The sequence below is a fragment of the Akebia trifoliata genome, chromosome 10 (assembly GCF_017979445.1).
Source record: "Akebia trifoliata isolate Shusen 1 chromosome 10, ASM1797944v1, whole genome shotgun sequence".
NCBI classification, from domain to species: domain Eukaryota; kingdom Viridiplantae; phylum Streptophyta; class Magnoliopsida; order Ranunculales; family Lardizabalaceae; genus Akebia; species Akebia trifoliata.
The window spans coordinates 26,448,424-26,592,602 of record NC_141384.1 but is presented as its reverse complement, the minus strand read 5'-3'; the positions used below and the strand labels follow the sequence as shown (position 1 = coordinate 26,592,602).

At 33.6% G+C, this 144,179-nt stretch overlaps 8 protein-coding genes and 2 pseudogenes across 9 annotated transcripts; 5 read left to right on the top strand and 5 right to left on the bottom strand.

Moving 5' to 3' along the window:
* The first annotated feature begins 22,576 nt into the window (after positions 1-22,576).
* Positions 22,577-26,643, top strand: LOC147393491 (Leucine-rich repeat protein kinase family protein). The gene is made up of 4 exons (XM_086456431.1): positions 22,577-23,128; positions 24,119-24,379; positions 24,470-25,363; positions 25,868-26,643. The coding sequence occupies exons 1-4, from the start codon at positions 22,699-22,701 to the stop codon at positions 26,347-26,349; spliced, it is 2,067 nt and encodes a 688-aa protein (XP_086312557.1). The 5' UTR covers positions 22,577-22,698; the 3' UTR covers positions 26,350-26,643.
* Positions 26,644-29,798: 3,155 nt separating this feature from the next.
* CRR4 (Pentatricopeptide repeat (PPR) superfamily protein) lies at positions 29,799-31,838 on the bottom strand. The gene has a single exon (XM_086457166.1). The coding sequence runs from the start codon at positions 31,718-31,720 to the stop codon at positions 29,855-29,857; it is 1,866 nt and encodes a 621-aa protein (XP_086313292.1). The 5' UTR covers positions 31,721-31,838; the 3' UTR covers positions 29,799-29,854.
* Positions 31,839-33,459: 1,621 nt separating this feature from the next.
* LOC147393489 (Class I peptide chain release factor) lies at positions 33,460-39,822 on the bottom strand. The gene is made up of 8 exons (XM_086456590.1): positions 39,388-39,822; positions 36,690-36,749; positions 36,473-36,555; positions 35,449-35,513; positions 35,326-35,359; positions 34,594-34,664; positions 33,885-33,979; positions 33,460-33,764 (listed from the first exon to the last, which is right to left on the bottom strand). The coding sequence occupies exons 1-7, from the start codon at positions 39,674-39,676 to the stop codon at positions 33,889-33,891; spliced, it is 693 nt and encodes a 230-aa protein (XP_086312716.1). The 5' UTR covers positions 39,677-39,822; the 3' UTR covers positions 33,460-33,764; positions 33,885-33,888.
* Positions 39,823-43,455: 3,633 nt separating this feature from the next.
* On the bottom strand, positions 43,456-44,401 carry LOC147393488 (DUF1442 family protein (DUF1442)). Its single transcript, XM_086455259.1, has 2 exons — positions 44,345-44,401; positions 43,456-44,222 (listed from the first exon to the last, which is right to left on the bottom strand). Exons 1-2 carry the CDS (start codon positions 44,399-44,401, stop codon positions 43,608-43,610), a joined length of 672 nt encoding a protein of 223 aa, XP_086311385.1. The 3' UTR covers positions 43,456-43,607.
* Positions 44,402-63,909: 19,508 nt separating this feature from the next.
* LOC147393487 (21 kDa protein pseudogene) lies at positions 63,910-64,766 on the top strand (annotated as a pseudogene).
* An 8,868-nt stretch (positions 64,767-73,634) lies between these two features.
* Positions 73,635-85,734, bottom strand: LOC147393486 (jagunal-like protein). The gene is made up of 6 exons (XM_086455382.1): positions 85,433-85,734; positions 85,193-85,248; positions 83,305-83,428; positions 83,092-83,198; positions 73,965-74,034; positions 73,635-73,867 (listed from the first exon to the last, which is right to left on the bottom strand). Exons 1-6 carry the CDS (start codon positions 85,512-85,514, stop codon positions 73,788-73,790), a joined length of 519 nt encoding a protein of 172 aa, XP_086311508.1. The 5' UTR covers positions 85,515-85,734; the 3' UTR covers positions 73,635-73,787.
* Positions 85,735-89,086: 3,352 nt separating this feature from the next.
* Positions 89,087-101,757, bottom strand: LOC147393485 (hsp70-Hsp90 organizing protein 3-like). The gene is made up of 7 exons (XM_086455379.1): positions 100,765-101,757; positions 91,131-91,419; positions 90,146-90,231; positions 89,832-90,055; positions 89,631-89,697; positions 89,477-89,536; positions 89,087-89,366 (listed from the first exon to the last, which is right to left on the bottom strand). The coding sequence occupies exons 1-7, from the start codon at positions 101,653-101,655 to the stop codon at positions 89,253-89,255; spliced, it is 1,731 nt and encodes a 576-aa protein (XP_086311505.1). The 5' UTR covers positions 101,656-101,757; the 3' UTR covers positions 89,087-89,252.
* Positions 101,682-107,114, top strand: LOC147393484 (pentatricopeptide repeat-containing protein At5g61370, mitochondrial pseudogene; annotated as a pseudogene).
* A 5,059-nt stretch (positions 107,115-112,173) lies between these two features.
* On the top strand, positions 112,174-117,398 carry LOC147393483 (Plant invertase/pectin methylesterase inhibitor superfamily). 2 transcript variants are annotated; one of them, XM_086455380.1, is made up of 3 exons: positions 112,174-112,653; positions 115,200-115,532; positions 116,628-117,398. In XM_086455380.1, the coding sequence occupies exons 1-3, from the start codon at positions 112,188-112,190 to the stop codon at positions 117,320-117,322; spliced, it is 1,494 nt and encodes a 497-aa protein (XP_086311506.1). In that variant the 5' UTR covers positions 112,174-112,187; the 3' UTR covers positions 117,323-117,398. The 2 variants fall into 2 exon arrangements, with proteins under 2 accessions (XP_086311506.1, XP_086311507.1); XM_086455381.1 differs by having other exon boundaries at positions 112,174-112,657; positions 115,204-115,532.
* Positions 117,399-136,027: 18,629 nt separating this feature from the next.
* On the top strand, positions 136,028-138,039 carry LOC147393482 (pectinesterase 2-like). Its single transcript, XM_086456825.1, has 2 exons — positions 136,028-137,028; positions 137,235-138,039. Exons 1-2 carry the CDS (start codon positions 136,170-136,172, stop codon positions 137,930-137,932), a joined length of 1,557 nt encoding a protein of 518 aa, XP_086312951.1. The 5' UTR covers positions 136,028-136,169; the 3' UTR covers positions 137,933-138,039.
* Positions 138,040-144,179: the final 6,140 nt, after the last annotated feature.

Genomic DNA, 144,179 nt, shown 5'->3' with positions numbered 1-144,179 from the left:
TCGGGGATTACTTTTGATGACTTTATTTTTAGATGGAACTCTTTATGTAATCATTGATGTTTTAATTTTCCTTTGTTTTGTTGCTTTTTAAGAGGTTCCCTCGACCTCCTTGTACTTTGTTCTCCCTCTTTCTTCAATATATTATATTTATAAAAAAAATGAAACCAAATCAATTGTGGTTTCTTTTAGATTTGATTCTAATCGGATATAGAAAAATAAAACAAAAATAAGTTTTTAGGCATTGTTGTTTTAAGATTTGAGATACTATATAATCAATCGAAAGGAAATGATTGAATCTAATAAAAAAATAAAGATTTTCTTTTAGGTTTAGGAAAGGGATAAGGAAATCGAGATTCAAGATGCAGATCCAATCCTTTTGAAAATGAGGTTTTCATAAGTTTTAGTTAAATGGGTACCCATTGATACCCCTAGATAATAGGACTTCGTATTGTTAGAGTATTAGGATATATTACATTGTAGTAAAGTGTATTGTAATACACCATATTATCATCTCACGAGGATTGGGATTAGGATGAAATAAGATATGAATTAAATTAGATTTGATTAGAGTCTATTTTTATTTAGGGTTCTCTTTGTTTTTGTATAATCTTCTTCGATTTTGTGTAATTGATCATCGAAGAATAATCCAATTTTACTAATTTACAGGCATAATGTCAACACATGTTAGCATCCCCAAAATAATATTAATTTGACAATTAATAATATGTTCAGATAAGGTAACTTTATAAATAAAAAGTCATTTGAAGGTTAAAAAAACATGCAATTTTCTATATCAAGATTCTCATTAATTTGATCGCAGAAGTGCAATTATAGGTACCCATCGACAAAGTAAGGAGACTAGCATCAAATGTTGGATCTCGAACATATTTATCCAGTGGATGAGTCCCAACCATGGGAATTTTTGTTTATATGGGTAGGATCGTGTGTTTTTGTCATGTGTCAATTTTCATGAGTCACTTGACCCTAATAAATAATTCTAAGTTGAATAAAATGATTTGCGTTATACAAGACACAATGATTAGGTTAAGGCAACTAAATTTCTATTAGAATTTTCGAAGACGAAAGAAATATCATTTTTCAAAATATGACAAGAAAACAAAATTTTATGAGTGAACTTCTACTAATAATAAGAAAAAATTATAATTATCTAAATATAAATATATATTATTAAATGAGGAATGCTAACGTCTAAGACCTCATGGAGACATAAGCATTCTCTATCACATTTTTTTCAATAATGGATAATATTCGTCTTTTACATAATAAATGGTTATATTTTAAATAATGAAAGCTAATGACATTTAATCTTTGAATTTAAATGTTTTGTTTGTAGTAAATACTTTGATAATCAATGCAAACAAATATTTATTATATAAAAAATCAATATATTCCTATTTTTTTCATTAAAAGACAAAATGGATATGAGTATTTTTTTTTAAAAGAAGAAAAATGTTATAGTAACATTAATATTGACATTGTTTCACACATTGCAGATGTGGATGTGTGTATAGAGGCATAGATGTGTTTTTTCGAGATACGAGTGAGAAGCTTCTATGGTTCTATGCACACCAATATGTGAAACGATGTCAATTTCAATGTTACTCCAACATGACTTAAAAAAAAAAAAAAAAAAGTGATCGAGAATGCTAAAGTCCTCACGAGGTCTTGATGTTAGCATTCCCCTTAATAAACATTGTAAATCGATTTAAATGATTTGACTTCTTCAATACTAGATGACTTAGACGAGTCAACTCACTATTGTTGGGAGAGAAGACTGGATACCATGTATTAGAAGCATTAGGAGGGGTCTTCCTAGGGGTGTCAATGGATAGCCGAAATCCGAATTTGAATTCGAAAAATCAGATATTATCTAAAATTTTTGGATATCGGATTCGGATTCGGATTCGGATGTCATTTTAACATTCGAATGAGTTTCGGATACGAATTCGGATATTGAGATATCCGATTCGATAATATCCGCTCTGATAATAATACATATATTATGTATTTTTGTTTTACAACAAAACTTTATATATGTAAATATATAGTGTTATGTATTCGTGTCATACAGCAAAACTTATTTTCAAAACTTTATCTTCTCAAACCCACCTTCAACACTGAAACACCAGACGACGTAAATGGTGGGTTTTCGTTTCGATCGAACTCCGTAACCACCGTTTTCTTCGGCCGGCGAGCATCAGGTTCGTATCCTTTCTCTCTCTCTCTCCAATCTGAATCAATCGGAGTGATTTTTTGAAGGAAATATGTGGGTTTCAACTGTGCGAACTCCGACACGTCTACTCCGGTCGACGAGCATCCAGGTACATATTCTCTCTCTCTCTACGATCTGAACCCGCCGGAGTGATTTTTCAGATGAAATCTGTGGGTTTCGACTGTGTGAACTTCGATCGGATCGGATATCCGATATATTTTTCGGATTTGAATTCAAATGTTTGTTAGGGATATCCGATCTCGGATTCGAATTCGAATTCAGATAGTATTTTTTTTTTATTCGAATTCGGATATAGTAGTATCTGATCAGATACCTATCCGTTGACAGCCCTAGGTCTTCCTATCTCGTCCTTTGTTTTAATTTTGAAATTTGAAATAAATTGAGGGTATTTTGAGCCCAACAGCCACTACTATGACATTCTTTGAAATTTGAATTTTTGGGCCACGAGAAGATTATTATAGTGGGCCTATGGGTGTTGTGAGCCCAATAGCTACTATCACATGGATGGCTTATGGTTTAATTTTAAATTTGAATTCTATGGGCCAGGACAGGATTGCTAATGTGGGCCTTTTAATATTTTCAGCTAAACTGCGACAATAACATGGGTTTGGCTAGATTTATCATCATTTAGTAACAATGGTCTCAACAGAAGCTTGAGCCAATCCAACCTTAGGCTTTGTGAACAAGCCCGAACCCTTAAACGATGTTTGAGATTGCGCATCAAACTTAAAGTTTAAATGGGAAAAAAAAGGTTTATAGCCCGAGCTCAATTCGAGTTAGGTTTGGGCTCAATTTTTTCAAACCTCAACTGGATCCCAACCTTAGAAATGGCACGCCCAAGCTTGGATTGAGCCTATTAGGCTTGGTGTTGCCCATCGGTCATTCTAGGCTTAGTGAAGGGTTGACGGGTGTATATGTATGTATGTATGAATGTTCTATAGGTAAAAATATGTGAATGGCCCCCAACAGAACATGAGTCATCTCGAGATTCATGTCAAGCGGGAGTAGGAGTAGGGCTAGCAATGAGTCGGATAATATCCATTTACTCGACTTATCTTATCCAAGATATTTGGGTATGGATACATTTTTTTATCCAATTAAGAATTCGGGTAAATTTATCCGCAATTATTTTTATCAAAATATTTTTAGGGTTGGATATGGATATACGTTTTATCTAACCGAATATCCATTTAACCGAGTTAGGTCGATAAATTCACAATAAAATATATTTATAACCTAAAATTATGGTTTTACCATTCTCTTCTCAATGAGATATATATCCAACTTGAATATCCGCTTGAACATTGGGTATCCGTTAAAAAAGTGGATAATTAATCGGATATGGATATCGTTAGAGTTGGATAAGGATATGGAAATAGTTTCATCCAACCTATTGCCAGCCCTAAGTAGGAGTATGATCCAATTACTATTAGACAAATCAAGGATGTAAAAAAGTGGTACCTCGGGATGATATGCAGCCTTAACCAGGGATCGATAATTACATCAAATGGAATTATCCAACATAAAGTAAAGGAAGTATCCATCACAAATGAGTATGCCAAAAGAAAATTTACTGGACTTAAAAGAGGCGGGACATAACTAATGATGGAAGTTCTGGATAGTTGTGGATTTTTGAGATCTCAAGTAACATAAGAAGATTGGTAAACTAGGTTTATGGAAATTAACTGTATAAGGTTAAAAAATAAAAAACACATGAGTATTGCCTCGCCGTCTCTCTATTATAACATCGAAGATATTGGACTTAACTTTCTCAACCATTAACAATTAGGTATTTTTGATGTTTTGATTGGGTTTGTATTATTTGGTATAAAACTTACATTGTGTTTGGATTGAGAGAAAAGAAGAGAAGAGTAGAGAAGAGAAAATAAATGAATTTCTCTCCATTTCTCTTGTTTGAATTGTTAAGTGGGGAGAGAAGAGGAGAGAAAAATAGGTGAGTTTTCTTTCTCTCCAAAAGTGGAGAAAAAGCCTTTTAAAATATTTTATAATTCCAACTTTTCCCCTAGATCACTTTTAAGATATTTTAAAATTTCAAAATTATCCCCAATGCTCTCCTGTCATAGCTTAAGAGTCATGTCTCGGATACAAACCTCGAAAGTTGCCATCATAAATCCATGGGAAAATAGGTTATCTGAAACCTTGAAGGAGGGGTATCAGAACGAAAACTATCACAAAGTGTGATTATGTGTTAGGACCCCAAAAAGATATGAGCTTAACTTTCCACATCACTAACACGTAAATATTTTTGGTGTACAGATTGGATGTTATGACCCCAAAGAAATATGTGTTTAACTTTCCACACCACTGACACCTATACATTTTTGGTGTACTGATCGGGTTTATATCATGGGAATCCCCATTGGTAATTAGAAATGAAGATTTTCTTTGGATCTTCGAATATTTGAAAGGAGATCACTGAGCAAAGGTAGGGGAGCTCTTGAATTCCAGATTGATGCAGCCCAAACCAAAAGGCATATGATATTGGAACGGCTACAAGCCCAAGTTAATTTAGTGGCCGGAAAAAATTCATTTAATTATTGTTTAGCTTAATTAATTAGGATTCCCTTTTATTTTAGGGAAAAAAAATTTATTCATGAAAGAATGGAATTATGAGTTTTTTATTTAACATTTATTTGAATCAGAAAATCTAGATTAATAGATTGGAATGTAACTTGTTATTTGTCAGTTTGTTGTAGATTCCTTTAGGGTTGTTAAATACCATGAAAGAACAGTGGATTCTACTCATGGTGGATTCCAATTCCTCCATGTCAGTATACAAAGACACCCTCTTTGGGATTTTATTTATGTTGGTTGGCATCTTATAAGAACTTTTTTGAGGTTGATTATAATAACTTTCGGTGCCAAATATTCGTTGAAATTAGTTTAATAACAGTAAAATAAAGAAGGGTTTTTGACCAAAACGTAAGGAAAGATTGATAAATTACTCTCTCACCGACTTTCAAAATATTTATAAAAATGATTGTGTAACCCTTTTGATAACTTATTTTTCAAAATAATAAGTCTAAAGTTTTTTCTAGTTAATTTTCTTATATAAGAAAACATGTCTAACCCCGAGGGGTTGGCTCAATTGCAATTTTGGATCGGTTGATGCTCGTAGGTTGCGAGTTTGATACTCAATATGAGCCTTAATTCCTCAGGGGCAACCTGTGAGGACGCACCCTCACTTACTTGGTGCGTGTGATGTGCATGAGTTGCACGTGCCACAGGTCTAGTAGGTCATGAGTTAGATACCTAATATAAGTAATTCCTCAAGGGTCACCTGTTAACCAACCAAGTACTCCAAAAGATCGATCTGTTGAGAAGGGGAAAACTATGAATATAAGAGAGTCAAGGATCTTAATTGGGGTATGACACACTCGAATATGGAGGAAAATATATACTCAAGACTCCCCCTCACCCATAATGGTGGAAAGAATCGAACCCACCTATATGAACCTAACGCTCTAATACCATGTTATTCAACCAATTACTCCAAAAAACCGATCTGTTGAGAAGGAGAGAACTATGAATATAAGAGGGTCCAAGGGATTTAACTGGGTTATGACACACCCAAGAGTGGAGGAGAATATATACTCAACACCACCCACGAAGACGCACCCTCACTTACCTAGTGAGTGTGATGTACATGTATCATGTGCCCTGGGATTAGTCCTTGGATAATACCATGAAGAGAAATTCAATCATAGGGAATCATGGAGAGTGAAGGTGGATAAAGAAAAAATTCAACTATATTTTTGAAAGAATAAAGATTCATCAAAAAACAAAGAAATGAAAAACATGATTACTAGTTGGATGAGTAATCAAAACTCCTCAAATTATTGTGAAAGATTACTTTTATATATGTTATAAGCTTTTTGGTAATTATGAACAAAACCTTAATCCATTTTTGTTCATCTTATAAATGAGATATAAAAAATATTATATAATTATTAATTACTGTGGAGGAAAACATCGGGATTGGATGCTGTCATTCTCTCATATACCTCCAACAATCATAGATATTCATATTGATATTTTTCCAATCAATCACATGAGACAAATTCAATTAGAAAAAGAGCGAGAATCGTAAGAGATAATTTTTTATGAGATATGTAGTAAATCCAATTCTTGGCCTCGAGAGAGCTATTCTACTAATTTTTAGAAAGAAAAAAAAATATAATTATATGCTTTCTTATTGTTTTTCCCATTTCAGGGTATCCCCTTTGAATAGATCAAAATTAAACCCAAAGGAATCCTAATATTATAATTGCCCAATTAATGTTCCTTCAAATTTGATAATAATTCTATTAGTTAAGAGTTTTTTCATTTTAAGATTTTTTTTTTTTTTTTTTAAATTAGATTTGATCAAGCCATGTGCCATAATAGATGGATCTAGTGTAGATCTCGGTATATGTACTAATCTATTCTTCGAGATTCACACTGCATTAAACCTAGCATTAGGATTCCACCTAATTGGTACGATGCGTCTCGACCAAATAAAATTTCACTGTACAAAATATATCATTAATTTATAATGGTGTTTGGTAAATTTTTACCTATCTTTATTTGCTGATTCGGCAAAAATTTTCAGTGTAAGGCAAATATAATAGAATCGTGATAATCTTACGCTCCTTCTTTGTACACTCCTTTCACATAACCATAGATTCATTGCTTCAGGATACACAAGGACACAGAGATGGAGTTAAGATTTTGCTCATGTGGGGGCAACCAAGAGTAGAAAAAAAATTGTGAGAACAATTAAGAGTGAAAAAAATATTTATGGGGGCAATTAAGAGTGGAAAAAAAATAATTTGTGGGGACAATAATGGTAGATTTTTTTATCTACTGCTAAAATCTGTTACAATAGCACCTTAATCAATAGAATTTGAAAACTCTTGTGGGGGCAAGCGTCCCCACATCCCTCACTCTAAATCCACCCTTACAAAGACATATATTTATGATTAGAATCGTGCTGGGGTGACCTCAAGTTGGAATCTCATATCGCATTTCTTGACGTGAAAGTGAATAAGAACACTCTTATCTCGATGAAAAGCATCTATGGTTCCCCATAAACTTTCATGCCAAAAAGTGAGATATGAAGTTCTAGCCCAAGGTCACTTCAACATTATTATGACGATTACGTACGGTTTTGTGAAGAGAACGTACCAAAAACAAGCGTCAGATTATCATGATGCAATATAATAAGATCGAATAATAATAATATTCGCTTAATTCCATAAATAAAAAAACTGGTAATTAGGGTTTTGAGATTTTCATTTGATACATGATTTAAGTAATGTGGTAACCCAACCCATAAGTGTAGAAGTGGCATTTTTGTAACTTCAAACTCTGCAATATAATCTCATCTTCTCTATGAAATACGAATTTAAAATTATGTTTTTTTTTTTCCTTTGTACTGGCCGAAATTCTATAAAAAAAAATTTGTTGGCATTTGCCATTCAAATTCAAAAATGAAATACTTTGGTCAGCTATCATTGTCTCACCCAAAAAGCCCATATAAGACAAAGACCCTTAAATTAATTTTTTTTGATGAATACGGTGTTAGAGAGAGACATCAACCAAAATTAGTTACCGTTATGTTGACATTATCAATATTTTATTGAACTATAAGTGTTACCTAATTCAGTCTCAACGTGACTCATCTTCTAGACAAAAAATGATGAAAAAATGTGATAAGGAACTATTCCATTTCAAACAAGTCAATATTTAGTATAGTTCATGAACTGGATGAGATGCCAAAGTCAAGATTCTTCTTTTTTTTTTCGACTGAGATTTTAAATCATGCAAGAAAGTCATAAAAATTGCACGCAATGTGTTAAATAATGAGTCGTGATTTTATGATGCCCGCCTGACGTGATATGTGCTAGAATCATAAATTTTTCTCTCGAGATACACAATTGTATATCATCGTAAATATGTGTAATTGTGTACCCCAAGAAAAAGAAATTATGTTTTTAGCACATGCCATACCAGGAGGCATATAAGGGCGTGCCGAGGCCGTCAAAAAATCATTATTCTTAAATAATAGAACTGGATTTTTTCTCTTAATTATAATAACAGAAACCTTAATAAGATTTAGAATAAAAAATTCTTAACAAAGATATATTCTATGCATGAAAAACCTAATGATATCAAATGTATTTGATAGAGTGCACCACCATACATCTTATTAGAATGCTTTAGACCCTAATAGTCAATATAATAATATCATCATTTTTAGATGAGACCGACTAGCCTTACTAAGATAGTGAGGAAAATGGGCCTTACTAAGTCTCATCCACCGGGGAAAAAAAAAGGATTTCGAGATTTGTTTTTGAGTTTTGTAACAAATCTCGAGATCTTATTTTACACATCTTAAGGTCTTTTGATGGTGGATGAGGTTTAGTAAGACATTTTTCCTCACTATCACTGTCTTAGTAAGGAAAGGATTTCTCTTTATATATCTCATAATTTCTTCAACATCCAAAAAAATGATCCAATATTATAAGTGTATGAGGATTTTTGGAAAAATTGAACACCTCGAGATATGTAACATGAGCTGCTTGTCATCTTAGGGACTAGTTGAGTTTGCTATATGTCAATCAACTTAGTTGTGATTCTAAGCCCAAAGTTTGCCTTTATTTGCCCTTATTATAAAATGGGAAGCCTTAAGAGGTCCTAAAGAAAGTCTAACATTTTTTAATTTATAGGCTAGAAGTTTCGAAATGCACATATTAATAGCTTGATGGTTTAAATCGGAGGTGCACATATTAAGTATTACATGGCTAATCCATATCAACTAAATTAAAAGAAAATTATATATATATATAATGACAGTAAGACCAATTATTCTGTATAAATGTGAATTAGTTGGGTGGTAAAAAAATAATAATAATAATAATGTTTGTAGAAATGAGGATGTTAAAATTTAAAATGATACATTTAAGAAAATGGGGGTACTTGCCCCACAAGAATTTTCAAAGTCTATGGATTAGTGAGTTATTGCAACAAATTTTAATGGTGGATAAAAAAAATCTGCAATTATTATCCTTACAATTTTTTTTCCATTTTGAGTTGCCCCCACAACTGTTATTTTCACTCTTAGTTGTCCCCACACGAGCAAAATCCTAGCTTCGCATTGGGATCAGAGTAGCTCCAATGGGTGATAAATCGAAACTCTGGCAAAAAAACCCTTAACTTGTTTTGGTTGTCATTAACGCCTCAGTTGTTCGCTTTTTCAAGATGGTATATGCATTCTATGTCAAATTGAATTTTCTGTTCAATGAAATATGCAACGATTTGTCGATCCTTCCGAGCCATCAAAATTGCATTTTGAAGTCATTTGGATAGTTTTGCATTTTCTCAAATTTGAAAGAAAAAGTTACAGATTGTTCATTTTCCATTCAGTTTTTTTTTTTTTTTTTTCATTTTTCAAGTTTTGATATTGGATAAATCTCCTCAAAACACTCAACATGCATTAATCATAGCTGCAAATAAAAAAATTACAGCTTAATCATCAAAAAAATTTGATTCTCAATTTCGTTATCCAATTTTTTTACGTTTATTTTTGTATTATAGATCATTGAAATAAAAAAATAAATAATAACTTTAGATGTTCAAAATTAAGAGAATATCGTTTTACATTCGTCATTCATGATCGAAGATCATCATAAATAATCATAATCACCGTTGGAAAGCCTAACTATGTGAAAAAGATGAGAAAATGGTAGTTTGAATATTTCAAAGACCTTATACAAGTGAGATGAGGTTTGGATTAAGAAAAGAAAAATTTACAAAATGAACTATTAAGAGACCACCCATTACTCAGGGACTATTTAGAAAAAATCTCTCCCCTATTTGTTTAAGTAATTTTCCCTCTTTTTTTTATTTTTATTTTTATTATCTTAACCTTTGTCTTCTCTTATAGATTAATTAAAAATGATATAAAACCCTTGATTTTTCTTTAAAAAAATGTCATTTTCAACCTAATGATAATGGGGATGATGATGATGATGGTTATTGTGACTATCATCGTCGCCATCACAATCATCCTCCTCATCATCATTCAAGAGAATAAGGATGACTAGTTTTGAAAGAAAAAAATGTAGGATTCTTTATTACTTTTCAGTAATTTACAATAATACCAATGCAAATTAAGGGGCCTATCATCAATTATAAAACATGGAGGTATCTCAATTATTCATCAAAACGTATAGGGGCACGTGTGATATGTTTCCTTCACCAGATATTTTAACCCTTCTTTAAGATAGATGGTTTTGGTATTTCAATAAAAAAATGCGAGACTTTATTGTCACACCAACTTTTGTCAATAATTACACACACCTTGGGGTGGCATTAGCAAAAGTTGGTGCGGCAAAAAAAGCTCTCTAAAAAAATCTCTTACTTGGACAATGTTTAAGAAAGTGGGCATTAAATGGTCTGTATTTTTTGTCGACAAACCCCTAGTTTAAATAATTTAAATGCTCTTTGATTTTCTCATTTTAAATCAAAATAGATATACGAAGAATAATGATGAATGCACGCGATAAATCATACGTGATCTATACACAATTGATGTGACAAGGGCATAGAACCGTATATCTTTTCCTTGTGACTCTCAAAGAAAGAGATCTATGGTTCTGTGTCTTGCCACGTCAACCACGTATATTCATCACGACTCGTACATAAAACTAGGAAAGATGACTTGTGGGACCAGTGAATCGAACACAAGTTTAAGAAATATATTATTGTCTCCCCTATTAACTTTATTTTGTTTAATATACAGGTCGTATTTATGTACATTAAATCCTACTTTCGAGTCAAAAAGATTGGATGAGATCGTCCTCGAAAAATTATGGAAGAGAATCATTCATGTGGTGTGTTGAGTTATTTTCAAAAGGAAGGGGGACTTGGACCCAATACAACTTTCTGTTTGAAGTTTCCATACCAAAGCCATTAAAGTCATTAAGTGATTGACAATTTTGATATGCTTTTGGTTGATTTAAGCATACATTCAAAACTCAACTCGAATGTTCATATTCGAGTTGAGTCTAGTTAAAAACTTGTGAGTCTACTTGATGAGTCAAAAAAAAAAATTTATAAATATTTTAAAATAAATAACAATATTATATATAGACAAATAACTCGATTGAGTTTCTGATCTAATTCGATGCATTTTCGATGTGACTTGATTCATTGAATATTGGTTCCGTCGAGTTTGGGGGACTAAGTACCTTGAAATTCAATCAAGTCAAGCCGGCCAAGTTTTGAGTCAACTCGACGAATATTACAGCTATGGATTCATAGGCAAGTCATGTGATAAGTTGAAGGTATGAGATTCACTCACTCCTTGGTGGGGGCATAAAGCACAACTTTATGCACCATAGCTACCTTTTCATGAAACTTTCTTTGGTAAAGGGAATAAGATACCTCTAACTTAGATTGCATGCATGTCCATAGTAGATTTATATCAGATTTATATATTTAAAAAACAAAATTTAAGAGAGATTGATTGGTTACAAATTTTTATTTATTTATGTCTTGAATCAAGACAAATAATCACAGATCAACTGTTGTCCCCATGATCAAGTGGCCCTACAAAGTTAATTCCCCTTTGAGTCCTCTCTTTTAGACTTAAAAGACTGTTTTTTGTTGAGGGATTAAAGGTTAATTATTTAGTACCAAAAGTAATGATGGGCATTTAGAAATTTTTTTCCATAGTTGCACGACCGCACTTTTTTGCTTTGTCCATTATAGATATTTACAACATCCGTATGGTATATGCAACAAAAAAAATTATGGTCGATTGAACGAATCTTTGTCCTCTAATCAATTTTCTAGTGGAAAAGAACAAAAATCCAGAAAATTTCTCCAAATAAGGAATTAATTGATTAAATCGGTCGGTGATTAATCACTCTTCCTTGTTCAATCTCAAGATTCTATCTTTCTTAACCTTTAAATTTCAAGAACAAGATATTTTTTTAGGGTGGTTGACAAGGGCGGAATTAGGATTTTCTTGTAGTGGGGGCAAACTATGGTTAGTTGTATAGTTGAAGCGTTTGAAGATGAATAATTTTTAGGAGAAATTCCGAGGTTTTTGATTAGAAGTTGAAAAAAAGGATATTTAGGTTATTTCCAATTAATATATGAGAAAGTCTAGTCAAGAGACAATATCATCAACAAAAAATTGAAGGGGGAGGGGGGACAAAATTTGGAGGGAGCTGAGGGTGTGGGGGCAAATGGGGAGAGAAGTGAGGGAGTGGGAACAAATGGGGCATGTGATTAGTTGAAAATATAAGGGTGTCTCAAAGTTTTGTGGGGCAATTGCCCCCACCAACTCCTTACTAGTTCCACCCTAAGGTTGATGAGCTTTCAGGAAAAAAAATTTCCAAAAATATCATTTGTATAAACCCTGAAATTTTCAAAAAAAATTTCAAAACATTCCCAAATTTCTTGGAATTAAATTGAACCAACTTCTCGTAGAATAATTGCTTAATCCAAACTTGGTTACTATTACCAATAATTCATCTCTATCTATTATACATATCGAATGAGTAAATATAGTTTAAAATCTTGTTTCTAGTACAAGGAAAATCAAAATGATCTCGATCGAAACATTCAATATTTTTTAATCAATTTTCCTTCTCGGAAATTGGAATGTCCAATTGAAATATTTTGAAATAACACAAAACTTTAAACCATGTTTGTAGATAATATTATTGTTTAATATTTCCACTCCTTATCATATTTATAACCAGCTTTCAATGAAATTAATGCACAAAGTGTCCACTACGCACTTTTTATTATACATATCTGCACATATTATTCCACAAAGGAATTTGTAAAAGTTAGTTTAAAGTGGTGTGAGATGCTTTGCCCCTTTAGAAGGGATTGCAAAAGATATTTTTTTTTTAAAAGAAAGAAAGAAATGCTCCAACCAAACCTTATGGGTATTCTGCTTCTTTATTTACTTTGTCAAAGTAAGGGATAGTGCTTGGGAACCTAATTCCACTTTTTAAATGAGATAAATTGTGGGACCTACATTTCAATTTCATAGAGAGAAAAGTACTAAAATACTCATTTGATAGACTAGAGAATATAGAGAATTGTATCCAAACATGCCAAAAAAGTGAACAGTAGGAAGAAAACAAAAAAGTTATGATGATTGTGCTTTTAATATAAAAAAAAAAACTTATTAAGAGGTTTAGCTTTAGTGGTTCATGAAAAGTGAAGATGGAGATGGCTCTTCTTAACCATATTTGCTTAATGGTACACAGCCCAAAAGATTCTTAGTTAAAACTGTCTCACTCAAATGGCTTCCTTATGGAGAGGAATCAAATTCCCATGTGTGTGTAAGTGTGAGTGTGAGTGAGAGACACAAACCATAGGGGTGGTACAACGGAATTGAAATATAAAAAAGAAAAATTATTTAACGAACCATCATGGAAGGGTTTCTTTTTAAATAATCTATAAATTTTCGACGATAGTTTGACAGAACATTTAGTAAACTTTTTCTTTTTAAATGCTCCTTGAACTTCATCTCTCACATTTGTCACGATTGAATGCCCTAAACATTTCAATCCATTGTTTTCATTCAAAAATTAGATTTTTGATATCTCAATCAAGTTTCGAAGACTTCATTCCATCAAAAAGAATTTTTAAAAAAATGAAGAAGTCATTTTCAATGATTTTTATTTTTTTCTTTGTTTTTGGATGAAAATCAATCAATAATGACTATTTTAGGTTGAAATCATTTAAATAATTCATTATCTCAAATTTTGATCGATTTTCCATGTATTTTAATTGGAAAAACTCAAAAATTGAAAATTTTATGGGTTTTACCAATGTCAAGTTCACCACTTTTTATTTATTTTTTAAATAGTGAACTCAACAATAATTAAAAAAGTGCCAAGTTCGATAATAAAAATTGTAAACTCAACACTAAATAAAAAAGTGTCGAGTTCGACAATAAAAATTATGAACTCAACAATACGAGAGACCATTAAAAAAGAAAAAGTTTATTAAACATCTTGCTAAGCTAATGTGTAAAACTTAGAGACTATTTTCGAAAAAAACCCTTCTATGACGACGGTCCTTCAAGTAATTTTTCCAAACAAAATAGGTGGGACATGGGCAGAATTTGTTTTCAAAGGGTATGGTAGAGAGAGATCTCTACCACCTACCACCTACCACCTCAACAAAGACAAGAGTCACAAGATATGCCCAACATCCTCTTATGTAACAAATTGAAAAATAAAATAAAATAAATACAACTGTGATTTCTTATTTATTAATGATTTCTATCCATGTAATTCATACATTCAATCATGACTATTTGAAATCATGTTTTCTAGGGTAGGTGAGGACCCCATAATTCATAAAAATAAAAAAATAAATAAAATTATATTTTATTAGTTGAATATATTATCTTTATATGGTAGAGTCTATAAATCATTTTCATATTTGAATTTTCTAATTGATGAGGGATCCTTCTAAGTTCCAACTCTTTCATTTAGTCTTAGCCATGTGGGCCAATCTCTCCTCCTATTTTCTTTACTCACTCAATCATACCTAGAAAGGTGGTTGTATGAAAATAATCATCATATTTCAATTAATGGCATAATTTTTTATATTAGAAGGGTTTTGCCCAAACCTTTATTTTACCCAACTAATTATGGTGTACATGATTGTATAGATTACACAGAAATTATTTTCTTGAAAAGAATTATTTTCTTGAAAATGATCTTAAGAAAATGAGTTCCTTCAGAAAATATATGCTAGAAGAGTTTGGCAATAAAAGTTGTGAAATTGAAAATAAATAAACAGTGAGAAGTTCGACAATATATAAAAAGTGATGAATTAAACGATAAATAAAAAGCGGTGAGTTAGTCAATAATGAAGGACCATTAAGAAATAAAAAAACTTACTAAATAGACTTTCGAGCTACCGGCCAAAACTTAGGGATTATTTAGAAAGAAATCCGCCCTGCCAGGATTTTTTAAATAATTTTCCCTTAAAATTTTCACCTAATCAGACCATCACAGTGTTGAACATCATTTATGATCGCCATGTGATTTTATGATCATGATGAGGTCCACCATCACAGTTTTGATTTGAACATCGTGCGGTAAATAACAGGTAGCTGTTAAATCAATGAGACATTGCTAAATTCGTATATTTTCAAACGTGTCATCATTTTATTGGTTTTGTTAGACCTACAGACATCTGCTGTATTGTAAAGAAGACAGTAAGTGGCACCATCGCTATGTCAGTTATGGCGGCTTTACACCTTGCAGATGTGGGAACCACTTTATTTTTTGTACCACGTTGTCTGTAGGGAATGATTTTGAATTTGAAATTTGAAATAATATAAAATTAAATTATAGAGCTGCTATTGGCAATCCAACCTTTACCTATTACACCTCAATTAAAAAAATAAAAACAATAAATAAATGGTTGAGAATAAGTAAAAGTTGGGGTGTCAATCTCTCTTTCTCTCTCTCTTTCTTTTTTTTTTTTTTGTCTGAGAAATTTACTGGGGTAGACCTATCGTTGCAATTTTATTACAAAAACTCACTTAATCAAGTTTGTTATCGACACAAACCTTACTTTATGAACCATGCTACCACAACTAATTTAGTAAAATTTCAAATCTTACAAAGGGTCATTAGGCCTACACAGATAATCAAATTAGCAATCCAACAACACAGACTTCTAGATTACATGTAAGAACTCAGATTCGATAAAAAGAAAAATAAAAATCTTTTTGATCTTGATAATACATGTTGAAAATGGATGGATATCGAACTCCCAATTTTAAAATTAAAATCTTTTTTTTATCTTAATCAGATTGATATTGGATTCGGTTTGAGAGATTCTATAGAAACCTGATCCAATCATTATCGCATTGATACCAACTCGACCCTCGTCTAATCTAAACATGATCCATTGACAACCTTAGTTTGAACTATATACATGACGTATATCTATCTTTCATATTTTACGTAAATATCTAATACATATTATATGTTGGACCACAATTGAGATCCAATGTTTTATCAAACGTGTTTTGTCTTACATGGGTTAAAAGTTTCGGAATGGACTGATTTTTTGTGATTAAGATTTGAAACTTCTAACCTCAATTTACAGAACACGTTGGATCAAGATCCTACCCTTTATATTTTATATAATTTAACTAAGTTGAATTGAATTGGGTTAGGATTATTCAAAATTTCAAACTTGATTGAATGAATTATGAAGTCATACATATAATATAGGATTTAAATTTAATGTGACATATTGCAATTCTCTCTAAAAAGAATTTTCTTTTTCATTTGCTCTTAGGTGGGCCTACAACAATACCACTCCGACGTCCAAATCAGAATTTTCAGAGAGGAAATTGCGTACTTTTTTGGTGTGTTGTGTCTTTGTATTTATAGGGATTTTTTCCCTTAGATTTTTCCAGATTTCCTCCATGATTCCCGTTTGATATGTTACATCCGTTGTAGGGATTCGTCTTTATTTTTGCAAAAGCAATTATACCCCACATTCCATACTTTATAGGATTTGTACCGATCTTCACACCATTGAAGTTGGGTAAGTCGGCTTCTCTAGTAATTCAGATGATATGTTAGGTTATCATGTAATTCAATTCTTCGACTAAAATTCATCGAAATTACGATGTGTCACTTGTTTGAGAAATATCCTCCACATGATTCATACCTAATAAACTCCTATTGAATTGATACTTCTATCTAAACTTGATTCACCCACATTTATAAACATTTTACCAAATTTTATGAACCATTTTTTCTTTCTAGATGAGGATAAATAGGATGGGATTTTCTAATCCTAACTCCTAACCCATGACTTCCAAGTCCAAACAGAGCCCACGTGATGAAGCCATGTTTTGCGTGTCAAAGTTATCTTCTTTCTGATCTTTGACTTCGACTTTTGGTATATAATATGTACGAAGGATGTCAAAAAAACGCTAATCTCTAAACAAAATAAACAAATTTTGAACATTCCACGTGGCATTTATGATAACTCATGAAATTTCTCCTGCGATTTTTTAACTTATCGTATCATGAGAAATAAATTCGAGAACTGTTCTAAAAATTTGAACTTTGGATTCTACTACCTAGTAATAAGTTTAATATATTTTAAAATAAAGATATAGATTCTACTACTTTACAGTAACTTTAATATATTTTAACAATAAAAAATACATATTATATCTCTCGCGAGAAAATGGATGGTTCTCGGGGCTGTGATTTTCAACTAAAATGTCGGTTTCAGTGTTTGGCATGTTTGGCATTTAATGCCCGTGTTGTTTGGGAAAACGATGTATGCTTATCAAACACAGACAGTGGAGTGAAGTAATATCTACATTCAGTACTCGGGAGTATATTTTAAGAGAGTTGATATTGCCACACCAACTATTGCTACTGTCACACCAATGGCGTTAGCAAAAATTGGTGTGGCAATAGCATCTCTTTTTCATTTTTTTCTCTATTCCGTGGAGGATAACATTGTAATATTCGAAGACGAGAGGAAAGAGGAAAGGGTTGAAATGGTCTTCTTATGTTGGAAAGGAAACTCGAAAAAACTTAAAAACAATTGTTCACCAAAAGTAAGTAAAAGCAATTCGAATTCAGACATCTGTCTTGGAAGGAATCTTTCCCACACCTATGTTCCACTTCCACCAAAGCAAAGTATTTATTGCCTTAAAAACATATTTATTGGCATCTTATCTTAATAAAATGTGATTTATATTCCATCATAGATCAAAAAATAAAATAAAATAGAGAATCAGTTTAATTTAAGTCTTTTTATCTTAATAAAATGTGATTATATTTTGCCTATTAGAATTATTCCAATATTTTTTTAAATGTATTTCATTTCTAATTTTATATTTTTTAGTCTTTGTTTTTTTTTTTTTTTTTTTATATTACTTATCGTGGTATCCTCACACTTCGAGTGAGAATAATCCCAAAATCACACACACTATCTCTTCGAAAAGTCTTATGTGCAACTGATTGAATCGATAGTCAATCAAACCTTCGAAAATAATTTCAAGGAATTCATTGCTTTGTGGGGTTTTGAACATTTGATCTTCTCTCTTTGACGAGCTTATCAGTACTCAACACTTGCCACTAGGCCAATCCTTTGGATTCTTTTTTACTCATTTATCTCAACATATTTATGTGTCATGTTTAATTCATTATTATTATTATACTTTTCGATCATCCAACATTCAACTTCATGAAGCATAATTGGTTTTACTATTTGTTATAATTTTTTTTCCTTTTCATTTCATGATATGTATCTGTTTAATGACACTAGAAAAGTGCACCTACGCTTTAACCAAGAAACTCTAGTATTATGGAAAAAATCTTTTTCAATCTCGCTTCCTATCTTCATGTGTAGTAGACATTAGATTTAGAAAAACACAATTATTTCATCTTTATAAAAGGAATAAAACATTCATTAAAAAGGTATCCAAATGATAAAATAATTATATTACTTTTGTAATGCATATCTCACAACGTTACTCATTGATCCCACGTATGATGAGCGGTCAACAAATATTAATCGATTTGAATATAGGTATATCTTAATCAGATTTTATAAAAAAGAAGTTGATATTTGAATTTGAATCTGATAGATATTCTAAAACAATATTTGAATTCATATATGATAAGATCAAATTTAATTGATAAAAAAATAAAATCCGAATTCAATACGAGATTCATATTGAATGCATGGGTCTTGAACTCAAGTCTTATGTGATAGACTAATAAAATGACTCGAATGCCCTTGTATTCAAACCCTTGATTTTTCATGAACAAAACCAGTCTTCTTTAATCTTGATATTCTATCAATTTCAAAATACAAATATCAAGAAAATATAAGGTTTTTAGAAAAGTAGAAAATCGTGAAATTTTTTATAGACAAATTAGGAATTTTTTGAAAATGGTTGGGAAAAGATTGAATTCTATCAATTTCAACTAATAAACCATGAGGTGAAATCAGATTGTTGAGAAGTAAAAAACGATAAATTTGTTCTGGATTTTTAACAAATGAGTTAAGACTAGTGTCATGTCCTCAATTTAGGATCTAAAATTTTTCAAATTTCGAGGGTGGAGCAAAAAAAAAAAAAATTTCAAATACAATTTGAAATTCTTTCAAATAATTTCCTCTAAATATTGGACTTAAGCAAAAATTTCACCTGTATAATCAAATTCATATATTCAACTACATTTTAACTACCATATCATATTGAATATATATATCATTCATAAAAATACACAACTTTAATTACAACAAAAAAATGTTACATATATCAATTACATGTCTCACATCAATCGACAATTATCAACGTTATAAAAACTAACTCCTACTCTCTAAACATATACATACAAGAAGACATAACACAAATGAAGCTAATATATATAATAAAAAAACAGTCAAAAAGTACACAAAAATAATTTCACTAAACTTTAATCTCAATTCACATATAATAAAAATAATACTTATCATTGTGATTTTGCGATTCCTCTATATAATGTTCCCAATCAAGAATATGCATCTTGGTAGGTGAGACATTTATAATGTTTTGTTGGTAGGGTGAATAGCGGGAAAGTTACTCAATAGCAAACTAATAGTTGTAATATGAATGAATAAACAAATTAATGTATTATAAATAATAGAGTGATTTTTTAAAATAAGTAAACAAAATTAAAAATATTTTAATTATTAATAAAATAGTAATAAAATATCTACATCACATAATATAACAAAAGAAACATAAACATATCATATATTTAATAAGAATGTCGAGGTACACAACCAATACAAAAATATCAATCTATATATCAATATTTTCAATACTTAACTAATATGGAACTCACCGTTAATTATTGATTTTATGGTATGTCTAATAATTTATTATAATTAGGTGATTATGTTTTTCGGCTCAGATTAGTTGTTGATCCCTAACGGAGATCAATCGTTTGACTACTATAGACTGTAAATAATCATTTGACAAATGACTTTCATTGCACTTGTGTGGTATGCATGTGTTTTTAATCAATCTAGTCATCTACAAATCATATTTTCAAATAATAGGTATAAGGATTTTCTCAAGTGGTATTTCACACTACCTTCCTTTTGTGATGTGATACATATATTTTTGATATTACTACATATATTATTCTCCATTACTGCCTTCCTTGTGTGATGCGATACATTGATAATGCTATAACTTTACTCATACATCATAATTTGATGCATTATATTCTTTTATACATCCTGTCGCAATTCACGGTATTTCAAAAAAAAAAGTATGCAATTGCTTTCATTGAATAATGTCTTTTGATCTCAATAAGTGGCATGCTATTAGATTGTTCAAAATCCAGTTGTTTTTCGTGGTGGTCATCGCATATATGTGAATTCCACATGGTCGGATCCTGTTTTTTTTTTTTTTTTGTTGAAGTTAGTATCTTACGAGACTTAGATTTGTCATAATATACCTCAAAGAGCATATAAATTAGGATTGTGCGATTTAAATGAAAGAGCTTTCGTTGGAAAGATTTTATATAAGAAAAAAAAAATTAGATCGTAAGAGATGAATGTATACACATGAGAGATTTGTAGAGATATAAAAGAGTATGTGATTTTATTGAAAAAACTAAATAATAATAATAATAATAATAATAATGTGAATAAAGGATGTAGGGTTGTTGATGACACCATCATTGAAAACAACACACCAAGATCGATGTGCTTAGAGGAGCTTGACCTCTGATACCATGAAGAGAAATATAAATTTGATGAGAATTCTTTGATGATTCATACATAAACCCTAATAGGGTATTTATAGAAATAACATCAACCAAGATATGAAAATATCCTGATACTAATTTATTAATACTTCTTAATGTAGAATACCCTATTTGATATTGTTTCATATATTAGTCTCCATCATGAGATACTAATCTATCTCACGCCTTATACTATGATGCATCATATTCTTTTACATCATTTCACAATTGCATAGTCTTTGAAAAAAAGTGTATGCAATTGACTTCACTGAATAATTTTTCTCGATCTTAATAATTAACACGTTATTAGATCGTCTAAAATTCCATCATGATTTCTGGTGGTCACCACCCATCGTCAATAAAATTAAATACATCGGGTAGGTGACCGCCTTTCTGGTTATTTGATCAGAAATATACCTTTTTTTTTTTTTTTTTTTTTTCAGATCGACTTCCAAGAAACCCTAACAAGACAAAATAAATGTTCACTCAAAACAAAAATGACTTCCATAAGCCAAATATTTACCGTTTCAATCTGCTCTACAAATGAAAATAACAAAAAATTTCTTCCTCAGCTCTCTCTTGGCTTAATCCAACCCCACAAAGAAAAAGTTAAAAACATGTAAGAAATACCGACTACGGTCCCACAGAGGTAGACTTTCCGGACGATTTACACGTACACTTTGTGGGCCCACAAAGCCACATTAGAGCGGTAGTTATTATCTAATCAAGCAGTCTTGAGTGGGTGATGGACACTCGTGTCTATAATTCAACAAAAAGACTTATCTTTAATATTTTAATATTTTATGTAACCTCCTCCATATTTTAGTAAATATTTGAAAAGCCTCCCATATTTTCAAACTGATGATATAAGTCCTTCACCTCGGTCTTGTACAAATGTATAATAGAAAATGACCTAAACACCCTCATCTTCTACATCTAACTCAAAAGCCTTTTATTATTATACGTCATCTTTGTAAACTACCATTTTTTATTAAGGTTTTGTTTGCTTTTTTAGTAATTGTTGAACCTCCTTTTTAATCCATCTAGGTCGACCCCATCTTTGAATTTGATTAAGACTCATCTGATATTTTCAAAACATCAACCAAATCAATAAATTTGGCCTACCTAACTGGGATTTTAGAAATTTTTTAGAAAAATAATATTCTTTTAATAATTTAAATATTAATTATTAAAATATGATCCTATATGACTAAGCATCTTTTAATATAGCTAATTTCTTTTATAAAAAAATATAAATCGAGTTAAGTGGTTTATCTCGTTCAAAGGCAAGATGAAATACCAAAATTTAAAATCATGTTAGAAGTATAATTTTATAAGTCTTTTAAAAAAAACCAAGGTCAAGGGGTATGTCATTTGACAACTCCTTAGCATTTCAAATATCCACCAACATATAGGGGGGTATATCTAAATTACCCTAATTTTTTCTTGGAAAAATAGCTACTTTTTCTCTGCTCCGTTCAAGACAAGACAAGAGAGAGAGAGAGAGACTAGTGAAGCAGATTTTCAGAATAAACTGAGAAGGAAAGAAGAGAAAGAAAAAGAGAACAACGTCTCAGTGTTTTTGGCTGAAAAACAAAGATGGGTTCCTTCAACACTCTCTTCTCTTTCATTGTTCTCTTCACATTTGCTTCTCTCCAACATGTTTGTGCAAATGTTGAGCTGAGAGCACTCATGGAGATGAAAGCCACTCTTGATCCAGAAAACAGATTCCTTTCTTCTTGGACCAAAGATGGAGACCCATGTAGTGGATCTTTCGAAGGCGTAGCCTGCAACGAGCATGGAAAAGTAGCCAATATTTCGTTACAAGGGAAGGGTCTAACAGGCAAGGTTCCTTCAGCGGTTTCTGGGCTTAAGTGCTTGTCGGGTCTCTACCTACATTACAACTCCTTATCTGGAGAGATACCCGTAGAGATCTCGAGTCTGGCTGAGTTATCTGATTTGTACCTTAATATGAATAATCTCTCTGGGATTATCCCTCCTGAAATTGGAAATATGTCTAGTCTCCAAGGTTAGTAGTAGAGATCTGATAAAAAAAGTTTCAATCTTGGTTACATATTTATGGCTTTTTTCTGTTTTTTTAACTTTATTTGTTTATATCGGTTTTCTTTATTTTGGGCAAATATGATAAAGTGGGTTTGCTTGAATAGTCATTTTTCGGCCAAGAGGGTTTTTTTGGACAATTAATCTTTGAAAGTTACCATCTTTAGTGCAAAATAGAGATTTAAACTGGTTATTAAGCTTAATATAACTGTTATCTCATGTGGGTTTTGCTTCTTATGTGAATCTGTGCAACATTTTTTTGTATCCAATTTTTGGTGTGGTAGCTGGGTGAAAAAGCTTTGATCTTGCTTTCAGGTTTTTAGTCTATTATTTATGTTTTTTAAGTTTCTTTGCTTATCTGGATTTTCTTTATTTTGGACAAATATGGTAAAGTTGGGTGTAAAACAAACAAAACCGAATAAAAAGAGCTAAGGGTCTGTTTGAATAGTCATTTTTGGCCCAAAGAAGGTATCTTTGGACAATAAAATTTTAAACTTTCTATCTTTAGTGCAAAATAGCGATCTAGACAGGTTATTAAGCTTATTGATGTTACTGTTATCTCATGTGTGTTATGCTGCTTCTGTGAATCTTGCAACATTTTAGTATCCAATTTCTGGTGTGGTGGTTGAGTGACAAAGCTTTGATCTTGCTTACAGGTTTTTAGTCAAGTGTTTGGGCATGATGGGTAGATTCAATCTTGCTTTTTTACAGTTATTTATTTTGTGCAAAATGGGTAGACACATACAGACCTTCCTGTAGCACAACTGCACAAGTGTGAGATGTATCACCCCTTTGTGCTTTTTTGGGTTAAAATCTCCCCTTTGTGATTTTGTTTTTTTGGGTTTAAAATAGGTACCCATTTGTGATTTAATGAGGAAAAGCTTCGATCTTGCCTATAATTTTTGGGGCTTTTATTTTTTCAATCTTTTATCTGATCTGGTTTATCTTTATTTTGTAGTTTTGCAGCTTTGCTACAACCGATTGACAGGAAGCATACCTACTCAACTAGGGTCTTTGAAGAAGCTTACAGTCCTTGCTCTTCAATTTAATCGGTTAACGGGTGCTATTCCTGCGAGTTTAGGTGATTTAGGAAGTCTAACGAGGTTGGATTTGAGTTTTAATCAGTTATTCGGTTCAATTCCTGTAAAAATAGCTGATGTTCCTCTTCTTAGAGTTCTAGATGTTCGGAACAACACTCTTTCGGGCAATGTACCTCCTGGTAATTCGTCTTCTTCGCGATTCTAGTTTTATTCCTTTTTCTTATATATTTCCCAAAACAATTTGAAAAACAAAACTGTTTGATTTACAGCTCTGAAGGGATTGGGAGAAGGATTTCAGTTTGGAAACAATTCTAACTTATGTGGAGTTGGATTCTCTTCTTTGAGAACTTGCACTGCTTCGGATCATTCGAACCCCAACCGACCCGAACCCTTTGGACCTGGCGCAAATGGTCTCAGTACAAACGGTCTCGCAACAAAAGATATCCCAGAGTCTGCAAATATACGACCGCATTGCAACCAAACCCAAACACACTGTTCAAATTCGTCTAAAACCCCACAAGTTGCCATAGTTTTTGGAGTTGTTGCAGTCACCGTTGCTTTGACGGTTACTGGGCTTCTGACCTTCTCCTGGTATCGACGTCGTAAACAGAAGATCGGGAGTGCGTTCGATACTTCGGACAGTCGGCTTAGCACTGATCAGATCAAGGAGGTTTATCGAAAGAGCGCTTCTCCGCTCATCAGTCTTGAGTATTCCAATGGATGGGATCCTTTGGCTGATGGACGTAGTGGTGTTGGGTTCTCCCAAGAGATTCTTCAGAATTTTAGGTTCAATTTGGAAGAAGTTGAGTCCGCGACACAATACTTCTCAGAGGTGAATTTGTTGGGGAAGAGCAACTTCTCGGCAATTCATAAAGGGATTTTGAGAGATGGGTCTGTTGTCGCTATTAAGAGCATTAATAAGACTAGCTGTAAATCTGAGGAAGCTGAGTTCTTGAAAGGGTTGAACATATTAACCTCATTGAGGCATGAAAACCTTGTAGGGTTGAGGGGCTTTTGCTGTTCAAGAGGCAGGGGTGAGTGTTTTCTCATCTATGATTTTGTGCCTAATGGAAACTTATCACAGTACCTTGATGTGAAGGATGGAAATGGTCAGGTTCTTGAATGGTCCACTAGAGTTTCTATCATCAATGGCATTGCCAAGGGTCAGTGCTTTGTTTTTCTTCCCCCAAATTTCAAGTTCTCATTTAAATATTCTCTTATGGTGTTTGTAGGATCGACTCCAATGGGGATACCCATCTCCATCTCCATAAATGGGTAACCATGGCCTTGTGGATAGACACTTTGGATATTCATGGGATATGCTGTCCTACAGTGCTACCCAAAAATGGCTATCCATAAACATTTTTTTAGTTCAACCCAAATTTCAAACTGTCTTGGAGAAGCCGTGTGGGGCTGCCCGGTTTGGGTCGTGAAAATCCTACGACTGACAATGGAAAGTGGGATGGGTCGTGTGTTTGGGACCTCTATTTTGGATTTCACGACCCAAATGGCATTTGAGAGGGGATGGGTCGTGCGTTGGAGTTGCTCTAAGTTTGCTTTCTTTTCATTGCTTGAAATTTGAGTAGTGCAACCTATTGTTTTGAGAAGAAAACAATTGGGTTTCTAGTGTTTATTTATATTGAGATTTGATGTTCTTTCTTGTCAAGGTATTGAATATTTACACGGTAATAAAGTGAACAAGCCGGCTCTCGTTCACCAAAACATTTCAGCCGAGAAGGTTCTCATCGACCAACGATTCAACCCTTTGCTTTCAGATTCTGGCTTGCACAAGCTCTTGGCCGATGACATTGTCTTCTCGACACTTAAGGCCAGTGCTGCCATGGGATACCTCGCCCCTGAGTACACAAACACCGGCCGGTTCACTGAAAAGAGTGACGTTTATGCATTTGGGATGATTATCTTCCAAGTCCTCTCTGGGAAACGGAGAATCACCCAGTCTATGAGAATCGGAACCGAATCATGCAAGTTCGAAGATTTTATCGACTCCAATCTTGAGGGAAAGTTCTCTGAATCAGAGGCAACAAATCTTGCGGAGATTGCATTAAGTTGCACTCATGAATCTCCAAACCAAAGGCCTAACATGGAGATGGTGATTCAAGAACTAACCAAATGCTCTAGTGATTCTTGATCATACTGGTATCTTGACTTGACTCCCTTGCTGAAGAGACCATCACTAACTTCTTACTGATTCCGAACTCCTGACCTTCGATTTTCATGTATTAATGTGTAGTTTGTATGTGAAAGTTTATGTACTTTTTAAGTCATTTGTAGTTCTAAGGTGGTGGAGGTAGTTTTTTTGAGGGGATTGTATAACAAGGTGGGTTCCTCCATTTGCCAAAACCAATTTCATCTAAGAACGCTTGGATATTGTGGACTTCTGAGTTCAATCATGATGTATGATTTGTACTTTTTTGAGTTGAAAGCCAGGCCATTTTCTCCTGATAACATAAATATTATCTTATTTAGTATGCTTCTTTTATTGTTTATTTGAACTCCATTCAAGTATTGTGGTAATGCATTTTAAATGCATTTACAAGGTAACCATAGATCTATATAGCTTATATTGCCACACCAACTTTTGTTTATTACATTAATTAATCAAGTTGTATATAATACCTCAAATTCTACCAAGACATACAACGCAGGGAGTACGAAAAAAGGAGAAAGGAGTAGCTGCAATGGTAATCCAACATTTTCCTGACTGGTGTTTGTTGCTGAGATTGCTGTCCTTAGAAAATAGAATTTTTATTCTTATTTCAAATATCACATTTAATAATTGTTGTGTGTTATAAATAAAAGTTTGATGTGGAACTAAAGTTATCGACCTTTATTGAAGAGGTTGGTGGGGTTTTTGAGGTGTTTGTTGCTGAGATTACTGTCTTGGATATTGACCCCTAACATCCGGAATAATAATGACTATTCAACAGTTAGGCTTGCATGATTATAAAGCTACGTTTTCCATATTTAGAAAAGTAATATTTGCTTTCACACTCCACACCCAAACAACACTAGAGACAAAATTCACTATTATACACACCAACCAACCATCTTTCCGTGCACGACATAGTTCTGCCACCTATGTTGGAATTTAGATGCACAAACATAATTCAAACCTAACGGTTGAGATGGAAGGAAAAAAAAAAAAAAATTCAAATTTCCTTGAGATTCATAAAAGTTTTTAAGGATACATTTTGCTAAAGAATCTCTAGAAATATCTTCCTATCTCAATCATTCATGCTTTACCTAGACTTTTTGGGATGGGGTTAATCCTTGCAGTTGCACATTTGATTTCAAGAAAATTTATTAATGTGCAACAGAGTAAATTAGGAGGCCACCCAGTTTTAAACATCCAAAATCAAATCGAGTAAGTTTTAAAGAAGTTTCTCGATGTATAATCGAGTAAGTTAAGAGGTCACCAATTCGAACATCCAAAAATCAAATTTATTCTCGAGACGAAAAGAATATTGAAAAAATCTACAAATTTTATAGATTTTTATGATTAAATAGATCACTTTGAACTTTGATTTAAGTGGGATCCACATTTTATTTGAGACGGGAATAATCAGATTCTAAAAGCTTAAATATAAGTTAGAACTATAGAATACAGCACATGATGTGAAAAATGCTTTTGAGGTTGGAGAAGTGATTGAGTGGTAAATGACAAAAGTACTGCTGCAGTCACTTTGACAGCTTGTGTTTGGAATCGAATTCTGTTTTTTTTTTTTTTAAATTAAGCAACTCACAGACTCAACAGTAAAGACGAAACTTAAGGTATTGATCACAAATATGCATGGCAGGTATATAATCCCATCAATGTTTGGTCCACCCCTTTGTAAATCTCGGACCAAAATGGTAATTTAATTTTATTGAAATTTGCAAAATCATTTTAGGTAAAAATGATATTTTATTTTACTACACAAATTGCCTTCACAAGTGACTTAGTTTACATTTTTTTTCTACGTAGTTGCTTTCACTAGTGTCACTAGTATTTCCTTGGGCCCACCTGCGAGGGTGCACCCTCACTTACCTAGCGCGTTTGATGTGCGCGTATTGCACATGCCCGGGGGAGAGACCCATATGCCTTGGCTCCGGGGTCCCCTAGTCGTCATAAAAAATTAAAAAAATAAGTCAGCACATTTTAATATTACAATAACAACAACAAAGCCTTATCCTATATGTTATTTAAATTCAAATTAAGTTTTAGTCAAGTAAAATATGTCAGTATGGATTGAAATTTTGTGAGGATAATCTTTGAGGCATGGATAATTCGTAGTGTAGTTGGATTGTTTAAATTTTTATCGACACAGACTCCACAAACAAGGATTAAGAGCATGGTATATCTCTATCCTAATCATACACTAAAAGACTAAACCCTTGAATTTTAAATCCAAATTTTTTTTAAGTATCATGTATTTACCTACTAGGGGTGTGCCTCATTGGTAAAACCAACAACTAGAGTTTGCTCCTCTAGGTTGTGAGTTCGAAACTGAGGACCATCTCTTGATTAAAATGCCACATGTGTTACGGGTTGGTGCATTGGTCATGGATTAGTCTTGTCGGGTATGACTGGGAAACCTGGGTTGGGCCTGTCCTATGGACTGTCTGATGGACTGGGTCCTTGTCTTCTACCAACAGAGATATCATGTTTCAAAAAAAACAAAAAACCGTGTCATGTCTTTTAAATTTAGTTCCACAAGAGATGTGTACTAATGTTTATATATATAGTTCTTCATTATCTTTCTTTACTAATTTAAGAAAAAAGGTTAACAACTATGCGCATGTGTGCATTGTGTTTGGGCACTTATGAGGCGCACTTTGCACTTCATTCTTTTGCGTTGCCTTAAGAATAATGATTTTCGGACACCCCCACCACAGAACCGTAGATCATTTTCCTTGGGATATGCAGAACAATAATTTTTTCTTAAGGCAAATGATCCACGGTTCTGTGATGGGGGCATATGTCAGGGGTGGGGGTGTCAGATTATCACGACTCTTGTCTTAAAGATCCTTTTTATTTACTACTTATTGGGTATGACACACATAATTGAGTGTCATTTCATTGAGACTTGTCCATGAAATGATTAAATGGTCCTTTTGTATAGAGTGCTTAAGGCAAGAGCATAGGAGAGTGGCAACAATCCATGGCGAGTGGGTGTAGTCACAAGGAAAGGGATCATCCCTTCAAGTTGACTGTTTCATCGAACTTGCCGGTAGTAACAAAGAAAGGGAGAAACCTTTCATGATGACTGTTAACTATTGGTGTTCACTTTAAAAAGATACAAACATTTCGTTACAATCATTGGATCTTAATAATCGTCGATCAAATCATCAGAATCCTTGGTTGTATGTTCTAAAGGTTATACACTAAAGTCTATAAATAAAGGATTTTGGGATAGGTGAAGACATTTCGAATTTCGAATTTCTAGGCATCTGAAGTATGTCCTTGTGAATGAAAAGAAGATTTGTGTCCAATTCGAGAAATTCTGTCCATCCATTTTGTTAATCTTTTACATCAATGCAAGTTCAATTGATTGTTCCACCGGACTTCATTATTGCACAATAAAGAAGAATAGTATATACACGTCCCAAAAGCTTACTATCTTGAAAACAGCTTATGAATTCAATGTTCAAAACTAATCCAACACAAAATAGACCTCTTGAACTTGAGAATGAGATTTGTCTCCAACAACAAACTCATGAACAATGCCCTTGATTTCAATCCAACTGCAACCGGGAACTTTCCTTAACTCTCTTTCTTTCATCATTGATCTAACCCTATTAACTTCACTCCACATCCCGAAACAAGCATATAAATTTGATACAAGTACATAAGAACTCGAATTACAAGAATCCAACTCAATTACCTGTTTAGCTACCCATAACCCCATTTCAAAGTTGTCATGATTCCTACAAGCACTAAGCAAAGCTCTCCATACCACATCATTTGGCTCAATGGGCATATCCTCTATCAATTTCCTTGCTTCTTCTAAATAACCAGCTCGGCCGAGGATGTCAACCATACATCCATAGTGTTGCAACTTGGGCTTCACACCGTGAACTCTTCTCATGAGCTCGAAACACATCAAACCTTCCTTCACCAAGCCAGCATGGCCACATGCATTCAAAACTCCAATGAAAGTGATATCATCTGGCTTAATAGAAAGCCTTTCCATCTCCATGAAAAGTTCAAGAGCCAATTCACCGAATCCATGAATCCCAAGCCCACCTATCATGGCATTCCAATGATCGACACTCTTTCGTTCCAAAATTTTAAATACCCATATAGCATTCTTTATGCTCCCACATTTTGAGTACATATCTATGAGGGCAACCCCAAGTTTTCCATCCAAAGCCAACCCATTTCTCTCTATATACTCATGTATTGCTGTCCCTTCATCGATGCATCCCAATTCAGCAACCGCAGAGAGAGCAATGGCGAAGGTGGTCTGATCAGGAACTAAATTACTCTCGGTCCACATATTGTGAAAGAGGTTTAAGGCTTCAGCATAACATCCATTTATAACATACCCAGATATCATCGCGTTCCAAGTTATGACATCTAATTCATTTACTGCCATTTTATTGAACAAACATCGAGCTGTGTCAACTCTACCGAATTTCACATACCCATCTATCATACTAGCCCAACTGACCGCATCTCTTGTGGGCATCCGGTCGAACAAATCATGGGCAAATTCAAGATTCCCACACTTGACACACCCATCTATCATTGAGTTCCAAGAAACCAAATCTCTTTGAGGCATTTTATTGAACAATCTCCAAGCCAATTCAAACCCATCTTTAGACCGTGCATATCCACTAATCATTGAATTCCAAGAAATGGAATTCTTCTTCTCCTTCGGCATCCTATAAAAAATCTCACTCGCGATGTCGATCATTCCTTGCTTAACATACCCATCAATCATCGAGTTCCAAGAAACAGAGTCTCTAATCAGCATTCTATCGAACACCAAACGAGCTAATTCAAGATACCCACATCGCAAATAAAGATTAATCAAAGAATTCTGCAAGAAAACATCCGATCCAAATTCGCATTTCTTCATCAAACATTGAACCTGCAAGCCTTCTTTAATTAAAGAGAGACGTGAACACGCTTTGAGGACTAACGAAAATGAAAACTTATCAGCGTAGACTCCATTACAAAGCATTAAAGAAAAAAGAAGGATTGCTTGTTTTGGCTCGGAACCATGAGAGAATGATTTGATGATTGCGTTCCAGAGGAAGGGATCTTCATGATTTTGTTGGGAGTGTTGGGTGAAGAAGACGTAGCGAGCGAATTCGAGGAGTGGTGGATGAGAAGTAGAGCAGAAATTGAGGATGATTTTGGTGGTTAAAGAAGAGTTTTTTATGAAACCAGTAGTTATGATTCTCGCGTGAATTTGGTTTACGTCTCTTGAAGTTCTGCATTTTCCAAGAAGAACAAGAGTGGGAAGTGTTGAGTTCCATGGTTGATTTGAATTCAAATATAGAGCAACCATACCGTTAGGTTCAACGGTTGATGCTTTTTCCTGTTTTGTGACCCATATATATATATATATATATATTTCTGTTTATAACTGATTTACCGGTTTGGTTCATACTTGTATGGTCGTTGGTGAATTGAGCTTTGTGCACCCTACCATCACCATCCAATTGGATAGAGTAGAGAGCTGCTTTTGACACCCCAACTTTTACTTATTACACCCCACTTAAAAATGAAGAAATTAAGTGAAGGTTGAATCCATTTCGTGTGTTGAATATGACAAAATTCCCAATTTGGAATACTGTTCATTTTAATTCTCAAAACATACATTCATTATTTTTATAACCTACAAACTTGTGAGTTCATCACTTGATTATAATGAACAGTGTACCGAAATCGAAATCTGGACATGAGTTGGGGACCTTTTTTTGGAAAAATCCCATAAGTGAATGATTGAGAATAAGTAAAACTTGGGATGCCAATGGAAACTCTCTCTTTGCTAAATATCTATATTTTGGAGTTTAAGCTTTTATGTGTGCCTAATCATAACTAAAATTGTTCCAACGAGTGTCATTATGTTTTGTAATAGTTAGATTAATATTTGAATCAAACCTTTCTAATGTTTGAAGAGTGTGTTTTAATCTTTAATTGGGGTGTGATAAATAATCTAAAAAATTAGAGTAATAAGTAAAAGTTGGAGTGCCAATAGCATTTCTTATAAAGCGACCAGTTCTTTCCACTCACATGTGTCCAACAAAAATTGCAAAAATATTTTAAAACAAAGAAATGAATTTCTGGAGATACATAAATATTTTAAAACGCGAACGACCAAAAACTCTATTCGTTTTCAAACTTTCCGCTGAATCAGGATAATCTAACGCTCTTTTTATACTCTCCCTTCACAGAATCAGACATATATTTATGATTTTGTACAATTATGTAAAGGGAGCCTAGTAAAAACGAGTGTCAGATTATCACAACTCTGAAAAGATTTGGATCGTGCATTAAAGCTTCTAACTTGAGTCAGCTAAATAGCCTAATATATAATTAATAATATCAGATAGGACCACAGTGACAGTAACCATTAGAATGATTTATCGAATGGTTGGATACATGGCAATACATGACGATGATAAATCAATCTTTGCCAGGCCTCACAGGTGCCAACTAGCTTGGTTGGTAAAATCTTTGGGTAATGTTCAAATCCCGCCAACACTGAATTCAAAAATGAGCTTACCAATCAGGGAAAAAAAAAAAATCTTTGCCTGGCCTCAACCTTCAAACAAATCTCAATTGAGCACTACTTGAAAACGGCGCATCTACTCAGAAACAAAATATTCCAAATGGACCTGAAAATTCTTGTTCCCAATGGAGTGTCCTTGTATGAGTTTGATTTCTTTTGAAGCGTGTTTACAAGGAAAAGGAACTGTCTCATTATAGCAAAGCCATCACAAGCGTGGCTCATTGTGTTGCTCCAGATGACTGGCCAGACCAAAATTTATTGATTCTACACATAGGATAGGGGCATGTAACCCAAGGTTATGGTAATTTGAGTCCAACTATGGCTATCAGCCAGACGTGAGCAGACACATCTATCAGCAATTCGACGGGGCACAAATATTTGAAGACGAATTTAGGCCTCAGATTTTGTTTTCTTTATATATAAAGAAGAAACTTATCTCAAATTGTCATTTCTTTTTCTACTTTCCTCTGTACTCCAAAGAAAAATGAAGCAACCATTCAAAATGTACAAAGTACAAAACCATCCCAAAGCAATGGGGTTAAATTTAGAATGTCAGGTAGTCACATAAGAATGGCATATTTAAAAAAAAAAATTAATATAAGGACAAAAGCTGCTATTTATACAGAAAATGATGTGAATGATCTAATATTTGATCCCATACCAGGTCAGACGGCTCTTCATTTTCATTCAAATAGAGTTGTGGTTTCCTGCTGTCTTCCCATGCTGCTTTAATGGTTGAATCTCATAATCTGGAAAGCTATTTTATGGCCTCCATATAATAGTTCAAGACCTAAAGATCAATTTCTCGGACCTTCACCTAGTCAAAAAAGAGCACAAAAGAGGATAACTTCATCAAGGAAACAAAAATACAAAGTCATTATCGGAAGAAAAATGAATTGCATTTTGGATATATATATATATATATAATTATGATTACTCGGTCAATCCCAACTATCTCGGGTTCTCCTGATAGCCTTTTTCTGTGAAAGGGCCTTCTTGCTTTGCAGTCTCTTTTGCTCTCCAATAGCAGCACTGCAATCACGGAAAACAATGGTGACAATAAGAACTTCACATATTCTATAACTGATTAATCTGAAGGAATTACATTCATGGTTTCAAAACTCATTCGAGACCGAGACGTATCGCCCAAGTCGTCTCGGTATCGGGTATGGAAGGAGACGGACAAGTCAATTTATTGGACGAGATATTAAACCCCATGTTCATTTTTATTTTTTTGAACGAGATGTCTCAAACATATCGGAAAACTCGTCCAAGAAGACTCGGTATCTGGCATGGACGAGATTACATTCCTATTGCATAATCCCAACTGGCAAATGAAAGAAAAACACTGACAACACATGAAGTCATGTCCAAGGTTTAAAATATTGCATCGATTGAATGTTTCGGTTAATGAAAAAACCGATATGGTATTGGCCGATATATTCCCATTGAAACATTCCTGAACATTCAATGTTTCGTATTGGTCTTGGCCGATACCGATACGAATTGACTGATACATTCCAATATTTTAATCCATTATCATGTCATGTCTGTCCAACTATGGAAAAACATGGTTGAATTAATAGGTTGTCTTCAAGTGGCGACATTGAAGAGATGGAAATGCAATAGGCAGGCAGAGTGCTTACATCTTTGCAATCTTTTTCTTTTGCTCTTCTGAAGGCGGAGGTGGTACGTATGAAGCAGCATCAATGATTGCCTGTTCCATTTATTAAAGAAGGAAAAAAAAAAAGGTATCAAATGAAAGTCTCTTTATATATACGTGTCCAATGCATGTTTCAGTTAATGAAAAAAAAATCGATATGGTATTGGCCGATACATACCCGAAACATTCAATGTTTAGTGTCGGGCTTGACTGATACTGATACGTATCACCCAATACATTCCAATATTTTAAACCATGGTCAAAACCACTAGTGTCTGTTTAACTTGTGACAGAACTCACCCACCTAAAATAAATAGTCTCAGTAATAATGCTAAAATTGCTGTTAAATCGTTAACACGAGATAGAAGGTTAACCTATATAATAAAACACAATGGTGGGTCCTGCTACAGCTACAGTTTTGTGTGATATAAACATCCCACTTCAGCTACACTGGAGTGGACCCCACTTTATTACCTTTCCTCTTTACCCCCTTCAACTTTGTTGTTTTTCTCTCCACTCCCCTTTTCAATAATATCTCTCCAATTTTACTATCTTTCCACTTTTTACCCTTTTTCATTAATACCCCTCTTAACTTTACTATCTTTCTTCTTTTACCCCTTTAACCCAAAAGAGGATGCCCATGCCTACGCTAGTAGTCTAATATTACTGCAAGAGAGAAAATAGGGGGCAGCTCACAACCATCATGGTATGGTACCTGCAGTTTCGCCAGAGCATCTTCGATGTTACCCCTGAGGAAGAACGGAAGAATGAAACCAAATTCCTGGGCAACATGTAAGCAAAATGGATAACAAAAATGAGCAGGGGGACAAAAGTTCACTTCTGTGTTCTAGTCTTTGTAGAAGAAATCACGATCTCCCCATCTTTATTGATCCGATTCTTTTCCTGTTAACAAACAGGGATTAAATTAAAAGCTATACAAGACTATAGCCATGACCAGTTCTAGAAAACACATGATCAGAAATAGAAGCGCCTTTGTCTTGGAAAATAGGGGTCTTCCAACAAATTTCAAGGTGAAAATGTATTAACATCCAATACTTCTGGTTAAACTAGAAATAATAAATATATTTTTTTAAAAGAGAAAATTGGGTGAAGGTTGGGGGGTGGGGGAGAAAACTACTCTCAAAAATTAATTTTGAGGTCCCGCTTTTCTCGGGGTGTTCTACAATGATTTCCAAACATGGTTTTGCTGTTGAGCTAATATCCCCACATCTTACTCGAGCATAAAACCCTAGGGTTCTCATACAAGCCAAAAAAAGAGGAGTTCAAATGCTAGTTTAACTACTAGCATGGTTTTGTAAGAATGTTCCTTAATGTTTAGTATCCTTCACGTTAGCCAAAAACATGGGCAGCGATGGAAAGAAAGGCTAATCAATTTACAATGAGCCAGGCACAATTTAAGAAGATAGAAATACTATCTGTACTCCTTAAAATCATGTCCAGCATAAATACAATTTGACATTGTTCCCAATTCATCACAAATCCCCTAAATAGAACTGACAGGCTAACAGTAGCGTACACATGCTTCCACATCAGAATCAACATTATCGGACTATGGTGCAAATATTTAAGTCCTTTTTTGCAAACCCTTTCCATATTGTTTCCTACCAATGAAAATAAAGTGATAAATTGGATAGTTAAGATATTGAGTTGATTTTTCGCCTCGGAGTTTATTCAGCTAAGAACCATCATATACTACGCACTCCCCTCCTAGACATGTACCACATGAACAAGACAGTTAGGGAGGAAGGCTACTTCTGTCCTTGATCCTAATGCTTGGATTTTTCTCACATCAATAAATTATTTCATAAGTGAGTTTTGTAATAAAACTGCCAGAAACAGACCATTTGTGTAATCCTTTCCCTGATCCTGTCACTCAGCCAATATGCATTCTTAACATTGAAGCGCATGTCCACCTTGGTGTTCACTGTGACATGATTTTGAAAGACCAGCCTTTATAAGTTGCAGAAGTGAGAAGATGAAATAGAAGAGCCACAATTAAAAGAAGTAGGTGAACTACTAGAAAAAGATTTAATGTGAAAGATATAGGAGTTAACAGACCTTTGTTAACATTCTGACCTCCAGGCCCACCACTTCTTGCAAAACCAACAGTAACATGGTCTGATAAAAAGAGTAAATAAAACAAGATTCAGATTCACACCACAGAACCAGTAACCAAAGAAGAGCTTAAAGAATGTGGCACAACCCAAGTTAACAGTCAGTTTCCATTTGTCCACAATCGATAAGTGCAATTTTTTTGAAGATTCCCCTTAATGTAGCAGGATGAATAGAGTGACCAAGAAAATTTACAACCACATACATGTAAAAAAGAAACCCATTTTCTTATTGCTACAAGCTTAAAGCTAGAGATAAAAATGATCCAAATGAGAAACCAATATTAGCATCAAATATCCAACAAATAAATAGAATAGTATTTGAAAGAAAAAGAAATGTCCATAAGAGAAATGCAGCCACTGATGCAAACTAAGTGGGAGAATAATGGGTGTGGTCTTGCATTAAGCATAATTTGGGGCTTTAGCCTAAACCCAAATTGAAGAATCCCAAATGACGAACCAAGATATGGGTTAGGAAAGCTATTCTGGTAACAATCATGTACGCAATGACAAATTTTTATTTTTATCAAAGTTTAGACTCAATTCTCTAAAGTGTGATGTGTAGTTTTTTAGATAATTAATAATTTATTTGGAGAGGGACAAACTATTATCCTTGCTTGATGAATTTAAAAAACTCAAATCAGCCCCGTCTTATGGTGGAAGAGGGGAAAAAGCACACTTTTATTGCTTTCTTGGGGATGTAAGCATAGTCACAAAGTTGGAGTACAGGTTCGGAAGAAATTAAGAATGAAACGGGAAAAAGCAATAAATATATATATAAGTCTCCAATATATTTTGAGCAAGAAAACACACTGTTGAATATTTATGTATGATAACATGTTTTCACCCATAATTATACATGTTACGATACTTAAAAAAGTTTAATCAACATATCTTTTGTTCAAAATAAAACATTATTGAAAAATAAAATCATTACATCAAGATATTATCATCAAATCCCATATTTCTATATTAATAAATGGCGGAATCCAATAAATCTTACATTAAACAACTTTCATGAGCCAAATCACAAACAATGATAAGGCCATAAAAAAAGTGTTTTGTTTAAAAAAATGTGATTGAAACAAAAAAGAAAGTGATTTTTTCAAAAAGCGCAACTTCTTAAAAAAAATGCATTTTTTTTAATCATCAGAGATACAAAATGTGTTTTAAACAAGCTTTTTTATTTCCTTCAAAAAAGCACCGTTTTTTGTGACTATGGCAGTAAGTGACACCATAAAAGTGAAGTTGCTACATATATCTTTGAGTGGTTATCAAGTATAATATTTGTAGGTTTGGTTGTTATGTTGAGAGGTTATCAGGTATATTTTTGTAGGTTTGGTTATTATGGCGATGTTTTATGGTGAGATTTAGTCACAGATCTTACAACTTCAATGGTTCTAGTTTTAGCTTGTATTAATGATACTAGATAGTTGAAAATCCTAGTAAATGAATCCCAAACAAATTCTTCATTTAGGACTATTGTGGTTACAAAAAAAACTCACAAAAATTAGTTTTATCATCAAACAATTAATATTAACGAACATTTGAAACGATCAATAAAAACAAACCTTTTTAATAGATAACATCTGAGTAGCATGATTTAAAAACATACTAGTTTTTTTTTTTTTTTGATAAGTTAAATTTATTGAAATAGTCTTTTGTGTTACTTAAAATATAAAGCTGAGTGTTGAATCCATTGTAAAAAAATTCTCCGTTTTGAAATAGCCACTATTAATTCACAACTCTTTTCAATCGGTGATTTAATCCCGACATATTCGCAAAGCTTTTGAAAAAAAAACATTTTATATTATCTTTGCAAATAAAATTTTGCAATTTTGTTTGATGTTATGTTTAATACAAGAAATGTATATTTTTATATTTATTATTATCCATAAATAATAGTGCACACACATTTTTAATTATTATTTATTTTCCCAAACTTTGGCCCCAGTTTTTTCCACAATTTTCTCTTATCGAATAATTCTCTAATCCCAACTTTGTCAGTACGGTTGAATCCTCAAATCCTATTTAAAAAAGAATTGGCAGCTATGACACTTGAACCCAAAGGTGGATTACACTGAGGGCAATGGGGGCACTCGACCCCACAATTTTTTTTTTTAAACTTACATTCTCCTCTTGAAATTTTGATATATTTTGAGTTTGCCACATCACAGACTTTTGGCAGTTGCCCCCATCCCCCACTAATGACATTGCCCCTTGACTCAGGTCATTTCTCATAGACTAATAAGAAATGACCTAAAAGCCCTACTCTACAACCTCTAACAAAAAACCCATTAATTTTTGCCTCAAAACCACTCATCTTCATGTTCTTCCACCTCATCGGGCAACTATAGTTTGCCCCACTACAAGAAAATCCTGGCTCCGCTGTTGCTTGAATCCATACTTGTACAACATAGCTACTAATCCAGTGGATATTTTACTAATTCAACCATACAATAACTTTAATTTACTAATATACCACACATCACTCTAACTAAAACTAAACAACTCATCTCTCTACAACTACAACTACCCAAAACCTTCACAGGAAAAGATTTATCCAAAATCAACATCAATTGGGTTATCTCAATTTGCAAATACAATTATCTCCAAGAATGAATAATTAGGTATATTTGAAGTACCTAAAGTAATTTTGGGGGTAGGCTCGTTTCCAGCAGAGAGAGCTCTCTCTTCAGCTTCTTGAAGAAGCTGATGCACCTGAGACAATCGAGCTGACACCTTCTTATCTCCAGAATCTGAAGCCATGCATCGAATTCCGCCGAAACTAATCCGATTCTCTCTCACAAAGCCCAAGTTGCAGCCGAAATTCGTTGATTTCATTGGAAACATTGGCCCCGATCTCAAGAATGGGGAGGAGAAATGGAGGATTTCACGCATGATCATGCTGGTTGTAGTTCTGATTAAGGCCATTTTCGATTCAGAAATGAAACCCTAGGAGAGAGAAAATTCTCAGAATCGATACCTAGAAGAAGAAAGGGATGACGTTTGGGACGGAGGGAAAATGTAGAACCACTCAAAGAGAGTCTAATTCTTTTTCTCAGCTACAATAGGCCTATCGAGTTTTAGAAACACTATTTATCCGGTTGTGCCACGTGTATAATGAAAACATTCTTTTTAATTTACCCACTAGGTAAGGTTTAAAATGCGTCGAGTTCAGACCGGATATGAGTATATTCAAATCATTTTGTTTTCACTAAATCTGTATCCAGATTTGCTTCTGAATCCAACTCTAATCCTACTACCTAAAATCATATTCAAATCATTTTAGTTTCACTAAGGCGGTATTTGTTTGTACTATTTTTCAGTGTTTATTGCTGAAAAAAATTAAATTCAGTACTTTTGTCAAAATTGCACGTTTGTTTATTCTATATTTTCAACGTTTATTGCTGAAAATAAGTGAAAAAAATTCAACATTATTTTTATGCTGAAAAAAAGTGCTGAAACGATAAGCACTTCACTTTTTTCAACACGGACAAGTATGCCCTTTGTTTTTTTGAGCATGGACAAGTATGCCCTTATTTTTAAAAGGATATTACCTCTTATATCCCATGGATAAGTATATAAACACCCGACAAATTAATAAACCCACACCATAACTAAATTATTTTGTCTTATATGGGTTAAAAGTTTTGGAATGACTTGATTTTTTGTGAGGATAATCTCTACAATGAGGAGATCATCCTCACAAAAAATCAGCACATCTTGAAACTTCTAACCCTATCAAAATAAGTTCAAGAACCGTAAATTGTCATTTTTTTTTTTGAAAACTATTTTTGAAGAGTTAGAAGTTTCAAAATAGAATGATTTTTTGTGAGGATGATCTCTAGACCATATAGACCATCCTCACTAAAAATTTGCTCATTCCAAAAATTTTAACCCATATAAAATAAAACAAAAAATGGCTATAGTGTGGGTTGCCCTTATTAATTCATAAGGTGCTTTTATAATTACACATCCTTCATTTCCATCGAAAATTATTCATCCAAAATTAAGTTCTTTTAAAGTTGATTTCAAATTTTGGTGACTTGTATGACATTATTATTTTTAATTTGAAATTTGTGGGATTTTATAAATAGAAATTATTATTTATAAATTGAAGATTTGAGTATTATTTATTATTTAAAAATAAATTGTATTTTAATTTTATAAGAAATAATATATTTTATTGTGTTTGATAATAAATAAGCATTTGAAACATACAAACAATGTATAATATGATTGTAAGGGTAACAAAGACAATTTACCAGTTTCAGCAATGTGTAACAAACATGATTCAGCATCTAAATAAACAACTTTTTCAGCACTTAAATTCAGCGCTTATAAGTTTCAACGTTTAATGCTATTCAGCACTTATTTTTTTCAGTTTAACAAACAGCACCTAAATCTGTATTCAAATCCAATCTGACCGAATTAATTGATTTGGGTTGGTCAGGTCAAATAATTTTGAACTGCTCAAGAAAAATCTTTAAAAGGTGACTTAAACTCAAAGTATTTTCTTTTTTGGAGGGAGGCTTTGGCACTGTGCCCAACACTTGTTGATTAAAGAATGATATCTTAAAAAATATAAAATATAACTTATAAAGTAATATATCATTTATATCTAGGCAGATACCCGACTTAGGTCAAGGGAAATCAATCCATATCCGACCAATTTTTTTAATTTGAATATACTTGAAGGAATTAAATCCACTAAATTCAGATTCGGATCACTCGGATTTCAGATAAAAATCTAACCCATTTTAAGCCCTAGGACTAGGGGTGTCAATGGATCGGGTCTAGATTGGGTCAATGTTGTACCAATCCAATAAGGATTAGATTGGATTGTAACTAATCCAATAAACATTGATCTAATCATAATCGGATTGGGTTTTTATCATATCTCAATAATAATATATCCAAACTCGAACTGATTACAATTGGATCAAGTCCGAATTGGGCCCAATTCCAATTTGATATATAAAATCTAAATAAACTTCATATATTATGTATTTCTCATATTTTATTAGATTGGATCACTCGAGGGAGAAGTCAGAATTTTCTTGTAGAGAGGGCAAATAATATTTGACAAATAAGGTTGAAGAGCGTGAAGATAAATGATTTTGAAGAGAAAATTCAAGGGTTTTTTTTCTTAGAGATTGAAAAATAGGGCATTTTGTCATTTCTCATTAGTCTATGAGAAAAGACCTAAGTCAAGAGGGCAATGCCACAAGTTTTAAAAATATATATAGGCATCTCAAATATTGACTAAAATGCCTACATGCCCCTCTGACCTGGGTTTTCTTTTCTAATAGATTAATGCAAATGGCCTCAATACACTCGTCCCCAACTTAAAATAAAAAATCCCTTTGATTTTCTATTCTCAATTAGTGATCGTCATCATCTTGGGCAAAAGTTTTTACCCTAATCTTGAACCATACGACTCCTTCAAACCTAAAGAACGAGATATGATTTTTGAAAAAAAACATAAGATATTTTGAAAGAATTAAGGTGAGGTTCAAAAATATGAATTGAAAATGAGGTTAAATAAATTGACATTAATTTTCGGTAGAAATTAAAGAGTTTGAAGATGACTAATTTTAGGTTAAAAATGAAGGATTTTCAATGATAGAATGATGGTATTTACGTTATTTCTGGTTAGTGTAGTAAGGTCAGTAATGGGGGCATGTCTTCAATTTGAAAACATAGGGACATCTCAAATATTCACCCAAATGTGGAGGGTTGCCAAAATAAAATATAAAAAATATTGGAGTGGGGCTGGGGGGGGGGGGGGGGGGGGGGGGGGGATCAGGGGCATGCCATGAGTTTGAAAAAAATAAGGGTATCTCAAATATCCACAAAACATCGAGGGGGCATGTTATGGAATGGAATGCAAAGGGGTGTCTCAAATATTTATGGAAAATTTGAGGGGGACTAACAAGGTCAAAATGGGTAAGTCGTATCTCAAATATTAAGCAAATAGAGGGAGTTTTAATAAATCCAAAATATTGAATTGGGTAAGGGCAACAACCAAAAATTCCAAAAATTTGTGGGGGTAAACTCACAATATATATATAAAATTTAATGGTATCATTTTATAAAATTCCCTTGGGGGCAAGTGCCCCCATTGCCTCCCATTGTAAATCCTCCTTGCGGGTCACTCTTGAAATGCGGGCCAATGGCCAAAGGTAAGTTCCACATATGACATCTAAAAAGTAGCTAACTAGCTTTTCAATGGATATAATCTAGACTTTTTTTTATTGATTTGGTTGGTTGAGATGATTTGAGCATGTTCAACACAGGTCTATTACTACACCAATTAAAAGAAATAGTCAAGTTGAAGATCTTAAAGGATAAGACAATTACACAAAAGAATGTGGATGGAGACATTGAAAGTTGATATGAACCTACTCTCAACAACAAAAAACTTGCTTTAAACATAGTGGAATGGAGGAATAAGATACGTTTAACTGACCCTAAATTTTTTGAATAAGACTTTATCGTTGTTGTTGTTGATATTCATCAGAGATTGGATTCAAATTTAGTAATAAACTCTAGGAGGAGAAAGGTCAACAAAATATATTGACTAACTAATGAAAAAAATAAAAAAAGACCATTTAGGGGCATGCTTGGATCAAGGGTGGTTGTGCCCTTAGCATTTGGCTTTCCTTCAAAAATTTCAAACTAATGATACAAAACACTAGACCCCTAAAAATACAAAGACCTAGATGAGTAATACATGTCATTAGTTATTTACAATTGAGATCTGACATTATTTTAAGGCAAATTGTAGCCCTAATCACCTCAACAAGAAGGAAAATTGAAGACAAAAGAAACCCACAAAGGGGGAAAATTCAAAAAAAGTTCAAGCCTCAATCCCTTTTCTTTGAGGTGATCTAATCCTAAAAACATGTTCTTCACCTGTGCACTTATCAATTTTAACAACCCAATGACTCCTCTTAACTGCACCACCACCACCACCACCACCACCACTACCAACCTTGTTTGTTGCAGCTATTCTATTTACTAGCAACCCCTCTCCAATGGGTAATAACTGGGTCTTGGACCCACTACTCCACCAGGACCCCTTACAAAATGCATTATAGCCCACAATGACGGCACTGCTATGCTTTGGACCCATGTGTGCTGCTCGAAAAACACCTTCATGATCATCTAGATTGCAATCGATAAGCACAAAATCCGCTCCTCTAAAGTAATTCGACAGAAGGGTTCGAGCATCCCCGATAACAAATTCCACATTATTGACATTAGGTCCTAGAGCATCTTCTGAGGCTTTAAGTTCATTGAGCCCACGAAGGATACAGATGACACGACCACATGTTTGATGTGCCGCAGCAACTAGAGCTAGTGTGGTAGAACCTGCGGTCCCAGCGCATATCTCCACCATGAATTGCGCGCTATTGCCCGCGGCGAGTGCGGATACAAACTCAGCTACATCTGGCTCTTTGTCTCTCTTTCCCTAAAGCACCAAAATTAAAACAACTTACATTAGAAAAAAATTGACACATACTAAATTCAAGTATTAAGTACTTAGCTTTTGCTAATAAGGGAAATATGTGATGCATGAGTTCTCTTGCTTACCATTTTCAAGGTACTTAGGTAAGCTTTGATAGCATTCTCAGCAGACCAACAAGTCATCTTTCTTTCTCTCTTTTTCTTCTTTGTTTCTCTTCTTGTTATCTCCTTAACTTGTTTTTTGAAGAAGAAGAGACTCTTTCAACCCTATATTTAAAAGATGGAGGTGTTGGGATCTTTTGATTCTTGGAATTATATGGAATTAAATTGGGGGGGTTGTTATTATTGATGGGATTGTGTCATTCCAACTGGCAATTAAGGTTAAATAAAACTTAAAAATTTATTAACATGGGTAGACTCCCTAAAATAATTGAGTCTTAGGTTTGAATTCTTAGAAGAAGATTACATTAATATAATTGTGTCTGAGAGGCTGTCCTACCTGATGTGTCATGTGACACACATGGATGGGTTGGCATTACTATCCACAGACATTTACTTACACATCAGAACTTTTGCAAAATAAAATGGATTTATTTTCACATTTATTATTGCTTTTGCATTTAATTTATATAACAATGCAATTTGCAACAAATCATACATGAGCAACTGGGCTTTGTTATATCCTGCAGCCTAATTTATTGGGAATACACAGTGGACCTATGTCTTAGAGAGAGTTATTTTCATTGTGATCAACAAGTTCTGATTATTATCTTTCCTTTTCGTTTCTGATTATGTCAAACCAATCAACAATTGACAAAAAAAACATCAATTTATGTCACATTGTATTATGTTTAGTAAAACATAGGAGAATTATTTCAAATCAAAGTCCATTAAATGTGTGAAGAAATCAAATAACAAAGATAACACAATTGCATAAAGCATAAGGATTTATGTGATTCGACAGTATAGCTATGTCCACGGAACATAACAAGAACAATCACTACTTTCTCATACGTTTTACAACTCTAGAGATCTCTATTTCTATAACCGAAAGTTACCAAAACAAGTAAAACTCCCTAAAAATGGAAAATTCTTAAGAAAATATTACATGATTGTTCTTTTCTTACCCCTCAACAAATTCGGGTTGAGAATGCTACCCCATGCACCTTTGCAAGTTTGCATAACGCAACAAAATACAGGACATTTACACAACAAAATGGTTATGATCAACCAATTGGATCAATTGAATTTTCATAACTATTTTAGGAAAACGTAAAAGCACCCCCTATAAGTGATAACTTAAGGGAAAGTCAAGTGAGATAATTTGGCCATATATGCAATAAAGGCTAATTATAGTCCCAGGCATAATGAATATGCAAGTTGAAGGTTACAAAAGAATCAAAGAAACCAAAAAAAGTGTAATTTAGATACATTGCTCACATTTTGGTGAATATTTGAGATACCAGTATTTTCAAACCGATGGCAAGCCATCCTTAAGCTCACTCTTCTCTTATTGACTAGTGAAAATGACCTAAATGCCCTTATCTTCAAGTTTTAATTAACCAACAACCCTTGAATTTTCTTCCCTAAACAAGTCATCCTCAAGATCTTCAACCTATATGATAAGTTATTCTTAATTTATTGAACATTATTTTCAATTTAGAGTTTCAACCTTGCCTTAATTCCTTGTAGAAAAATTACCCAATTTTAATTCCATCATTTTCTAATTCAAAAATACTATATTGCTCTTGAGGTTTGGAGGTTGAAATAGATAGAATCCTAACATTAAAGAGTAGGGTAAAAATATTTACCCAAAAGATTGAAGATGATTGGTTTTGAAAGAAAATGAAGGAATTTTTTTTTTTTATAAATATTTTTTATTACAGGATGAAGACAAAGACATTTTGATTGATTTCGATGCTAGAGAAGATTGAGAACAACGGGAGCATGGGAAGCGAATCTTCTGTAACACACGATTACTGTAGCAACCTTGTAGCACACTTTCAACAATTGAAAGAGTGCCACATCAACGATAAAATTATATCTCACAACTTAAAATATGGTGAGTTCAGTAGCCGTTCATTTTTACAGAGATGGATCTATCTCAAAAGTTTGTTTTTTTTTTTTTTTTTTCAATTTTTTTTAATCAGATCTAAGTTATGATGATAAGAGGTTGAGATGTTAATTTTACAAGAAAAATACTTCTCTCTCATTCTTAGAAAGTATGCTACATAGTTGCTATAGGAACCGTGTGCTATAGAGGATCCACTTCTGGGAGCCGGCCATCAATCTGAAAAAACAAGTAAATTTGTCTACATTACCTAAAAAATATTGAAATAGTGAGAGTAGATAAGTACATTATAATTAATCGAAGACACGACTTCAGAGAATTGAATGGAGGAATAAGATTTGTCATAGAATAGTAATATTTATAAATATGTAACTTAAAATGACAAAAAACAAATAGAAAATGCCAAGCGAACACTTACCAACATGTCGTAAAATCGCTGTCGAAGTGGCACCAAGTTGTGCCTTGTGACCTTCTTGGATACCACCTTAATACTTAATTAATAAATTTTAAATTGTAGATGCTTAGCTAAACTTTATCTAACATAATGTCTTCGGTCACTACGCCATTCCCCAAATATTCGTAATGCATTAGCTGTACTGTCCCCTACACTATACGGACCATTATAAACTAAAGAAATGAAGAACACGTAGAGAAACATCAGATTTGGTAGGCTTTCTGCAAGACAAACTAAGCAAGGCCCACGTTCATTTTTTAACATTTAGCCAACAAGATTCTTATATTATATCTTCTTTATTTTTTTTAGAATTGGAGTGGACCGGTCCAACCCGGTTCAACTATTGGAATCGGGAGCTTTGGTGTTTCTGCCCACTGAGTCAGAATATAATTGTACTAGATCATGACTATTAGTGGACGGAAATTTGAAAAAAAATCAAGCATTAATGTCTTATTCTTATATATTAAAAGTGATACATTAAAATTTGAATAATTTACTAATAAATTTGAGGGTCTAACTTGAACGCAATTGATAATGAGTCGAGAGGCCCAGGAACTTATAAGAGAGAGACAAGGACTGCCCTCCCTCTGCGTGTGTGAGCCGGATTGGGCCAAAGTAAGTGGTTATATGAACTGGATGTAGTCGAGGAGAAAAAGTTTCTCTCTGATACTATGATATATTTGGGGTCCAACTCAAAATCAATTGAAAATGAGTAAAGCGGTCCATGAGCTTATAAGGAGAGAGACAAGACAATGAGTGTTTGATGTGGGACTAACCTCAACATATACACTATACTTGATGGTACTACACTCTATATCAGAAAAGAAGCAATCTAACTTGATACACGTCACCAAAACCATGAGTATAAGATGTAATTAGAGGTGGTGGGTGCTATTATACCACTTCAAGTAAAGGAATGGAACCTTATGAAATCCACAATTGGGGAAGGAGCTTATGCTTGTTGGGACTATGTTTGCTATCGGTGTGTTACAACTTTTCAACCTCTACATCTGTTTGCTCACTTGTAAATTTCGTGATGCAACGCAATTGAATGCTACTTTGCATATTTTGGATTGGGATCTATTGCGTTTTGTATTCCACGATGATCATTTCTTGCAGTTTGATCCATGTCTTGTTCTGATACATCTGATAAAGTACTTATATGAGTGGAATGGATGGTCAATCATTTTTATTTTTTCTTGGCAAGACCTAGACTCATTAAATGATGGTTAATGGGTTGAAGAAATGGTGGGAACCTTGTGTTTGGGATTTTCAAAATCCACACACCTTAACATTTCTGTATGTACTATTTGTATCTCAATTTTTTTTATTTTCAATTTTTTTTTGCTTATAAAATATCAAATACACTCCAACACTCAAGTTGAGTAATAATAAAACATTTCCCCCCTTTAATTTGCAATTTTATAATAAAAAACTCCCTTGGAGTTTTGATGACTCCAAAGGACTCTTACTTTATCAAGTCTATTACCCAACGAATCTTGGAGAGGGATTAACATTTTTTTAAAAGATTTTATACCTATAATACCTTAATTCTTTCAATCAAATACTTATTATATCCTGTTTCCTTTCAACATCAATTATCTCTTTCCAAAATCATCATTTGACCCGCATGGCTACATGAGCAATCCAATGCCAAATTCATCTAGAATTCACCATAAAACTCAAATTAAAAAAATAAAAATAGAATAATTTTTAGACTTAATTAATGGTTTTGGGACATAATATATGTTGAGAGAGAGCAAGAGAGAGATTGAGAGAGGATATAATAGGTATTTGATTTAAAAAATTAAATGTATTATGAGTATTTATTTTTTAAAATAACATGCATCATACTCCAAGGTTTATTGGGTGATAGACTTGATAAAGTAAGGTTCTCATAGATTTGTCAAAACTCTAAGGGAAAATGCAATAGTGAGATCTGCTCGTTAAATTTATCTATTTTTAATTTTTTATCTATTAGGAAATTTATCTCTAATTTTGAGATGACACATGTATAATGAAAGATAAAATCACATTTGTTCCCTATATAGTATGATATCAAATATGAGATGTACGACTTTTATTAGAAATTTATAAAGTTCAATCTTTAAAAACAAAATTCACATAAAATATGCATATCATTTGAGATCTTGCTAATAATGAGCCAGACCGGATCCTTTTACCTTGACAAAGCAACCCATCGATTATAATCTATTATACGTTAACATATATAATAAATCAACAAAATTTGTAATTAAAAATTTAAAATAGCCGACTAAACTACAGGGATATAGCTTTGCCCCAACAACCCACACAAGGATCTAAGCCCGATCACGTTGCTTCATGCACAGATACATTAATAATCAAAGCAACCCTCATTTATTTATGTCTTCTTGTCTCTCTTGCATCTTCAGATCTAACAAAAGTTGATTCCTTCTGTCTTATTCTGTGGGAGAGAAGAGGTAGTATGGTATTGCTACCATGATATATTAAGTTTTTTTCTTATATATTAAGCTTAAGAGATATATATATATTTTTCTTGGGATCGAGAGAAGAGAAGGTGATGAGAAGTACACCCTATCAGGAGACATGTCTACATGGGTCAATGCACACGAGTGGTCGAGAAAAATCGTAACTACCATGTAATAATATCTTATCCTATACGGTTAAAATTATGGATTATATATATATATATATATCTGTGTGTGTGTGATTTGATCATGTTAATTTGATAATAAGTTTTAGGTTGTGTGGAGGGTAGAAATTGCAAGGATTCCAATACTGCCACATGTCACAACATAAGGATTTGTTTACAATCTCAATCAGGACGAGTCCGTCTTTGAAGCGACCAGCCCACTTCAAAATGTTGAAGGAACCCTTCTTGTTACAAGACACATGACATTTTGTATTTATTTTATGTCCCTACATTTTCATTAATATTTAGAATACCTCCTTAGAAATGTCACGTGTAATCTAAAGGAGAGGGTTCCTTCGATATTTTGACGCAGGATGTCCGTTTCAAAGTTTTTTCTAATCAGGACAAGTTGATCTAATGAAACACAGTTGAAGAGTCGGATCTTCAGGCATCATTTAGTGATGCCTCGCTTGGATGGTCGGGAGACCATAGTAGGAGGTCCATATTTTCAGATGTGGTAAATTACAGAAAATTAGGGTTACTGTGAAACGTGTGCAATCTAGGTACTAGTTCTAGAAAGAATCTAAAGAACAAATCAACAAGTGTTGCGCATAGTGGCTAGGGCCTACCTACTCCGTCTTGAGTTCTCGTAGCCCACTCTCAAGGATTTATCTTGACTTACTTGGTATTTGTGGTTTGTTGGGTATTGCCACTAACAGGGGTTTCGGGCATGAGATATGATGTTTTAAGAGGTTAGTTGCCTCGCTATTGCTAGTCCAGTCTACATATCCGGGCAACCTGTCATATAAAAAATGAAAAAAAAAAAAAAAAATTCTAAGGAGCTGATCGAGAAAGGTTTATCTTATAAAAATCACAATGATTAAAGGTACATGTTAATAACCCTAAAACTTTGAAGAATTCTTCAGTGTTTAACTTGGACGTGAGAGGGTTTGGTGAAGATACAACTAGAAATCGAGGATTTCATCAATCAAGCTTTGATCTTGAGGTGGATCTTGAAAATTGCATTCACGGTTTGTCCATGGGAAGTATGAACTAGTTTGAACCCTTGAAAGACACTTCGTACTAAAATCAATGGACCTTGGCGTTGAATTTAGTCATTTTGTTTCACGTATTGCTAGAAGTTTAATGGAGCATTTTGTTTAGAAAATTATTTACAATGACTAAAATGGTCAAGCAATTTGAACTGTCTAAACCATGGACACTATCATCATCATCAAAGTTCAAAAAATTTACGATCTGTTGAGTTCTATTTGAAGTTATGTCGTTTTTTTTTTTTTTAATTTTAAATTTTTGTATGTTTTTTCAGATTTACTAAAAATCATGGAAAGGTAAACTAAATTGATGACTGCCACAAAAATAAAAATGGTGACATATGAACCGTTTGTTTTACCAAATATTCTCTTGATTATATTCTAAACAAGCATTGTAGTGAGCCAACACTAAGTGAAAACTGAAAAATATGATAGGAAAATTCGACCGGCCGAGGCCCACGAATTTTAGAAATCGAATTTGGCCATTGAATTTCTTCCATTCTCCATTAATTTGATGATTTCAGTCCATCGAAAGAAAAAGTTCAACAATGAAAAGTTTGACACTTTGGTCTGTCAAATTTTATGAAATTTGACGGCTTTGGACAGTAAAAAATGGACATTTTTCACGTTGTGCAAGATCCATAGAAATTTTCTCAAGGATGCGATGCAGATGTAGAACAGATCATTGATGCGTTTTTAAGATGCCTAGATCAGATGAAACTAGGCTGAAAAAATTAATATTGCCACCACATGCCCCAACTTCCAATGGAAGTGATTTTGACAATAATTATGAGAATTACTATTCTAATATACCGTTGGAAAACGTACGGGTCAATTGATGGAAGTCTATTGATCATTTGGAGAATCACGAAAAAAAAAAGTTCATTAGGTGGGTGGGTCAATTTTTTAGTTTAGAGTTGAACATTAGAGCAATTCCAAGGGGAAACTCTATTTTGATATTCCATAATTAATATGAGTATTATGAATCACCGTTTTGGATGTTCAAGGTGTTTGCACTTCAACAATGTCTTCCAAAATGGTGATCCATAAATATTTTAATATATTTTTTTATTCAATCCTGGATGAAAATCCTACGAAAACCCTACCCAATTGTCAAAAAATTTGAAGAAAAAAAAAAAAACATGGAATAGGACCACATGTCTTCCATTTTGAGCGTTAAAAATCTAAAATTTTAAAATGAAAGAGGTTTTGGAAGTCTGCATTGGAGATCCTTAGTGACTCCAAAATGACAATTGAGGAAAATGGAAGAGGTTTTGGAAGATGCGTTAGAGTGCTCTTATTAAATTTTTTGCATTTTTTTATCTTGTTATTTTTAGACTTTATTTATTTATTTATTATTATTTGGGATTTTAGGAGATGAAATTGAATTCAATTAGGAGTCTATTGTTTTATTTTTTTTATTTTTGTTTTTGCATATGTTTTGAAAATATTTTTCCTATTTCTTAGTAAAGTTTTCTATTTTGGAAATTCTCATTGTAGCAATAAATTGAGTCAAATTAAAATTTTTATTTTTTGACCAGGAAATATTTGCTTTATTATTCACATTAAAAATTAAAATTCAACCCTTCGATATTTCTTGGAGATAAGCCCCCAATTTTATTTTATTTTTTCAATGTTAACTTGGGGTTAGGCAGACACCCTACTAACAACAGAAGTGAAATCTTACATCAAGTACAAAGTTTTACTTTTTCAAATATTTACCTCTAAATAGGGTGTCCATTGAGCCCACTAGCCAAATTCCGCCAAAAAGAGCATTAGTGTTAGGACCTTGATATTTAGCTTGTAAGTGTTGGATTGGGCTCTAAAACCTCAACTCAACAAATTGGGTTGGACTAGTGATTAATAATTATAATTGTACTCTCATCCATAACCATTATTAATTGAATAAGACCTTACTTTCGTATTTGATTATCTAATATAAAAATTATAATTTTTATGAAATTATTTTTATTTAGCCCAAACCCGTTGGGATGGTGATTAGTGTCTTAAATCACTGATTTTAATACAATTTATCATGACTTTTACTATATTCCTAACTACTTCTGTACTATAATTAGCAAAAAATCTTGCATATGCCCTATGTCATCACTCTATATGTTTTGTCATATTAAATAGGCATAATTGCATAAATATTTGAATAATCACAAAAAATTTGATAATCATGTGTTTCGATTGTGCAGGCTTAAAATCAGAAGATCAAATATGAACACATTAAAGAAATTCAAGCACATCAGAAAAATTAAGAGATGAAATGAGAGTAGTGGACCAAAGAAAACCATTTCTATCACACTTTCATCGCACCACAGTGGACCCCAATCGAGCCATGATGGACCCTAATCGCGCCACAGTGGAAGGGTGATTAATCAAGGTGAAATTGAACGGTCATGTTTCACACGTAAGGGTGATTTGATTGCTAATGATCACACACATTATATCCTTCTAGAAATTGAAAATTGCCTATAAATATAATCCAAAACGTATTATAAATTATTCCTTCCACCTTAGTTTTCTTTAAATCGTCTTCTCTAATTAGATTATGTTTAATTTCTTTGTAATTTCCAGACTTTGTAAGAGAGAGAGAGAGAGAGAAGAGTGAGTGTGTGTGTAACAATTGATTCATCAATGAAAAGAACCATCTTCTCCTTTATTCTTTTTATTTGTCTTGCAATAATCTTAAATTAGTTTTCCCTCCATTGGAGAGGTGGAGAAGTCTAGAACAAGTTTTAATTATGTTTGTTTAATTACTTTCTTTTGGTTATTATACTTATTGCTTAATGTGTTATCTTCAAGATTTATCCAACTCCTACGGATTAAATCCTTAGATGAACCCTTACACCCTTTATATTTAAATTAGATAGATCATAGTTAAATAGGATTCAAGATAGTATATGCTTAACTTAGATATTGGGTAGTAGGGATTTACACCTTATGAAGAAATAATATTAGCTTTAATATCCATTTCTATGTTTTAAAGTTAAATCTTACAGTTAAAGAGACAAGAGCATGCTCTTAGGTTGAGTTTTCAAAAGAGGTTTGCAATTAAATAGATTATAATTGTTTCTGCTCTAGGTGGATCCATGTCTTCAATAAGTTTTTCTATCTTGTTTTAATCTTAATTGCAAGTATTTTTTATTTTTATTTTTGATCTTTTAACAACAAACAAACTGTTTTTAATCTTAGTTAGATTCATTTTAATTTGAATTTTAGCTTCATCCTTATCCTTGTGGTTCGACCCCTTACTTGTCCTTTGACTAAGGTAAGATTTGTTCGAAAGTAATCTTACATTTCAACGTGCATCATTCATCATCATAACACATCAGAGATAAAAATACAAAGCGAACAACTGGGGATTGGGTTTAGTTGACTTAGGCTTGATAGAGTCAAAGCTTGGTCCGAACCCACCCATTAACAACCCTACTAATAACAAGGGGTGTTCAAAAAATTCGGAATCAATAAACCGGACCAACCCAGACAAGTTTTTTAACTCAAAAACTATATCGAAACCCATTTCTTATCTGAACCGTGACCTATTTGATAAGTATTGGTTCGATTTTGAGTTAGGTGTCTAACATCGGACTGAACCCGAAATCAAACCCTTTTATCCGCAAACCTAGACCAAAACCCACGAACCCAATTTTTACTTGATTTTAGAACTCAAATGGTCTTGAAGACTGATCTAACTTCTTTCAATTTTTTAACTTTCAAAACCGTGGGCAATGTGCCTGATGTTAAGTACGTTTCAAATGTTATAAATATAAAATAATTTTCCAATGTTAACTTATATATATATAGTCCCATTTGATTTTTACCATTAATTTGTAAATCACTTTTGATGGGGTTAGAAGTTTCATATTGAACTATTTGTTTGTTGGGACTTGAAAATTGTGATCGATTTTATAGATTTTAGATCAAAACCTGAACCCCAATTTCACAAAATCGAGTGGGGTTCAGATTCACCTTCAGGCCACAAGGTCCAAGTTCATCCCAGATCGATTAGTTCAGTCAGGGGCGGAGTTAGGATTTTCTTGTAGTGGGGGCAAACTATGGTTAGTTGTATAGTTGAGGAACTTGAAAGTGGGAAAATTATTTGTACTGGAAAATAGTATTGGAGAGAGGTGAGGGTGTGGGGGCAAATGAGGAGAGAGGTGGGGGAGTGGGGATAAATGGGGCATGTAATTACTTGAAAATATAGGGGTGTCTCAAAGTTCTGTAGGGGCAATTGCCCCCACCAGCTCCTTACTAGCTCCGCCCTAAGTTCGGTCTAGGGTTTAGTTTACCCTGAAATCGAACCAAAACCCGATAAACTGATTTCAGTCTGAGTTACCCAGTTGAACACCCTCTTAATAACTGACAAAAGCCATGGCATCACTATTGTAGCAATCAAGACATAACATGGTCTCGATAATCAACAACTAAGCTCTAAACATTGGAAAGTTACAAATACACAATCCATGTAAGATGTTGATCTAACATAGAGAATTTAGAAGGAAGAAGCTTACTAAGGAGATGAGATGAAAGAGGGATGAGAAATCAGTTTAATCTTTTCATTGAGAGTCACAAGCATTCACCATATTCGATTTGCTTCGCACCATAGATTGCTTACCAACACATTTAGCAAACCAAAACCACTCTCACATTTTACAAAAGTTAGGAACAAAATGCAAGAATTTGGGCGGGGTAGCAAACCATAAATCTCAGAACATATCAATGTTTTTTTTTTATGGCTTGGTGAACATATCAATGTTTGCATATATATAATCTATTTCTTCATGATTAAAGTCTCTCAAAATTACCACCACAACATTCCTACAATTACTCATATCCACGTATTCATGAGTTTTTTACTGAGTAAACTACAACATCCTCCCAGCATTATGAGAATTAGAACCTGTTTGGATACTCATATAAAAGATTTGCTTCGAAAGTTAAAAAGTTTCAACAATATCTCCCACAACAGTACTTTTTCAGTAAATTGTATCTTAGTGATGGTAATGCACGCAGGTGATCCAAAACTGTTGCATATCTAATCAAATAGAACTAATTATGACAAATTATTTCATTTCCATTTTCCAGTTTCCACTTATATATCATCATTAGGGGTGCAACTTGGTCCGGTTCAAATCGAGAACTGAACCTAACCGATAGTTTTGGAGTGGTTCGGTTTGATTTGGAATAAGTCGCGGTTCGATTCTCAAATTAAGCTTATATAGAACCGAACCCTTATGCAATATATATATATATATAATTATTATGAATTATTTTAAGAGTTAGGAAATAGATTACTGATCTTTTATGGATGAACTAATAACTTTTTATGGATAGATTAGTGATTTATTATATGGAATTTGGTTTCGTTCTGCTTCTTATTTAGTGGAACCAGACTATGTCAGTTCGTTTCCAATTTGACCTCAAACCGAACCAAGTTGCACTCGTAATCATTATCATACACTAGAAAGTGGCATGTGCAAATGCACATGTATCAAAAGGGTTTATTTGTAATTAAAAAAATGATTGAAGGGTATTTTAGATTAGATAATAAAAATGATATTTTTGTAGTTTTGAAAACTAACCAATGTGATTCTAGTTGAGTTGCAATTTTCTCAATTTTTTTTACTAAAATGATCCTAATCATATTAAGTTTTATATAATATAAAAGTGAGGTCATTTAGGACCACTCAAATTTTGGTGTGGAACCACTTCTACTCCGCCTTCTCTCATTACAATGGAAACTCAACAATCTATTTAGTAAAGTTCTCTCTTATGCCTCCTCACTTTAACAACAAATCTATACTTATCAATTATAAAAGACTAATGATAATCTGACTCGAAAATTCACACTTGGTTTACGTGTCAAGTGCATAAAATCATAGATCTTTTTCCTTGTGTGTCTCAAAGAAAAAGATCTATGGCTTTGTGCACTTTCCACGTCGACCAAGTGAAAATTTTCTAGCAGAATATTGCGAATCATTATAATAACAATTTAAAACCCCGAATTAGAACCAAAGCCGCGTATTAGAGAAAATTACGTTAACCAAGTTCGAGCAAAAACCCCCTCAAAATTCAAAGAATACTCAAGGTTTAAGTAGCAGAACCTATCTCGACCATGGAAAGAAATCACTACAAGGAACTATAGAAAAAAGTGCTAGAGAGGATCCGTTCCATTCCAGGAAGGGGAACAAATCATCTTAAATAAGTCATGTATTAGGGAAAATTGGGCTAATTAAATTTGAGAAAAAATCCCCTCAAAATTAAAAAAAAGACTCAGGATTTAGGTGATAGAGGAAAAAAGAATGAAGATACACATAACATGAGAGGATGGGCTGGCTTTAATGGGCTTTGGCCCATTAAATATACCAGTTTAGGGTGGAGTTTTTTTGTGTGCCAACCAAGTCAATCTTGTTGGTAATGATACACACGAATTATGACAAAAGGACTAGTGGGCCTTAGCCTATAAGTATAAGTTAAAAATAGGGGCCTAAAATGAGTGGTACAGCCCAAACCATATCTTTTCTAGCTTTGAAGTGTGTGAGGGTTTGGGATCCTCTTTAGAGTATCAGTACATGATTAGGTGCATTAATTATGTAATTATCTTTGATACAATATATAAAAAGCTAGACTTGAACTTTGGAGTTCAATTTAATAAGTACACCTTGTAATAAGAACAGAATAATAAATAAAAAAAGACATTTTATTTTATCTATAAGTGGTAAGAGGATTTTAACCTGCATACACATAATTATAATGTACACACGGCAGGGGGGGATTTAATGTAGGGGAAATTAACTCTGAAAGAGCTACTTAAAATTTAAATGTTTTTAGGATCTTTAAAGACTTTGCCCTCCACAAAAATTTTTAAACTTTGAAGGAGTCATTCATAAATTAAAATTTCTTAATATCTTTGAAGGACTTTACCTCCCATAGAATTTCATAAACTTTGAAGTAGCTACTTATAAATTAAAAAATTTAAGATCATCAAAGAATTTTCTCCCTCACAAAATATTTTTAAAATTTGAAGGAGTTAATAGTAATTTAGAATTTTTTATATCAATAATGTTGCACGTTAGAATCTCCCTCCCCCAGACAAATCCAAGCTCCACTCTTGGCCACGAATGTCTTTCCTAAAAAAATTGTTGAGATTTACTCTTGTAATTCGGGATGGTTCAAACTGTATAGTTGTAGGATACTGATTTAGAGCTAATTTGTAGGGAATTAGTTTCCTTACCCTTGTATAATTAGTTATCTAATTAAGTTAGGATTATATTCTATAAATTGAAACAATCCCGATTTGTAAACGAAGATTTTATAATACAATTTGAATTTACTTTTCTATTTCTCTGAATTAAAACAAAAACTTCGACGTGTAGTTTACATTAAAAAAATAATAATGATTTTTTGACTCCCCCCTCTGACATACTTCCCCTCTACTCTCCTAACGTGGCATGTGACAAAAATGTAGATTTTCTTTCTTGAGATACACAATTGCACATTTATGGGAATGTGAAGTTGACAAGTTGTGCATCCCAAGGAAAGAAAATCTATGGTTCTGTCACATGCCTCACCAGAAGAGTAGAGAGGAAGTATGTTAGAGGGGGGAGTCAGAAAATCACAACTCTTAAAAAAGAAAAACACTAAACTGACTTCCTACAACATTTCACTGATGTGGTGGTTTAAACCGAACCATATATGTTATTCCTTGATATACGAGTATTGTACATTGGAGAAAAATCAATGATTCTAGAAAAATAATGAAATTTCCTCTGTGGCAAGACACGTGTCCTACATCGTGACAAACGTCGGTAGCTAACCCAGTTAGCAACTTGTCTTGTTGGTTATCTTTTGCCTTGCTGCGCTCTCGTGGTGTTCACACGCTATAAAATCTCATATAATTATTTATCAATCGGTCCAAATTGATCATGCCTATTGTTTGATATTTTGTTTTTTCCAATCGAAGGTTTTAAGACTGTCAATGGATTGGATCAGACCCATAATTTGATCCCTTCTGATATGATTACTTTGGATTTGGATAAGGATCGGATTTGATAAAATGTGATAATATATAATTATATATAATATATATATATATATATATATATATATATATATATATATATATATATATATATATATATTGTTTTATATATTAATTTTTATATTTTGTATTTCAAATTAGGTTTGATCCTGTCCCATTGCGATGTGGATCTTAATAATTATTTAAGAGAGATTCTATAGCCACAAAAACTTTTGCTACCAACACCCAAATTCATATGTAAATTATCAAAGAAATACAATCATCTTGGGTGGGTGTTAGTAAAAGTTGGTGTGGCAGTAGAAGCTCTCTTATTTAGGTCACACATTGAATATTCGTTCATCATCTCATTAAGGATCTTGTCAGAAGTCAACAAAATCCACTCCATATCCTTACCATGCAATATCACTGATCCTGGCTATCATCAGTTAATTAGATAGAGTATTGATTTTGTGGATTTGATATATGTACATATAAGAGTAATTTTTTTTTTTTTTTACATTGGAAAGTTAAAAGGTTAAAAAGTTAAAAAGTTTCAACGATAGCCCCACAACAATACTTTTTCTGTAAATTGTATCATAGTGATGGTAATGCACGCAGGTGATCCAAAACTGTTGCATATCTAATCAAATATAACTAATTATGACAAATTACTTCATTTCCATTTCCCACTTTCCACCTGTATATCATTATTAGGTGTGGAACTTGATCCGGTTCAAATCAAGAACCGAACCTAACTGATAGTTTTGGGGTGGTTTGGTTTCATTTGGAATAAGTCTTGGTTCGGTTCTCAAATCAAACTTTTGTAGAACCGAACCCTTATGCAATATAATAATAATAATTATTATTATTATGAATTATTTTAGAAGTTAGAAACTAGATTAATGATCTTTTATGGATAAACTAATGATTTATTGTATGGAATTTTATGTTTATTATATATTTATTTTTTCATTAAAAAATGTTACTATAATTTATAGAATATTGGCAACCCATAGAATCGAACCAAACCAAACCAACTTTATAGGATTGGTTTGGTTCCAATGGAATTTCGTTTGGTTCTGTCTCTTATTTAGTGGAACCGGTCTATGTCAGTTTGGTTCCAATTTGATATCAAACTGAGCCAAGTTGCACCCCTAATCATTATCATACACTAGAAAGTGGCATGTGCAAACACATATATATCAAAAGGATTTATTTGTAATTTAAAAATTGATTGAAGAGTTTTTTAGATTAGATAATAAAAATGATATTTTTTTAATTTTAAAAATTAAACAAAGTGATTCTAGCTAAGTTTTAATTTTTCTCAATTTTTTTTATTAAAATGATCCTGATTATATTAAGTTTTAATATAAAAGTGGGGTCATTTAAGACCACTCAAATTTGGGTGTAGAACCACTTCTACTCTGCCTTCTCTCATTATAATGGTAACTTAACAATCTATTTAGTAAAGTTTTCTCTTATGCCCCCTAACTTTAACAACAAATCAATACTAACCAATTATAATAAACTAATGATAATCTGACCACTCAAGGTTTAAGTGGTAGAACCTATCTCGACCATGGAAAGAAATCGCTACAAGGAACTATAGAAAAAAGTGTTACAGAGGATCCGTTCCGTTCCAGGGAAGGGGAGCAAATCATCTTAAAAAGGAGTTATGTATTAGGGAAAATTGGGCTAGTTAAATTTGAGAAAAAATCCCCTCAAAATTAAGAAAAGACTTAGGATTTAGGTCATAGAGCAAAAAATAATTGAGATACACATAACATGAGAGGATGGGCTAGCTTTAATGGGCTTGTGGCCCATTAAATAAACTAGTTTAGGGTGGGGTTTTTTTTTGTGCCAACCTCGCCAAACTTGTTGGTAAATGATAGACACGTATTGACAAAAGTACTAGTGGGCCTTGGCCCATAAGTGTAAGTTAAAAATAGTGGCCTAAAATGAGTGGTACAGCCCAAACCATATCTTTTCTAGTTTTCAAGTGTGTGAGGGTTTGGGATCCTCTTTAAAGTATCAGTACATTATTAGGTGCATTAATTATGTAATCATCTTTGATACAATATATAAAAAGCTGGACTTGAACTTTGGAGTTCAATTTAAAAAGTACACCTTGTAATAAGAAGAGAATAATAAGACATTTTATTTTATCTATAAGTGGTAAGAGGATTTTAACCTGCATTCACATAATTATAATGTGACACAAAATAATGTGCAACCTATTATAATGTGATGGACATGTTGCATGTCTCCACGGGCAAGGGGGGATTTAAAGTGGGGGAAATTACCCCAACAAGAATTTTTGAAACTTTGAAGGAGCTACTTAAAATTTAAATGCTTTTAGGATCTTTAAAGACTTTGCCATCCATGAAAAATTTTAAACTTTGAAGTACTTCATAAATTAAAATTTCTTAAGATCTTTGAAGGATTTTGCCACCCATAAAATTTCTTAAACTTTGAAGGAGCTACTTATAAATTTAAAAGTTTAAGATCATCAAAGAATTTTCCCCCTCACAAAATATTTTTAAAATTTGAAAAGTTAATAGTAATTTAGAATTTTTTATATCAATAATGTCGCACATTAGAATCTCCCTCCCCCGACAAATCCTAGCTCCACTCTTGGCCACGAGTGTCTTTTCTAAAAAAATCTCTGATGTGGAGTCGATATTAAAAAAAGAATAATGATTTTCTAACTCCCCCCTCTGACATACTCCCCCTCTACTTTCCTAACGTGGCAAGTGACAGAAATGTAGATTTTCTTTCTTGAGATACACAATTGCACGTTTATGGGGATGTGCATTTGTGCATCCCAAGGAAAGAAAATCTACGATTCTGTCACATGCCATATAAGAAGAGTAGAAAGAAAGTATGTCAGAGAGGGGATTCAGAAAATCACGACTCCTAAACAAAAAATAGAAAAAAATTAAGCTGACTTCCTACAACATTGCACTAATGTGGTGTTTACAAACCATACATTCTATTCCTTGATATACGAGTTTGGTACACTAGAGGAAATCAATGGTTCTAAAAAAAATAATGGAACTTCCTCTGTGGCAAGAGAGGAACCATACATGCTAGTCCTACATCGTGACAAACGTCGGTAACTAACCCAGTTAGAGCTTGTCTTGCTCGTTATCTTTTGCCTTGTTGCACTCTCATGGCTGTCACGTAGTGTTCACACCATAAAAGCTCATATAATAATTTATCAACTGTCCAAATTGATCATGCCTATTGTTTGATATTTTGTTTTTTCCAATCAGAGGTTTTAAGACTGTGGATTGGATTAGACCCATAATTTGATCCCTTCCGATATGATTACTTTGGATTTGGATAAGGATCGGATTTGATAAAATGTGATAATATATATAAAATTATATTATATATATTTATTTTATATATTAATTTTGCTTAGATTTTTGTATTTCAAATTAGGTTTGATCCAGTCCTTTGGATCTTAATATTGAGATTTGGTTCCATGGCCATGAGATAGACTAGCTAATGCAAATGATTTCAATTGGATATTTTTCCATGAGATAATAATTATTTAAGAGAGATTCTATTGCCACAAAAACTTTTGCTACCAACACCCCAATTCATATGTAAATTACCAAAGAATACAATCATCTTGGGTGGGTGTTAGTAAAAGTTGGTGTGCCAATAGATGCTCTCTTATTTAGTTTTTCTTTCATACAAAGTCACACATTGAATATTCGATGTACTCATGCTATACGTTAGTGTTAAATATCTCCATGTCGGCTGAAGGAAACCTACACGATCACTCCAAAGTACAAACTTCACATTTTATTTAGTTTAGATTTTTAATCTAGTCAGATATCGATACTACAAATCTAGATCGTTCATCTCATTAAGGATCTTGTCAGAAGTCAACAAAATCCACTTCATATCCTTACCATGCATATCACTGATCCTGGCTGTCTGTTTATTCGATAGAGTACTGATAATCTGACTTAGTGCTCTCTCCTTTGGGATACAGAGCTATGATTTCCCATAAATAAATAAAAAATCACAGTTTTGTATTTCCTAGGAGAGCACATCTACAATTTCCGAGCTTACAATTTCCGAGCTTGTCACTTTAAGTAAGTCGATTGGGTATGCCACGGGCCTAAGTCAGATTATCACGATTTTATTCGATATGCAATGATCTGATAATTTAGGATCAAATGTTAGGAGTTCTCGCAGGAAACCAAATTGAAAGCTTATCAAATCAGTCTAAATCATCCTTGGTCTAATTCACTAGAGACCTATATAAATTGTGGGTACAAGATATTTTTGTTCTGCCTAGAACCCAGGCTTTAATATGAATTTGGTTGATTTCCCTTTATCTTTGGAGGTGAAATATACAATTGCATTCCAGGTTGAAGGTGACGAAGTTGGTACCTTTGCCTTCAAACGAACTTTTTCAAAACGTCAAGATGTATTATAGAATGCTCCACAAATATAATATTAGGGGATGTCAAACATATGTCCAATCTGGCCAATGTTGACGTTGCACTGGACTCAACCAACTCATGTAGAGTGATATGGTTGTTTGTTAGCATGTTATATAATACATTTTTGTGTAGTCAATCACCCCTATGTCATAGAGTAAGGATCGAGAACGGTGACCATATTTATATAATAAAGGTAAGGTGTTTACATGATATGTTTTTGTTGGAGTTTAGGACACCTAAGGTTCTTAACCCAATTGTGCATGCAGTTCGATGGGTTTGAATTCTAATAAAAATGTGTCATATAGGCACCTAACATTGTTACCGTGAACGAGACATAATTCTGGATCGTATGTCAAATGAACATTACTACCAATATGTCAACTTGTTCTCAATGGTGTGGATCGATTCAAGAGGGATGTCTCAAATGTGGTGAAACTGCATCCAAACCGCACATTGTACACGTACATTATAATAAGTTTGGATTCTGGCATTATATTACATATTATAAAATTAGATTGGGATTGATCCCATCTCAAGAAATCATCATAAAATGAAAAAAAAAAGAAAACAAACCTTATTTAGTTTGCCACGCGTACCAGATATGAGGTGGTTCAACAGGTAGATATAAAAGCCTTTCTATCCAACCACCTCAGCTGCCCTAATAAGGATTGAAGTCTAGGGTGTCTGCCCAGAGTACCAGACACTATATTTTACTCTTCTGAGTAAGTGTGAATGTTTTTATTCTTTCAGGTAAGTGTGAATGTACACGTTAAACACCGTACGCAATTGACGTGACAAATGCATTGAATTATAGATATTTTTCTTCGGGATAGACAAGAATAAAGATGTACGATCGAGTGCTTTTGCCACGTCGAACACTTACTAACCGACCGCGTAAGGCGTAGCGTATCTTTATATCATTAGTCAAGTGTGAATGTGTGTATCAAGCTTTTTCAAGTCCTCTATAAAAGGTATAATAAACCATTAAACCTCTCAACCTCTAAAACTTCCTAACCCATCTCTAAACACATGGCAAGACTTAGCCTTTCCCTTCTCCTAGTCCTCCTCTTCTTCTCCTTTCTCTACATATCAGATACATCCGCAGTTGGACCTTCTACTAGTCCAACAGACTTCATCAAGGCCTCGTGTAGCGCCACGCGTTATCCTGCGCTATGTGTCGAATCTCTCTCAACTTACGCCAACACAATCCAACAAAGTCCAAAACAATTGGCTCAAACAGCTTTATCAGTAAGCCTAACCAAGGCTCGATCAACCGCAGCATTTGTATCAAAGATGGTCAAAGCTAAGGGAATGAAGGGTAGAGAATATGGAGCTGTTAAGGATTGTTTGGAGAATATGAGTGATAGTGTGGATCGGCTAAGCCGATCGATTGGAGAGCTGGGTAACATGAGCCGATCAAGTAGTAGACAGAGCTTCATGTGGCACATAAGTAATGTGCAGACATGGGTGAGTGCTGCACTGACAGATGAGAATACTTGTCTGGATGGGTTTCAAGGTCAAGCTTTGGATGTTAATGTCAAGGCTGAGATTAGTGGTAGAGTTGTAAATGTGGCACAGGTCACTAGCAATGCTCTTGCGTTGGTTAATCGGTTCGCCACAAGAAATCAAGCTTAATTATTAGCTTTTAAAATATAATATATATATGGTCTTCTTGTGCTTGAATTTTCAATATTTTATGTGTTTTTAAAAATAAAACGTGAGTTTTATGAGTAAATGTAAGTTGTAGAACCATAGTGGTAAGGTTTGTTTTGTAACTAAGGCTTGTATTAGTTGTATGTAAAATTGTACCAAAAAGTAATAAAGTATAAAGTGTTTTTCTTTCTCGAGATACAAATAAAGAATCTACTGTTCTTTACGCGCGCCACCGCATTATCTCAGTGTCGAAGACAGTTTCCAACGTAGGCAGTTCATTTACCAAAGCGGGGGTGAATATTTGTTGAAATTACGGGTTCAGATGCATTTTTAAAATGGGCATAGAACAGCTTTGTTGTCGTGGTTTCAAGTTCAGTTTACTCAAAAAAAAAAAAAAAAAAAAAAAAGATATAATTTTAAGATATTTATCAAAAAGGGTACATATAACCTTCTAATACTCTTTTCAGAATCTCAAATAAAATGTTATTTGTATAAAATTCAAAACAAGGGATATAAAGGTGAATTCTATAAAATAGCTGTATAATGGTATCCATGTTGATAAAAGTAAATAAATACTTAAATGGGTCAATATCCATTTTGATAAATACTTTAAAAACGTATCTAGGCCTATAATTTCGAAATCATACATGCACGTTCTTGTGCTTGCCTCTTTTCTATTATTAATTTGGAAAATGATTATAATTTATCACAATCGTTAGTCATTAACTTTCTCAAGTCTAGATCGTTGGATGACCTTTGAAATGTGTTTTTTTAATCCCTAGGAACTACCAGTGGTTTGGATGTAGTTAGGACAACAAAGGATGATAATACAAACTTCTTATACTAGAAGGATCATCTTCTTTTCTACATGTGTTCCTTACATATTGAAAAGTTAATTAATTGACAATCCAACCTTAAAAAGTGATTTAATTTTAATTTTAATTTTTAAATTTCTATAAATTTGTCAATTACCCACATCTAAGTGGAAATCATTGAAGAATAAGAGATTATATATTTGGATTGTAGTAAATAAAAGCAAACATTAACAACACGCACAAAAAACAAAAAAAAAACATCCAACTCACATCAATCGCTTCTTTGATGGAGAACCGCAACATGTTTTCCTATTGAGTCGTGCTGGGGTGACGTAGGCTTTACTGTGATTCTCACAAGTCTGACGTGGATTTGCATACATAATTGTAGATGGTTTTTACTTGTATCGTGAGAAAATGCATTTATGATTATGTGCACATCCCACGTCAGACTTGTGAGAATTGTAGTAAATATTTTTGTCATATCAGCATTTTCCCTTTTTATTAAATATATGAAAAGAAGAATGCTGGAATGATACAAACAGAGACACAAAGGTGACGAAAATGATGTGGTGGCGCGCACATAACTGTGGATGCTTTTCACTCGTATCTCACGGAAAAACATCTACGATAAAGTATGCGACACCCCATCATTTTGTCACCTTTGTGTCTTCGTTCGTGTCACCCCATCACGACTCAAATGAAAAATACTAAAGTGACTTGAAATAACAAACAACGTAACTCTAATTAAGAGTGTATTTAAATGTTCAATAGCATAAATATTTTTGCTCGAGTGTTATACATATAGGAAAATCGATGGTTCTCTGTGCGCGCGCGCACACACACAATGCTATTGCGAGTCACTATATATCAACAACCAAAACTAATATATTACATTACTCAAATCTAATTTAATGGGTAATAAAATTATCATGACTTTATTTTAAAATCATCATCAAAACTTTAATTCCCAAAGATTTGAGGGTCCATTAAGCAAATATTACTCATGTATTCAATTTTTTCTAGATCCAATAGGATGCAATACTAGTCAAATCGACGAAACTTTTCGATGTTAATATGTTGTCTTTGAAAAATGATTAATTCCTTTAACTTTATTCGGCCCACAATCCAGCCGCAAATTGCGGCATCGATAGTCCCAAATTGCGATCAAGTAAACCCAAGAACCAAGTTTTTTGTTTTTCTCATATTTAAAAAATATATATATGTTTTAATATTAAATTTATGACTTTTCTTAATTTATAAGGCCCAACGAGCCGCCCAAATGGGAAGAGAAATAAGAGAGACTTCTGTCTACTTCAATCTGTTAGAAGACAACTTTGGATGCATAAGATAGATGAGATGGGAAATAGTAAAATACAATAAAATAATAAACTCTTATTTCAAATATTTGGAATTAGTTGAATGAATATGGTGATTTTTATATCATAAATTCCTAGAAATATGTATATAAATCTTTATGACGATGAATATTTTTCTAGATTCTTATGATTGACAATAAAATAAATTTTCTTCAATGTACTTATTCGATCAACCTTTGAGTTATGACACTAGACGTTGAGATTTGGGACGGAGCCAGGATTTTCTTGTAGTGGGGGCAAACTATGGTTAATTGTACAATCGAAAAACTTGAATGATGGAAAAATTATTTGTGTTGAAAAATACGATTGGAGGGAGTTGAGGGTGTGGGTGCAAAAATTGGAGGGAGATGAGGGTGTGAGGGCAAATGGGGAGGGAGGTGAGGGATTGAGGACAAATGGCGCTTGTCATTAGTTGAAAATATACAGGTGTCTCAAAGTTCTACGGAGGCAATTGCCCCCACTAGCTCCTTACTAGCTTTGCCCTTGATTGAGATTAATTCCGTGAATTGATATTCATAAAGAGTCATTATAATCTAATTTGAAAATATGAACTTAATATGTACGTGATTGACGTGACAAGTGCACAGAACCATAGATCTTTTTCTTTGCTCGTATAGACCGCGCGTGTGTTTTAATGAGTCATTCATAAAACATAATAATTTTATATTTAAAAAAGTTATGAGCAATATAAAAATTTTCCCTTGCTGTTATTAGAAAAAGAGAAAAGAAAACTGTCGAATTCTAAATTAGCGAGGACACATGATATAAAGAACTCTGCCAAATAAAGCTTCTGATAAAACTTTTTAAAAGAAGTTTTACATCCCACACTTATCATCTCATGAGTACACTTTAGAGATAAGAGTTGAAAAAAGTTGTTTGTTTTATAATAGATCTCGGGGTATCATGCCCTTGAATTTTCAATAAATAACTCAAGCATACTTGAGCTTCTAGTAGATTTGAATCTTATAATTTATTAAAAAAATTAGAAAACATTTCAAATAAGAGTCAAGAGATTATAGTAATCAACATAAAGCCTCAACGAGATAATGAAACTAATGCCAATTCCTTGGATAAAAAAAAAAGTACGCCAAATACCACTAGAGATTCACACTTCACATACCATCAGAGGTGCACTCCAATGAAAATTCATTGATGTAAAAGAAAAATTATGATTTTTTTTACTGATGGGATTCGGACCCATAGGCCTAACTAGCAAGAGTGAGGCAACTTGCCTCGTAGAGCACCATATATCGTCCAAATTCTCATGTATATTGTTCATCGCAAATTATCATGCAAAATTAAAAAAAAAAGTAAAATATTAAAAAATTTGATAAGCAAGGATCGATCCACATAAACAACATTAATCTAACGATTTTTAACTTAAAATGATTAGAGATAAGATAACCGATTTAAAATTGATTTGAAAGGATTAAAAATAGGAAAAGTAGAAATCACCATGTAAAAAGGTTTAAATTGGTCGAATTCACCAGGAACAAATTATCTTATCAAATGGTCCGTGTTTGATTTTTATCTTTGATCCAACAAACAAATCTAATGTTGTTGGATCGGAATATTGAATCCTTTTTAAGCACAAATATAGATTTGAAATTTGTGATTAATCTTTAGAGAGAAAAAATCATTTAAAAAAAAAAAAAAAAAACCTATGATTACTCTTAATAAAACATGTTTTATCTTGAAATGATCAAGTATAAATCATCAAAATTAAAGAAATCATAAACTAGATTTAATGACTAGCTAGTAAAACATCATCATATGTAAATATTGAAACAAAAATACAAAACAAAAATAAACTGATTAAGATATTCTTACTCATGGCTTCATCGACATCTCTAACGGAGGTCTAGCCACTGATCATCACAAGAACAATAAAATCAAAGATTAAAGAGAAAATAAGAGCTTAGATAATAGAGAAACAATCTTATTTTATTGATCTTAATTTAAAACTGGCATTATCTTTTTTTCAATTTCAAAGTTCAAATTGAAAGTAAAATTAAAATCCTAAAATTGAAAATAGAAGAAAGGAAGTAGAAGAAGAAGATATGAGAGGCCTCTAATGTTTTTCTAACTCTAGTTTGGTATCTTATTTGTAGATACCAGATTAAAATTTCATAGATTCGGAGAACTTTTGTACATAATAAAACTTCAAACCCTAGTTTATCACACAACAATTTACACCATCATAAGTCTGCACGAATCCCAAAGCAGTACCTATCGATCACATCGCGTCGTAGTCAATATGGGCTCAACATGCCTAATCTTTCATCTGGGACTTTCTTTTGAGCTCGTGAGTGTACTGGACTCTCTTATCCATTTTGATTGATTCTTTTGGATTTCATGACTTTTACCTATACAAATAAATAACCAAAATTAAGTCATAAATCACAAATTATTTGAAAACAATAATAAACATAGACTATTAATGAATTATATCTATTTAGGGGATTTAACATATGATTAAACTTACAATCTTTGTAATTTGGGCCTTAAAAATGACTTTCTAGGCCATGAACATATATTCAACACTTTATACAACTTTTACTTGTAACACACAAATCCTTTTTGAAATCAAATGATTGTTCATAGGGTAAATTATTGTTTCGTGTGTTGAATATGAAAAAATTTCGAGTCAAATACATTGTTCATTTTAATTCCCAAAATGTATTTTTACCATCACAATCGCCAGTGAACTCACCCGAAAAACATGTTTTGGGAACTAAAATTATCAGTGTACTGGAATTGAAATTTTTGCAAAAGTTGTGCACGTTTTGGAAAATATCTCTTGTTTATATGCTTAGTTGGTGTGTTATAAGTAAAAGTTGATGTATCAATAGAAGTTCTCTACAAAACAGGTTAAATTATTAAAAGTGGATACATTTTTTAATATTTATATAAGAGTAGCGTTCAATGGCCAACAGTTTGGCAAACATTTTGGCAAACACATTTTTCAAAACATGGGTTAGAGGTCTTGGAATGGGCTGATTTTTGGTGAGGATGATCTCTATGGTGAGGAGATCATCATCACCAAAAATCAGCCCATTCCAAAACTTCTAACCTCATCAAAAATGGTTTACAAAAAATGGACGGTTCACGATTTTGCAACTTGTAAAATGGGGCTAGAAGTTTTGGAATGAGCTGATTTTTGGTGAGGATGATCTCCTCACCGTAGAGATCATCCTCACCAAAAATCAGCCCATTCCAAGACCTCTAACCCATGTTTGAAAAAGTGTTTGCCAAAATGTTTGTCAAACTGTTGGCCACGGATAGGGACCCTTTATATAAAAAGATTCTAATTTTTCAAAAATTACCAAAAATGAATTAAGTCGTTAGATAATCCAGCATTTTAGTAACTCACTGAACTGTCCAACGTTTTAATGTGTTTAATACATTATTTTACCAAAAATACCCCTTTAATGATTAAAACATTGGACAGTCCAATGACTTAATTTGATTTTGGTAATCTTTTAAAAAATAGATTCATTTTTGTAAATATTAAAATATCGGGTGAATTATTGTTTCGTGACTTGAAAATGAGTTATTTATGATTCCGGCTCACTGAGTTAATATTGGGCAAGTGCCCCTGCTAGAGACAAAGGGTCACACAAGGCCTAACAATTTGGTTATTGGTTGACAACTTCATAGCCATTCCCATGTGTGGTCATCGATTTTTTTTTTCTTCCATTTTTTTTGGAAGGGCAAGCGGAAAATAAGAAAATGGTGGCCCAATGATTGTAACAGGTCATGTGGAGTGGAGACACAAACCAGCAGTCCCTGTCTTCAGAAACGTCTCCCCAACGAATTATTAAAGATTATTTCCAAAAGAAAGAAGAGAGAGAGTCAGCTAAATTAATTTAATTTGGCTGGTTGGGACTTGGGAGAAGAAATTGCAAAGCAATGGTACGTCACATGTCACATGGGTTTGAAAACATTGGATTCTGTTGAGAGTCATCCTAGCATGGGCCCACCCTTCACCACTCCCACAAATCTAAAACTATGTGCTCATCATCATAGTTGATTTGGATTAAAATTGTGTTCATATGTATCTAGATTTTACTGTTTCAATCTACCTTTGACTTTTGAGTTTTTAATTCTCTCTTTTAGAAATTTCAACTTGATTTTTTTTTTATTTTTTTCTTGTTTCTGATTAAAGTTATAATTGATCTTCATTGAAGATTTTTCAAACCATCTGAAAACTTTCTCTTAGTTTATCACATATTAGAACTACTTTTATACGTTCTCAAATGCACTTATTTCTAATTTTTCTTTCTTAATCTTTTCACCAAACCATCTCAACATCCTCATCTCTATTGTACTCAATTTATTAATATGATATATATATATTTTTTTACTACCCAACATTCCACTTCATTGGCCTTAGACACATAACTCAATTGGTTTTAAACATTGCAAAACAACTTTGAGGTCGGGGTTCAAGTCCAGCTTGTCGATCCAAAAAGAAAAAATATAAAAAATGTTCAACTCTGTAAAATAAAGTTCGTCTCACTACCATATAATTTTTTCATGCATCGATCAAATGTTTTATGGAGTAAGACCAACGAAGCTTTATGAGTTGAATGTTCAACAGTGAAGAAACATCATGTTAATAAAAATTGAGCATTTGCAAAGATAAAATTAGAAACAAATGCATTTGAAAAAAAAAAAAAAATTCTAAGAATAATTCTAAGAGACAATAAACTAAAGAAAATCGAGTAAGATGGTTAAGGATACTCTATGAAGGCCGATTTATATATTAATTCGACAATTCAGGTTATGATTGATCATCTTAAATAGTATTTTATGTGGCCTCACCAACCGAAAGAATAGGTACTTAAATATATCTGGACCCTACAAAAATAAGTTGGCCACCTCTTTACTTATCATCCACAGGTGGGCCAACACAATAAAATATAAAACATGTTGAAATTTTTTCCATTGGTGAGCCAAATATTAAAAAGAATACATGTCTCGATATTTGTTAAAAAATTTCACATGTTCTCTAAATCTAAAATCGCTTAAAATGTGGCACAATAGAAGGCAAAGTAGCTACTAAGGCAAGCATGATGTCCGGAAAATAAAAAATAAAAAACTATAGGCATCAAATCATATTTTATGTTAGAATCGTGATAACCTGACTACCCCACGTGATACACTCAATCGACTCTCCTGTCGTGGCAATTTTGGGAATCGTAGATCTGTATGTCTTGTGATACAAAATTACACTTCCTCATAAAAATGTGTATTCTAGGGAACTGTATATCCTGTGGTACACAGATTTATGATTCCCGAAGTTGTCACATTAGGAGAGCCGATTGAGTGAGCCACGTGGGGTAGTCAGATTATCACTACTCTTTATGTTAATTAATATTAGATCATGTAGTTAGGGTAGTTATCCAGTTATGTAGTATGTTTGACTTAGCCCTTCGGATCAGCGCCACACCCCTTGGAGAAATGTCATACCATGCATGTGCCCATCAATCATTTAAATGGAAGAATTTGAAAAAACACTGGTCAAACAATCTGTACCATCGGATCAATCAAGCGTTGGTTCTGATCTTAAGAATCCTCAAGTGACAATGGAAAGATTTGCTAGCGATGATGAAGTGTTTCGTGGACTAGTTTTCAGGATCATGGGTGATCCCTTTCTAAGTTCCCTTACATTTCGATAGAATATGTGCAGCAATTATACACATTTCACAGTTGTTGAAATAATGCTAAAGCAATTTTAAGGGGAGCTCTAATCATGGTTTCAAATCTTGTCTGAGACCGACAAGACTTGCCCCGAGTCATGTCGATATCGTCCATGAACAAGATGGATAGACGTGGCCTCTCATAGCTCGGACGCGATTTTTAAAATCTCTTCTGAGTCAAGGAAACTTGGCCTACTCAACTGGGATTTTGTATATTTTTACTTAAATATTTTTTTATTAATTAAATTCATATAATCTAAATAAATATGATTTTATAACCAAACATCTTCTGATCCAACTTATTTTATATATAAAAATATATAATTATTTTCATATATATGAATAAATAATTGGTAACAGAGTTAAATGGTTTATCTCATCCAAGACGAGTTGACTTGCCTGAAATAACTCGATCTCGTCCAATGAATGAGCCAAGAAGTGAAACCGAGCTTTAAAACCAGGCCTCCAATTTAACTGTTGTTCATACTGCTGGAATGAGCTTTTTGGATGGACCCAGGTCTTGTATCAGAAACAAAAGCAAATAGGTGCAACTTGATCTGGTTCAAACTGAGAACCGAACCAAAGCAATGGTTTTAGGTTGGTTTGGTTCTCAGTTCAAAAGACTTGTATAGAACCGAATCCTTATATAATAAATAAATATATTAATTTATTATAAATTATTTTAAGATTTAAGAAGACTAATGAACTTTTATAGATAAATTAATTATATTTTTTAATAAATAGATCAATGATTTATAACTTGAAATTTTATATTTATAGTTTATTTTTTTAATTAAAATATGTTGTTTCCAACTAGATTTACAGGACATTAGCAACCCATACATCTTGGTTTGGTTATGGTTCTTATTTAATGGAACCGACCTATGTCAGCTTGGTTCCAATTTAGCCACCCCTAGAAGCAATGTTGGTATGACACTTCAATTCAGACCACTCCCATGCATAGAATCGGATCTCAGATCATTTTTGTTACACTAACAGTAGAAACTGTTCCCTGTTCTATAGAGTATCCAAACAATATCAAAGTTACTCTCATTTATTATACTATATTGGAATTTATGGGTCGCACAGCATGATAAATACCCATACAAGAAGGTGTCAGCGTTGTAAGTAGGGTGAAGTCTGTGAGTGGTAATAGTACATTTCCGAAAGTTAATCTTATTCTGGACAAAAAGAAAAGTGCGATAAATTGTAATACAAGAAAGACCATTCCTTTGATTAGTAAATTTTTTAATGTGTGATAAAATTCGATGAGTACAATTCTCACATTCAAGAAAAGAGACTAAAAGATGTGATCAAGTAGTTCTCTTGGGAGGAGCCATGTTTCTAACGAGCGTAACTGTAGTGGTGATTGCAAATATCTCAACTAGCACACCTGTTGGAAGCGAAGGCATGAGTATTAGACAAAGGAATGAAGATGGAACATGATATGAGCTGTCTGTATGTTAATAACAAGAAAATATTGAACTCACCAAGTAGAGCAGAGCCAGCCACAATTAGATCAAAATTCTTCATCAGCCATCCACTATGACCTTCGATAACCTTATTAAAAGTTCCATGTAAGTGTCAGAGTTCTTGTTAAGGTTCCTGAGAAAAATTTCTAGTAAGGCATAAAAAGAACAACTAGATGCACACTGAACACACATACAAGGATCAGGCCATACACCCGCATACTTTATAGAATGAGGGCTCTCCTCTCAATGGGGATAATATATTTCCGAAAAAATGAACCCAATTAGTTCTTGTCAAGGAATAGCTTCTCTTATAACATGTTATCGTATTTATAATTTCTTGATTATCTTCTTTTTGTATTATTTAGTCATAAGTGTTCATCACTTTCTATACTTTATCCCACTAACTGGATGAAAAAAAATTGAATTCTAATTTGCCATTCAACTCTATCTCCCCAATACAGCTCAAGTCAACCTTACCCCAACTCACTTAGGCACACCTCACAAGGAATTCTCGCACACAGTTAGTTAAACCATGGAAGCTTTACTCAATCTTTGAGCTTCAATTTTGGGTGATCCCAGTGAGGACTTCCTAACATACCATAATTATCCTTCCCCCGCCTTAAGATATCCTTCTTCTAGAACATTCCAATACTGTAAAAGACCACACAAAATTCTTATGGTACATTAGACAATCTTCTAAAATTTTATAGATTCTTCAAAACTTCTCCAGAATATTCAATATTTTTTTTTTTTGATAAGTGTAATGTATTGATAAAAATAACAAAGTACAATGAGGCTGAGGAAGCCTCTCAAAGACCTACAAAACAAACAAAAAAGTTAAAGCATCAATGATTACATAAAGAGTTCCATCTAAAGACAAAATCATCAAAAGTAGTCCCTTTGAACTCTAATTTCTGTTTTGACCAAAAGTACATCAAGCCCAAAATCTCTAAGAAACTACCATGAGCGCTTCTCATCTTGTTGTTGAAGACCCTATTATTTCTCTCACTCCACACCCCCCAAGCAATGGCCGAGGGAAGAATAGCCCAAAGGAATCTCTTTTTGGAAGAGAAAGCATTACTGGCCCATCCTTCTACCAACGAGGAGAACTTACAAGGAAAGACCCAATGAATACGGAATAAACCAAGAAAATTTGACCAAATATGATGAGAAAAGGGGCAATGGATTAAAATATGATCGACAGACTCCCCATCATTCAAACATAATGGGCAACAATTAGGTGTAATCCAACCTCGAACAATCAAATTATCCATCGTTAGTATTTTACCAAGAGAAGCCAACCACACAAAAAAAGAGATTTTAGAGGGTATAGAATTAGACCAAATGATGGATCCCAAGAATGATCACTCGACATAAGGGTTAAGCCACTTCTGAAAAGAACTGACAGAGAATCTCAAGTCTTTCGCCCTCGTCCATTCCCACCTGTCCTGTTCATGTACATCGAAAAGACACGATTGCAAGAGATCAAGGAAAGAGGTCACCTCAGTTAGCTCCCAATCATTAAAATTTCTTCTGAACCCCAAATCTCAAGTAGAGTTGGAGTCGTTGCGTATCAAACACCGTTGGATTGTTTCATTTTTTTTCCGAGAGCAAGCGTACAAGGACGGGAATTGAACCGCTAGAGGTGATGTGCCACACCAACTATCCTCCCAAAATCTGATTTTATCCCCCATGCCCACCTTGAACCTAATCCCTTTCTCAAACTCCTCTCTTAGTTTAAGAATCCCCTTCCAGACACTACACCCGTACGTACCTTTAGCCTCACAACTATACCAGCCTAATATCTCTTCTCCATACTTAGCCGTAATGACCCTCCTCCACAGACTATCCCTTTCCTCTCCATACCTCCAGATCCACTTCCCCAATAACGCTCTATTTGCTAGTCTAAGACCCCTAATCCCCAAACCACCGTTTTTCTTGGGCATACAAATAACCTTCCATCTAACTAGGTGATACTTCCTTCTACCATTTTTGTCGTTCCACAAGAAGTTTCTCATAAGCTTTTCCAATCTGATTTCGACAGTCCTATCAGCTTCTAGAGTTTTCCAAGACCTTCTAGAAATCTCTGGTATTTCTATAACTCGGCGAAGGAAAAAATTATTTAGTTGCATTATGGAAATGTGACACTCTCTCCCACCTGCTTTGATACCAACTATCACAGACCTAACCCCCCGTTGTGTAGCATCTGAGTGGCATTCAAGCTAACCCCAAAGTGTCTGAGGAGTTACCCCAACTCACTTGGGCACACAGATCCTTGAGCTAAACCATAGAAGCTTCACTCACTCTTCAAGCTTGGATGTCCTAGAGGGGATGATTACAATGGAGGATTTTTTGTGTAAATCTGATAGCTCGAGATATACCACTTTGAACCATTTTAAATTTCTTACTAAGGTTCTAGTGTGATACTTGCAAAAGAAACTCTGATGCCTAAGATAGATTCACAATAAATTTTTAGCCATAACTCACATAGAAAATCAAAGTGAGTTAAGACCCATAGCTCAGTTGGTTTGACACATTGCAAAACAACTTTGAGGTCGTGGGTTCAAGTCCAGCTTACCCATCCAAAAAAAAAAAAAAAAAATCAAAATAATATGGTACCCCCTGTATAAGCTTACTTTCCTTCCTTCTGGAAACTCTTCCACCCTTCCCTTTACTGACACGTCCTTATCCCTTTCCTTGATTTTCAGGTTATCATAATTGTGATTTCCCATCAATCTCAACATCAGTTCCGCGTAGATGCAATATTCTCAGTTTACTATTTTTGAACCCTGATCACGTATTCACTAGCTCTCATGATGGATCCTTCCATGGTGGCAGATACCTTCTTATCCCTGTACTCACCTATACACGAGAATTCTTCCCTTCCAACGTAGCTGAGTGCTTGACCTAAAACTGAAGACTTTTTCATTCTAAAAATCAGGTTGTTGAGCTTCTCCAACTGCTAGCCATCTCATTGAAGATCCCTAGGCTCTCAATCCAATAGTAGTGACGTGTTTTATCTTTTATGCACACAATTACAAATGAAGACTTCTCCCCTTTATATAGAGTTGAGGAGTATTTTCTAGACAATTCTACCATTAATTACATATTTATTATCTTCTTATGATATTACCAAAACTTATCTTAGACCTACGATATGATATCCTAGAATCTTATAAAATTTTCCAAACTTCTCTAGAATATACTATATTTCTACCATCTTCTAGAGCTCTCAAACATTTCTACGACTAGGTGAAGGAAAAATTATTCAATCACATTAGGGGAACGTGCCACTCTCCCCATATGATTGTGTCGACACCGTTGTCGTGCTCCATCATATTTTACTTTTCTAAACCACTTCCAACTCAGGGTGCATGTCCATCTTTTTACCATTGCGTTGTTTCTGGCTTTGGTGAAAATATCATTGGCCTTTTTCAAGTAGCTTCCTTGGGTCCCCCATCCCTCGCCCAACTCGATGTCATTCTATACATCTATTGTGTTGTTCTGCCACCTCCTCAACCCTCAGATAGCCCGACCTTCCCAATCATCGTGTTTTCCTAGCCTTGGTTACACATTTATCTCTCCGAATCACGAACTTGGGCCTTCTATCCATCACCCAATTCAGTTGTTATCACCTCCTTTAAGTCTAGAATCACTGCCAACTTTCTCTGAACCAAATCCCTCCCTAAATATGGCCTTGATACCAACTCCCCCATAAGTTGGCCTACCTTTAAACTTGCTATGATACCTGTAATGGGCCTAGTCTCTCGTTGTGTAGTGCCTATACAACACTCAAGTTATCTCCTTAATATAGCTCAAGTCAACCTTACCCCAAGTATCTTAGGAGTTGCTTCAACTCACTTAGACACACATACCCTTACAATTAATGCTCACATAGTTGACCTAACCTTGAAAGCTTTACTCACTCTACAAGCTTGAGTGATCCCAAGCGTTAATGATTACAAATGAGGAATTCTCCCATTTATAATGTAGAGTTCGGAAGATTTTCTAGAACACTCTATCATTAATTAATTTTCAATATCTTCATATAGACACATTAAGAATTAACCTAGTCATATTTTATAATGAACTTATTCTAAAACATTCCAATAGCGTACAAGACTAAACAAAATTCTTATAGTATATAAGAGTCTCCTAAAATATTGTAGATTCTTCCAAACTTATCCAGAATATTCTATATTTTTCCATCAACTCTAAAGCTTCCAAGATCTTGAAATTATTTTTAGCATTTATATGACTAGGTATAGGAAAAGTATCATGTCGCAATATGGGACTATAACACTCTCCCTCACTTGATTCAACCTCATTATGCATGGGCGGAGTAAGGGGGGTCGAGAGGGGGCAACTGCACTCCACCCCCACCCCCCACCCTGAACTTTTCAAATATTGTACACATACACCAGCTCCAATGGTTATTCCCCCCCTCCTCTTCCTTTTAAGTGTTTTAGATATACCCTCCAACAATATTTGGGATACATGTATGTTTTCAAGTTGCTCACGTGCTCCTCTTGACCTCAATCTAGTCTAATAAAATAATAAAAATGACTATAATACCTTTTTAAAATTTATAGTCAAAACCATGATTTTTTCCCAAAAATAATCAACTTTAAATCTTTATGATATATATTATTTTTCAAGGAGTTACCAAACATATGAAATCATCTTTTTTTTTTTGGGACAGTTCACATTCGCAAGTTATTTTCTAAATGAATAAAAAGCTATTATTAAATACCACAAATGTCTTTGATATTAATAGTGTGCAAAATACCAATTTTAGCCATGTAATCTTAAGGTTTGAAATACCTTTATTTTTTTCCCTTCAAAAGCAATCATCTTCAACCTTAAGATATTATATCTACTTCAACCTTCAAACCGTAAGGAAAGATGTGATTTTTGGAGAGGTAGAAAATGATAGAATTTTAAGTACAAAAATCTAAGATTTTCTTTAAAGGATTAAGGTAAGGTTGAAAAAAATGGATTGAAGAACAAGTTAAATAGCTTAAAGATCACAGATTTGGGAGGAAAAATTCAGGATTTTTAAGATAGAGATTAAAGATTAAGGTATTTAGATCATTATAATTAGTCTGTAAGAGAATAACAAGGGGGGCATCTCACCAATTTGAAAACATTGCATTAAATCAATTACTGACTTTGTAAATTGTTCATACACTGTGTAAAATGGGTAAATTCGATGTGAGGTCCGTTGAATTTGCTTGGATTTAGCCAAATTCGATGAACCTTGGTGTCGAATATATCCTCCTAACCTTGGTAACACATTATCTCTTCGAGCCACTTACTTGGGTACTCCATCCCTCATCCAAGTTGACTGTTATCATTTTCGTTGAAGTGTAATCTTGATGCTAATTTCCTCTAAAGCTAGACTTCCTCTTAACCAACTTCCTCCCTTAAGATGGCCAGGTGCCAACTCCCCCATAGAGCTGGTACCAGGCTCCTCTTCTGACACCAACCATCACGGACCTGGCCTCTTCCCCTTATTATGTACTGCCGTCCATGCAACAATTAAGTTATTTTCCAATATAGCTTAATTAAACCTTTCTCGAAGTGTCTGAGGAGTTACCCTAGCTCACTTAGGCACCCATAAGGGTGGAGTACAAGCTATTATGCAATGAAAATGCTGCTAGAAATAAGTTAGGTGTAAATGTATAATGGTAGATAAAGATTTGATAGATGGTGTTCCAAGTTTTGTAGTAGTAAGTAATAGGCTGTTGTTAATTAAACTAGTCATAGGAAAATAACATTGTTAGCATCTATGAACACTAATTAGGATTATATGATAGAATTTAGAAACGAGTTTGGGAAAAGATGATTGAATTGTTACTAAATAATTTTAAATGGGGAAATAATATCTATAGAGTGGACTTAAATGGTCTTGTAGGGCACACCAATATGGGATATGAAAGGGAGCATCATACAAGGATAGTGAGAAAGAAATGAGATGGGTACATCTCAATCCTTGAGTTTTACTATGACATTATATGATTTGATATTAGCAAAACCATACCTTAAAAGGTGAACATTTAATGACTACACAAAGTGGAACAATTAGAAGCTAGAAGACTAATGATTCATGAGGAAAAAATGTTTTTTATGTAAATATTACACAATTTGTCTCGTCAACATTTTTTTTATCAGTAAGCCTGTTTTTAATGAGTTCAGTAAATTGGTGCTGGCAAGATTTGAAACCAAGTCTCTAGCATCAACACCCAAAGACTTAACCAACTAAGCTAGTTAGCACCTTCGTCAAAACCTTTTTAATTTTTGGATGATTCAAGCACAAGACCTCCGTTTCTAAGGCATGCTCTTGGCCATCCCAGCAACTCATTGGGGGTTATATCTCTAATGAAGGTGGGGTTTGACCCCAGGCCTGTGGTACTATCACACATAGACTTTACCATCTCACTGTGGTGGCACTTTCGTTTTGTAGACATTTTAACTATACAATATAAGATCGTTATTATGGATGTTTGCAGTAAAAAGGAGAAAGAGAGTAGTTGAAAACAAAAGATACCCAAGGATTAGTTTATGAAATGTAAAAGGAAAAAAACATAGATCCTTTTACGTAAATATTGGTAGAGGAGACATGGAATTCAAACTCTTAAACTAGAATGACATCGAATGAAATGATAAATTGCATGAGAAATGATACTTGATTTATAGATCAAGTTAGATGTGTTAACAATGAAGATCAAAGGACCTTGGTGAGGGAAGATGAAATTAAAAAAAGAAAAAGAAAAGGGACATTGATTACTTTTAAACAACTACAGGATTAGGTCCTTTTTTTTTGCTTTGCCGCCACACGTGGCATCCCACCTGACACGTGTACAGCATTAAATAGACACCTTTTGGTGGAAGGGCACATAGAGTTTCTAAGGCATAGCCTGGGGGGCAAACCCAGTCAGCCTTACCAACAGGATCAGGGTCATTGAAGTGAAATTTTTTGCTAAGATGAAAGTAGGAAAGGCTTTTGAGGCCTATATAATATTGGAACAGAGGTTTGAAAGTGCATGTAAGAAATTGGGTCAAAAGGTTAACTTAACTTTTGGACATTAAGAGAAAGCCAAAAGATTGGAGGAGAAACTTTATAGTAGATATTTATAAAAATACAATCAAGTCTATATAAAGGGGACAACCTATGCAAGAGACATAATTTTTATGAATACAATTTATCTTCACAAATTTATCTTCTAAGTTCTCTTTAAGTTTTTCTTCTTTATCAAATTTCTTGATTCAAATACGCTTCCTCTACGTTACCAAGAATATTCATTAAACATGTACCTTTTTGCACTAGTTATGGATGTATCAATTGCTCATTTACGGGAAGAGGTCTTTTGTGTATGTTATTTGCAAATATGCTATGGTATTGCTAATTGAAGTACAACAGGGAGAAAATTCAAAACTTGAATTATGAAGCGATACATTAGAATCTATGAGTTTCAAGATAAGTAGGACCAAGACAAAATACAAGTATTACAATTTTAGTTAGGATTTGCTAGTCATAAATTGAGACTCTAGTTAATATTGACCGACAAGAAATACCCCAAAAGATCACTTGCATTATTTAGGGTACTTATCCATAGAGATGGTTAAATGGGTGAAGATATGACCCATTGATTCAAAGCTGGACGGACCAAGGAGCACCTCTAAAATATCATTTGATCAATGCATCCTGATAAAACTAAAAGAAAAAAATTTATGATAACATTAGACCATCCATGCTTTTGTGGAGTCGAAGTTGGATCATCCAGAAACAAAATGTTCATTGAATGAATATATAGAAAACAAGAAATGAGTATATTTAAAAGAGTTTGCGAGTAACGTAAAAAGGAGAGAGAATAAAATAAAATAAAGTTGTTTGAAATGGCTTGGTTCAAAGAAGTACGATAACAAGGACTAGTGAAAAGCACCTTGATGCAAGTCAAAGGCTCCAAAAAAGTAAGAGAGGAAGGCTAAAAAATGATATTAGTTGTGAGAAAGATAGGCAGACACGTGCCTTGATTGAAGATGTGACTCACTGTACAGCTGAATGACGAAGTAGGATTCATGTTACCATCTTTGCAAGTGGGATAAGGTGTAGATGAAGATAACCCTTTATGACTAAAGAATACAATAAAAAATTATGCATGAGACTACTATTACAATAACATGTTACAAAAGGCTCTACAAGGAAAAGAAGGCTTAACCAATGAAAGTATGTTGTCATGACCCTATAATGTGAGTATGTGACCTGTTAATTGTTCTGATACCAAGTCATAAAAATGTAGAGTTTAGAAGATCCTGGAAATCTCTGGAACATGGTAGAAAAATATAAAATATTCTGAAAAAATATGGAAGAATCTATAGATTTTAGGAGATTCTCTAATATACCATAAGAATTCAGTGTGTCCCATGCACTATTAGAATATCCTAGAATAAGGATTTTCTAGAGTATGTCTACGATAATAATGGACGTGCCTTAGAAAAATATTGTAGATTTAATTAATAATAGAGTTTTTCTTCAAGAAAATTCTCCCCAACTCTATTTAAAGCAGAGAATTCCTCATTTGTAATCATCCCCTTTGGGATTACCCAAGCTTAAAGCTTGAAAAGTGAGTAAACTTCCAAGATTTAACTCAAGTGTGTCTGTGCATTCTTTGTGACGATAGAACTGGCAATGCAAGCCTAATATGCTCACACATGCAAAGTTTTTAACCCATTAAAATGAAAAATACGAACTAAAATGAAAAAGCAATTGATTGGTCCCAATTGAACATAATCAGGTACACAACCAAAAGTCCATATTTCCACAACCATCTACTGTCTCTGTGTCACCCGGACAAGTGATACTAAAGTCTAGATCAAGTAATAGATTGGCCACATAAGATCTAGCCTAGCATTCAACAAAAGGTGCTAATCTAATTAAATTATTGCATTGATCTCCGAGTGTAATTAACTATTTTGCTCCACAGTTTTTTTGATAAAATATGATGAGATCATTGAGTGAGAATTACACCTGTTCCATTAATCAACATAGACTCAACTATATTTCCAATGATTAGAGATATACAACAGGATCACTTTGCTGAAAAGAGTGAATCAACATCTAAAGAAGAATTAAGCATTTTACCTCTAATGAGATATTGTTCTTGACAACAGACACAACTGAAAGAAGTGTAACAATAGAAGATGCAAACATGTAAAGTCTCAAGAGATTTTTTTGGCTGTGCCTCCGACCTTCCAACACAAGAAATAGATAATTTATTATGTTTTACTAAAGCAATCTAACACAATTTAAAACTACCATGAAAATAAAATAAGAATGTAAGGTTATGGAAGAAACCTAATTCTCCAATAATTAGCGATATGAAACTGATAATGATATGCACAATAGTGAGCTTGTCGAAACTCTCTTCCTTTGATGGAAATAAAAATACACATAGCGCTCCTATCAATTGAAGTGCAGCCTGCATAAGAAGACACAAACCCTTATCAAGGAAAGGCAAATACTAAGCCTAGATTGTCAAGAAGTTGGTCGAGACATAAAACTTATGGACATTGATGAAGTAAGAAAATCAAATGAATTAACTCGAAGAACATTAGAAAACAACACTTTCTTGTAAAAACCATAGAATTCAAAATTCAAATCAAATCTTATATAGGATTTGGGTACTAGGTTTGATCTTAGTTACAAGAAGCGCCAGAAAGTGGCCCTATGCTGGAAGAGGGAGGAGGCATCCTCAAAATTTAGTAATTTTTCAACTATTTTATGATTGAAAATGGGAGTTCTAGCGGCTTGATTGATAGGAGCTTACGGCTACTAGGGCTATGAATCCCTCTCCATAATTAAATCACCATTTCCTACCATTATTGGGCATCATATCTTATTGATCAAAGTTGAAACAAGGCTAGTGGGAGAAAGGGTACACTAGAAGCCACTATGATCATTGAGTGTACTTTCGTAAGCTACATGATGGTTCTTTCATCTATTTGCTCTTATGTGGATGATATGTTGATTGCATCTAAGAACAAGATGGAGATTGACCAGTTGAAAACTTCGTTATTTACAGAGTTTGAGATGAAAGATATTGAAGAAGTTAGGAAGATTCTTAGCATGGAGATTGAGAGGGATGGGATGGAAGGCAAGGTCAATTTGACACAGCAGCAATATTTGAAGGTCTTACACCATTTTGGTGTGTATGACAAAACAAAACCTGTGAGTACGCCTTTAGCCTCCCACTTCAAGCTCAGCGGTGCAATCTCTCCTAGCACAATTGAGGAACGCTATTACATGGCTCGAATTCCGTATGCAAGTACTGTGGGTAGCTTAATGTACGCAATGGTGTGTACTCAATCGGATATTTCACAGGTGGTCCATATGTTGAGCAAGCTTTGAAGTGGATCTTGCAGTACATTTTGGGTACCATAAATATGGGATTGGTTTTTGAGCAGGATGATGGTCTTGGTCGACATGTGGATTCCGATTACACCAGTGATTTGGATAAACGTCGATCCACTACAGGTTATGTGTTTACACTTAATAGGGGACCAGAAAGTTGGAGATCTACGTTACAATCTACAATTGCTTTGTCAAATACAAAGTCAAAGTACATGATAGAAACAAAGACCATTTGGTTTCTAGGGCTTGATGATTTGGGGATTGTCCAAGAGCAAGTAAATGTCTATTTTGATAGCCAAAGTACTCCGTTAGCGTGTCACAGTGGCTGAGGTGTGGTGCTGGCATGGCAAACAGTTGTGTGCCATTGGCAGACCTGGCTGGCATGTGGTCTTGGTAATGTGACCTCTTGCTGACATGCATGCCTTGTTGGCATCCATACGTCTTGGCTGACGTCCAAGACATTCACGCCAGTCTAGATTCAAAAACACCTATCAACACATGTCTCACACAGCAACACAAAACAGTGTCTGTAATATCTATAGTTGAGCAATGTGATTAAGGAGATTACGATGATCCATAGTTGGGTATGAAGCCATGTCCTTTCTTTTTGTTTTGTTTGTTCCAATCACGAACGTGTAACATAAGCGACCATGAGATGGTTTTATAACTTTCTTTTCAACGAATTTGTTCAAAAAAAAATTTTCAATTATATTAAGCTCTACAATCAAACTTGAATTTAGCAAATTACTTGAACAAATCAAATATAACATAGATATTAAGTCAATTAAAGTTCAACTTTATAAAGAAACCAATATCTCTATTATTAAAATACCTGCAAAATGATCAATGTTCGGAGTCGAGACTTTCCTTGAGCAACTTTAGTATACCCTAGAAATCAAATCAAATTAAATCATCAAATTCTTTGATAAAAAAAAAATACAGATTAAAACCTTAAAAAATGGAAAATATAAGTGACAAATAAACCCTAAATTCAAGTTTAAACATGAAAATTCTTTGGATAATAAAGAGAAAAAAAAAAAAAAAAACTGTTGAGATTAAGACATTTGCTTACTTGGGTCAACAACCATGCGGTATGAGAAATCTGAGCCATCAGTTCCTGAAGGGCGCCCTAATACCGACTTCCTCTGTTGCATCTTGCTTTCTTCTTCCTTTCAAGTTTCAATGGTATCTACTACTGTCAAAATACCGATTTTTTCCTAAAATAGCCTTGACCTTTTATAAAAACTCTATCAATTCAATTGTCCACGATTTCAATCAAAAACATGTTAAAAGAATCGATAGATTGGTTTTTAGATGAACGTTACCCTAAAAAATAAATAAAGTCTGGGAGAAGTTTTTCTAATTTTTTGCCTGAGTCCCTTTGAATTACTACAATACTTGCTGTCATCTAGCCCTAGGGATGTACATTTTACCCGGATTCCAAAACCCGAATTGAACCCGTTACGGTCAAGACCGAACCAAATTTAAATAATATTGGTTCGAGTTTGGTTTTACCTGTCCAAAACCAAACCGAACCCGTTTAATGGACCGAACCCAGACCGATTAAAGTCTGATCAAAATCAAGTCATCACCGAGGAAGGCTCATCAAAGAATTTCTACGTAGCCAATGAATACGAGAACCAATCAAATTGACCCATGGAAAAATTAACCGATCAAAATCAAAATTTCTAAAATTAAGAAGTAGTGATTCTAATTTTTTTTTTAATATATTATTAGTAACCTGTTCTTCCCCCCATTTTTTTTTCTACTTCCCAAGTGAAGTCTCAGTCAATCTCTATTATTATTATTTTTTATTTTAGTGTTTAATTATAAATCCTCACAATTTTAATAATCAAGATTTTCAAAATTATGATGATAGTTCTCGTCTTAATCAAATCCTTACTTTTAATAATAATTTTAATTTATTTATTTATTTAAAAAATTAGTAATGAGTCTGATGCCTTTAATAATAATCCTAATATCTTCAAAAACTCGAAAAGATTTCAATCTGAGGTATAAGACAAAACGAGAAAAAATATTATTATAAAAAAATAAAAAATAAAAAGTGTTGGATAATACTAACGTCCTTATGAGGTCTTGGATGTTAGTATTACTCACATTTATATACTTATGTATTATAAACTTATAAGTTTGAATCTATCCGAACCAAAAAATTGAACTCGTTTTAAAATAATAAAAAAATCAAAATTTCATTGGTTTTAACTTAAATTTCAAAATCACAAAAATTAAGATTTACCCGAACTTGGACTGAACCTAAACCCAAAATTTACCAAAAAGTTTTGGTTCTTTCTGGGCTCAATTTTGATGTTTGAGACTTGAATTCAAACTTGAAATTTTCGATTTGGTCTCAATTTTAACTAAACTCAGTTCGGTTCGGACTTATCCGAATGTACATCCCTACTGCCATCCCCACTCTGCCCAGATAACATCTCATTTTCTTCTTTTATTATTGATTTTCTTGTCTACTCATTTGTGAAGAGGAACTTGAGGGGGTGGGGTTTTATAATGAGAATTGCTATTGGCACCCCAACTTTTACTTATGACACTCAATTAAAAATAAAGAAAATCAGTAAATGGTAGAAAATAAATCAAAGTTGGGGTTCCAATATAAGCTCCCTCTCTCTAGGTCAGATTCCCATTTTTTTTGAGTTTAAGATTTTATATGAGCCTAATCATAATTGTAAACGTACAAATACTGAAATTATTTGGACGAATGTTATAATCTTCCATGATGTTGTGAGATAATCTAAGCTAAGCCTTTGTAATGTTTGAATGGTGTGTTTTAATTAAAGGGTAATTTCAATTCACATCATCGCTAGACATAGAATCATACAACCTAAAAATAGTACATATTGAAAATATGTGTATTCTGATCTTTTTTCAGAAGCTTGGATAATTCCCAAACACATTTTCACCACAGAAGTACTTTTGACAATACTTCACAAAGTTTGGTTCCCAAACACACTTCCAAAACAGAAATACTTCTCCAACTCCTTCAAAGAGAAGTCCAGCTCTAGCTCTTTAGCAGAATACTTATGTCTCTTGTATCCAAACATAGCCACAAAACTGTCGAAAGGGGGATGAGTTTCAATCCAAGAATTCCTTTCATGGCATCCAACCTCACGGTTTTAGTTGGGGGTGTGCTATTACCATGTACCACACACAAATATGAGAAATGCACACCATCTTCTTATAAAATCACGAAAGTGTGAAATTATTATTTAAAAAACACTTCCCTTACTAACTTAGTAAGATTTTTATTCTTACTAAGGGTCTTTGAGCTCAAATTGGCAGTCTAATACCGCAGTCCTCTAGATTTCATAGAAAAACTCAGATAAAAAAAAAAAAAAAAAAACATTTGTTGGGGGTTGATCCAAGATTTTGAAAATGAACAACTACCAAACTACCATAAAACTCCCAAATTTAAAATTAAAATTCAACAGTGAAAAAAAACATTTTTTAAATTTAGAATTTTTATCCTTTACAACCCTATGTCATTGGATCATGTATTTGGATGCCACAAGGTGAGCTCAAGATAATAGTTAGACTTCATTACTATTTATTTAGAAAAATTCTATTGGTTTCCCAAAGTCTTATTTATTATATCCCGTTCACTTAAATTATTTCACCTCCTAACTAAAAATTAATGCATGTAATTTAAACTGAGACATCAAAAAATATTTCATAATATTTGCACAAGATTAAAAATTAAAAAAACCCACGGATTGCTACTATCAACAACAAACCTATCAAAAAGAACAAGTTGATATCAACGACGATCGTTTACTCTAATCACTTGATGTCGATCTTATGCTCCACTCTTCGATCTCTCTCCATCAACGAATTTTTTTTTGTTCCGGACCTAATGTTCTTCCCTAAAGTGAGAGAATGACTATTCTCAAAAACTATTAATTTTTGAAATTTTAAATTCAGTTGGGTTGTAACAAGGAAAAGTTGGGTTGCCAATAGAAGTTCTCTTTATTTAAGGTTGAGTAATTTTGAAGAACCAATTCTGATTTTGGTGACAATTAGATAAACCTTGCGTTCAAACTAATGGCATATCCCTTGCGTCGGTCTTCCAAGAGATGCATAACAAAACCCTTGTCTTCAACCTTGGAAAATAACCCTGATTTTCTCCTAATAATCCATTGTCTTTGATTTCTACTGAAAGCTTTTACCCTCATATGCTGTTTAAAGATTCTATCATCTACAACCATAAAACCTCACCAACAAGATAGGGTTTGTATCCCAAAGATATAAAGTCTATGGTTCTAGTAGATGTCACGTCAGGAGAGTATTTTGTTTTCTTGGAAACCAAGGATACCCCGAACTCTAAGAGCATCTGACTAATCCTCGAGCACATTCAACCCCCTCTCCCCCACACACCCCTATAATTCCTGAAATAAATCCTTGCGGATGGCCCTAAGGAACAAATCGTATTCCAGTGACCTTCACTTCAGAGACATGACACTCTGGGGTCATAAATCATAATGAGTAACAGTTCCTGAGGCATGATCCCTACCATCTCGCCTAACCCAAAGGTTAGATTACAAGAAGAAATTGGTTTTGCAATGTAAGTTCTCATAAAACATCCCATATTTCTCCTTGGAAACAAAACATAAACAATTTTTTTTTCAGAGAGTTAGGCAATTTTACAGAAATGGAACAACCCTATCCACAAGAAAACAGAGAACTCCAAACACAAGATGGCAAATCAAAATTTTCAAAAAGAAAACAAGATAATCAATCGATCCATCAAATCTCACAATGGTGGGAGTACTTGAAAGTGAATTAAATAGTTTAAGTTGTTTCCGTTTTATCATAAATTATCCCTCAGTTTCATTTCTTCCCGTTATAAAACCTTTTCGTCTTCATCTTAGCTGAACAATCCCTGCACTAACCAGCTTTTGAATCTTCTGCATCACTTGAGGGTTCTTAAGGTGATGTTGTGCAGCAGTCGGGTTCTCTTGTAGATCAGTCAGCACCTGTCCACCACAAGTGTACCCAATAACCAAAACATTAGAAAAAATGCGCGTGAAAGCTGAAATCCACTCTTCTATCATACAAGAATTCTTAATCTGCTGTATTAACATACCTGTGCCATGACCGGATCTGATATAATGTTTTGAATCTCAGGATCCTGCATGCCCTTTGCCTATATATAAACAAACAAAATGTATAACTCTACTTTTCAAGGATCTTGATAAAATGGTCACAAGAAGAATGGATGAAATAATAAATAATCTAACCTGTCTCTCCTTCAGTTCATCCGGGCTAAAGTCACCACGGTTGCCCTTTTTAATCTGGTCTACACATCTGCAAAGGATTTTGTAGACAACATCATGCAATTAAGGTTAAGAATCTGACCAATTGGTATTTTTTTTTGAAAAGATAATATTTTTCCTGATTATGTCAAATACAAGAGGACCATAAAACTTATGTCAACATACCTTCGCACACCATCCATTAATTCCTGGTTGTTTGGGTCATGTTTCAGCCCCTCCTGATATGTCTCCAATGCTTTATCGTATTCCTTCATGAAAAACTGAATTGTACCTTTTCGAGTGTAGCCTTTAGAAAATGTTGGATCAAGTTCAATGCACTTTTCTGCATCCTTCAATCCCTCGGGCAATGCCGTCAGCTTTGTGTAGCACGCCGCTCTGTTACTGTAAACCTATGAAGCAACAAGAAACCATTGGCCTCAAACACTGTTATAATAAAACAAATATATCTAACCCTGCCTTGCAAAGGCAAAAAAACATACCTTGGGGTCTTTTGGGTTCCTTCTCAAGGCTTCTGTATAATGTTTCACGGCCTCTGGATAATTTTGCTTCTTAAAATACTCGTTGCCTGTATATCAACAACAAAACTTAGGCATGAGAATTAGAAATGCCATTGTTTAATCCACATCTAATCAAGAAAATACATAAAGAAGAAGCCAATTCACAAGAAATGCAGAATCAGCTACTTTTGTTCTTGTGCCTTCAACTAATGAAATTATGACAACAACTCGACACAAATGCATGGAAATAATTGGCAAACGCAAGGAAAACAAACAACTCAGAGGATATTCCATCAATCTGAGAAGCAGAGTTAACTTATTTGGTTTCAGTGCAAACAAATTTAAAATTGACTGCAGCTTGTGTAAGGTGCATGGTGATCACAGAAGCAGATTCTGTGTGCATTAGATTCATTAAAAAATCTGCAATCAACACTACCAAACGTCAGCTTCTTTGTAAAGTTGAACCAGTTTTTAAAATTTCAAAACCAATTGGAAACCAGCCTACTACTTTAAGTGGTTTTCAAGTTCAATTTTCCCATTCCCAAATAAAAAAACAGAAGGCGTGCATGTGTTCAAAACAATTTTGGAATGGACATATACTGCACTCATTATTTAATTGGAGAATCTACAAATTTTTGAATTACCCAAAAGAAATCTGCAAAACTTAAGGTGGTACATGTGAAAGTGTGATCATAGTATTTACGGAGGAAAAGAAGATGAGAGAGTTTCTTCAAGGTTCCTCACTCAAATTAACCACAAAAAAGCACCAATGGCCCAAATCCATCGATTGTGTGCAACAAGGAATAACACATTTCCACTTAACACTTTGTTGTCCACGACTTAACACAAAATATATAATAACCACATCTCACTAAGTTCAGTCCCTATAAATATGCTTAAACTTGGAGAATAAACATACACTGGAGCGCCATTAGGAGATTATCAATTGATTTTCAGAGGACCATACCTTTCTCACGCTCTTCATCAGCTATTTGTGGATCAAAATACTCTTGCTGCTCCAGTTCTTTCTTTACTTTCTGAGCATCATTAAGCTTTTTCAGTGTGTCTGGGTTCCGATGCTCTGTAAGGGCTTTCTGGAAAGTCTCGATAGCAGGATCATAGTCCTTTGAGCATTTTGCCATCTTCACCAAAGCAGTTCCCTTCCTGGTCAATGCCCTTGCAACCATCTTAAAGTCTGCACGAAGCTCTCTCCCCCTCTCAACAGCTTTGTCACAGTCCTTTATACATTCCTCATACTGGATACAAAGGTTAGATTTATGTTATAAAGATATGCAAGAGAAAGTGAAGATATGCCCAAAATCTGAAGGCTCCTGGAGATAGATAACTATATGGTCATCGTACCATGATTTTTAGGTTAGAAAATATAAAACATAAGTAAAAGATGTTAAGAACGTGCTTGCAGGTGCAGTAGTGAATGTGTCGGAGCCCTCAATAAACTTCCCAAATGGTTGGTTTCATCCCTTATTGCCTTTATTTTTGAAAGTCCCATGTTGTGTATATTTTCCTCCACTCTCGGGTGTGCCATTCCCCAGTTAAGCTCCATGACCCTTTATATTCGTAGTTCTCCCCTTCTCCAAAATATCGGTCTTTTGGAGTAGTCGGTTGGTTAACATGGTATCAGAGAGCTAGGTTCGCATATGTCACGGGTACGATTCTTTCCACTCTTATGGATGAGACCGTGAGGGTGAGTGTTGAGTGTATATTTTACTCCACTCTTTGGGATGTCCCAGTTATGCCCCATGATCCTCCAATATTCAAGTCCTTCTCTCCAACAGATCGATCTTTTGGAGTAGTTGGTTTGTTAATGCATGTAATGCACCTTGGAAATAACCATTTGAGGGTATTTTCGGTAAGAAAAAAATTGACGGCAGTTTTGGTAGAACAATAAAGTTTGGAGGTACATTTAATGCATCTTAAGATGTGCCCTTAGGGCACACGTTAATAAAACCCAAAAAAAAATCCATTAAGCAGATACACAGATGCCAACAATCCTCCTCCTTCTAGTGGTTCGTTAGTTTAAGCAGGGTTTTGTATTGGTACCACCTCATTGTTGTAGTGGTGGGGTTTAGCTAACAACAATAACTCACTAACTAAATTGCATAGAAAAAGAGGCCGCAGAACATAATTTGAGAGATTCCAAAAAACTAGTGCCGAAGTTCAGTCATTCAAACCAAGGTATTAAATTTCGATTTCGGTCAGCCCGGAAATGGAAATATTTTGACCTGTGTGGAAATAATTACAATTTTGTGGAAATAATGGAAATATTGTGAAAAATGATAGAAACATCAAATAACTTTTTTGTTCTACTAACTTCATAAGATGATAAATCATAAATGAAAGGTAGAAGTAGATAAAATTTTACAAAAGGTTGAAAAAAATAAAAGGTTTTTTATTACAAGTTCTAGATGAGGACATTTATGTCATTTTATACCAGTCAATTAGAAAGGATTAAAGTCAAGGGAGTATCTCAAATATTTAACAAAAGGTGGAGGGTACATTCTTAATAATATTAAGAATTTTATTTTAACAAGTGAGGTCAGAAAATATCCACTGTCTCCTAAAAGTTAAAAGTCGACACGTGGAACATTTTTAGAAATTAACAAACTTGTTGTCTAACAGCAAGCAACGTGTTTTAACAGCAGAAATTTACTCTACATGTGCCATGCCTTTGTTCCCATACAGCATAATAGCTAGCAAAACAAAATTCTACTCTATTCTTCTTCACTGTCTCTTGGTTTCAAGGGAACCATCTCAACAATCAACAGGCGGCGATTCCTAAGGGCAATGAAGTTGATTTCTCCGAAGATCGCTCTCTCACTCTCTCTCAACCACAAATTAAGATACATAATTTTTTTTATTTCCTAAATACGAAATACAGATATATGATTTTTTGGGGGGAAAATCTTTACCCTTTCATTTATTGTCTCAATTCAAGATATTTCGAAATATTTCCACCAAAATATTGACATTTTCCTACTCAGTTTTTATTATTTCCGTCGAAATCTATTGTTTGCCGAAATTTTGGTTGAAATATAGACAAATAGACATTGTTATTTAAATTTTGTATCAGTGGCTGTCGAAACAGACATATTTCAACCGAAATATACAAAATATGTCAATTTTTAATACCATGATTCAAACTAAAGTAAGCTTACAAATCAATCATAGAAAAAGTAAGCTTACAAGCACCTCCAACTTGTAAATTTCATCCACTGTATTCTATTTGTTTTTCACTTGGATACTATTCCTAAAATTTTCCACTGACATGGATAGAAGAGATGATAAATACCCAATGAGTTAACAACATAAAGTTAATCTATAAGACAATTGAGGGCCACTAAGAGCAACTCCCCATTTAGCACTATCAACCTACAACACTTATTTTCTATATATGATCATAGTTCACAAAGATGCCATTCCTATAGTTTGAATGGCTACCAGTAGAAAAGGTACTAATTACCCAAAGGGGTAAAATAGTAGTAAGGGACTGACAGAGAATTAGCAGATGAAGAGAAATGAAAGACAAACAGCCAAGCACATGCACACACACAAACCCCAACGATGAGGCAACGATGCCACAATCTATCTACCCTTTAAATACATGATCAAAGGAATATTAACTATATAATAATTCCTGGAGATATGGACAAAGGGGCCCAGCATCAAAGGATGTACGGTATGACAGTGTTACATAAAACACTCATAACAGGATTGCACAAGAAAATACATTCAAATAACACTATAGTCTCCAATGCTTCACCCAGGAGTGTAATTCTTGAATGTAATTTTCTTCTTTTATAGCAAAGAAAAAACTGCCTGATTTAAAACTATGGTCTCCAATTTTCTTTGCAAACCATGAAATATTTTTTGACAAGGGGTCAGTGGTTAGTCATTAGTAGATAAAGATGGAGTTTGAACACAGGTTGTAGTATCAACACTTAAGAGACCTTGACCAACTTAGCAAGCTGGCAACTTTGTAGTTCCATACTCCCAAAAGAGCAGCAAAAAAAAAAACATAAAATATATATATATATATAGGGTGGGGTTCCGTAGACACATAAAGCTACTCATAAAGCTACAACGTTTTTGTCTTATATGGTTAAAAAGGTTCGGAATGAGCTGATTTTTTGTGAGGTTGATCTCTGTGGTGAGGGGATCATCCTTGCAAAAAATCATTCCATTCGAAAACTTCTAACCCCATCAAAAGTGATTTACAAAAATTCGACGGTCTAAAATTTTTCAACTTGTAAACATGGGGCTAGAAGTTTCATAATGGGCCGATTTTTGGCAAGGATGATCTCCTCACCATAGAGATCATTCTCACAAAAAATCAGCCCATTCCAAACATATTTGCCCATATAAGACAAAACACGTTGTAGCTTTATGAGTAGCTTTATGTGTATACGGATCCTAATCCATATATATATATATATATATATTTCCGGTCCAAAAATATTCTGTGAAAATAGTTTGTAATAGCTATACCACTTCCAACCAACATCATTGTGCTCAGTGTAGTCTTTTGCCACATTATATATATACATTTTTTTAATAGTTTAAATTTATTGATTGAACAAAAACAATACAATAGGTGGTCGAGATGACCCACCAAAAAAGTAAACTAATCACAAAAAGAATCCCATCTAAAGACAAACTCCACAAAAAAAATTAGGGGTCAATTTACACCAAAAAAATAACAGACCAAGTATTCTAAGCACCACTTCATGAAAAGAAGAGATTGCATCTTTGAAAATTTCTACCATTTCTCTCCAACCAAAGCCCCCAAGTAATGGCAAAGGGATGGAGTCTCCACAAGATCTTCCGCCCCAAGAACATAGATTGATCCCAACTTTGAAAAAGAGACAACAAGGAACTAGGAACCACCCAATTGAATTTAAAAAGATTGAGGAAATGATGCCAAATAGACAGAGAACTCGCAATGAATGAGAATGTGAACCACCAACTCATTAATAGAATTGCACAAGAAACAATAGTTTTTGGTCACAAATCCCCAAATAATGAGAAGATCAAGAGTGGGAAGTTTGCCCGACACGGCTAACCAAGTGAAAAAACGCACCTTGATCCCCAAATGAGCATAGAAGAAAAATTACTGATCAAATTTATAGTGTGAACTAGCCCCAAATAGCGAAGATGTTTCCTTCAGTGCGAATCCACTCTCTCCTATCCTCTTCCGTACAATCCCATCTTGCATGATCAAGGAGAGTAGTAAGTTCTGTCACCTCTTGAAATTTCCAATCATTAAAGACCCTCCTAAAACCCAAATTTCAGACAATCTAGTTTCCCTCAAGGTTCAAAAAAGCAGCACACTCTAACTTTTTCTTTGACGAGAGGTTGTATAGGCACGGGAATTTATGACTCAGAGGAGAATAACCACACCACCAATCCTCCCAGAATCTAACTCTATCCCATTTACCCACCTTGAACTTGACCCATTTCCTGAAATCCTTGACCCATTATATAATAAAACACAACGACGGGTCCCATTCCAACTACAATGGAGTGGGGTCCACACCACCCACTTTATTGCTTTTCTTCTTCACGCCTTTCAATTTTATTGTCTTTCATCTCCTCCTTTCTCCCCTTCCAATTTTACTATATTTCTTTTTTTAGCCCCTTCATCAATAATACCCCTATAACTTTACTATCTTTCCTCTTTTACCTCTTTAACTCCAAAAAAGATGCTTGTGCCTAGTATATCAATGGTGGACCCTACTCCTTTGTCTCAAGATATATAACCCCATAAACAACTAATCTCGAGGATGGTTGCCCCTTCTCTTTTGTCTTCTCTCTTCTTCTCCTTCCCAAGAATACCCCCAACTTTATTATTTTTTCTCTTTCACACCCTTTACCCCAAAGAAGATGTATATATATATCTTGAAGTTTACCTCACACCAAACTTAAATCATGATGAAGATCTCCCTCCTGTTCCCTGCAAAAAGTCTTAAATTTGGGAGAGATTCTCAAATCAAGACCCCATCTGACAATCAACTTAGCAATAAATCAAAAAGGACTAAGTTTGAGAATGAGTCAAAAATCCTTTACCTATTTGTGATTCCTTTATTTACAGACTCAGAGAGTCAACTATCTTTTGGGATTTTTCTTGATGAGAATATGATCAATTTTTCCTTATTTTCAGTATCCTTCTCCAATTAAGAACCTTTTAATCTTATCATTTTCATTTTGTATTAATTCAAGACTTTTTTTGATATGGATCTCCTAATTTGATTTGAAAACTATAATACAATTAGAATTTTATATACTTTCGAAAATCTTCTTTTAAGATCTGCTTGAGTGCTCTCCTTACTTCACGATCTTATCTAAATAAAATAATCACTCGGTTGCGCTCAACCAAGTGCTTTGCTTTAGTCGCGTGTCACTCTAACTAAGTCCTCTTTGGACTTCAGAAGAATTGACACATGGAGAGTCTCGATTTAAACTAATCATCAGTCGAGATAGCTCGTCAATACTAATAATGCAACATGTGTCTATCCTGACTCAGTTTTCTCATGCGATAGTGGCCACGTTGAAAATTCATGTTGTCCACGTTAGCAAATGTAATATTCATAAGACACATCAATAATTATTCTAATCATATTTTATAACATTCTTATTCTAAAGCATTCCAATAGTGTATAAGACCACAAATTCTTGTAGTAAGAGAATATACAAGAATATTATAGATTCTTCCAAATTTCTCCATAGCATTCTATATTTTTCTATCACCTACTAAAGCTTTCTAGGATCTTATAGTATTTTCTAGTATCTGTTTTTAAAGGAAAAGTTATTAAGTCGCAATATGAGACTATAACATTCTCCCTCACTTGATTCGACAGCCTCATTGTTCCCTTTCATATTTCACTTTTTCAAGTTACTTACTAGGGCCCTCGTCCCTCATCTAACTCAATGTATGCCATGTATATTTTATGTTTTCATGTTGTCACCTTAACCCTTCATTGGCTTTCATTAAGCCTAACCTGCCTATTCACATAGCCTTCTTGGCTTTGATACAATACCCTTGCCTTTATGAGTCGTTTCCTTGGATCTTCCATACCAATCTCATCTCAGGGTCATTTCATGCATCCATTGTGTTGTCAATGCCTCCTTGAGCCCTCATTGGCCCTCCCCTAGCCTGATCTTTTCAATCATCTTATCCTCTTAACCTTGGTGACACAAATATTTCGAGCCACTTACTTGGGTCCTCCATCCCTCGTCCAGCTCGACCGTTATCATTTCTATTGAAGTGTAATCTCAATAAATTTCCTCTAAAACTTGAATTCCTTTGAACCAATTTCCTACCTACTGTCGAAACGTGTGAGAACGGACAATTGTGAATGTATAATTACACTTATTAGCACAGACCAATGTAAGCTTCCACATGGTCACTAACGCATGAAAAAGCTGAGTCAGTATAGGCACACGGTACACTATTAATATTGAAGAACTAATTCAACTAATAAGTGGTTTAAGCTAAGATCACCCACGTGTCAACTCTCATGAATCCTAAAAAGGATTTGGCCAGAGTGACATGTGGCAGAAGCAAAGCACTTAGTTGAACACAACTAAATGATCATTTCATTAAGGAAAGATCATGAAAATAAGGAGAGAACCCAAACAAATCTTAACAGAAGATTTCCCAATATACATAAGATTATAATTGTAGTAAAATTTTTATATCAAATTAGAAAGAAGTACAGATTAGGAAAACTATAAATCAATACAGAATGAAAATAATAAGAATAAAAAGTTCTTAGTTGGGGAAAGACACTAAGTCAAAGGATGCCAAGAAAGTTATCAAAAGAAATTGATTCCCTATTAAGAAACTCAACACCACTATTCCTAAACAACTTGAAGTCAGACCTTCTTTTTTGCATTATTACGAATACGAAAATAATGGAAAAAATTGAATTCAATATCCATAAATGAAGAAATCAATACATACGTAAAGGACTTTTGACTCATTCTCTAACTCAGCCCTTCTTGATTCTTTCTAACTTGATCATCAAAAGGTCTTTGATTTAAAAACCTCTCCAAGATCTAAGACTTTTTGCAGAGAATAGGAAGGAGATCTTCATCGAGATTCAAGTCTGAGGGTGAGGTATATACATATATACACTAAATGTAGATTATAAAATGAGATTACATTTTTTTTCTTTATAAAACTTTAGTGGACATGTAAGGCATTAGTTCAAAGGAGGGTAAGAGGACCAACTTTAATAGATCCTAACAAAAAATTGCAAATCACATAGAAGAGATAGGTGAAGATCAGGAAGCCTCATGTTAATAAAATCAATATTGTTATTGTACTAAAATTCTCAAATCAAATTAGAAGGAGATCAAGATTAAGAAGGATCTTGAATCAACAAAGAATGAAAATGAAAAGAATAAAAGATTCCTAACTAGAGGACAATAAAGATGCTTATAAAAAAAATGACACTAAAGACAAGGGAAGACTAATAAGATTCTTGTCAGGAAAAGGCAAAAAAAAAAAAAAAAAATGGACTTTCTAAATCTATAAATAAATGAATCAACACATAGGTAAAGAACTTCTGACTCATTCTCAAACTCAACCCTTCTTGATTTCTTGCTAACTTAATCATTGGAGAGTCTTGATTTAGGAACCCCTCCTAGATTTAAGACCTTTTACAGGGAATAAGAGGTGGATCTTCATTGATAATCGAGTCTAGGGGTGAGATAAACTTTTTTACCTATGTATATGATGTAGCGAAAGCATATAAATGAACAGATTCAAAAAAAAATTGAGAGCTTGTGTTCAATGAAAAACACAAAATCAATTTGAATCAATATATTCAATTGATAAACAAACAATAACTTGGAAAAAATAAAGCATAAATAAATAAATAAATAAAGTAATTAAGAGAGAAAAGATAATTGAATTGATATATTTCTAATTAATTTTTGGAACTCCTTATATAGATTTTTTTTTTATAAATCCTTATTTAGATAACTCCTTCATAACAACTTAGAAACCTTTTAAAACACTAAAAAGTAACTTTCTAATCCAACTATAATAGAATACTAACTTCTTAAATCTATTATAACTCAATTTGGATACTTCTAAGCACTTCTAATTATAGCCTAAAGATAAAAATAAATTTAAACAAAAATAAAAACTAACAACTAATAGTACTTCTAAAGTAACTAGAAAATAGAAACAAATCCTAATAGAATTAGAAAACTACTTAGAATTGTAGATATCCTACAGCAATATATGTGTGTGTATGTGCGTGCGTGAGTGTGTGTATGTGTAAAGTGAGAGTACTTTTTTTCTTCTTGATAAGTATAGAACTTTACTAGACATGTAAGGCATTAGTTCATAGGAGGTCAAGAGGACCCACTTTAATATATCCAAACCCAAAATCGCAAATCACATAGAAGAGAAACGAGAAGGTCAAGAAGCATCCTAATAATAAATCAAGCATAGAAAAGATAAGGGAGTTGAAATGACTTTGGAAAGATAAAGTAAGAAATGAAGGCATTCAAGAAAATGTAAGCATAGCTCCTATAAGCAATAAACTAAGAGAAAGTCAACTAAAATGGTATGGGAATTGTTCAAGGAAGGCCAATTATAGCCCTACTTAGAAGAAATATTTACATTGAAGGTCCTAAAAGAGAGAGAAGACGTAGTTATGGACAGGCTGGAATGGAGAAACAAGATAAGTTTAGCAAACCCCAAACCTTTGGGATAAAGCTTTCGGAAAAGAAAGAAAGAAAACAAGAAAAGGAGCTAAAGGTTCGTGATTACTCATGTCCTTTTACAAGCAACACCCATTTGAAAAAAAAAAAATCACCAAAAAAAAAAAAGAAAAAAGCATTAGTGCTTAGAACAGTAGAGTCAAAGTCCAATATGCATCATGCTTTCCCTCCATAAACCACCGCACACATATGAATAAAATTGTACTAGCATATTCACTCAAGTCTTTGGGATAATTTTTTTGGGTCAGAGTGAAATGGAGGAACATGATTTGTTTAACCAACTACAAATCTTTGAGAAAAAGGATTTCTTTTCCCATTTTTTGGGAAGAGAAAGCAAGAAAGACAACAAGTTTGGAAAAATTGGATTAAAGGTCACCAAACAGGACGTAAGAAGCTTTCAAGGATCAATAATAATTATTTTTTCTATGTGGGGATTCACTAGGGAGCCTCATGTGACCTAGCTAAGTCCTAAGAAAAAATATTTTTTTTTGTTTAACCCTAAGAATTTCTTAACATTATACTTGTACTAATAACTTGCATGCTTGAATTATATATATATATATGCACAAGCAAATAAACCTAAGTAAACTGCCTACCCGAACGGACATTGTTCGTACTAGAGTGGCAAACCATGAACCGCAATTCAAACCTGGTAACATAGGTTTACAATACTTCCACATTGATCAAATAATACAACTTCTGATCGAACACTAAAATCTACTCGCCCACAAGTAAAAAAATATAACAAATTTTCACTCTCTAAGCTTACCATCAAACCTCATTAATCAAAATAAAACAAGATCAAAAAACAAATATAGATGCAAAGTTCATGAGAAATTAATTACCTTTCCCATCTCCAAGTAAACCGCCGCTCTGTTTGTGATAAACGAAATATCCTCGTCGTCGATCTCTATTGCTTTCGTATAATGCTCAATAGCATTCTCAAAATCCTTCTTTTTATACGCTGCATTCCCCAACTCCTTCTCCTTCTGCGCCTTCACCTTCTTCTCCTTGTCCTCGTCCATTACCTCGGGCTCCGGTTCCAGCTTTGGCTCTGGCTTCTTCACCGGCTCACTCTCTGGCTGCTTCTTTGGCTCCGATTCTTCCTTAGCTATCTCCCTTTCCATCTCCTCCTCGTCCATTGGATTCATTGACTTCGCATTAAGTAAAACCCCAATCACTTGCATCATTCTCTGATCCTTCAAATACAAACTCAAATTATTAGGGTTTCTCTGCAAATCTTGAATCATTTTCACGAAATCCGGCTGTTGAAGATAACCCCTCGTCATCGGATCAGCCGCCAATTTCACCCACAAATCTGAACCTTGGAAAATATTCCCAAAAGGAGAAGGCGAAGACGAAGATGGAGGGGCGCGAGATCGTACGGCTGAAGATTGAGCATCAGCGAGACCAGATTTCAAGGCTTCGTTGTTGGGGTCGAGTTCGAGACCTTTGTTGTAAGCGGAGATGGCTTCATCAAAATTACCGATACCGAGATGGGCTGCACCGAGACGACTGTAGGATTTGGACCAATCGGGTTTAAGCTCGACTGTCTTCTTAGCGTCTGAAAGCGCTTCTGTGTATTGGTGGAGAGAAGCGTAAGCGGCGGAGCGGTTGGAGTAGAGGACGTGATTGGTTGGGGCGAGAGAGATGGCTTCTGAGAAGAATTGAATAGCTTCTGAGAAGCGGCCCGCCGAGAAAGCTGCGTTACCTTTGGTTTTAGCTTCTTCAGCCATTATGAGAAATTGAGAATGGAGTAGTAATGGCTGGTGGTGTTGTAGGGTTTTGTTGGGCTTTTATGAGAAGAGATGACGAGTTGGAGTTGGAGTTGGAGTTGAGATTTCTAGGAGAGTTGCAACATTCTGGAAAGTTCGAAGTCGTAGGTTAAAGTTGAAACTGTGCGTTGTCGATGGGTTGCACTCGTATGGATTTGTGTCCCACGTGGGAGTTTTATTAAAAAATAAATAAACGTTGGAGTGACCTTGGAGGCATCTCCAAGGAGTGGCGAGTATATGCCTCGAGATACGAGTAAAATGTATCTATGGACATACGCACACCGCCACATCAAGGTGTCCCTTGTGTGTCTCGACTAAGGTCACTTCAGACTCTAAAACAAACACTTTCCTATTAACTTAGGTCATTGAACTAAATTGGATTACCACAGCACTTGAAAACTACAACCCTTTAAATTTCATGAAAAAACATACAATCCAAATCGAAAGAGTAGTAGGTTCTTGGCTGGTTAGAGGCATGCATCCCAATCGCTTCTTCAAATCCTTGATTAGGCTTTATGCAACAACATACACCAACATTAGATTGATTTTAGTTGGAATACATCGGATCATGGTTTTGGATGCCACAAGGTGAGCTTAGGGACCTTACATTAGTCTTACTCTTGTTTAAATTATGAACTCAAATTTAGAGTATTTAGAGTGGGAGGGGAGTGGGGCTCTGCGATGTGTGGGATTTATTTTTAATAATAATATGTGACATTTAAGTGTTTCAGATGATATTTGATGCATTTGTGATAGATGTTAGGCGGAAATTATTATTTATATGTGTTCTTTTGTTGGTTGAAATATTAATTTATTACCTATATAAAGGGAGGATTGTTTTGTACGACTTTTTCGTTGGGCAAAAATATCTTCTTTTTTTTTTCCCTAACAAATTCATTTTATATCCTAGTGCCTCTTCAATTTCTATGCTTCTTATCCAAAAAACTCATTGTCTTCTTGTCTTTACAACTTCTATGCAAACCCCACTTCTCTTTAAACCTTACTTCGTATCATCATCTATTAATCACTTTTTCAGCTCTTAATAATTATCTTTACAAGCATTACTTCTTTGCGGCTTAAGGTTATCATCAAACTAAACGACTCATTGTCTACCATAGGATCTAAGAAGTCGTGACCGACGATTTGTCTATTCTCTCTTTCATTGGGATTGTAGGATTCTACGAAGAAGACTTTTATTTTGCTTTTCTTCGTAACAGAGCTTAGTGTCTTGTTCTGAGAGTTTGTTTGATTTGTTTGGCTTCGTTATTAAGATCTTACATAAAAATGGAGATATCTCTTCTTTACAAGCTTGCATCTCAATCTCTTTCAATTGCTTGGTTTATTTGTTTTCTCTATTTTATTGATTTGTGTCTTATTTTTATTTTTATTATTATTGATTTTTGATAAATTTGCATAGGTTAATTTTTAATTCTTTATTCTCTGTGGATCCACACACTTTTATGTGTTTTCCAAATTTTGGATCTTAGCATGGTTTCAAATCTTGCTATTTGTCTCGTCTCGTTTATAAATGAGTTATTTCATCCTCCACTTCTAACTGAAAGCCCAATCATTTTCAATCTCTTTGAGTAAAATTTTTAAATCTCAACTTCAACTTCAAACCTAAAGATTCTATCTACTTCAAGTCTTTAACATTTTTAGAGAAATATTAAAAAAATGGAACTTTGGAAGAATATCTAAGATTTTCTCAAATGGTTAATGAAAGGTAGAAAACATTGGATTGAAGATAAGTTTGAGTAGATTAAGTTAATTTATCATTGAGGTTAGGTTGGAGATGATTGATTTTTGGAAAGAAAAATCAAGAATTTTGGTTATTGAAGACTGGGGCCAAGGGAGGCATGGCATCATTTTCAGAGGTATCTCTGGTCATCTTCAATGTTATGGTAAAAAAATTTACGCTTAAGATCACAACACTTTCAATATTTAAACCTCAATAATAATTTTTGGAGAAGTACAATGATGATTTTTCTAAATTAATCATTTTCAACCTTAAAATTCTACTAACTTCTACTACAAACTTAAAAAATGAGATAATATGGAAGACGATGATTAATTTTAGGTAGAAATATCAAGGTTTTTTTTTTAAACCAAAGATTAAAGTGAAGTAAAAAATAATGCATGATGATGAATAAATAAAAAATGATTTTTGATAGAGGTTGAAGAGCTTGAAGGTGATATAATTTTGGACGAAAAATCAAGATTTTAAAATCTATAAAATTTTGTAGATGATAGATTTTTCAGGAAAATAAAAATAAACCAAAAATTAAAAGAGATTTCCACAAGAAGTTGAAGATAAGGGCATTTAGGTAATTTACTCTCTTAACAAATCTTAGGGCTAGGGTAGCATTAGGGGTGCACATGATTCGGATTTGTGCAAAATCAAAATCGAACCAAACATAATCGGTTCTACAAATTTGGAATCAAACCAATCCAATTACTCTATAGAATCGAATCAATCCAAACCCACCTTGGTTCAGATTGGTTTACGATTCTCATACTTATTATTTTTCTCAGTTCTCATTCTTGTTATTTTCAATAGTAAAATTAAAATAGTTAAAATTTAAAATTAAACAAAATAAATATTAAACAAAATATTATGTATAACACATAACACGCATAACAAAAGGGTTTGAGACTTTTAGTATTGTTTGAATGTTTTTACTTTCTTTGATTCTATTATACCCCTAATCCAGAATCGAATCAAATCAATCGATTTTTTTACACAGTCTATACCCGAATCAAATCATATTCAATCCGAACCAATCCAATTCAAAAAACTTTTTTACACAATCCGTACCCAATCAAATCATGTTCAATGGAATCAATCCAAAAGCCTTCGATTAGTTCACTTCTCAGATTTATTGTGCACCACTAGGTAGCAGGCCATGCCATGATTAGTGAAAACATTGTAGGGGTATCACTAATATTGACCAAAAAGTGCAATAAAAAATTATAGCGAGCTCATATGCGTAATTTGTATCTGAGATCCAGATGCAATGTTTTGAACCTTGAAAAACTTTCACGCAAATCTGATCATTGCTCAGAGATCTAATTTGACAATTTGATTTATAAATCAATATTTTTATCTATACTTAAACGATGTGGGACTATCTGTTACGCTATTCCCATAAAGGAGGTGAGAGTGAAACCTCTACTATTTTTTATTCTAATAAATACATGAGTCATCGTGTGTGATGGAAGTGACGATCCAACAACATTCAATTTTCGATTCTTCCTCACATAAACGCCATATCTAATTGCATGGTTTGGTGTGTTATAAGAACAAAGTTGGATTTGATTGATCACCCAATCATGAATCGCCTTTTGTTTATATATATACGAAGTAGTTACTCAAGTTGAATCATCCCAACATTTGAATGCTTTCTCAATGGTTACAGATTTTCCACCTCAAACTTCATGTTTTTGTATTAAAAAACCAAATTTTTTTTTTTTTTTTTTGAATTACCACCACCCATTTGACAAAATTCCTCAAAGGGTATGATTTCACTACTGAAATCAAACTTAACTTACTCTCAATTGAAACCGATTCATATGCCATGTCTCTACTACACAACACTGCCTTAACAACCATCACCCGATTTTCAAGAGCTATGTCATATCGTCTCGAGCGGCATTGGTGTTCTAGATGACTTGGAAGCAAGTCTTGATCGCTCAACAGTTTTAATCACTTCTACACTTGTAACCCAAATCATACATTCTTGCAAAACTCTAGTACCCACTAGGAGACTCCTCAGATTCTTCGTGTGGTCTTGGAAAAACCTGAAATATACATTAGGGGACGACACTCTTAATTATGCAATCGGGGTGTTTGCGGAAAAAAAAGATCTCATCGCATTGAATATATTGGTTTCGGATCTCCAAAAGGAGGGTTGGACAATGGAGACCAAAACCTTTAGTATTGTCGCCGAGACATTAGTAAAATTGGGGAGAGAAGACGAAGCGGTGGGGCATTTCAAGAACTTGGAGAAGTTCAAGTGTCCGACAAATAGAATTACTGTAACAGCCATTGTTCATGCCCTTTGTGCCACAAGGCATGCAAGAAAAGCTGAAGGAGTCGTTTGGCAGCATAAAGGCAATATCTTTGGTGTTGTGGCTTGCATTAGTAAGAATCTTCTTCATGGATGGTGTGTCCATGGAAATGGGAAGGAAGCTCATAGAATTCTCAATGAGATGAAGATGTTGGTAATTGCACTGGACCTGTTTTATTATAATACATTCCTAAGGTGCCTTTGCAAGAGAAACCTAAAATTCAATCCCTCTGCGCTTGTTCCCAAAACTTCTACTTTGATGATGGAGATGAGGTCTAATGTTATTGGCCTGAATACTGTTAGTTTCAATATCTTGCTATCTTGTTTGGGTAAGATGAGAAGAGTGAAGGAAGTTTATCAAACCCTCTATTTGATGAAGTATTCGGGTTGTTGTCCTGATTGGGTCAGTTATTATCTTGTCATTAGAGTTTTGTATTTGACAGGGAGGTTTGGAAGAGGTAATTGGGTAGTGGATGAGATGATTGAAGATGGGTTGAGGCTGGAACCGAGGTTTTACTATGACTTTATTGGTGTTCTCTGTGGAGCTGAGAAGGTGGGCTGTGGTCTCAAGCTGTTTGAGTGAATGAAGAAGAGTTGCATAGGGGACTATGGGCTGGTGTATGATCTGTTTATACAGAAGCTTTGTAGAGGAGGGGAGTTTGAAAAGGGTAGACAGCTTTGGGATCAAGTGGTCGGGGTATCGTTCTTCTATGCTCAAGCAATGTGCTGGATCCATCGATCACAGAAGTATTTAAAGCCAACTAAGAAGGTGGATGAAGTGAGCGTGGAGAGAACAATGCTGGAGATTAAGAATAAGAAGAAAAAGAAGAAGAACACTTTGGACAATTACTTTGCTAAGTGTTTGAAGTTAAACAATGGTGATTTACTATCCTGTTTGCAACCTGCATGATTATGAGTTTTAGAAAGTTTAAGATCTAGTACAGTTATTTGGAAGCTATTTTTGGACTGGAAATATGAACACCTTTGGGATCACTTTAATTTGGTGAATGTTTGAGATACCCCCATGTTTTCAAACTGGTGACATACACCCCCTGATTCTCATGCTATTCTGCAAGATTAACAAGAAGTGGTTTAAATACCTTCATCTTTAGCTATAGCCAAACATCCCTGACTTCAGTCCATTGCCTTTAAGCTCTTGTAGAAAGTGATGGATTTTTGGGATTTTTTCTACCCAAAAATCCATAATTTTCTACTTCCTCAAAAATCTTATCTTGTTCTTGAGGGTTGAGCTGTTGAAGGGGTGATTTATTTTTCTTGACTGGAGATTGAAGATGAGGGTATATAGGTCATTTTCTGTTAGTCTCTAGAGAAGACCTAGGTCAAGATGTATGCCAATGGGTATTTCAAATATTCATCAAAATAGGGATTGGTATTTCAAGGGTGAAGGGGCCTTGATAACTAAAGAAATCTGATTTTATTGAGAATTCTTGGATGAATATTACAAAAGCCCCAATAGGGTATTTATAGACATTACATCAACCAAGATATATGAAAACTACCTAATATAAATATTCTAAAATATCCCAATTGATATATTCTAAATATCAATATATATTCTAGAATATCCTTCATCACAACCTTTCATTTGTGATGAGATACACTAACAATGATACAATGTATCTCATGCATCTTAATACAGTGCATCTTATTCTCTAATATCCTCCCGCAATTGCATGGTCCTTTGAAAAAGGAATATGCAATTGGTTTTGTTGAATAACTATTTAATCTCATTAATGGATATGTTCATTGATCGTTGAAGTGTCAATCGTGCTTGCTGGAGGTCATCGTCTGTCTATGAAGTCCATCACGGTCGCATCTCGCTCTTTTTGAGTCCGTCGGAGCCGGTGACTTATTAGACCAGATCTGTCATGATCTCTGCTAGAAGCATAAAAAGTAGGATTGTGCCATTTAAATAAAAAAACTCTCGTTGGAGAGATTTTATATAGGAAAAAAAATGAGATCATGTAACATGAATGTGTGAAATTGGAAGATTTGTAGAGATATAGAAGGAGTTGTGATTTTTATTGAAAAAACAAAAAACCTAGAATAATAGAAAAGAAGAGAATAAAAGATATCTAGATCCGAAACATAGAGAAAGACGGTATTTTATTGAAAAACAAAATACTAATAATATAACAAAATGATTAAGGTTCAACGATGGCGCCACCGCCATCGCTGTAGAATGGCGCACCAAGATCGATGTACTCAGTGGAGCTTGAACTCTGATACCATGAAAAAAATATGAATTTTATTTATAATTCTTGGATGAATATTACAAAAGCCCCAATAGGGTATTTATAGACATTACATCAACCAAGATATATGAAAACTACCTAATATAAATATTCTAGAATATCCCAATTGATATATTCTAAATATCAATATATATTCTAGAATATCCTTCATCACAACCTTCCATTTGTGATGAGATACACTAACAATGATACAGTGTATCTCATGCATCTTAATACAGTGCATCTTATTCTCTAACACCAAAAGCTGTGCAAATTGGATAAATCCGAATCCGTAGCTTAATTTATAAGGCAGTCGATCGATTGAACTGCTTTGATCAGTAAAGCGATTTCTCTTAATTTCTTTTATTATTACCTCCATCCATGTCATTTTTGATCATTCTCTTATTTTAGAATTTTCAACTTACATTTGGGAGTACTAGTAAAGTGCATGTGCACATTTTTATAACTCTATATACTTTTAGATTATTATGTATATATCATAAAAATTTGTAGCATCGTAATTGCAAATAGAAAGATTATTTTTAATTATATTGAATTTAATAACTTTTCACTGAATTATTTTCAACATTAAGCAAAAAATTAATGATGGCTACTTATAATTTCTTGTGAATATAATAAATATTTAAAATATAATTATAATTTTTTTATTAAACCATAATAAAATGTTTGTATTCTAATATTGTTAACAGAATTGTGAAAAGTTAATATTTGAATAAAATATTTTTAATAAATATAATTAATTAATTATTATTGTAATCAATTATAAACATAAACATATAAAATAAAAAAGAAAATAACTAAGGAGCTGAATTGATGGGCAAACATGGATTTAATGTTCTGAAGGGTGTCACAGTTTCTTCCATGGGAACAATTAAAAAAGGTGATTCAGGATGTTTTACCCTATGAAAATGAGGTAAAATGCTTTGTTTGATCATGTTTCAATATTCCTTTTCTCATTTAAGGAACTTTCAAAATTTCCCTTCATTTTGGGTTGATGTGATAGATGACAAGTAGAAGAGGCAACGGTAAAGTCACCTACTCTACTCTATCTTCCTAATTTATTCACAAACAAAATCATCTAATGGTCTGTGTAAATCTTATCTTTCCATCTATCTATCATATTTGTAGATTAGTTAGGATCATGGAGACTGTTTTCTCGGGAGGCATGGCTGTATCATTCATAATTCAGGCACCAACCACTATTAGAATTATCTCATTCAATTCTTTTTACTTTTAAAAATAAATCCTGATAAATTTGAGGGTCCAACTCAAAATTAATTGGCAATGAGTGAAGAAGTTCAAAAGCTTATAAGGAAAGAGACAAGGTAATTTGTGTCCAATGTGAAATTAAATTCAACACGTCCCCACATATGTGGAACTTGATCAAAGCACGTGGAAATATAAACTAAATGACGTGAAGGAGAGAAAGACCCACAATGAATGAAGAGGTTTAGGAGCTTATAAAGAGAGAGACAATGCAATTTGTGTCCAATGTGGGACTAAACACAACAAATTCTTCTAATAAGTATTCCTAATGAGTAACCTCACAGACTTGGACTACAATTTTGTTCTTGTGACTAAATTTCCTTTTGTTGCCCCATGTTTTAAAACATAGTGCTCGTGAGACAATACGAGTTGTAAATGCTTAGTAGATTGCTCACCAATTCATATACGGAACCTGGCCTTTTTTCACTTAATTGTTTGTGGAATTGATAAATAAAAAATTAAGTTGCTATTGTCTTCTTTTCAGAAAAGCAGTCACAAGATGAGAACGCTCATTAGGAAGGGGTACATCTTGCATTTGTCTTATTTATTCTTTTAATTTAGACCATAAATGATAAATTTTTTTTTATCTTCAATGGGGTTTTCAGATTTGTTTTTAGATTTTTTTTCCTAATGAATTTGTCTGAACTCTCACTTTGTTGTTTTTAGATGATTTTTTAATGGGTTAAGTACCATTGAAAAATATCAGATTCGACAGTCCAAAGTTGTCAAATTTATATTTTCGACGGTTCAAAGCTGTTGAATTTAATTATTCCGACGGTTTTAAGATCGACGAAATAATAATTCTATAGCTTATGGCCGTTGAATTTTTTTTCGACATGACCCAATAGTACGACTAAATTCGACGGGTGAGACTGTCGAATTTTGATAAGATTTTGGACTGTCGAATTTAGGGTATTTTCACGTAGTGATATTTGGGTCAAAATCACACAATGTGAAAAAAGTCCATATTTGAGATTCGACGGTCCAAGGCCATTGAATTTATAAAATTTGACGGACTTCAACAGACAAAGGTGTCGAATTTTTCATTGTCAAATATTTTTTTCGGCAAGTCAAAATTGTCAAATTAATAGATGATGAGATAAATTCGACGGTTTAGAGCCGTCAAATCTAGGGAACATAAACATTTTGACGGCCCTTGACCATCGGAATTCGATTTAAAAAATTTGTGGGCCTTAGCCCGTCGAATTTTCATGTAGAATTTTCCAGTTTTCACATAGTGTCAGAACCGAGCGGACATAAGTCAGTTCTAGAAAATAAAAATCAGACTAGAACAAAATTGTTTATAGAACCAAATCAAACTAAGGTCGGTTTGATTGTTCAGTTATATGGGTTTCCAATATCCTATAAACTTGCTTGGAAACACCATATTTTTAATGATAAACAAATAATAATGAAAATAAAATTTCATATAATAAATCTTTAATATATTCATAAAAGAAATCATTAGTCTATCCATAAAAAAAGAAATCATTAATCAATGTCTTAATTCCTAAAAAGTAATAAGTCATTAAAGGTTCGATTCATGGTTTGGCTCATTCTATACAATCATGGACTGAAAATCAAATCGAATTGATCAGTTCTCCATTTTCTTAACCTGAAATCAAAACGTAACTTGTTCCAAACCAAACTAACCTTAAAGCCATCAGTTTGGCTCAATTCTCGATTTGAACCCAACCAAGTTGCACCCCTAGAGAAGATTAGGGATGTAAATGGGTTGGTTCCTAAGGAATTTAGAATCATAACCATTAATATTAGATCGATTCCGGTTCTTGTTGGTTCTGGGTCTAGTTATAAGATTTTTGAAACCGAAACCGAAATCGGAACCGCCAAAAATCACGAGTACCCATCGATTCCGATTCTCAAGAATTGAATGAGAAAAAAAGTATTTCAAATCATTATAACAAAAAAAATTAACATATAATCAACAAAATTATTAACTTAGTTATATTAAAGATAAAAATTTATGTTTTTTTTCAAAAGTAAAAAAATTAATCTTTCTTAAAAGTAATAAATTTTTAACAGAATAACATATTTGTTTCAATCGATAATTTATATAAAAAATTGAAGAATTGTATAGAACATGCATTTATTTTAAAATAAAAAATACCTTAAATGTTTTATAGTATGAAAATAAATGAAAAAATAAATCGATTTCGGGTACCCACGGTTCGGTTTCGATTCCATTTATTTTAGAACTTAACGGTTCTGATTCTTATCGGTTTGATTTTATTTTAGACCCGACTCTAATTGATTCCAATAAAAAAGGATGCGGAACTGTGATTTTCGATTCTAATTACATGAGTACCCATTGACACCCATAAAGACATGGGTTTTAAACTCGTTCAAGACCAAGACGTATCGCCTGAGTTAACTTGGTATCAGAGTAGAACTAGACTAACTCACAAAGTCAATTTTTGATTAAGATTTACGAGTCACAGTTCAATTTATTGATTTGTCTCATGAGACGTTTCAAACGAATAAGAAAACTTGTCCGAGATGACTTGGTATCAAAGCTGAACGATACGAAATGAAATACCGAGTTTAAAAACCATGCATAGAGAAGACCATCTCAAAAGCAAAATCCAGGCGCTAATAAATGGGCTTTTATATTTAACAGCTACCACATACACGCGCCCCATCATTTTGCCAAGTTGACTTGCACTTCAAATTCTTGACACGTGACGTAATTTCGAAACGCATTCATGATCCCGCCATCCTCATTTTCACTAAAATCCAACCTTAGACTCCAACTTATTGCCATTTGGCGAGACCTATCAGCCAAGTGTTATGAGCCAACACACTTTTCATAGGTTATAAAAGGAAGACTCCCCTACTCTCTTAGTAAACACACTGCTCATTAAACATGTCTACTTTCCTTATCATCTTGTTTCTCTTCCTAGCCATGGCTACGAAGGCATCATGCAATAAGGAAGATATGGGTAAATGGGCTTGTTCAACCACTCTTCACAAACAAGATTGTGACTTGGCTCGAAGCGAGGTGGTTCATATGGTTCGTGAAGTTGTTGAGGGTGCTACAAAATGGGCTCGAACCACTTCGAGCCTAGATGAAGTTGGTGGTGGTGGTGATACTTCCTTGAGTGACTGTGTTAAGCTTTATGAAGATTGTGACGACTCGCTTCAACGTTTGTTATTGGTACATGGGCATGACGACGCGGTTACACGGTTGAGTGGAGCTCTTACAAGCCATAGGACTTGCTTGGATGGGCTTCATGAGAAGGGTCGTCTTGTGCCTCATGTTGCTTCTCATAACCTCACTGGTTTGCTTAGTGGAGCATTGGCTTTGTTTGGACGGCATACCCATGAAGAGGGTGGGTTGTTTCATGGTCTTATAACTTTTGCATTGCTACTCCCAAGGGATTGACTCAACGGTAAAATTAGTGATAGGGGTTTGCTCATTTGGTCGTGCATTCAGTGAATTCACAACCAAAAATTAAAAAATGGACTTCTTTGGTCGTGATAGGGGTTAGCTCAATGGTAAAATTAGTGATAGGGGTTTGCTCCTTTGGTTGTGCATTTGTTTGCCTTGGTCGTGAATTCACTTTCATTATTGTTCCATTAATGCTCTTACAACCAGTGGTTCTAGTCATTCTTAAGTGATTTTACCAAAGGGTTCATAGAGGTTGTTCCCATCGTCCTCTTTCTTTGAGGACGATAAAAGAGCACCTGCACTTTCTCACATGGGGGCTCAGCAGTAAAACTAGCAATAGGGACTGGCTCACCGGTAAAACTAGTGATTGGGGTTTGCTCCTTTGGTCTTGCACCAAGAACTGGGTGACCTTGGAACTTACTCTATTGCAAGTTGGAAAACTTCTGTGGGGTTGGGGCATGCGATCAAAGGACTAATCCCTTCCCAAACAATTAGGGCATAAAATGAATTGAATTTTATTCGAAATTTGAGTGATCAAAAATCTGAATTTAGTGGGCCTTAGAGTAGATCCGAATAAAAAAAGGGTCGAATACGATTTGATTAATGTCCTTTGATCCAAGTTGAATTTGGGTTGGATACAATTCCATCCCTATATCTGCCTAAATCCGAATGATATATTGTTTTGAAAATTATATTTTTTAAGTTTTTCAAAATATTATTTTCTACAATTTTAATACAACATGAATTCTTACAAAATAAAAGAATTATAACATTAAAATAGAATAATATAACAATTAGAAGAGAAGTATAATTGAAAAAAAATGGTTAATAATCCAAAATTATCCAATTTGAATCAAGCAATTTGGTTGAGTCAAATCTGGATTCGGATTAAGTGAAAGTAAAATGATTCGGAGATTATTTTATTTAGTAGGATCCTAGTTGGATCCAAATAAATAAATAAAAACTAGGATCTGAATCTAAACAAAGGATGTGGGGGATACCTGTGACATTAAAAAAAGCTTTTGAGTTTCTTTTGCAGACCATAAATATTGTCTTTAAGCGACAAACAGCCTAGTTTGAAGCTATCATGGATTCCCTTCTAGGGTTGCCTCACTTTTACATACTTAGGTGCGACCTTGCATGACACCATGGTTGTCAATGGAATCTAATTGGTCTTCAAAATCCTAGCCCAAACCCACCTGCCTATATGGTTGGATCAGGCAGGACCCTTATTAGCAATCTCCCATTTAGTTCTTGAAAAATTCATGAAATTTTTTATTTTTTTCAATGAAAGTACTATTCTCCGGATTATTGAATTATTTTAAATACTTCATGTATTTTATGATATAAAATAATAAAACTCGTTTTTTATGAATTTTTATAAAATTAAGTGGGAAAAAAAATATTAGTGTAACTTGTTGTATGTTGCAAAGTGTAAACTTGTAAGTTGTGACATACAACACAAGTCGACTTTAAAGAGTCCATGCTTCAAAATTTTGAAGGAATCCACATTTTCAGGTGACAAATGTCCCTTTTATCTTTAAAAAAATAATGACATGGCCCTTTATGTTTATTTGAGATTGCACCTTAATTCTTCAAATTGATGATTTGTCATCACCATCACTATTATATTACCGAATTTTTGATTTTCAATTTTTTTAAATGAGACGGATAATACAAGTATAAACCATATGCCGCATATTTTCCATTTATCAAATTTTAGATTGGACTTTTGAAATCCAAAATCAAATAGAACTCAAATTTTTCACGTAACGGATTTTTGTCGTATTCCGAATTGCTAACAATGGGCAGGACCACGGTAAGTAAAATAATTATACCCAAGCCTGAAGGTATTCGGGCCAGTTATTGGGACATCTGACCAGCCTAGCTCCCAAGGTTAAGCCTGGCCCACTAAATAAACGGATCTAATACCACTACCCAAACTCCCCATCATGCTGAATAGGTCAAAAATCCGGCCCATTACAAAGCCTTTTCAATTGTCACTCAAATTGTACACTATACATCATCAGAGTATCCACACTCCAAGTGTTCAAGTTCTATTTGAATCAAATTGATTTTCTTAGAAAGATTGGTCTTCTAAACAAAATTAGACTGTACTAGTCTGATTAACCATTGGTTTGGTTCGATTTTTTAAATACTAATTGCTTATTTAATTGAGGACAAACTTGGTTTTTTTTTTTTCTTGTTCAAGTGAAATTTTAGTTGTACAATGTTAAAATTGTGACGAAACACACCCTAAGTAAAGTTAGCTTGGACAAATAAAAATCAAATTTTGAACTTAAAAATGACGTAAAAATGCACTTTTTCTTTTTCTTTGAGACTTGGGATCTGTTTTGATGGCTATCTATTCACATTTCACACCCCAAGAAAAGTTTATTCTCTCGAAAAATGACCATCAAACAGACAATTATAATAAGCCCTTTATAATCCATAAGTAAATTTGTATTTCGTATATTGTTGGTGTAGATAGAATGCCTCCAAAAATGAAATCCGACGTAAACCAAGGACTTTTAGCAACATGGGATGCATCCACTTCTAAGGCAGATTATGTCGTGGCCAAAGATGGATCAGGCAGTTACAAGACCATCAAGGAAGCGGTCACTGCACTCGCTCATGGGAGGCAAAACTGGCAACAAAGAGTGGTGATTTATGTGAAGTCGGGGGTCTACATGGAGAATGTGGAGATCGATAGGAACATGAAGAATGTGATGCTTGTCGGTGATGGCATTGAAAAAACGATCGTTACTGGTAATCGGAATGTGGTAGATGGTGCAACCACCTACAGCTCAGCCACCTTTGGTGAGGACTTAAAAAAGACTCTCGTTAGCAATTAAGGAAAGTTCACTATTTAAGTAATACATTAGGAAACGTTTTATTAGTACACTATATACTCCAGGTAGGCAAAAAATACATTATTTTGAAAAAAAAATAAAAATCAGTTGTCTTATACATTTTATGAAAACATAAAATTCATGTATTAATAATAAGGCTAAGAACATAAGAGGAGGCCCTATTTGGGACTACGATCTACTTTCAATTGAAGTGCTTCTATATAATCACTTCTTAAGAATTGAATCGTGAAATCGATTTTTAGTGTTTAGAAGTGCTTCTAGAAGTTGTGGGACATCTGGCGAAATCAACTAGATAACAGATTAGGATGTATGAAGAGCGAAGAAACGACGTGAGAGTGAAATAACCCTAAAAACAATTTTTATCTTTAACTAAAAAAATGGAGGTATTTTCATAACATAGCTCTTAAATTCTGTCGTTTTAGACTTTCTGCAAAAGCGAGAAGCTATAAGCAGGTTTGGGTAGCTTTAACTTTTGGTCTCTTGTCGGTTTTTGGTTTATTCAAAATCCTAAAACTAATTACCTACTAAACATGCTTTTGACAATAAAAAAAATGCTTTTGCTAAAATATTAACACAAATTCAATGGGCCATGGCACACAAATTTTAGAAACCAAATTACGATGGCCTCATGACCGTTGAAATTTTTTTTATGTTTCCCAGATTCAATGGCTTTGAGCCGTCGCTTTTCTCCCATCCTCCATTAATTTGACTGTTTTGGCCCGTTGAATAAAAATATTCGACGCCTTAATCTGTCGAAATTTATGAAATTCAATGCCCTTGGGCCATCGAATATGGGCTTTTTTCATGTTGTGAAAGTTATCTATTATATTACCATATTGATCCCACATAAGGGGCAATGCGAATTAGAGAACCCCGAAGTATGATGACCGCTGATTCAATGAATCAAACTCACAAATATGATCATTCGATAGATCAAATGTAGCCAAATCTTCTGATTGTTTGGGTATCAAACATAGTTAAAAGTTTTGTATCATAGTTCTAAAACTTCCAAAAATTGATTTGTTTGGGATGGCATATGTAGGTGTGTCTGGTGATGGTTTCTGGGCAAGGGACATGACCTTTGAGAACACAGCTGGTCCCCAAAAGCGACAAGCAGTAGCTCTAAGGGTAGCTTCAGACTTATCATTCTTTTATCGGTGTGGCTTCAAAGGGTTCCAAGACACTCTCTACGTGCACTCACTAAGGCAATTCTATCGTGATTGTCATGTGTACGGCACAATTGACATCATATTTGGCAATGCTGCTGTAGTCTTCCAAAATTGCGACATCTATGTAAGAAGGCCCATGGACCACCAAGACAACATCATAACAGCACAAGGAAGGGATGACCCAAATCAGAACACCGGGATCTCGATACATGCATCACGTGTTACACCAGCATCAGATTTCCAATCAGTAACGGGATCGTTCAAGAGTTATCTAGGTAGACCATGGAAGGAATACTCGAGGACGGTATTCATGAAGACAGATCTTGAGGGGTTGATTGATCCAAAGGGGTGGCAGGAGTGGAGTGGAAACTTCGGGCTATCAACCCTATATTATGGAGAGTACATGAATTCGGGAGATGGTGCTTTTACAGGTGCTAGGGTTAAGTGGCCTGGGTTTCATGTGTTGACCGACGTTCGTGAGGCGGATACATTTTCGGTTAGTAGGTTCATACAGGGGGAGTCATGGATACCAATGACTGGTGTGCCCATCTCATTTGGAATTAATTAACCTTTAAATGAGTCTCCATGACTTAGCATGTTATAATGCCCAATGGCTGGTACAATAAAATAATCAAATTTGATTATTTAATTGTTATTAATAATATTGATTAAAGAATTGTTTTATTGTTACTTATTGGAGGCGATGGAAGGTGCAACTTAGCTAAATGGTACCCCCCCCCATTAACCACTTATCCCTTGCTTGTTTAGCAAAAAAAAAAAAATTTGGAAGTGATGAGTAGCTAGTATGATAACATTGGTGATATACTAGTCAAGCTATATAAATAGTATGAAAAAAATGCAACCAAGCAATAGATACAAGGTGATTGAAAATAGAACAACTATGGACCATGATGGCATTTTTTATTACAAAATTTATTAAATTGAGTTTACTTATTTTATTAAAAAATATTAATTTTAAACTGTAAAAAATATTTTGTTGTTGTTGCAAAATAGAGTAAATAGTGATGAATTAAGTAAAGCAAATGAAGCATATAACACCAAAATCGATATTTGAGTACATTATATATAATTCAACTTAACGCTTTGGATGCGCTCTATGCCCTAAGATATTTTTGAACTTGGCATTCCTACATTCCTGTTTCCATCCTTGCACTCACTCTACACTTTGGTCACTAAGAGTAGGAGCATGATTCAAATTGATAGCTTATCAATCCCATTACCTATATATAAGGTGTGAGGAAGGGAGAGGTAGATACGGGGAGATTGATGAAAGTGAAGGTATACACTGACTTGGGCATTAGAGCTTATTTTGTAGGCACCATGTTGGAGTGTAGATGGTGATAGGAAAAAATACCAAAAATACCTTGTATGTCATACCTTGCATCGGGAAGTATCAAGTGGATTTTTACCCCTCATGGCCTATATTTAAATCACACTATGTGAAAAAAGCCCATATTTGACGGTCTCGATCCGTCAAATATGCTAGTCAAATATTTTGTTGTAGAATTTTTTTGATTTTGACGGTCCTTAACTGTCAAATTATTGGAGGATGAGGTTTAATTTTTTTTGTTATAGTCTATGACCATCAAATATGGAGGTTTAACAAACAATAAGACGTTCATCTAATTCACCAATCACAACAATTAAAGTAGTAATAAAAAAATCATAAAACAAAAATTATTCATAGAAACCAAATCTTGACCACCCAAGAAACTTAATTCACATTAAATTCAATTAGAAATCAAACACAAAACGTATCATTGCAATTTCAACTAATTCACAAACAACACTTCCATCTATTCCAGATAGTTTTAAGAGCTAAATTAAGATATTTGAAGATATATCATCTACCTGTATCTGTTGAGTACAGAAGTCTCAAGCGCAGACAAACCAAGCCTTTGAAACAAACCAAACCTACCATCTTCGACAATTGGGTTAGGTGTACGGGTTAGATCATAGCTTATCTAATGCGTAAGGGAAGGGCCGGCCACTGGAGGGAGTTCCCAATAGACATCTAGCACGGATTCGACAAACCTATTGTTATGAAAATGATTGGCAAGAGAAATTGCCTTCTTGTTGTGATTGAAATCATCCCGCATAGTTCTTCTACGTCCATGTTTCCCCCTCTCTACATAGTTCTTCTACGTCCACTGCCTTGTCCAAGAACTTATTCCTTTTCAACCTTATCCTATATCTTCATCGTTATCCTTAAAGCAATTGTGTCCACCACCTGTAAAAAAAATTACAGTTCAAGATGATGAAGTGAACAACTCAAGATTTGAAATCACACCACCCAAAATAGAACAAACCTTCAAATCTCTAGACCCCCAAAAAATATTACCAAAATAAAAGTAAAAAATTTCAAAGATAAAGAAAGATATAATGCTGGAAATCAAACACAGGTGTGTCTCAAAAAGATATAGCTAAATTGTATTTTGCACCACGATATTGAAATCCTCAATATGATATTATGTCATGTATATTCAAACTAGAATCTTCCTAATTAAAAGGTTCTTCTCAAGCTACAATCTACTATTTCAAATCCTCCTACACATACTACAAAATATACCGGCAGCAAGTGAACAAATTTTCGTCAATTACACTAAAAATTCAAAATGAGAACACCAAAATTGACAAATATCATGTATAAAATTAAACTTCTCATCATAATCACCTTCAAAACAATAATGTTGGCCCTTTATCTTGCTGAACACTAACCCTTGCAGATGGAAGAGTGGTGTGCTGTCGCATGCAACCAAAAATAAAATCTATACTCCTAAAAAATAAATGTATTAGTGCGAGTAAGGATCGTTCCCACGGAGAGTATCTAGCCTAGTTTTTATGTTATGTGAATAAAAGGGGGGTTTCAAGTATAACGAAACTAATTTTAAGAAGAATAACTAAGGAACAATTCAAATAAAAGAATTAAAATCAATCAAAAGAACAAACATTGGTCTAAGTCAACTTCCACCATAGGAATTTTACAACTGATCATCGATGCAAGTATATATCAATTCACAGTTTGAATATTCACCGTTGGAACTATTTTCCTATCTCTCCTTAGTCATAGTTAAATAGAAAAACAAGCGATCTAATTAACCCTAACTACTAAACAACCCAAAACAAGCGTTAAAAGTTTAATCTAGTAGTAGCCTTAAGAATTAGAGAGATCGATGAAACTAAACAATACAAGCACAAGCAGTTGTATTTAATTTAGTCGAGTATTCTTCCTAAGATCTAATAATTTCTGACGCAGCAAATCATTAAATCTCAGTTGATTCACAAATTAGAGGAATCAAACGATTACGGATTTGATATCTAATCTAATAGTAGATTGAAACAAATAATAAACTAGTAGGCCTCCTAGTAATTAAACGAGCCAATAATGAAAATAGGCATAGAAGAACATCCAATACTCAAAGCATAAATTGAACAATAAAAATCAATTAAATCTCACAGTTTTTATTGATTCCCTGGCTTCCGTTTCCTTCGACCAATTAGAAAAGTTTAGCCACACAAAATCATAATCAAAACTCCCAAAAGAAAAATTAAATTAGAGAAGAAGAGAGGAGAGAGATATCTTTTTCAAGTCTCTTTTTTTCTACTCGTTATTTTTCCTCCTTAGAAGCCTACAAAATCTTCTAAAAATATTCTGAAATAACAATATCCCAATCTAACTAATTAAGGAAAAATATTAAAAATAAAATAAAGTCCTAATATAACTAGGAAAGTAGTGTTTTCAATTGAAATTTTCGTGCACCAGATTTGAAAACTTTCTAAAATAAATCGTATTAACTCCGCGTCGAATTCGCGTCAACAGTGCAGGTGCAGCAACTTCAAGCCCGATTTCGACCTTGATATAGTCAATATCTCTCAAAACGCAAAACATGAAAGTTGTAGATATTTTTCTTAGCGTTTCATAACATTTTGAATCATCTCAATTGGAGTTCGGATTAGAGAGTTATGCCCAGATTACGAAGTGATGTTGAAACTATCCAAAATTGCCCAATTAATTTCGTTTTGCACTTAACACCTCCATTTGCATCCTAAATCAAAATAAAAGAATAATGAGTACATTTAGGAACCAAATATGTATAAAGGACTAAATATTAAAGGGAAAAAATATGGTATTTTACATTCTCATCAAAGAGCAACACCAATGCCTATGGAAGAGTAGCACCAAGCTGTCAAATAAGTGAATTAAGTACATGAATTGTGTAGGGAATTAGAGAATCACACTAAAGGGTTGAACTATTCTAACATCGATACTTCAAGCTATAAGTTCACCTTTCCCACCAAAAGGATATTGACAAATTCTCAGCACAACAAAGAAAAATATTAGATTGAAGGTTGATTTTGAACCCATTATCTTAAAATTGTATTACGATATGTAGGGATATTGGCTTACTCACAATTGCTCTATTATATTACGTAGTGTTATAGGAAAAGATAATAGATACTATTTTTAGGATTAGGGTCCTCTAGTTTCAACCCAAGTATTGTGAATTTCTTGTAAAGATTCTAATGCACATTTCTCCATGTTTTCTTGGGAGGAAGATGGCAATCCATACAAGAACATTCTTGGTTTGTGTTCCTTATAGAGGTAACTATTTGATGTGAGTCACCCAAAATGTTTGGCTGTGTTCCCATACTTCATGGGTATGTGATCAAACAAGTCCCACTCTAGGAGTACTAGTGTACTAGCAATTACTAGCACCCTCCCTGAATCTAGTGGCATCTAATAGGACCATATGTTAGTTTGAATTTTGGAACACCAGATTTTCTAGTTTAAGCCCAATAGTTGTATGGTGAGGGTCCTTGTGCATGTTCCTATCAATAAGGTTGAATGTCCGTAGAGTTCTATTTGGAAATGTTATGGTTGTAACCTGTAACTGATCATTCCTCTATTTTTCTTTTGCTAGTTATTATGTTTGTAAACGTTTAATGCATTTGCATAACACTTTCCTAAGTCCAAGGAATCTAAATCCTCGTCTATCTACACTGGAACAGATAAATAAATTGCTTATATTTAAGAGGAGGTCCCTTGGTGCATGTCACTTGCAATCAATGAAGCATTGATCGACGAGAACATAAAGACATCAAATAAAAGAACAACACAATGTGAGAGATGCCTTGGAATCCAAGGGTTTTAGAATAGATGAGAAGAAGGCATGGTATCTAGTATGTAACATTAATTCATATATAATGTACAATCATAAAACCAAGAGAATTCATCTCATGTTATTGAGAGGAAATAAATTCTAATGAACTTTTGATTGGAGAAATATCTAATAGTGATAATGGACCATGAAAGATTAAAGAAATATGTTGGAAGTGTACTTGGTAGCTTCTCACTCTATTTTTCCATTATGATAAAGAGGGATAGTCGAGTCAACAAAAAATCAGGGTGTCCTATTTCAAGCTAGGCTTCCTAACTCAAGCCCCTCCTCTATAGTGGAGGAGTGTTCCCCTATCAGATGACGGTCTTACAAATTGGTAGTGTATGATATAAACTGAGTTGATATCGAAATACATTTTTTGTAAACCTAGTGTCCTTACAAGCTGTCACCCACAAAGTTGTTGGACACCACATCGTCTTCGGTGTAACCTGGGATACCCTTCAAATTACCTTCAGACTCCTCCTTGAGAACCCAAAAATGATGTAGAAAATAAAAAAATCAGAACAAAGAAAATGTACCCCAAACAGAACAATTTGGTAAATGCTAGTGCATATGAATACAAACAAGTCCCCAACCATTAAACTATTCTTGACAAGCAATAAGAAAACAGACCTACGACCACCATGCATCTATTTTTGTTACCAAGCATTTATCTTTTGTTTATAGGATTTGAACACCTACTTCATAGAAATCCTCTTAACTAATTCATGAAGGAGTTCGTGAAGGAAATAATTTTTGATGACTACTTGATAACAACCGTAATCTTCTCATAAGTAGTCGCCTTCTCTTGCCTCACAATGAGATCCACCATTGAGACGTCCACGGTAGGGACATAAAAAGCCATTTCCAAGTTTTTAGTTTCCCTTTCACTGAAGGGAGTATTTTTCCAACAACCTACATACAAAAAGTTAACAAGATAGGTGATAGCCCTACCACAAAATAGAGCCACTATGCATCAATACAATTGATTAGAACTCAGAAGCAATTACCAACATATAACACAAAACTCAAGAGTTGGCATGGATAAAGTGGGGATTCTGACATTTCAACGTCTTTTGGCAAAAGTTGAATATTTAACTATCCATGAATTTCATCAAATTACCTTTACAACATTGTTAGGAAATCTAATAACAGCTGACATTCTTTTACGTATACTATTTGATCAAGGTTTAGAAAGTCTTCTAGAACTCTAATTACATAGACTTTATCAGTAAATCATATACTAAACCTACTAATTGCATATAGTTTATTGTTAATCCATAATAATTGTTGTTTTCAATTTAATTATGTAATTCGAAATTAATTACTATTATTTACGTGTAACAAGAATTATTCGCAAAGTTTCAAGGCGAATCAGCAAAATCCGAAGTCACCACTATGATCCAGGAACCAAAATAAGATCGTGGACCAAAATTCAAATCAATTGAGCAAAATTATACTACGACGCTATGGTTAACGACAATGGTGTGGTCAACGAAGAAAGTCAAGCCTCGAAATTCGTATTAAAGCTTGACGGTTGAAAGACATTCGTATTGAAGTAGGATTTTGATATTTTTGTAATCACGAAATATTTTCGAAACCCTAATTATCCAAGAAGCCATAATCTGGTCTCTCTATAAATAGGAGACCAGACTAAAGGGCATCTTATCTCAGAGTTCTCCAATCTCCCTCGGAGGGATCTCTCATCTCCCTAGAGACCAACTTCTCTTTTTTCTATTATTTTAATTTTAAGTTTTTATTTTCTGTTTCTTAGTTTTACCAAAGTTGTAAGGAGATTTTGTCGATTTCAAGTCAAGAAGTAATAAAGGTATTTATTTCTCTCTCATCTCTACTTTTTCTTTCCATGTTTTCTTTATTTTATTGTTCTTGCAATGACTATTGACTAAATCTCCTTTAAATCGGTTGAGGAAACTGGAGCAAGATTTATTAGTATTTTACTGTTCTCGTAATTACTTAATAACCTTATTGTGATAGTGTAACGTATTTATTATTAGGTTAACCATTGAATGTTTCTTAAAATTTTGATGGTATTTTTATTTGATAAGTTCAAGAAGAACCATATTTTACAAAGAACAGTTAATGTTTATCTAATAATTTCAATCTAATTTATTGCATACTTTTGATCTCGTTTATGTTATAACTGTTTGATTTTTCGATCCACAAACATTAGTTTTGTTTAGTGGTTCGAGATAAAAAGAGAATCAGAATTCACTGATAAAGCTTGTGAAGGTGGATCCAATTGATATATACTTTTCTATCATATTTTTAAGTCTTTATTTTAGATAAATTTCTCTCAAAAATTATTTTTAATCGGTTGCGTAAACTTGAATTGGATTGGAAGTAAAAATACTTTGAATTAACGTTGTCTCTGTGGTTCAACCCTTGTTTGCTAAGATTTTCTTTTATTCTTTATTTTATCATCATCTACAGCTTGAATACTATCAAACTCGTGCAAACCCAATAACTCAAACCTAAATTGAGTATGACAATAAAGTTTTGCATTAATGAGAGGTTATAAAAAATAAAGAATAAATATGTGAACTGCCAACAATTGGCCAAATCTATGCGTTGAGTAGTAATTAACAACATAAGAATCCGTAAAAAAAAAAACAAATATATGCCATGTGTAGCAATTAAACAATAGATATATATGCTCTGAATTGCAAATAAACAACATAATCATTCACATGAATCCCTCAAAAATAAATCTATGCCCTAAGCAGCAATTAAACAACAAATCAAATCATTCAGCTAATTTGCACCAACCCATGTGTTAATTAGCTACGAATAGTCCTTTTTATAATTTTTTCTCAGTTGAACTTGACTTAGATTGTTGGTTAATACATGTAGTAGCTACATCATAAGGTACATTTTCATAGAAATCATTACTTGTATCTATATCACTTGTCAATATGAATTTAGACCAGTTGAAACTTCTTCCCTATATTTGTTTAGACTTTTTTCCAGTCTTTTTAGGTTTCCTAAGCTCAATAACTTAAATACACACAAAAAAACTTTCAATCACACAAAGAAATCATAAAGAGCATCAAATTTTTGGCAACTCTCCAATGTCCACGCCAATCAACTTCCATAGTAGAATGACTTTACTTGATTTGTAGGTTAGAAACCCTAGTTTTTTAAATCAACTAACAACATAGACCCTAATGTATCAATAAAATTGATGCAAGGGAGCAACCTGAAACCAAATTTGTTCTCCCAGAGATTGAAGGGGTTTTCGAGAAGGAGGTTGTGAATCGGGTGAGATGGATTGCGGCTCGGTCAGCTTCCAGAATTGATCTTCTTGTAATATTTCAAAACCACCACCAAAAGTATTTGAATCCACTAATCTCCCTTTCTTCATTCCTATCTCGTTCCACAAATTCAATATTCATTGCCTTATTAACCATCTCCACCTCCAAATTCTTTTCTTCATCAACTTTCAAATCAATTTTGTTTGAAGAGTCGTAACTTATCGCAGCATCGATTTTATCAAATTGAATTTTGGTTCAACTTTTATTTCATAAATTGCATGTTCAGATGTTCAAACACCTCCATCTTCTTCTTCATCCTTGTCCTATGATAAAGAAGTATAAAACAATTACAAGTTGGGCTTAAAAAAGGAACGAAATCTTCATCTTGGTTGTCAAAAGTAGAGGCTGAAGAAATTCTAGAAAGAAATTACAAGCGAAAATGAGAGAAAGATGTGTGAGATCGAGAGATAGAGACCATTAAAACTCTATCAATGTGAGATCGAGAGAGATGTGAGGTCGAGAAAGAAACCTGCATTTTGTAGGTTAGGGTTTATTTTCTTCGTTTTGTAGGTTAGAGTTTTAATCTTTGCGTTTATGTTCTTCCCTTTCTCCTTTTGTTCGCTTGGTAGTTTATTTAAGAACTTTATTTTATTTTTTTATTAAAAAGAAAATAAACCCAATTTGTCAGCCTAAAGCCTGCAAATTGAACTTACAAAAATTTGACTGCTTGCCGCACGCGAATTATGCTGTCGAATTTGAAAATTTTCACGTAGTGGCACCCTTGTCCATGATTCAACTTATTCGATAGACCTACTTATTCCATGATAATGTATCTTTCTTTTCTTTTCTTTTGATCGGTAAACTAGGGATAAGGGAACTCACCATTCATTATTAATTAAAAGGCTGAGGCTACATATATGAGTATAGTTGCACGATAAATTGTCAAAAATATACTCTCTTACTCTTGTTGAATGATAGTTGGATAAAAAATGACATGGAAATCTTTAGAGAATGTTCCACATTTTGTTAAAAAGTCAAGCAACCTGATTTTTTTATGGCAATATAATTTCATCACACATTTTTTGAATGTTTACCAATCCAAGAGACTTCAATTTCCTCGTTAATTAATACTCTGGACTGCATAAATATTAGATGAAACAACCACATCACTTACACCTTGCACATAAGTGAACTACAAAGTTTCACATATGGCAAAAAATTTAATTGCAACAATGTTGGGGATGCATATATATATATATATTTGTATCCACCTCAAAATCCAAATCCCGATAAAGATCTTACAAAAAAAAAAAAAAAAAAGCACAAGAGATTTTTGATGTGATTCGACAAAGGTGGGAGTCATTCCACAATAATTTGTATTTGAATATTACATGATTACATAATAGCCCTTTGGCTTCCCAGTCTCCATCTCCCCTTCTTCTTATATTGCATGTTTCCCCTCTTTCTTTACAATGATTTTTAGTCTTTTGAATAGATAAAAATCATAAACCTAGAAAATGAATCCTGATTAGTTTACAATTGTCAAATCCATCATTATTCAAAACATAGTAATTATCTAAAGGGGAAGAATCATCCCATATTGGGATTTTTTCCTGATTAGATGAGATACAATCCTAATAATGCCATTTGACATGATAAGTCTTGAGATACTTGTTGATTGGTGTGATATGATGGTCTAGATGGCCTTGTCCATCGATCAATAGTGGATTGCAATACTTATTTCCAATAGTACCGTGTAGTACTTTATAGATGGTTGAGAGAGCGTCATCTTGGAAAAAAAATACATTAGATCTCTAAGATTCATAATCTAGATCATATTTGAAAAAAAAAATATTTCAAAAAAAATAATTTTGGACTCCAATTGAAGGCTTTAAAAATAGACGGTTACTGAACTTTAAATTGATGTTGCACTTTCTCAACCGTCCAGTATTACACAATACTATCAGAACTGAGTACTCCATAAGATCCGCTCTTGTCCATTGACACCCCTACTAACGTGTAATGTTTTTTCATTGATTAACAGGCGTGATAATGGTCATCACACCATTAATTGAAACAATCACAATTAGTTGAGGTTTTAACTTTAAGCATAGTTAGAAAACTTGAAAAGTATGACTCAACTCGAATGTCCATTTACTTGAGTCATGTAAAAAAATTGTGAGTCAACTTGGATCAGTCAAATAAAAATTTACAATTTTTAATATTTAAAATATAATAACACTTTTTTATTTGTTATTCACAAAACTTAATCGAGTTTCTAATCTGCCTCAATGCCTTTTTTCCAAACTGATCCCAGAGAGTTAATTCATTGAGTTTGTGATCGAGTGACCTCAAAATCAAATGGAGTTGAGTCAAGAGGTTACTTGTTGCAAATTTTCAGTGGAATTAATGGTTTCATAGGTAGAAATTAATGTTTACAAAATACATTAGGGGAACATAGAATACTAAATTCAAAGAGAATAAGTCAAATATTACACTAATGGTGACTGTCAAAGTTGATTAGTGCCTGTGAGGCTGCCACTTCTTATACAACCTAAAGTTAGGCTAAATTTATTTATGGATTTGATATTACCACGACGTTATAATATGACTATACAATCTAGTATAAGAATTTCAAATCATCTAATTATGAAATCACACCAAAGTAAAATTGTTAGTGTTTAAGTTTTTTTTTATTTTTTTATAACAGGTATTGTCTGGACTTACGTCAGACTAGGGAGACTGGATGAGCTAGGGCCATAACCAAGGCATATGGGATCCTTTACCGGGCACGTGCAATGCCTGCACATTAAACACACCAGGTAAGTGAGGGAATGCCCTTGTGGGTGTTAAGGTTATATAACACCATTATTTGCGTAATTTGGAACAATTCTTGGTTGGTCTTAGAAATACATTTGTGTTTTTTCAAACTGATGAGATACCCTTTGACTTCAGTCTTCCACGAGAGATCAATGTAAAATGTCTGAAATGCCCTCATATCCAACCTTTGTAAAATATGCTCCCGCAAAAAAGTCATCTTCGCAAGTGTTAACGTAGAATTTTTTACCCTTATCTTTGACCTAAATATTCTATCTCGACAAATCTTAAGAACGACATTAGGATTTTGGGGTGAGGTTGAAGATAATAGATTTTTGTGAAGAACAATCAAAGTTTTTTCACAAGAGATTGAAGACAAGCTTGAAGATGTTTCATAGGGTAAAAAAAAAAAAAAAATCTTAATTAGTCTTTCATAGTTGACGATGACTGGTTTTGAAGAGAAAATCAATTGAGTTGAATCGAGGTTTGAGGCTCTCTATCAAACCAACAAGTGGGTTTGGAATCCACTTATCAGTGATTCACATGAAAATGGATCCTAAGAAAACCTATCATTAATTTGGCCCTATCATTCATTAGACTAGAAGGTGGCATATGCAAAAACACATGAATTTAAAGGGCTCATTTGTAAAATATTAATTAAAAGGTGTTTTTGAAGATTACACAGTGTTAATGATATTTTTATAATTTTGAAAATTGACCAATTGGTTTCAGGGATGTAAGATTGCATTTTCTTTGTTATGAACAAAATGACCATGTTCCTTCCAAGTTGGTGATTTAGTGTTTGCCGTACAATGACCAATCATCCTCTCACACCGTTCTAGTTAGAAGTTTGATCTAAAGGTGAAGAATGTGTACACTAATGGCGTGTACCTTCTTAAAACACCTGGAGGATTACGTCTTGATCCAATCAATGATAAGTTTCTCAAATGATACTACGCTTAAAAAAAGGATGCTCCTTGACACGAGCCTAAATTATTGGCAAAGCTCCTCGGCACGAACCTAAATTATTTGACAATGCTCTTCGACACAAGCCTAAACTGTTTGACAACGCTCTTTGACACGAACCTAAATTGTTTGACAATGCTCATTATCGTACGAGTTTAAACTAAATGATATTCCTGACCTGCATAAGTTAGAACTGTGAACGGTCTAATAAAAAAATAAAAAAATATGAAAGAGCTTGTTAGATTGAAAATTCGAGAGGACGATTTAGGAAAAATTTAGAGCATTATCCATCTGATCTACATTATGATTTGATCCCATTTTGAGTATGTAGGTAGTCAGTAAAGTTACTTCAGGTTCGACTACATCAAGAAAAAATATACACTTGTATAAGGAAAGAAGAGAATTTTATTGATTTCAAAGGAAATAAACAATGTCATAATTTTTTAAGTCCTATACAGTGAAAAAATGGAAAAGATAAGTTTAATACAAAGAAGTAAGGGTCTAGAACTTCTTCTTCAAAGACTCATTCTTCGCTTCGTAAGCAGCTACTTCATCATCATCAACAGTTGGAGCATTAGATAGGTGAGTGTACTTAGTCTCAAGAGTAAGTAGAGCCTCCCCCTTCTTATCAAATTTGGGTACTAAGAGACTCTTCATAAGTAATGATTTGTGGTAGCATCTATTTGATCTGAGTCAACTTGACTTCTAACTCAACTTCTCTTTTAGTCAGTGCAACTCTTTTCTCCTTAACTTCAGTCAGTTGTGTGCACAAGTTGTCCACTGACTGATGTTTTAGTTGAGTTTATTGGTTTAGGATGGACAATTGAAGACCCCTATCATCTATTGACAAAGATGATAAAACTCTCTCTCGTCTCGAAAGATACACTTTCACTCCAAGTATAATCTATAGATATGCGGATTTCGAAACCTTTGGGAATGTTTGAGCTCATCTACACAGGTTTAAGAGTCGCTACCATTCAATTAAAATATGAATTGACACTATAAAAATTATTTCGTGAAATTCTATTTTTTGGCTTGTAGTGATTCACATATCTAAAAGATAAGGGGAATGATCTACCTAGAGATCTAAGGTAAGGAGGTTTGATTGAGGGACAAGAAATGTGTTAAGCATCTTATCCTACCCATTCTAAGATGGTTACCAATGTATGACCATAGATGGAGATTAAAAACTCTTTTTGAGTTTTGAAAATAGTAGAAAATGATATAAAAACTTAAGGAAAATTGACTATAATCTTGTTTTGAAAAATAAACAAACTAATATGATGAGCAAGCCCCTATTAGAAGTATGTGCTGTTGGAATTTTTTTTATGAACTTAGGATTTTGATAGAAATCCACATGGATTTCATCATTTGGGTCCCAAAACTTCAAAACAAGCTTATGTGCTTCCTAGGGAAACTTGATTTGAATCACACCATATAGGAATCAAGACTACATGCATGAGATTTTATCAATTTTTGAACGTTTTATTGACTCCAAAGGTTGAATATAGGTCCATAGGGACCTACACTTTTGCTTGTAATCATTTTAAAAGTAGGTGTGTGCAAAGTGTAAGCATGTGATAGACTTATCAAGAGAAGATCACCTTCAAAAAAGGTTTACTCTCTAGCTCTATTGCCATTAATGAAGTCAAATAAGAAAAATTAGGAAACTTAAATTGCAAGTGAAGTAAAAAAAGGAAAGTGTCTACATTATGAATTTAAATTACATAAGAATAGATAAAAATAAAATAACATAATCTAATGCTATCAAGGAGTTTATTGAGGACTATAGGAGGAGATTACCTCTATGAGGTTTTATTCTCTATCTCATAGCTTCACTAATGCAAACAATGATTTACATTATTACAAATAAAAGAATGAACTAAGCTTGCTTAATGTAAAGAAAAAGGGTAATAAGAATGGAAAAATTAAAAAGGAAGGATGGAGGGTTTAAATCTTACCTTAGTCTTCTTCTTCTTCCTCTTGGTTAGAGTATTTTGGAGGTTTGAGAATGAATTTGGACAAAGTTTAGGTAGGCTATAGAGCTTAGGGGAGAGACTTGGACATAATTTTAGCTTCTTGAACCCCTTTTTCTTTTGCCTTGAATATGAGTCCTATTTATAGGAGTTTGGGAAATCTTTGGGGATAAACTTGTCCCTAATCATAGAGTTCTCAATATTTACAATAAAACCTTTATATAAAATCCAAATGACTTCTACTCTCTTTAGACTTAAATGTCTTTATCCTCTAGTTGGGTCTTATCAATCTTAATTATCAATGAGTATGATGGTAAACATTCAAAGGTTTTAGAGAATTCTTGATGAATGTTAGAATGGTCCTAAGACCTTGACATTGAAACAATTGTGAATGAAACAACCAAAATGACATATAATTAGATGGTAAGTTTTTGACTTCTTGAAAGAATCTCTAACAAATTAGGAATATATTGGTCTTTATATACAAATTATAGAGAGTTCTTTTGGGTAGACAAATTAGTCAAAATATTTGGACATTGATCACATTACATTGAATGCCATGGAAACTCTTTGAATGGTGAAAAATGTAGAAGGGTAGAAGAAGGATTTACCTTTAATGTGTCTTAACAAATCAATGTTAATGAGGGTACTTAGCCTCAATTGGGGACCAACCTCCTAGTTAGAGGATTTGGTGAAATACTAAAAAGAAAGATACAAGTATTATATAGGCAAATAAAATAAAGATAAAAAGATAAAATGACAAGATTTTCTTGAGGATAAAATAATTAAAATGAGACTTAAAGGATAATTAACCCTAACTAATTTGAATACACATGGGGTTCAAAATTGCCCAACAAAACAGACCTTAGGTGACCAATGGCCAATGCAAATTTTCTTTCTGATCGTTGGTCACCTTCATACTGATTAAATGTTTCTTTTAGCCATTGGTAACCTATGACTAGGTTAAAAAATTAAGTATAGTCGTTGGTTACCTCCATATAGTGCAATTTCTACTTTTGACCATTGATAACTTATAACCAGGCTAAAAATTAGGCATGACCGTTGGTTATCTCTATACCAGGCCAAAATCACAAATGTAGTTTATTTGTTGGCTCAACGTAGGACTTTTACGACCACTTGAAAATCGACTCGAGTCGAATATCTCCTTGGAAGGTTTTTGGGTGTTATCGGGCTATGTAAAAGCAAAATGGGGTGTATACAGTTGCCCTTCTTTATAAGAGTTTCGTGTAACGAATCACAAAGACGTAGATTCAAACTCCTTTTTATCTGGCTGACCTTAAGCCTGCTTGTTTGTCTTTCACTTTAGTGAACTCAGATTGAATCTTTTAAAACAAGAAATCGATTTTCCCAAGTTCTAGAACTAACAGAGATTATACCTAGACTTCTTGGCTTCTTAACTCGATGTATGGCTCTCGAAGCTTTCAAAAAAATAAGTTTCGTGGCACAATGTAGGGCTCTTGAAACTATTTGATAAGAAAATGATTTGAAAGTAAGGATTTCAATCTATACTCACTTTGGTAAAAATCAACTTTGCATTTGGATTTGATAAAACTTTCTATGACTGGGTTTAACTTAAGTGTTTTTCGATAATTGCACGTCCACAAATAGGTTAGAGTGAAGAGAATTTTACTTGAATCCTATTTTTGAAAAGGTGACCTGAGTTTTGAACGCATGCTCTTTGAGGGACTTTAAACTCTTACTACTATGCCTTATTTTTGGTGGGTTTGGATATTAAAAAAAGGGTATAGAAGAAAGAGATAAAGAAGATGACAGGGGTTTACCATCACAGCTGCAACGCCAAATCCCAAACCCATAATTTGCTCTATTTATAAAAGAATGATAAGAGTCCTCTTGAGCACACCAATGTATTTGGGTCGAAGAACAAAATAACTTATGTATGTTTCTGTTATCTTTTATGCGTGTTTCTATTAAAGTGAAAGACTACTTGATGGCAATACTCAGCACGTGCATAATGATAGAAGAGTTAGAGAGTTTCTCAAATACAAGTTTGTGAATCATTGTGGATTTGAAGGAAAATACTCAACTTAGGTCGTTTTGTAATACATGAGCCATTACGAGTCAATTCTCCTAACCCTAGTTGGATATTGAAGTGATTCGGCTACAAATCACGTGTGAAAACTATACGACTCAACCCAAACTTTTGAACAATTCAACTCGAAGGATGCGATCAAAATCCTAAACGTTTCAGCCCCAAAACTTCACCATCTTTAGTTTATGTTTAAAACCGGCTACAATTTCTTGAAGAAAGAAGTAGGTATTCCATTAAGTAAATTCAGAAAGACAATGAAGGTGATTGATACTACACGATCTATATTGGATAACATTGGAATCTAGAGTGCCTTATTAGGTGCTTGTAAAATCCACGAAAAGTTTGAATCTTGCGAGAACGAGAATGAAATCTCTCTTCATGATGGAACCAATCACGAGTTTCAGATTGTTGTAAAGTTGTGCTTAACTGAAAAAACCAATAGATGGGATGATGTTCATTGAGTGAGAAAGTTTTTGAAGGAGAAAGGTTGAAGAAATGATAACTTATAGTCGACTCAATCATCTTCAAGCTATTATTAATCTCAACCTACAATTCTTCCACCCCAAATTACCTTCGAATTCTCTTAAGAATTCATTCCTATTTAAAATGGGAAGAAGATGGTCGGATAAAGGAAATCAACTACACATTAAAATTAGAACATATTTTAATAAGAATAAGATGTTCGGTTGGGATAGAGAACAATATTTAATATAGTTTAGGTTCTTGACCTCAATCAAACCATAGGCTGGTTGGGAATTCATTGTACAAGAATTTGGATAACTATTCAAGGGAGTTGTGTAATTTTGTTGAAAAAGTAGTAAAATTATTACTTTTCTTTAGAGAAAAGGTTTTTAGCCTTAGTCAAAGCATTGAGTGTTATGGAGATTCATTAAATCTTCAATAAAACTTTGAAAAGTTATCCAAGGGAGGTGTTCCCTGTGAAAGTGACACCACTACTTTGTTTAAAGAAAGTAACACCACTACTTTTTAAAGAAAAGGTCTCTGTCATGCATTGAAAAATGAGTATAATCTTGATAATGGAATGAGCATTCTACTCATGAGATTGAAATAAATGGTTATATCTCGTTTACTTTGAGTTAACCTATGTCATGATACTTCCAATTTGCATTACAAGACAAAACACAAAGGGTACGTGGCCATTGGTATTTGTAATTTCAGAGGAGGCATCATAGAAGATTTGACATCTTTCCACAAATTTTTTTTTCCACAGAATAACAAGATCAAGTGGCACATCGTCAATACCTGCAATCGCCGGTCCTCGCGTTTCATCGAGTAAATCTTGTAAAAGAAATTAAGAAAAAAAAAAAAAAAATAAGGAAAGTCGATCCTAACATTCAACATGAGTTAAGAAAAGGGAAATGCTACTCCCCATATAATCACTCATGTCAACATATCAAGAATGTATCATCGTCAGATACGCATTTGACAACACATCCTTGAGGAGGCATTTGCAAGCATAAAAAATTTAAAGAGACCTGACAACTTTCTAAATTATTGAAAAGTACCTAAAATCAAACTTGAACCTACAAATCTAAATTAGGATCTATTGATTGAGATGAATCTCATATGGTTTGGATTTGAGTTTCTGTATATAAAGCCTATGATCAAGCAAATCTAAATGATCTGCATTAGGTATTAGGCCCATACACCCAACAAATAGATTAGCCCACGGTTAAATTCAAAGTCCATTCAAATGGGTTGGATCAATAACTAAATACCATTTAAATCGATTATATAAAATCCGGTTAGATAAGAGAGAATATTTGGAAATACCATTTTACCCTAAGTCTATAAATATCAAGGCCTCTTTCATTGAGAGGGGATCGAGATCACTTTCTCTCATAAGACAGAATCTCCCTCTCTAGAGACAAAACAAAGTTCTTTAGAGATCTGGACTCTGATTAAAGAAAAGATCAAGCATAAAACCTTTCTCCGAAAGCTAAGAAAATTTTCTTATTCGATAAAGTGCGAAGTCCAAAAAGAAAAAAATATACAGAAACCTCTAAAAAAGATCAAGCATAAAGTCATTGTCAAAATAACTTTCTCAACCGATAAAACACGAAGTCTGGAGAGAAGAAAAGCTACATACGTTATCTTTTTGTACTTGACTATTAATAAGAGGATAACACTGAAATTTGTACTCTCGTTTTCATCAAAATCAATAAAATCATTTACGATCTTATTTTATAAATCTCGAGGTAGATTTGTAAAATTTATTGTCGACACTACTAATCAATGATTCATATGAAAATGGATGCATAGAAAACCTATCATTAATTTGGCTCTCTCATTCATTAGACTAGAAAGTGGCATGCGCAAACACACATATATCTAAAGGGCTCATTTGTAAAATATTAATTAAAAGGTGATTTTTAAAATTAGAAAGTGTGAAAGATATTTGTATAATTTTGAAAATTGACCAATTATATATAATTTTTAAGATTACGTTTTTTTTTTGTTACGATCAAAATGACCCAGATTATATATAATTTAAATATTAAGATGGAGACATTTTTGAAATCCAAATTTGGGTGTTAAACCACTTCTACTCCACCTTCTCTCATTATATCATTATAATAGTAATGAAGTTAGAAAAGTTCTTAAAACATGTGAGTAGCTACACTTTTAAAGTTGTAATAAACTCACCATATGAAGGATCCCGACTCTTATAGCTGATATAGATATAGTGGTCCTATACTCGTATTCATCTTAGGTCAAATAAGTGCAGTTAATCATACGGTCAGCATTTGATTTGATCATGAAGGTCTTCTTGATAGCATTTAATTAAGTTGCGTCCTTCTCATTATTTGCATGAGTCGACGCGGCACCACCCCTATGATTCATGAAAGTCAAAGTCAAACATCAAAGGATGCCTTTAATTTTCGGTTCTAATAATTCTAAATAGAAAATCACAACCACCTTATTTATTTCATGAACTTCATAATATAACATGAAAATTAACAACAAAACATTAAAGAAATATGTGTCCCCATATTCATAATCACCTTGTGACCCCATCTCATATCCCCAATATAAATTGAACCCCTCATTGATACAAAATCAATAAACATAAACCCTCAAACCCTATTCTGGAATCCGATAAACCTGTCCAATGGTAACGATGTTCATAATCCTCCTATTCTTTACATCATTTCTGTCACCCGCCACATCGACTAATGTCCCCAAGGACATTAACTGGTGGTGCAGCAAGACTCCAAATCCTGACGTTTGCAAAGATTTCATGAGGCAATCTCAATCTTTTGTACCCAAAACCAAATCCGAATTCCGAAAAATGGAGGTACAAATAGCGATGGATCAAGCGTTACATGCCCAAAGTCACAATAAGTGGCTAGAGCCTAAATGTCGCAACGAGCGGGAGAAGGCTGCCTTGGCTGATTGTTTAGAGCTCTACGAGAACACTATATTCCAACTCAACCATACCATCGATCCAAATACTAGGTGCACCAATGTCGATGCACAAACATGGTTAAGCACAGCCCTCACCAACCTTGAGACATGTAGAGCGGGCTTTGCCGAGCTTGGGGCCTTGAACTTCATATGGCCTCTCATGTCAAACAATGTCACGAAATTGATTTGTAACACATTGGCTATTAATAAGCTTCCAAACGAGGAACAAAAATACAAAGATGGGTACCCAAGTTGGGTCTCGGGTGGTGATCGAAAGCTATTGCAAGCATCATCGCCAGCTTCACAAGCTAACCTTGTGGTGGCACAAGATGGGTCAGGGAACTTTAGTACCATTAATGCAGCTCTTGATGCCGCATCGAAGCAGAGGAATGGAAGTAGTAGATTTGTGATTCATGTCAAAACAGGGGTTTATAGGGAGAACATTTTGATTGGAAACGAGATGAAGAATATAATGCTTGTTGGCCATGGTGTGCGAAGAACAATTATCACTGGGAGCCAAAGCGTTGGAGGAGGTTCTACCACCTTCGACTCTGCCACTGTTGGTAAGAGAAGCGAAATTGATTTTCTCCTGACATTTATATGTTTATTTGGCTGAAAAAACAATGATGGAACGAATTAGACTCAGTTATCCTTAAAAATATAAAATTTAGGAGGATTAATATTGTTCATGAATTAAGAAATTTTGGTCTAGATTATTCAATAGTTTGAGAATATATAACTAATTTTCTCACAATTTAATGATATTCAGCCGTGACGGGAGAAGGATTTTTCGCACATGGAATTACATTCCGTAACACAGCTGGCCCACAAAATCATCAAGCAGTCGCACTTCGATCAGGGTCTGATCTATCCGTCTTCTATCGTTGTGGTTTCGAAGGATATCAAGACACTCTCTATGTTCATTCCCAGAGACAATTCTATAGAGAGTGCTACATTTATGGCACAGTCGACTTCATATTCGGAAATGCCGCTGTAGTTCTTCAAAATTGCATGATTTATGCAAGAAGACCAATGGACGGGCAATCAAATGTGGTAACAGCCCAAGGCCGAACTGACCCAAACCAAAACACAGGAATTTCAATCCATGATTCACGGGTCATGGCTTCAGCCGACTTAAGTCCGGTGCTAAGCTCATTCAAGACATACTTGGGAAGACCATGGAAGCAGTATTCCCGAACTGTCTACCTTCAGACATATCTTGATACCTTGGTTGATCCTTCAGGTTGGTTGGAGTGGGACGGAAATTTTGCTCTCGATACATTATACTACGGAGAGTACAAAAATTTGGGCCCAGCTTCTTCGACTACAAGGCGGGTTAAATGGCGTGGCTATCATGTTATAATGACTTCATCTGAAGCATCTCAATTTAGTGTAACGAACTTCATAGCTGGTGGGTCATGGTTGCCTGCCACTGGTGTGCCCTTTGCTAATGGCCTCTGGGGATGATATTGTTGAGGCATTGAGGAGATTGTATTTCAATTAATGTTTGATTCCATATTTTTTTGTGTGTTTTTTTTGTTGTTGTTGTTGTGTGTGTAATAATGGTTTGTTGATTTGTTTTATATACCCCAAAATTAGTAAGAGGTGTCTGATTTTAATATGAAAAATCTAAGGTTTTTTTTTTGGCTTGAGATTGAAGATGAGGGCATTTAGCTATTTTATTATTAATTAATTAAAATGACTGAGGTCAAGAGACATATCATCAGTTTCCTTTAAAAACACAGGGCATCTCTAATATTCTCAATTAGTTGAAATTTTTTTTTTTTTTGTAGAATAAATTTTTGTCATTCAATTGTAAAGAGAGGGGAGTGGATCTTTATGAGTCGTGCTGGAGTGATCTCAAGCTGGAACCTCATATCACACTTCTTGACGTGAAAGTGAATAGGAATCATAGATATTTTCAGGCTGACATCACTTCAACATTATTCAAAATTAATATATCAGTCATGTAAGCCTCATGAGGTGTATGAGATTTTAAAAAAAAAAAAATTGAAAATGAATGGTCCTGAGTTGCAATTTTTTTAACAGATGGATTTTTATGACTATGTGAAGTAGCAATCCCTCAATTGTCAAAATCCACTATGGAGAAATCCAAAAGGATGATAAGATCAGGAAATTACCTTTTATTAATATCTGATACGAGGAATCCTTCGTTGACTCTAATAGTGCATTAATTTGAATGGTTGGGAGGGCCTGATTGCATCCATACTGGATCTCCCTAAGCCCATTTGAAGTGGACGAAGCTCGAGCTGTGTGCAGTCCATTGACTTGTCCAGTCTGTTTATATGTATTTCTTCTAACACTTATAAATATATATCCATTTATATATGGGTCAGGTTCAAACGACAACCATTTCAACACACATATAGACAACGTGTTTTGTCTTATATGGGCAAAAATGTTTGGAATGGGCTGATTTTTCGTGAGGATGATCTCTGTGGTGAGGAGATCATCCTTGCCAAAAATCAGCTCATTATGAAACTTCTAGACCGTCCAATTTTTGTTGAAAAATTATAGACCGTCCAATTTTTGTAAATCAATTTTGATGGGGTTACAAGTTTTGGAATGGGATGATTTTTTGCCAGGATGATCCCCTCATCACAGAGATCATCCTCACAAAAAATCAGCCCATTCCAAACATTTTTGCCCATATAAGACAAACACGTTGTCTATATGTGTGTCGCAATGTGTGTTGCAGGACCCGACCCTTTATATATATAATTCATGATCATTGTGAAGTGATATTTTCACCAGTGAATTACACCTTGGAATCACCAACAGAACAAAAACTTTGTTCGAGGAATCGTTCGCTGACTCTAATACGTAGTCGAATATTAATTTGATATGAAACTCCAATGCTTAAGTTAGAAAGTAATTCCAAAAGTCCCTTACTAATCATTTCCTTCCTATTTACAGAGTTTACCATACCTTAATCTTGATTTGATAATTTTCACTGCACGATTGTCTATGCATTTGAATGATCATGATTGTTGACAGTTTTTTGGGTTTCCGTTCCTCAAGATGTAAACTGATCCCTAATGAAAAATTTGATCCAATGGTTATCGCTGATGATGACTCTTGAAGTCTATACAACTCTGTATTCTAAAACGGATGATGGAAAGAGAGAGAGAAAAGGATCAGGCCTTGGTGTGGTGTCTATCAAAGTTCTCTAAAGCTTAAAATAATATATAAAAAAAAGATTGAAAAATTGGGGAAGATGGTGAACAGTAAAATTGCATAAAGTAAAAGAAGGGATGTGAGTGTCTTTTTTCTAAAAGAATATCAATTCTGAACTTAAACTTAGGGACAAGTGTCATCACACAGCTGGTCGAAGTATGATGCCACATAGAACATGAATTGGATGATGGTTAGTGATTTTTATTGGGGGTTGTGCACATGTCTGATTAATACCGCACTTGAATTTGATTAGAATCGTATAAGCATATTAAATGCTGAGATTTTACTATTTGAGAGTGAGTGAGTACGAAAATGTCAACTCCATTCTTTGTTTTGATAAATATTTGAAGATATCGCATTTAATACCTTAGATTTGGTGTCTAGAGAGCGCATATCACTTTAAATTCTGTCTTAGTATGCTAGACATTCCACACCGAGCCATGCGTTGTACCGAGGTACAATATGAGTTTATTGATCTCTTTAGCTGTGCGAATTAAATTTTTATCTGGTGGTTTTTTTTAGGAATACGCTTCATTGAATCCCTTCTCTTCTTTATGTGTTTTCTATAGTGTTTTAAGACTTAGACCAGATCAATGGTCCGACCAACATTTTTAAAGTTATCAGTTCAGTTTTCTAAGAATCCTTTGTTAAATCAAGAACCATCGTTTTTTTATATAAAAAAAATAGATGATTCAACCGTGAAAACCATCCTTAGTAAATGATTGATTTTAAAATTTTGAAAAATTTTAAAGTTTTCAATGAGATTAAAGTTTGAAGATTCATTATTAGGTTTTCTTGCTAAAAGTCAGTTATAGCTTGGTAAATAATTATTTTAAATTTGTATTAAATTTTTTATTATCGTATAAATGTAGTTTATTATCAGATAAATATGGAAAGATAGAACCCTACTTAAACTAAAACTCTAACAACTATTACTAAAAATCTCTTAACCTTAAAAAGTCAAGAAAATTAATTATCTTAGATTTCTATTATATTTTTAGAGAGTTGCTATTGCCACACCAATTTTTACTAACGCCACACCAAATGTGTGCAAATTTTGGATGATTTATATAGGAATTGGTGTGGCATTAGTAAAAGTTGGTGTGGCAATGGTAACTCTCTAATTTTATTATCATATAAATATAGAAACATACTAAAACTAACTTTATTTTATTTTATTTGACTAGTGCATATTATTCCAAATTGAATATGTGGAATGATGATATTGTCTTATAACATAATTTTTTAATGTGATTAGGTTTGATGAGACAAAATTATTTTAGACGAGTCATTTCGTTTTTGGCCGAGACAAATCGTTTAACTACATTTATAATATTTCTTGAAATATATTTACATATAAATAAGGAGAATGCCATCCAAAACCGCATGGGGATGTTAACATTCTCTACCACATTTACTTTTTAATAATACCCTTGTCGATTTTGTCTTTTAATGAAAATGATAAGAATATATTCGTTTTTATGTAATGACAATGTCGTAAAAATAAAAAAATCTTATAGACATATTTATAGAAGTGTTGTTGATATTGATTATCAAATCATTTATCATAAACAAAATGTTTAAATCCAAAAATTAAATGCCTTTAACATTTATTATGTAAAAGACAATATTTAACATGTAAACAAACATTTATTATGTAAAAGATCAACATACTTTTGTCTTTTTCAATAAAAGACAAAATGAACAAGGTCATTATTTAAGCAATTATCAATAAAGATTAATTATAATTTCTCGAATATATGCAACTCTCTCAATCACCAGAAACCTCACAACGATATCAAAAGAACAATTAAACTCTCGAATTAGCCTCTATGCTATGGAAAATGCCCTCTGTCCTTCTAAATTAGCCTCTTGAGGCCCAAGCCCAAATTAGGAATACCAGACTTTCACATGACAGAACGTTTAGAAGATATTGACTTCCTACGACACTACCCCACACTACACTGACATAGTGATGTGCCAAGAATCATAAATGTGCTTTCCTCGAGATACGAGAATTATATATTCAAAGAAATTCGATGGTTCTCTGCACAAAAGTGATGCAGAAAGTGTTGGAAGATGTCAGTGTAGCATGACTATATGCAAAACTAAGGAAGCCAAACCATGTGTAATCTCTTATAAATAGTGGACAATCGTGTAATCTCTCGTCATAAGCTTTTGGAGATTATACTTGTGTGGACGTAGGCACTCTTTTCCAATTGAGATTTTAATAATTATTGGTTCGATTCTCTAAAAATCGTTAATTAACTCAAGAACCATCGCTCCTTTTTTTTTTTTTTTTTAAAGTTTTCAACGGGATTGAACTTTAAGTTTGAAGATTCTTTCGCTAAAAATCAATTATATCTTAGAAAATTTGGTAATTAATTATTTTAGATTTGTATTGAATTTTTTATTATCAAATAAATATAGAAAGTTAGAAACCTACAACTATTACTAAAAATCACTTAATCTTAGAAAATCTGAAAAATAATTATCTGAGATTTCAATTGAATTTTCTATTATCATATAAATAAAGAAACATGCTAAAACTAAATTTCCAGATTTTATTGATAAACAAAATATCTAAATTTAATGAAAAAAAAAAAAGGGAAGGGGATCTTGTAATTCCAACTTACCGATCTCTAAATTTACTAAATTATTTTTATTTTTTAGGAATCTTTAAATAAATAAAAATAAGACGAAAACTCTCTTGGAGTTTTGACAACTCCAAGGGAACCTTGCTTTATGAAGTTTGTTACCCACTGACCTTCACTTTATCAAAGTTCGTTACCAAGTAAACCCTGTAGTGAGATCCATGTCATAAACTTCAAATTTATGCAGTTAATTTGTTACTTAAAATACCTTGGAGTGGATTCTAATCGCATCAACATATGACCTTTGAAACATGATTTGATGACACAAGGTTATAAAGAAAAACCTCTAAGAACTTTGAAAAAATAAATTTTAAAAAAAATTAATTTTCACCGTTGAATTTTAATTTTAAATTTAGGATTTCGGTAGCCATCCATTTTCAAAACCTATGATCAAACTCAAAAGAATTTTTTTTTTTTTTTTTTTTTTTTGAATCTAAGTTTTTCATGAAATCTAGAAGCATGTGGTATTAGATTGTTAATTCTATAATCCATGTGGGTCTAATATCCCTAAGTAAGATTTTATGTAAGTTAGTCATAGGCTTATTCATAAGGAAAGGTTTGTCCAAGTAACCAACTTGATGAAGTAAGAGAGCTTTTGTAATAAAATTGCAAGCAAAAGATCTGCGCGGTAAATCTCCCTAAAAATAACTTCTTAAATCTTAAATAAATAATGTCAAACAATTCAACTGTGGCTTAAAATCAGCTAAATCATATAAAATATGGAAATTAATTATTTTAAATATGTATTAATTTTTTTATATTAAATAAATATAGAATCCTAGTAAAATTAAATTTCCATATTTTATTAATTTAAATAATCCGTAAAATTTTCAAATTATTTATTTTTGTTTATTTAGATGTTTAAATAAGTAAAAAAAGCTTCTTAAATCTTAACTAAATAAAAATCGTCAAAGGATTTATTTATTTATTTTTTTTATAGCTTTTTTTGAGATCTTATATATAGTTAAATTAATAGAAATGGGTCCAACCAAATTGAACTTTGAGGTTCGACTAGTTGAGTAAAATTTCAGTTTCATTCTCGGTCCGATTTTTTAAAACATTGCTTTTTTTTTTTTGTACCTTGAAAACCACATGGTATGAAAGCAAAATCATCACCAAACGAGTTCTATTACTTGGATTAGCTAGCCTTGACAACACCATCAAACACTTCGAAACACATGTTCCAATCATAGATCTTTAATCTCTATTGGAAGATTTTAAACTAGAAGTGCTGCTACCTGCCTGCCACTGAGTTGACCTGGTAATGCAGAGATAACCATAGTTTTATTTCCTCTGCATTGTCAGGTCAACTCAGTGTTGGATCCAGTGTCTAACTTAGTAGGATTTCAAACCTTACGAAGGGTCATTGGATTCACATGGATAATCAAATTAGCAATCCAACGATACAACTTTCTAGGTTTCATAGAAAAGTTCAGATTTGAAAAAAAAAAAAAAAAAACTTTTGAACTTGATTGTAAGTGTTGAAAGTGAATAGTTACCAAACTCCCAAATTTAAAATTAAAGGATGATGGTAAAAACAAATATATTTTTTCAATTTTTTTCAAAGTTCTTAAGAATTTTGTTTTGTATGACCAAGTAACATCACATCATATTCTTTCGATGACATGAATTGATGCCGTTAGAATCCACTCCAAGGTATGTGAAGTAACAAATTATTATAATAAATTTGACTTTTATGATCTGGATCTCCACTCTAAGGTTTGCTCCATAACAAACTTGATAAAGTAAGGTTCCCTTAGAGTTGTCTGAACTTCAAGAGAGTTTTTGTAATAAAAGTGCAACAGTTGGGTCTGCCGGGTAATTCCTCTCTTAAATTCTTCAACCATCAGAGGATAAGTTCC

Bases quoted from the DNA above. Each gene is read 5' to 3' on its own strand.
- LOC147393491 (XM_086456431.1), top strand. From the start codon at position 22,699: ATGGGTTCCTTCAACACTCTCTTCTCTTTCATTGTTCTCTTCACATTT. The intron at 23,129-24,118 runs GTTAGTAGTAGA...TTTATTTTGTAG, and splicing joins AAATATGTCTAGTCTCCAAG to TTTTGCAGCTTTGCTACAAC. The intron at 24,380-24,469 runs GTAATTCGTCTT...TTTGATTTACAG, and splicing joins TTCGGGCAATGTACCTCCTG to CTCTGAAGGGATTGGGAGAA.
- CRR4 (XM_086457166.1), bottom strand. From the start codon at position 31,720: ATGGTTGCTCTATATTTGAATTCAAATCAACCATGGAACTCAACACTT.
- LOC147393489 (XM_086456590.1), bottom strand. From the start codon at position 39,676: ATGGCCTTAATCAGAACTACAACCAGCATGATCATGCGTGAAATCCTC. The intron at 36,556-36,689 runs GTCTGTTAACTC...ATCATGTCACAG, and splicing joins AGGTCAGAATGTTAACAAAG to TGAACACCAAGGTGGACATG. The intron at 35,360-35,448 runs GTGAACTTTTGT...GTTCTTCCTCAG, and splicing joins ACAAAGACTAGAACACAGAA to GGGTAACATCGAAGATGCTC.
- LOC147393488 (XM_086455259.1), bottom strand. From the start codon at position 44,401: ATGACTTGTTGGTCTGCTGAGAATGCTATCAAAGCTTACCTAAGTACC. The intron at 44,223-44,344 runs GTAAGCAAGAGA...TTGGTGCTTTAG, and splicing joins ACCTAAGTACCTTGAAAATG to GGAAAGAGAGACAAAGAGCC.
- LOC147393486 (XM_086455382.1), bottom strand. From the start codon at position 85,514: ATGCAACAGAGGAAGTCGGTATTAGGGCGCCCTTCAGGAACTGATGGC. The intron at 83,199-83,304 runs GTTTCTTCCATA...TTGTGTTGGAAG, and splicing joins GCTAATTATTGGAGAATTAG to GTCGGAGGCACAGCCAAAAA. The intron at 74,035-83,091 runs GTAAAATGCTTA...ACTTTTAATAAG, and splicing joins AGAACAATATCTCATTAGAG to GTTATCGAAGGTCATAGTGG.
- LOC147393485 (XM_086455379.1), bottom strand. From the start codon at position 101,655: ATGGCTGAAGAAGCTAAAACCAAAGGTAACGCAGCTTTCTCGGCGGGC. The intron at 89,698-89,831 runs GTATGTTGACAT...AATCCTTTGCAG, and splicing joins TTAATGGATGGTGTGCGAAG to ATGTGTAGACCAGATTAAAA. The intron at 89,537-89,630 runs GTTAGATTATTT...GTTTATATATAG, and splicing joins ATGAACTGAAGGAGAGACAG to GCAAAGGGCATGCAGGATCC.
- LOC147393483 (XM_086455380.1), top strand. From the start codon at position 112,188: ATGTCTACTTTCCTTATCATCTTGTTTCTCTTCCTAGCCATGGCTACG. The intron at 112,654-115,199 runs GTGGGTTGTTTC...TTGTTGGTGTAG, and splicing joins ACGGCATACCCATGAAGAGG to ATAGAATGCCTCCAAAAATG. The intron at 115,533-116,627 runs GTGAGGACTTAA...TGGCATATGTAG, and splicing joins CTACAGCTCAGCCACCTTTG to GTGTGTCTGGTGATGGTTTC.
- LOC147393482 (XM_086456825.1), top strand. From the start codon at position 136,170: ATGGTAACGATGTTCATAATCCTCCTATTCTTTACATCATTTCTGTCA. The intron at 137,029-137,234 runs GTAAGAGAAGCG...AATGATATTCAG, and splicing joins CTTCGACTCTGCCACTGTTG to CCGTGACGGGAGAAGGATTT.